The 123,551-nt window shown below is 32.8% G+C and overlaps 2 protein-coding genes across 2 annotated transcripts; one reads left to right on the top strand and one right to left on the bottom strand.

Moving 5' to 3' along the window:
* Positions 1 to 11,557: 11,557 nt before the first annotated feature.
* Positions 11,558 to 90,831, bottom strand: LOC140439422 (uncharacterized). The gene is made up of 5 exons (XM_072529321.1): positions 90,516 to 90,831; positions 43,701 to 43,847; positions 26,885 to 27,063; positions 19,490 to 19,693; positions 11,558 to 12,398 (listed from the first exon to the last, which is right to left on the bottom strand). Exons 1-5 carry the CDS (start codon positions 90,577 to 90,579, stop codon positions 11,949 to 11,951), a joined length of 1,044 nt encoding a protein of 347 aa, XP_072385422.1. The 5' UTR covers positions 90,580 to 90,831; the 3' UTR covers positions 11,558 to 11,948.
* Positions 90,832 to 107,416: 16,585 nt separating this feature from the next.
* On the top strand, positions 107,417 to 114,051 carry LOC140438205 (uncharacterized). Its single transcript, XM_072527915.1, has 2 exons — positions 107,417 to 108,185; positions 113,480 to 114,051. Exons 1-2 carry the CDS (start codon positions 107,820 to 107,822, stop codon positions 114,035 to 114,037), a joined length of 924 nt encoding a protein of 307 aa, XP_072384016.1. The 5' UTR covers positions 107,417 to 107,819; the 3' UTR covers positions 114,038 to 114,051.
* Positions 114,052 to 123,551: the final 9,500 nt, after the last annotated feature.

The raw sequence follows: 123,551 nt of genomic DNA on the forward strand, positions 1-123,551 counted from the left end.
AAGTACTTTACTTTCACTTTCACTAACTTTATAATCTAAAAGTTTGTTATATGCATGTATTTGTTACAATTTCAAGAAGTTGCAGAAAGGAATTATGTGGCATTTATTTATGTTTTGAGATATAAGCAAAGGTGTAATTTCTTAAAAACATGGGAATGTTTTGACTTTTTAGAGTGTTTCTAGATAGTTTTAATTTTAATTAAAAGTAGTATTTTATCTTAAATGTCTGTGTACAGGCATGCATTGTTTGTAAATGATAAATATTGGTTTGGAAGTGACAATAATGAGGAAGGTGGTTTTATTGAAAAACAGCTAATTTTTAAATAGCATACGTAAAAATAGTCATATCTATTCTGTGAACTTATTAGTCTTAATATCTTCTTATATCTTATCTTAATTTTATTCACTGCCACCCTAAATAGCATGCTTGTATCAATACCATACCAATCTCGCAAGATCTTCAACCATAATGTCTTTTTTCGTCCTGGACTGCATTTGCTTGTTATTTTCCCTTGCATAATATTTTGTAGAAATCTATATTTGTGACCTCGCATTACATGCCCGAGTCCGAAGTACTCCAGCTTTCTCTTCTTGATGCTTTTTATAATCTCATTACTCTTGCTGATACGTTCTAGTATTGCGGGGGTTTCGAATCTTATCCAACCAAGAAACTTTCAAAATTCTTCTATAGTCTATAGCACCACTTTTCGAAAGCCTCAAAATGATTTAGATCTTTTTTATTTACAGTTCAAGACTCGACACCATAAAGTAAGTACGAAAATACGCAGCAGCCAAGTAGGCAGGTCCGCAATGCCAATGTTAGGTCTCTGTTACATAAGACTAAATGGACAAGAAAATTTAGTAATTAATTTGTGTTATGCTGTCTAAATTTTTATACCGACCGGAAGTAGATGGAAGTTAATTTTCTTACAATAGGAGCTTTTTCTTCTTGTTTCATGTGCTTGGCCACGCGTTGGCAGTTATCTGTTATCTTCAAATCCTTGACCTTTTAAGTCAGAGTGAGCGACTTCGAATCTCGGTATTAACAATGACATTTTGATTTCTAAAAAATGATACGAGCCGTTTACGCTTCGGAGGACTCGTAAAGCCGTCGCCCACCCCTCTGGGCTAGTGTACATCGACACTAGCTACCTAAAACAGGGATAAGCGCCGGAACCATCTGTAAGGATTTCCTCGGCAAAAATGCCATACGATATTATTATTATTCAAATCATTTGCAGAATGCTGTTTTGGCTCTACGGAATATTGTCTTTGACGGCTACGTCTTTGATATTGCATCATTCCCTTATGTTTCTCATCTACGAATGCTGTTTTCTTCCTTGGCCTCGTCGCCCTTGTATTTTTCCTTGTACAATTAATTTGAGAATATAGTATTTGTATCCCCTAAGGATATGGCCAAAATAAGACAGTTTTCTTTTCTTAACTGTGTTGAGAAATTATTCTTCACAACCTACTCTTCTTAAAATTGCTTCATTCGTGACATGTGCGGTCCATGGCACTCGTAAGAGTCTTCGTTAGGTCCATGAGGGACCATGTCTCTTCACCATAGAATGAAATGGGCCATATATAGCGCTTCATAACACGTAGTCTAAGGGCAATTGGGAGACTGTGAGCTAATAGGAAATCTTTAATTTTGACAAATTTTCTTCTTGCGTAATTGATTCTTAGTTCAACTTCTTCATGGCATTGTCATTTTTAGTTGACTGTGGTGCCCAGATATTTAAGTGGTGATACCCGCTCTGGAGTATCTACATTGACTGGCAAGATAGTATTGATTATCGGCTGTTAGTCTATTGCCAAAAATTTAGTCTTAGTAGCGTTGACTTTAAGCCCAAAAACACATCAGTGACGTCAATCCTATCTAACATATGCTGTAGATCCTTTACGGTTAATGCTAGAATTGCCGTATCGTCAGCATATTTTCTATTGAAATCCTGTTTATTTTAATGCCTCCACTTTCTCCATCGAGAGTAATTCCACGTATATATCTATATTAAAAAGTACCGGTAAAAGTACATACATTAAAGGTATCCATGGATAGATCTCTTTTGATTCTTATGTCTGCCGTTTGATTCCAATATAATTCCTTTATAACTATCGAGCATATCTTTTCCATACGTTGCATAGTTCTACCGGATCCAAGATCAACTTTCCAGTACGTTTCAAGGATGTTGTAGGTGATTTCTTTGTGATACCAGTAATTTCTTTAATCTTTCTATGAAAGTTTACATCGTCATGTAGAGCATGTAGGCTTTCCGTTTCTTGTCATTCGAAAATTACCCAGTTTGCATGTTTGTTTAATAAATCTGTTTAGTACCGAATTCTTTTGATGTTGCTGTTGGATTTTGGCCATACTTCTATCCTCCATAATGCATATCTCATCGCTCATTCATGATTATTTTTCTTTGTTGTTGCTGGTTTAAGCAGGTTATTAGCTGTTTGATTGTTATATATTATGTTGTTCCATATGCTATCCTCACATTCGAATTTTCGTGGATTGTTGCTTGCACGAAGTTCTGCTAGTTATGATTCCATTTTGTCCATAATTGTTGGTTCCCCTAATTTATCAATTCTATATCTCAGTGTTGATATTGATTGCTTCGATAGTGTTTTAAGTTTAATTTAAAAGTCAGCAATCATGGGACTGTGGTAGGAGTCTATGTCACTACCTGGATAAACGGCAACCAGTTTTATAGTGGTTTGATATCTCCAAATGATTAATATGTAATCTATTTACATTCGCACTATGTTATTACTACTCTCTTGAGAAGATATCTAAGTACATATTCGTCGGGATGCAGTTTATAAAATGTATCTTTTACAATCATGTTCTCCTCTCTACAGAATTGAAGCAGTAGTTCCCTACGTTTGTTTCGATTACCAAGACCGAAAGCACCAGTTACATTATTAACTATGCCTCTACAACTTTGACTTTGACGTCATCGATAATCAGAGCAATATCTGGAGGTTTTAGAGATCTTAAAACCTCTTGCATTTGTCTATAGAATTGATTCGCTTCGTTATCTGGTTTATCAGCTGTAGGTGCATATACCTGAATAATATTTATATTGACGTTTGGAGTTTATTTGTCAAAGAATAACTCTATCTGAATACCGAATAATATTGCGTATGGATTTTTTCTATACATTTACTTACGATAACACCTACATCATTTCCATGGTTTGGATTACTATATGAAGTCTACTCCTGAAGAGTAAAAAAGATTTTTTTAAGCCTGAGCAGATATTTTATGACATTATCGAGTTTACCTACCGCAAAAAGTTTTCTAGTATTTCATGTACTAATACGCACTTTAGTCTTTAGTCTGTTTAGGTTTTCTGACATGATGTACAACAGTTTCCTGACATAATGAAGAGTAGTTACTGTTGTGTCTTTCGTATTTGAAAGACGTAATTGTAATTAATCACCTCAATAATATCGTAATAACGTAATGAAATAATGTAAAAATGTTTTATTTCGGAAAAGTATAGAAACGTGATCTTTTTATGAATCCACGAGTGACAGCCGTCCTTCAGCATCATCTTCTTCTTCTTTAAGTTCCATCTTCTATCGAAGGTTGGAAATCATCATGGCTATGCGGACTCTGTTGACTGCCGCTCTAAAAAGTTCTGCACTACTGTATTTAAACCATTCCCTTAAGTTCTTAAGCCAGGATATTCTTCGTCTTCCCACATTTCGCTTTCCTCGGATTTTGCCTTGCATAATAAGTTGTAATAATGCATATTTTTGCCTTCCCATCACATGTCCTAAGTACTCAAGTTTTCGTCTTTTGATAGTTAATATTATTTCCTCCTCATTTCCCATCCTTCTAGTTACTTCCATGTTTGACATTTTTTGAATCCATGATATTGTAATGAATTTATTAATTGTTATGTCTTTATTAATTCTAATTTAATGTTCTTATCTTAATTTACTAAAGGTTCAATATTTATAACACTTACGAATTTAATTTATTTCTTTATTTATATTAATTTATCTTACAATAATTTATATATCCGAACGTAACAATTAAAATCGCGAGCGCGTCTTCAGAATTAACTGTCCCTTCCATGAAAGCTCCGTTATTATATATCAAGACACAGCCGGTCGAGAATTCAGCCTGATTATACTAGAAGGTCAATCCGGGTCATCGTTTCGACCGTTTTCTTTCAGGTAAATTTCTGCCAGCTGCTAGAATTATCTCGTACAATCTACAACATATTAGTGAATAAAAACATGTTTACAGGTCTTTAATATGACTCATATTTTTTACGTAACAATATTCGTAGGATTCTTCTGTAAGACCAAAATTCAAATGCGGCTAACTTATTCAGATAACATGTAACATCGAAGCATTCTCAGGCGTAGTTCTAACCTTATATCCCGACAACAAAGAAACTTTTTAAGTTTAATGAATGATGCACGTGCTATTTCAATGAGTGTCCTAATTTCTTTGGTTTAGTCTACATCTGATGTTATCCATGTTCCTAAGTATTCATTAGTTATTAACACTCTCAATTGCAGTATCTTCAATAGTCAGTTGGATATTTGCATGTGCAGATTTAGTCATGATCATGCATTTAGTTTTCTTTAAATTTATCTTCAGTCCGTACTCATGACAGCGTTCATTAAGGCGTTGCATAACGTTCTGTAAATCATTGTTGTTATGCGTCATTATTACTGTATCGTCTGCAAAACGTAAGTTATTCAAAACTTCTCCATTGATAGATATACCTTCTATTGAGTCTGAGAGCGCTTTTTGAAATACCGCTTCACTGTAGACATTGAAAAGTAGTGGGGACAGCACGCAACCCTGGCGGACTCCTCTCTGTATTTTGATATTTTGGGTGTACTGGTTGTCAACTCTTACCTTGGCAGTTTGATTCCAATATAGATTAGATATAATTTTCATATCACGACATAAACATAAGTAGATGTCCTGATTCATGTCCATGCATCTTTGAGCCAGCACATTCAAGCCGAACAAAGCATCTCTTGTACTCATACCATTTCTAAAGCCAAATTGTGTGTCACTAATTTCATATTCAAGAGTTTTATCAATTCTGCTGTGAATTATTTTCAAAAATGTTTTATATGTGTGACTCATTAAAGCTATTGTTCTGTGATCTGAGCAAGTTGTTGCACTTGGCTTTTTGGGAATTGTTACAAAGGTCGATTGCAGCCATTGTCTGGGGATTGTGGCAGTCTGATATATTAGATTAAAGAGTTCAACCATTACATCGATAACATCTTCATCGATGAGTTTTAATAATTCGATTGGCACATCATCTAGTCCAGTAGCTTTACCCTATTTTATGTTTTTGATGGCATAGATGACTTCTTGTCTTAATATTGGTGGTCCGGTATCCTCGGTGATTTCTAATGACAGTTCTTCTCTTTCATCATTAAATAGTTGTTGGATGTAATTGGTCCAGTAACATAATCTCTCCTTCATATCAGTAATAATATCCAATTTATCATTTTTAAGGATATTCATTCTTGTACGTTTTCTAGAACCTGTCATTTTTTTGATTTTTTTGTGTAAATTAAAGCTATCATACTTTTTATCCAGATCTTCTATTTCCTTACATCTGTCGGAGAGCCACCTCTCTTTTGCCTCTCGAATTTTTTTTCTGATGTTTCTGATTGTTTCAGCGTCATAACAACTTACATTTCTTGTTAGGGAGTTTTTCATGAACATAACGGTTACAGGATTATATCCCGCTTTACGCATCGCAAATCGCAGTACAGGTACCTTTTTAAAGATTCAGTTCCACTCTCTGTTAAACTACCAGCCAGTTTATGGTGATTTTATATAATCTGTAGATACTGTGATTTGTGTAATCCTTGTGTGAACATTGATCTTCTCTTCCCTGTCCATTGTTTTGCATCTTTAAAGCTTTCTTTTCTTTCACTTTTCCTTTTCTATCAGAGAATTTATGTCATCAAGGCCATTCAAACTTTGTTTATAGGTGTCTGGATTCCTTCGTCCTTCAATCTTAACCTGCATTATATTTTAGAGGAATGTGTATTTTTTGTCCCCACATTAGATGGCCCAAGTATTCCAATTTTCTTTTTTCTATGGTAAGTATTATCTACCACGGGCCTCTCGTCCATTCAACATAATACTTCTTCATTTGTGACTTGATCAACGCAACTTATTCTTAATATTGTTCTGTTTGGGAGTCCATGCGTCTATTCCATACAACAAGGTAGTAAACATATATGATCTTAACATGTTTATTCGTAGACTTAGACTCATATCACGATTATTAAATAGTTTCTTCATTTTTATGCAAATGGACCTAACAAATTCAATACGTTTTTTCATCTCGATATTTTGATCACGTACCTCGTTTATCCTATCCTAGCTCCCTAGGTATTTGTAATTAATCACCGTTTGAATGGGGGATGCTAATGTTTTTATGATGAATTGGATTTTTACTTAAGATCATATACTTGGTTTTCTTAGTGTTAATCATTAAACCGAACCGTAGTTATTGCACTCTATTCATATGCTCTAGTAAAAGTTGAAGCTCTTATCAGTATTCAGTGATTCTGTGGACCTGGTCTAGTGTTGCGTCATTATTTCTAAACCCAAATTGATGTAAAGAGGTGATACATGATTGTTCTATTTTTCAAACAATTTCAAAATCACTGGCAGCAACGATATAGGGTATGATGTTACCTCATTTGATGGTTTCCCAGGTTTTGCTATGATAGTTATTTTCTCTTTCCAGCATCTTGGAAAGTATTAAAGTAGACTTTACACTACATGATTTTATCATATGACAATATCATATGAGATTTGTTATGATTCCTCGTTTCTATGTTTTAAAAAATCGTGTTTACACTGCATGATAAGTTATGACTTATGATGTGAGTGACAATGATTGAGGTTTTATTGATTTTTCTTTTTGTTTATGGTCATAGAGATATTAGACACAGTATAGGTATCAACTATTAGATTTTGAAACCATTATAATGGAAAATAAATCTTTGATTGCATTGGCTCCCGACTTTTAATAATAATACGCCTGCAACAACTGCGTACAGCGTACAGCAGTAAGAAAAAAAAATCAGACGCCTTTGGGCATGCAGGTGGCTCTTATGAAGAAATCGTGGACAGGGTATGTTGATATTATACCAAATTAAAAATAATTAATAAACTAAACTAAAATTATGACTAAGAAGACTATATATAAAACACTAAACTAAGAATAAAATAAAATAAATAAATAATAAAAGAAAAATACGACAATATCAATGCAACAAACAAAAAATAAATAAATAAATAAAGAACGTTGTTTCTCGGTAAGGGAATGTTGCTGAATTGACATAAGAATAAGGCGCGATATTTAAATATGTTGGTGTTACCCACAGACCACTAATAATCTGTTAGGTGATCTGTGGTGTTACCCGTAGCCCGTATTATTACCGAAAATCATATGATTTTATCATGCGAAATAGGTACCGTCCTATTCTGCTGTGACAAGCTATGACTAGCCGCATGACAGTGCTTATGACAAATCACACAGTGTAAACATGTAAATTTCACTTCATGACCAAATCATATGACAAATCATGTAGTGTAAAGTGTGTATAAGTCTAATCAACGCATTGAATATATTTGATAGCTTAACTATTGCTTTTCCAGGCAACTTTTTCAAGATTTCTCTTGTTATGCGGTTATATCCCGGTACCTTTTTTGGACTAATGTTTGGTAGTATTTCAGTTTTAATTTCTTTAGATGTTACTAATTGCATTGTTTCCCTAATATTTTCATCCATTGTTGAAAAGTTGTCAATCTGAGATTAATATCATGCGGTTTAGAATGATTTTCTTAATAATCAGCAAATATGTCCGCTGTTCCTTGGTTATTTTTGGCCCATGAACCATCAGACTTTCTAATGCGTGGATTTTGTCTTTTTGTAAGCTCTCTTAAAATTTTGTTTATTGATTCGTGTTTAATGTTTTAATTTTCTCCATATGGCAATACTTTATATCCGAAAATTCCATAAGATGTTGCAAAAAAGCATTTCCAGAATGATCTCTTCAGAAAGATCAAATACAGAGAATATCTTTTTACTCATCATTTGTGCACAAGCATCTTCCAATTTATGTACCTACTACTCTTTGTTTGCGGACTATTTGTTTGTTTAAGCCTGATGGGTCTAGGCATAAACGTAACTTACCATTTGGCTTTTCCACAATAACAGTGCGATTTATGCTCGGGTGGTCGGGTCAATTTCGTTAACCTTCATAACTGCCCCTCTTTTTGCCAACCTATCTAATTCATATCTTAAATTATATCTATCTAATTGCAACAGGTATATTTATAGGTAGGTAACTTACTGGTTCAAAATTGTCTACTGTGGTAGAATTCTAATTATAATCCTATGTTTACCATAAAATTTACCATGACCCCGAAAAACATCCTGGTTAGGGTTAATAACTTTATTCCTTTCGGCTAATTCTTAAGTATCACAACTCTCAACATTGTTGATTCGTTTAACTAATCCTAAACCAATACATAATTTACCGCTTAAAATAACTCGAGTTGCCCCATCAATACTAATTGTGAAGTCCCCATAAACATACTTATTTTTATATTTATCAACTAAATTTACGACACCTACTGTTTTAACCCGAGTATCCTCAAATCCTTTAAGTAGGTACATACTGATTATCCCTAATTTTAAACTGTTTATCAGTTTTCTTAAAAGAAATTTTAATGGATCATGGAAAATATCAGTTTTCTTAAAAGAAATTTTAATGGAATTATACTTACCTACATCTGCACTTGTATCAAGTTTTACTTTAATTCTTTTAATTTCAATTTCTATAATTTCGTACCTAATATTTTGACAACTTACGTCTTGGTATACATTATTAACATTTTCTACAAAAATATCAGCTGATCCATCACTGCTGTCTTCATCAATATTATTAACTCTGCACGATTTTGCAAAATGGTTTAAAATCGCTCATTTCTTACGTTTCTTTCCATGGGCATTCTCTGGCTCCATGAGTTAATTGACATCATTTACACTTGAATTTTTCATTAGCGTTGGCTTTACTTTTAGAGTTATTATAGATTCTGTGGACCCGAAATTCTTTATTCCTTTCTTTATGAGCTTCTCCTATATCCACATATTTTCTTTCGTTGTGAAATTTCAAATTTTGGTTGTTACTTTGCTCACTAGTTTTACCAAATTCGATGGCCTTTTGAAGTCTAGTAAATATATTGTCTCTCAGAGCTTTATTTTGGGCTGTTTGTTCTGTATCAATTTCATTATAATTACAGGTTCGAATCAAATGTCTACAACTAGTAAGAAACTGTTTAAACGACTCTTCTTTCTGAACCAACATGATAAAATTGTATCTTTCAAACGATTCTTTCATACTTAGATTTGTCGATTAGTGACATCATCAATTAGTACTTATTAGTTTCTGCTTCTGGGATGGCGAATGTGGACATAGTTTTGGTAGACTCAGTCCCAATTATGTTTCATAAAATTGACAGTTTTATTTTATCTACCGACTGGTCTTGTCAGTTGCTAGCAAATAATTTTCGAAACTGGTTTTCCAGAACTTCTATTCACTTGCCGCATTTTGACCCTGCATGTCAAAATCTGGTGGTAGTTTTACACTTATTCCCATTGTCATTTTAGGTTATGCTACCTCGTGTCTACGTTTGTCAGGTTTTTTTTTTCTTTTATGGTGAAATTTAGTTTTTCGACTGTAACCCAACTAGGTGATTGACTGGGCCATATTTTATACTTTTTGGTTTACAAGTCAAGCAATCATATATATTAAACAAACTTATATTTATATTTTACAATATTATCAAATATCTCCAAAATCAGACATGTGCCCATCTATAACAAGTTGTTCAACCTATGTTAACTGGCCTGAAGTTAGCCATGTTAAGTATATGTCACGCAGCCCCTTGCTACGCTCTTACACAGCTATATATATATATATATATATATATATATATATATATATATATATATATATATATATATATATATATATATATATATATATCATCGAGCAAAAGGACAAAAGAGGGAATGTAAAGGTAGTGGGGGCAAAAATATTGTTAGACAGGAAGTGCCATCTTGAGAGGCCAAATTAAACAAGGAAAGAGAGTCTTTCCTCGTTTAAGAAATCAAATTTAGTTGGGTTATGTTATTATTTGTCCCAACTGTCACATGAAATCTTATTTATATTGAAGTTTTTTAACAATTGTTTCACATTTTAGACTGTTATCGTTAATATTTAATTAAAATTTTCTCGTCTAAGACACATTCTGAAAACTATTTTATAGCTACTGTTAATAAGTGTCGGAAAATTTAAATTTGGCGCATTCGCATTTCCGGATATGTCCGCCATCAGAGGCCACTTTTTTGGTCGCCTTTTCATAACGATTAGATTCCCTCTTTTGTCTTTTTGCTCGATGATATATATATATATATATATATATATATATATATATATATATATATATATATATATATATATATATATATATATATATATATATATATTTTTCAAATTATTTTTTCGACCGTACTGTTTTAAATATTGATTTAGAGTATCAGCAATCCTGACCGATTGCTGATACTCTAAATCAATATATATATATATATATATATATATATATATATATATATATTAAACTTAGAGCTAAGATTAATATTATTATAAAAATTAATATTAAACTCACCAGTCTTCCGGGTTGAACCGCGTCGATATCCATTTTGCCGAGCTTTCGACATCCTCTCTGATGTCTTCTTCAGGGCTTCCGAGGTCTCAGTCTCCCGAGCCCCCAGACACTACTACACTCACTAGTCACTTCTAGTTCACTCACTAGTTGTGTGAGACTAGTGAGTGTAGTAGTGTCTGGGGGCTCGGGAGACTGAGACCTCGGAAGCCCTGAAGAAGACATCAGAGAGGATGTCGAAAGCTCGGCAAAATGGATATCGACGCGGTTCAACCCGGAAGACTGGTGAGTTTAATATTAATTTTTATAATAATATTAATCTTAGCTCTGAGTTTAATTGTACTAACCGCGGAAATCTTTCCGAACATATATATATATATATATATATATATATATATATATATATATATATATAAATAATACACCATGATATTTCTCATTTTTATCTATGATAACGGGGGTGGTTTTTTTTATTTGTCTGTTGTTGTATTTCCTGGCTTGTTTCGGTTGTTGAGTTCTGTGGGGATTTTTCCGGCTTTTTTCCTCTTTTTTCTTTTGTCGGTGTGTATGAAAGATTAATTTGCATCTTATAATTTTTTCATATTTGGCGTATAACTTATGCGATTTTATCTGATATTTCTATACTTTTATTATTATGCTCTTTTTGTATATGAATCGCTTTTCATAAATTGATAGTCCTTTGTGTAAATCCTTCCTAAAGTGGCTAAATAAAAACATGGTATCAAATTTCAGAAAAACCGGATATACGTGGAAAAGTACTGGTTGTATAAAGAAATAAAGAGATTTTTCAGTAATTAAAAATTTTATTAGTTCAAAATACAGATTTGAAAAATAGAATATGAATTATTTCTTATTTTTTTCCTTTTAACCATCATAAACATTGTAATTTACGTTAGTTTCAAATTAAGTACTTATGAAATGCAAAATAAAAGAGAGTCACCAAATATTATGAAATTCTTGGCTGTTATGTATCCAATAAAAAAAATATAAAGTCGTTTTGAAAATGATTGTTAGTACAATTTTTTTTTCGTTTAAGAAAGAATCAAGATACATTTAAATGCTAAGGCAAGGATAGGTAGATATACAATGAACAATGGAGAATCAAATTGTCAGTCTTCTTCGAAGTTAGTTAGTCAATAATAAATAAATAAATTAAGAACAATTAAACGAACGGTTATCTCTTAGGTTGAAATCTGATCAACATCGGCCCCTCAGTAGAAGCTTTAGGTGAAGTTTCAATGATCTCTGCATCAGAATTAGTTGTAGCTCCAGATTTCGCTAATAAGTCATTAACATAAGTATCCCTGCTTAAGTCGTTAATCCAAGGTTTTTCAGTAAACATTAGAGGTTGAACTCCCTGAGTAGATACTCGAACTGGTTTGATGATTTCTGCGTCGGGATTCATTGCAGCTCCCGATTTTGCCAATAATTCATTGACATACGTGTCCCTGCTTAAGTCAATGTCGGGTTGATTTTCGTTGAAGTTTAAAGCGTTGTCGTCAATGGACTCGATTTTGTTAAGGTCGTTCCATTCAGAGTTATCTAATAGATAGGATAAACTAGTAGGTCGAAATTTGCTTCCGGAATCCAGTTCGTCTAATTCTAGGGGTTGATAGTAGACGGCCTGATGAAGAAAAATAGTGCAAATGCAAATGAAGTGTGCAGAAACACAGAATAAAAATAGAACACAAATACAAATGGTTAATAGCAGCAATTTTCACGAAAAACGTAAATAAAATGTTTGTTAGTTTTGAATTCTAGATATTTGATTAAATTTACTATCATGCACCTATGACTACAGTTATATTACAGTTATATTTACAGAATTAGTTCTTTTTTAGATTACAATTAGCCTTTATATAAAATAAGCGTTCTTTTAATAGTTACATTCTGACAACAAAATAAAAAATGAAACTAAGATAAGAATCCGAAAGGTTTACGAAAGCATATACATAAAAATCTACAAGAAATTGACGATTATAGAAGCAAAGATGTACACCGAGTATGTTAAACTTGACAGACGTAAAGGGAATTTTGAAGAGCTACTCCAGAAGATACAGGAAGAAAGAGTATTAAATCGAAGAGATTTAGGAGAAAATAGAAGAGTACATGATAATATGTTCTATATATAAAAAGAGGATAAAACAGAATATTGAAATTACAGGGCTATTGCTTTGCTTTCCTCGACAGAGTTATTAGATGCAAACTTGAAAATACCTAAATAACCCAGAGGATCCTCTATTGATCCAAGTTTTGTTCTATAAATGATACAGATGGACAAAGGTTAAACATAAATCCTCTATTGAATTTAAGCAAGCTTATGATTCAGTTATAAAAAAGTCTGTAACCCTCAGAATAATTTTAATATCGCAGAGGTTAATTAAACTATTAAAAATGGCACTAAATTATTCGAACAGAAAGGTACGGAATATGGACTGATTTCACACGCCAACAATTTTTGTTTAAATTTTGTTTACTTACAAATCGCTGATTTTTATAGATCCTGCTATAGCAGTGCTGAATCCTAATCAGGCCTTATTTTTTTTGTATCACGCTTAGAGCTACAAGAGCAATATGCCTAGCCCAAGTTGGCTATATACATAGATAATAGAGAAAAGACTAAAGGAGTACGTTGAACCAAAACTGGAAGAAGAACTGGCAGCATTTATTCCAGAAGATAGATAAATGACAGTTAAAAGTCTGTAACTCTCAGAACAATTTTAATATCGGAGAGGTTAATTAAACTATTAAAAATGTCACTAAATTATTCGAAAAGAAAGGTACCGAATATGGACTGATTTCACACGCCAACAATTCTTGTTTACTTACAAATCGCTGATTTTTATAGATTCTGCTATAGCAGTGCTGAATCCAAATCAGGCCTTATTTTTTTTGTATCACGCTTAGAGCTACAAGAGCACTATGCCTAGCCCAAGTTGGCTATATACATAGATAATAGAGAAAAGACTAAAGGAGTACGTTGAACCAAAACTGGAAGAAGAACTGGCAGCATTTATTCCAGAAGATAGATAAATGACAACATATATATATATATATATATATATATATATATATATATATATATATATATATATATATATATATATATATATATATATATATATATATATATATATATATATATATATATATTCAATTGACAAGAAAAAATATGGAAATGTCTGGAATAACTAGACGTACCTAAAACATTAATCAGAATCATAGAAAGTACACACAAGACATTTAGCGGAAGAGTAAAAGTGGGGGGCCAACAAAGATCCAATGGATTTAAAATAAACAAAGGAATAAAACAGGGAGATAGTTTAAGCCCATTGTTGTTCGTTATAATAATAGACAGGATTATAAAGAAACTAACACACGTAAGCGACAACTGGACAATTCGGAAAAAAAAAAAATCAAAAATCGAAGCAATCGAAATGAAACATTTGAGAAAATTTTGCAGGAAATAAAATTGGACAAGATAAGAAATGACGATATCAGACAAATGACAAAGCAGAGCCCTATTACTGAGTAGTTAAAACAGAAGCAAATGTTCTGGTTCGGACATATTAATAGAATAAAACCAGAAAGAATTACAAGGCAAATAGTAGAATTGGGAAGTAAAAGGAGAAGGAGAAGGGGAAAACCAAGAACGAAATTGATAGGTCAGATCAATGAAATAAAAGGGAATAAATGGAAAACTATTAAAGAAGTAAAAACGATGGACAAAAATAGAAATGCATGAAAAAATGGGTAAAGGAATAACCGAAATCCCAATCCTAAAGCTGAGGGGGCAAAAGGATATCAGAAAAATAAGAATTACCTCTCTTAGTTTTTAAGATCAATTAATCTACTTTTTATTATATAATATAAAAACCCTATACATTCTATGGTGTATTTAATGAAAATTAATATGATGTGGTAATTACAGGTTTCACTAGTCCGCTGGAATTTGTTTGTACTTAAAAAAAAGGTTCTTGTACAGTTTTTTCTACAATAAGTCGCTTGCAGAACTCGACACAAATCTTCCATCATGTTAGTGTTCCAGCAGCTCTGGTAGCGTTTTTCCATCAATTTAATGTCTTATGAAAACTGTCAAATTGTCTGGGAAGTAATCCAGCTGACTGTTCAAAAAGTGAACTTTTAGGCTCTTCAAACATACTTTTGAAACATAGTTAACATGTTAGCTACAATCGAAACATATTTTGGCACTTTTTATTTCTCAAGAACTTTGTAAAAACTTTTAAATGAGAAATTCACAGTGGTTGACTGTATACCATAGTTTAAAAAACTTACAGTGAAGTAAAAACTTTTTGTATGACGGTATGAAATTTTTATTAAAATTTTTAAAAATCATCCAAAATGGTTTTATAAATTTTCAGAACGTTTTTAAACCTATCAGATCATCATCAGTGAAAAAAGTCTATAAAGTAGTTGGAACTAGCCACATAATGAGGTCAGATGACCCTTAAATTACATAATTTGAGTAACGAACATTATAATTATTAAGACACTAGGTCGAGATTATGTAAAGATTACATTTTTTACGGCAAAAATTAAATAATAAGGGAACATGTTCTTTCATTGCACAATGACGTTGGTCTTCGACCTGGTCCGCTTCTGCCATCTACCTTGCCTTGTATTATTAAAGTCCAATCTTCGACACCATATAAAAGATTAGATAGACGTGCACAAATACAGTAAGGTAACAGAGGCTTTTAGGAAATTACAAGACATATTGAAGTCAAAGATACTGGCGAGATCATCGAAGATTTAAATATACAGAACAGTGACCAGACGAGTCGCAATATACGGTTCAGAAACCTGGATCATAACAAAATATAGTAAGGGTGTTGTGAACGTAAAATACTGCGAAACATAAATGGGCCAACAGTTGATAGAATAACCGGACAATATTGAATTAGAACGAATGAAGAACTGGAAATCTTGTATAACCAACCAAAGATCATCAACGAGACAAAAGCCCAGATACTGAGGTAGGCAGAACATGTGCATAGAGTCAATGAAAAACGGCTCGTCAAACAGATATAGAGGAAAAATTCGATCGTCAAGAGACACATAGGTAGACCTGAACTCAGATGGACGGATAACATTTTAAAAGATTTGCATGCTATTGGAATACACAACTGGCGAGGAGATGATTGATAGAAGTAGGTGGAGGCAAGTCATACAAGTAGCAAAGGGTTTTGAATCAACAGAGAGAGAGAGAAAGAGAGAGAGTGAGAGAGAGAGAGAGAGAGAGAGGGAGGGAGTGAGAGAGAGAGAAAGAATGTATGTAGAAACATTCAAATATTGTCCCTAATTTGTAAGCGTCTTTATCTTCTTCTTCTTAGTCGTTGACCTGATGCAGGTATCGTGATATCATGAAGCTATTAGCTAAATTTCCCAATGTTCCTCCACGTTTTTCTATCTTCTGCCTATCTTCTAGCACATTCTGACAATGGAGCGCCAATGGTAGCAACAATATGGTCCGTGTATCGTGTGGGAGATCTACCTCTATTTCTTTTGCCTTCTACTTTTCCCTGGATGGTAAGTTTTTCAAGACCATTTCTTCGAAGCACATGTCCAAAATAGCTTATTATTTGTTCTGATATTAGTTATAAGCGTCTTTATAACTCCATCTAAATACCAAATAAAGTGAAGGTCTATATTTTTCCTCTTCAAACAGAATTTCTACTTGTTTTCGGATATCTTGTATTTTCTCCATTCTGTACATCATAAAAATTTCTAGGGTTCTATTTAATAAACACTTAAAAACCTCGTCTTAGAATTTCGAACATAAATAAGCATAATCGAAATGTTTATTTATATAGCCACTTCGACTAACGTCGAAGAACATTGCGTGAGTATCGAAGTATATTGGAAGCCGATCAAGCTAAATACTCGAGGTTAAAAGTCATCACGCTTCACTTCGCGAGATGAAGAACAATCATTGAGATTCTGGTGGTGAGCCAGTTTAGATCGCGTTGGGACTTACATTCTAACGCTTCACCTGAAAGAACACCGATTTCTTAATATAGGTTTTGGCAGTTTTTAAGCTTTTATTTTTAAAAAAGCTATTATAGTTTCCTTAATTTCTGATTTATCTCTTTTTATGTAGATGATAAGACATGTCCAGCTGCCTGCTTTTAAGAGCAAAGATGAAACAATGTCCATCAATTCCTCCAATTATTCGCTGGGAAGCAGTTCACCAAGTTAGTCATCATTAAATGGACCCGTGTCGACTACAATAAAAGTATATAGTGAAACCACCAAAATTCACTGGAAGTTTTTTTATTTTATTTTTGGCATTTAAGTCCCTTCAAAATATACCAGTGTAACAGAGTATTTTTCTTGTATGTTTAGAAATTTAATAATCAATGTGTGCCATCAATGTAATGATAATAATGAATATAACCTTTCTATTTTTTATTTTTGTGTGAATCCTTTAACATCTAGGATCCTCGAGTTTTCTTTTTTTATGTAGTCCAATTTTATTAACTACTTCCCTTTCAGTTAGTATGCTTCCCTGTTTTTTACTTTCTTTCTGACACTGCTTTAAATAAACCGATTTCACACCGATAAACCTAAATAATTTAATTACTGCCAAATTGAAATGTACACAAAGACTCACAAATATGCGAATCTCACATTTAAGAAGCCGATACTTTACAATGAATCTCACTTTGCGGTATAAATTTTTTTTGAAATTTGTCCACATGTGCCTTAAGGCCCGTTTTCACACTACGTCTTATTGTACGTTTTGTGGGTCATATAAAACGTACGACAAAATGTACGTTTTGTCCAGTGTATACACACTACGTTTTTCCTTCCGTTTTCTACCTCATTTCTAATTCAGAGTCTTGAGTTGTGTGAAGTTTGTTTAGTGATTTTTTTTATTATGGATGAAACACGGCTGCTTTCTTTTATTTTTTCAATCATAACGATACTATGACTGAGGAAAAAGGGGATGAGGAGGGAAAAGACAAGATGGTCAGGAGAGTGGGCTTCTAAAAAGAAGCCAGTATTCCCACTTCTCGTTACTAAAAGAACTGAGAGGCAAACCAGATGACTGGCGCAATTATTGGCGAATGGACACCTCAGCCTATTGTCAATTGCTAGAGTTGGTAACACCATACATATTGAAATAAGACACCTCATAAGAAAAGCCATTACACCCCATGAAAGACTCACAGCAACTCTCAGATATCTTACAACAGGACGCAGCGTCAAGGACTTAGAATTCACAACCATAATATCCCAACCAGCGTTAAGCCAAATAATTGCAGAAACCTGTAATGCAATCTACTTGGTTTTAAAACAGAACTACTTAAAAATTTTTATACAATTCAATAAATTCCCCGAGAAAATCGTGGATGCATTGCCGCAAATCTGACATTATTAGGTTTTTTTAAGAAAAATGAAGCGAACTGCAGTGGAACTAGTCGTAATATAAGTCAAGATCGGACGACTTGTCTGAACATGTATTTTCACGTAACGTTTTATCCTATCAGTTCTCGCAAAACTATGCTTCTCCCATCATTTCTACGATCTGACCTTGCATTTCATTTCGATTCGACAAGACGTACGTTTTGCTGTTTACATGCCACGTTTTATTGTATAGGATTTGTCCTATCCAACAAAACGTACAATAAGACGTAGCGTGAAAACCGGCCTTTAGTGCTCTTTTAGAAAATCTTTGGTTATTCGTTGTATCGGTTCAATCCATTGTTTCAGGCAAGTTTCTCTAGAATTTACTGACGTTGCCGTCTCTAGAGGATACCGTTTTTGACTTCGCACTTTTCAATTCCCAACGAAACTTTTTTTGTTAATTGTGGATTTCATATTTACAATGCTCGACCATTATTCTATTTTTGATAAATTACATAAAAAAACGTAAAATAGGGTATTAATTACATGCGTTAGTAAGTTAGTGTGTAAAGGAAATTGTTAATACTATTAATGTTAGCACCTTTCATAGGAAAAAGGTGGACTTGTCATTGATTCTAAAAAAGTAAGTTGATAAAACCTTTATTTACCAATAAAATTTATACATCAATCAATTGAATAAAAACTGTGATATAATATAGGTACTACGTCAGACTCCTGTCAGCTATTATTAATTTCTAATAGTAATAAGTAGTAATAAAAATACTCTGATATAAGTATTCATCTACAACTATTAGGTAAAAGCATCACTGTATTGTTATGTATAAAATCTATATCCGTTTTAAATGCATAAAATATTAATTCGCGTAAGTGCCAATATTTTACATATTTAACGATCAGAAGTGTTTATTGAGCTTTAAAATGAACTATAAAAAGAATTAATGGCAAAAAACAACCTTAGTTGCTGTATTTTATGGTATATTATTATAATCTCAGATTTAGCTTGTAGCTTATTGTGGCCACAATGACTCTTGGAATATTTAAAAATATCTTATCATATTTTTACTAGTATACTTTTTGTACAAATAGTCGCTAAATTAATTTTCAATGTACAAGAAATTTGATATGGCGAAGGAATCTAAGTCAAATAAAAATAGTTTAAATGAAATCGTGGGTCTTTTTGTGAACATATACGTACATTTAAAACGGATCATAGCAATATATTACAGACGTATTAGTATTAATATTGTAATTGCGGAAGAAGGAAAGGCTTTTCACATGCTTTTAGATGGCTCTCAGTTTTTCGGGAGCACTTTTGGTACCAACCTCTTTGTTTTTGTCAATTTCGTTTTCTATACTATTTTCTAAAACCTCCCTATCTTTAGGTATTGCGACAGTTGATCCTGTAGCATCTTCAGCTGTTTCAGTAGGTTTTACGTCTATGACACGGACTTGGAAGAAGGCACTTCCGTTTTCACCGTCTTTGTGGTATTGTGTTTGATTGATAACTACTTTGTGGCCATCGATGATCTGGAAAAAGTAAGACATGTCATAAATATCTATTAATATTTACGCAAACTTCAACAAGGAATTGAAATAGTACGATAGGATTTGTTCCTAAAAACTGAAGACATGAAATCGAATGAAATGAGTATTATGTTAAGTACTCTTCTCAGTTACACCAAGTCTAAGACGAATTATGGTAATTTCTTATCTTCTTGAGATAGGTAATGCATTCCTTGGCATTATGGAGAGTTTCACATATCTTAATTTTGAGGCTAATTCACTTAATTTTTTTCTACGCTCCTGATATCGATTGTTTAGTAAAAACTTTAACTATATATATATATATATATATATATATATATATATATATATATATATATATATATATATATATATATATATATATGTATATATTGATATCCTATACTGTGACATAGTGTGTGACAGTGACAGTGACATAGAAAAAAGAACACCTAGTAATATTGAATTTATTTTAACGATCAACGATCAGTTTTTCAATTATATCGATAAAGTTGTTTATATGATATCGTCTGTTCTTACAAAAAAAGTAAATAAACGATAGGTAGTTGTATTTTGTAGCTACAATTGGCATTTGATCATCCTACAATACGTTGTGAAGTGCGAAGAGTTGCTTTAATCTGTACATTATGCCTATAATGAGAAGACTATTATAGGAAATTTTCAACAACTTAGCGAGTTTATAGGTAGCGAATAGTGAACTAGTGTAAGGTATAGCCTAAGATCCTACTGCAGGATCTAGCAGTCACTACGTTCATCACATTTTTACATACATTTATAATTAGGGAGAGAACATTGATAATAGCTTGCCAGCCAAAAATAGGCCACAAATATTTTTAATTCAATTAATTCATTTTTGATAAAAATTCTATTTCGCTCATTTATTTTTTAAATAAAATACGCTGCTCATAACGTATATGCATGTATCAAATTAAAGTTAATTTTTTACTTAATATGATGATATAAGTTTGCTGAGAAAAAAAAAATGGTCGAAAATTAGGGTTGCCAACTGTTAAAAACGCGAGGTATCAAAGATAAAATAAAACACAGCTCGCGCGCAACGCTACTGGTTTGAAGTGTCAGTTATGTGAGTTTCTAAAGCATGCGTCAATATAATAATATACATATTATCACTTGTCAAACCAGTGTCGTTTCGCACTACCTCTATTTTACTTTATCTTTGATACCTCGCGTTTTTAACAGCTGGCAACCCTTTTCTCAGACGACCTTATACCATCATATTAGGAAAACAAATAGCTTTAATTTGATATAAAATACATGCATATACGTCATGGGTAGCGTATTTTATTTAAAAAAGAAATGAACAAAATAAAATATTTTTCACAAACTTAATTACTATTAATTATTGTACTAAAAATATTTGCGGACTCTTCTTGACTGGCAACCTAGTATCAATGTATTCTCCTTACTTTAAATATATGTATAAATGTGAGTTTGATGAACTACGTTATGAAAGTAGTGATCCTGCAGTGGGATTTTGTACTAGTAGATTTTACCTTTAGAGAAATAGTATTGCCGTATCATCCGCAAAAGTGGCTGTGGTGATATTTGTATCTGTTGGTATGTTAGCAGTGACACGGCCTTTGTTTATTAATTCTAGAGCCCCACATTAGATGTTTTGAATTGTAGTCTCCACCACAAATAAACCTAGGTCCAAGTTTATCAAAAAAGTTTTAAATTCTGGTTGTTTAATTAAGTATTTTGGTGGACAATACTATAGCTGAAAAAGTCCTGTCTAATCTTCTACGACTACATTTGTGGCTTGAATATGTACTTTTTGATACTGGGTTGTCTGGTAATGTTTGATGCTGTTTCTTATAATAATTGCTGTCCCAACGTGGGCAGTCCCATCTGGATGTGTTGTGTGATATATTTTATCTTCTTCTTCTTCTTTCTCTTTATAAGCAATTCTGCTTGTTCATTGGCGGATTAATACCTCTATGAAAGTCAGGGCCGCCGCTACCATGTGTGCCAAGTGTGCATCGCACACGGGCGGCCAACAATAGGGGCGGCGAAAAGCAGTCCACTGATGATAATACTTTTTTAAACGAAAATAAATTCAAATAATTAAATAGTAATGATTCAGATAATTTTGTGAACTCTAATATTCCAAACAATAATAATTATTCAGTACGTGATAATACTTAAATGCGTTTCATTTATCATGTATACTTCTTTTTTTCATCCTAATAAAAAAAAATGGATGTAAAATATAGTAGTGTACCCGTTTCTTTTGCACAGTAGGTACTGTATTTCGAAGTAACGTCGAGATCAGAGCAATTTTATTCGTATACGCGTTACGGCTACATATTATTTGGAGAAACATTATTTGGACAACTTATTTGCAGTGTTTTTGGATTTATTTTGTTAAATTCGCCCGGCTTCGTTCTTAAGTGATAATTTCAAAATGTTCGAAAGAAAAAGAAAACGACTTTCAGGTTTTTAATATAGAAAAATAAAAGAGGCAAAAACTGACTGAGAAAAAAAACTTAGCGGTGCACTGGAATCATTTTTGATGAAAAACATACATGAAAATGACTCGGCTATAAATTTAGGACATTCAAATTCAAGCAAAGTCCAAACCATAGAAAAAAGTACGAAACAATTGAATATTCCTGCGGATAGAGACGGATGATTTGATGACAATAATAGTGATAGTGCGAGTGCTGATGCTGAAACGCCTGAACCTGAAACCACCAACCAAGACAGAACAATTAATGTTCCAGTTAATCTGGATTGCAGTGTAGGAAGCTCCAGCATATACTTGGTTTCAGATGATCCTGGAAAATGTCCTGCAAATATGAATCCAAGTGAAGTTCAATTTCTTGTTGAAAATTTTCCTCAGCAAATTACAAAAATTAACTTCCCCAGAGATACAAATAATAGGAAATTTTCAGAAAATTATTATTATCGCAGACTACCTAATTTAGATCAAATTCATCGCCCGTGGTTGTTGGCCCTTGTAAACTATTTTGTTGTAATGAAAGCAGCCGACAATTACTTAGTAGAATTATTGGGGTAAGTGACTGGCAACATTTAGCTATTATTTTAAAAAGACATGAATCCGGTGCAACTCATATAAAATATTCTCAAAAACTATTTGAACTATCTACAACATTAAAAAAAGGATTAACAGTTGACTCTGCTCATCAAAAATTATATGAAATGGAGAAAAATCATTGGGGCGCACGTAGAACAAATAACAATTGTAGTAAGATGTGTTTCTGCTTTCTGCAATGTTATTTATAGAACATGAAGTCTGTGCGACATTGGACATTAAAGATATTGTCAAAAAGTTTTCCTAGACGAAAGCCCGAAAAGTGCGTTTTTAGTTTTTGTATGTGTTTATGTTTCTATTCACGGTTTATTTTAATTATATGAACATTTAAATTAGGATATTAGGATATAGATATTCTGGACGTTGGATCATGGTTATTAAATTAGGATATTAGGATATAGATATTCTGGACGTTGGATCATGGTTATTAAATTAGGATATTAGGATAGGATATTAGGATGTACATTAGGATAATATATGGACGTTGGATCATGGAGATTAGTCTAAATGTTCAAGTAAATATTTATCTATTTACAAATGATTATTGTTATATTATGCATCTTCTGCACATTTCTTTAAATAATAGTATGTATGTCTAAAGTGTTGGAAGGGGGGCGGCAAATATTAAGTTGCACACGGGCGGCCAATACCTTAGCGGCGGCCCTGATGAAAGTACGCCACTCCATCTTTTGTGCGGTCGTCCGATACTTCTTCTGCCGATTGGTGACTTATCTCTTGTTATTTTGTGGTTATTCCATTCTTTTTTTCTATTTTGTGTCCATTATTATATATATTAGAGTAAGTCATGTTTCACGCCAGTCAATAGCTTTGATTGTTTACATTTTTATTCCTTTGCTATTCGATACTATAATCAGTCAATATAATAATTTAACGAAATTAAATGCATTTTATTATAAGTTCATTTAACTAAGGACCCAAAACCAACCTCATCTCAACACCAACATATTTAACAGAACATCAGGAAGGCCGTACACAAAGAGTTAGAGGTATAAGGAGTGTCAGCAGAACGGCCACATACCAAGATCGCTGTCTTAGGTTTTTTTATGGACAGGGCCGCTTCACATCCACAAGGTCAATTATAGACTGCTGGTTTGAAATGCATCAATGCTTGGTAGGTCTATTACAATGCGAACTGTCTATCACCGAATCAGAAGGATTGCCCAGCCCGTTACTCGTAGGCACCGAAGTGATCAACTTAGTGCAGAGAATAGCTTAACTCAAATGGAATACTATTGTCTTCATTGATGAATCTAGATTCTGTTTGGCCGTGGATGGTGGCTGTGCAAGGATAACAAGACGACGTGAATAATCATATGTGTATGGATAAAAACATTCAGTGATGTTAATATCGAACTGACACAAGTAGTCCTTTACTCTTTTATGAAAAGGTTTAGTAAAGCTGATAGTTTAAATCATCTCTGCCGTCTATTAAAGGTATATTGCGTTCTTCGTCCTATTTTACATTGATAAATATATAATTATAGTTACTTTTATTATATCTATTTTTTATGCATTTACAAATTCTTCTATTATTTCTACATCATCTCTGATCTCCTTCTTTTGAACGATTTTATTGAATGCTGGTATTCCAAATATTTTTTGATATTTTTTCATATTTCAGAAAAAGGTGTAAATAAGGAAGTGTCTATAGTAGATATAAATTGCGCCAATTGCTACTCTGAAAATATTTGAGGTTGTTTGTTAAACCACGTGCGTAGATTTTTCAGCCAGGAAATCCGTTGCCTTCCTGGTCCTCGTTTTCTTTATACATTTCCTTATGAAATTAGTTACAGCAATCCATATACACCCAATAAAATAGTATACAATTCTTTTATAGTACATCCACTAATAATTTTCCAACATAAACATGCCTCATTCTGGTATCAAAGAGACCGTCTTTCAAATCAAGGTTGTCAGACATATTTCCTAAAATTCCTAAGGTTATGTTTAAAAAATATTCTCTATTCTCTATTCGTTATTATAATATAATTATACATCTTTGGAAACACTGCGCGAGATTTTGATAAGTTGTGGATTTAAATATAAGAAATTAGATAATCAAATGGTAATAATGGAATCTCGGCGTATTGTTGAACTTCGACGAGAGTATTTGAGTAAAATAAAACGGTATCGTAATTCAAACAGAAACATAATCTATTTAGACGAAACCTGGTTCGATACGCATGATGTTGTCAAGTACGGCTGGGTTGACAACACAAACAAGTGTGCGTTAAATACACCGTGTTCACGAGGAAAACGTGTTATTATTCTTCATGCCGGAAGCAAAGATGGTTTTGTATCTAATGCATCGCTATTGTCGGCCAAAAATATAACAAAGTCTTCTGCCGATTATCACGAAGATATGACAGCCGATTTATTTGAAAAGTGGTTTGTTGAACAACTCTTGCCCAATATTCCGCCGAATTCAGTGATTGTTATGAATAATGCGTCGTATCATTCCCGCATATTAAATAAAATACCTAATAATAACACGAAAAAGGACGACATCACTGTTCCTAAAAAGATTCCAGTAAAGAAAGAATTAATTAGAATGATCAAAAGTCGGAATTTTAAAAACGAATACGTTATTGACACCATTTGCAGCAGGGACGGCCATACTCTTTTGCGATTACCCCCATACTATTGCATTTTTAATCCAATTGAAATGGTTTGGGGTACCGTAAAAAAACGATTGCGAAAATATAATCAGTCATCAACATTAAGCGCAGTGGCCATTGAGAATATTCGAGAAGTAATTAGTGGCATTAATAGCGATGTGTGGAAAAATTGCGAAGCTCATGTTGTAAAAATAGAAAACGAATATCCTGTTTTACCGGCAATAGCACCAATAGTTATAAAACCTGGGAACGATTCGACTTCAGAAGACGATTCTTTTTAGTCCTTCTAATTAATTTCTTTACAGCTATCGCGATGCATCTTGAACACTAGTATTCATTATTATACAGTGTGTCGCATTTAAGATGAAGACACCTCTATATATCAGCTATCAAAATACATACAGATTTGAAATTTTGCACATTCATACATGTTGATAGTGCACATTTTTTTAAGATAGTCATCTGAAATTTAAATTTTAAACGCGGCTTACTGCGAATCCACAAACAGGGTAAATTTTCGATATTTTGCTTCGCGTTAGAGAAGGTTGAAGGGTGCCTGACATTTTTGCCGGAAACAATTCAAATTCAAAAGATCACCTTTTTCTGCTACGGAAAATATTGCCCCGATTTCTCAATAAAATCAATGTTGAGACTTTAGTTTAGATACTCTTGAATCTCAAAAATACCCATTTACATATTTTTCAAGCCTCGAAAATGCATATTAGGTATCGCATTTTTCGGATTTTAAATCGCCTATATCTCCAAAACTATTAACTTTTGAGAAAAATGACATAGATCTTATTTAGAGTCACCCAAAAACCTAAAAAATATTTTTTGGAGCACAAAAGGTGATATTTTAAATTTGTTTAAAAAATTGTTTAAAGAATTTCTGCCCAAAAATTGAGAAATTTTCCTGAATATAATTATGTAAAAATTAATAAAAATTATATGATTTTTCTTGAAATATGCGTTTGATGAACTGATTCCTTTTCTTAATTTCCACGCCAATGGTCGGCATTGGCATCAAAGAATCTCAAAAGCCGACGCTTGGCAAACTGACATTGGAAAAAGTATACTCTGTTATCCAAACTTTTGCGATGTTTGAGTCCAGCTTTCACACAACTTCTTGGTACTATCCACAAGGAATCTACGTTCCTGTATTTGGCTGTATACCATATATTAAAAAAATTTTTTTTTTTTTTTTATTTTTTTTTATTTAAAAAAAAAAAATATATATACCTTTTACAAAGGATTTTAATAAATTTTTTTTTTCTTGGTACTACTTTTGGGACAACTTGTTCAATTTTAACATTTTTTAATAGTGAGCAAAATCTGTATTTATGATTTTTTTAATCTTCTCGGTTTCTACTATGGTTTAGCTGCTTAAGTAATGACATAACTTTTTATAATAACAATTTTAATACGAACCTACATAAATGATAAAAAAATAAATGTTACCTTAGTTTCGGAAGTGGTGTTTCCTTTGCTTAAATCAATGTCACTGAATTGTGGGAATGGTGCAAGGTCCCCTCCAAAGTTAGGGAATTCGGGAAAGTCGCTGGAGGAATTTCCAGTTTTAATTCCTGGGAACCTATTCATAAACTGGTCCACTTGCTGCCTTATCCTTGTCATTATAGCTGAAAATAAAACGTTTATCTTAAATTGTAGTTCTACATAATTTTAAAATGAGTTTATAAAGTTTGATGGAATAAAGCACTGGATATTACAACAGTTATATCGATAGTTATACAACTTTCTTAACTTCAGTTAAGAAATTTTGCAGAAAATATTGTGCTAAAGCCTGTTTGATCATAAAGACTATAACCCTTAAGAGTACAAGATCGTACAAAGCTTTCAATCCGAATCCCTGTAAACTAGCCTACTATAGCTAGTTACTTATTTTTCGTCTTTCATAAAAAGGAAGTTACTGGTGTTATAATGGGGGAAAAGTTAAGATTACTATATACATAAATATATTCAAGATTCTTTTATACTGGCAACGAACATTCAAATTGTTGAAGTTTATGTAGGCAGGATTCTATTTAATGATTCGTTGTTGTAAAATAAAAAACTTAAGTCACATTGTCAATAAATGATTCATCAATTTCTACTTAATTTCTTTTTATGATCATTACAATAAACAATTAAAAATTATAATCCAATAATAATATAGGTATGAATAAAGGTTTTACTATATACTGTAAACCTATAAACATTATAATATGTTATTTATCGTAAAGTAAATAATATGGGGTTATTGAATACAGATATAATATTGTTCTTGGTATTAACGGTGAAAGAACTACTTGTTACATTCCCGCATTAAAATCCCTTTATTTTATCTATTTCTAGGTATGCAATTTATTATGTCTGCACTGAAAAAAGGAAAAACATCCTGTATGAAACGAACGTAAATTTCTCTTGTTAAGTCAACAATTTTAATTTATAAAATGGCTTAGAAAAAAATAAATATATCAGTTGATCTTCCTATGCGTTTGTTTAATTTTGTTTCTTTAATTATTGGGACATTATTCATAATAGGTCTGGGTGAAGATAGCGTCAAATGAAGCTTCACAGAACGAAATATCGATGTTTGGCAGTGTTGCCGGGTCCTTAGAAAGTATATATTGTATGCTTCAAATATACAGCCAGAAAGCTTTTAAAAAGTAAATTTTTTTACATTATTTTATGAATTTTACAATTTTTTAATTTGCATAAATATTTATTGTTTTCAATATAAATTGCAGTTAATTATTAGATTTTTTGTGGCTATTGTCCTTTGACAGATTACCGGATAGCTTTGACAATAGAGTCGGAAAACTCAAACCAACAGTTGACAGATTGCAACAGATATCTTGTAGCGTTTTATATTTAATATCTATATAATAGTATAAATTCTGTTTTAAGTTTTGTATTCAGTTGTTTCTGTCGTTGAAAACGATTTGTTTACATTCGAGTCCCCTAATATTCTGGTTGAAAAAGAGATTCTTAGAAAAAATATTATAAGTCAGGTATTCAATTTTTCTAAAACGTAATAAAGCTGGAAATATTTCAAGGTTGTTACGAACGAGTGTCGAGGGGTATTTTGTTTGTTTAGGTTCGTAGGCCACAAACTGGTTGGAGACGTGAAGGGAAATTGATTTAGCGTTGAATTTGTAGAATGAACGCAGAGAGGAGTCAAGCAAGAGATTTCAAACGAGAAGGACGTTTGGCGGATTTTGAATCCACACCCAATTCTTTGTGTGTAATGTCTTAAGACCGGTTAAGGTGATAATACTCTTTGCATAATGGCAGTTTAGAACAGAGTATCAACCATAAGATTTGTGCAGTACACCGGAACTGATGAAATTTTGAAAATTATTATATAGGATGTCCCACCAGCTTTGTTGTCGTTTGCCTGCTTGATCCAACCCCATCTACGTCAGATCTTCGCCCCTGAGTATGGAAGTGGTTTCCTTTTTGTTCCAGTTGAGAGTTTTGTCTTTGCTGCTCCAATCCCAGAGATAGTAGCAAGTTTTTTTTTAAAGTTAAGTGAAAAAGTTTGTGAATCAAGGTAACAATTAACATACTAATTTTTCCAAATTAAATAGACATTATTTTTGACAATTGATAATTGCTCTCATTAAAATAAAAGAATTTGTAATATTTGAAGTTTTATATTGTGTTAGAGGCGTGGCCAACAAAATGTCATAATTTATTCTGTCTTACAATGTTATGTTGACATATGACATTTTGGCTTAAATCTGCTGTTATTGTAAAACAATTTTAATTTGATTATTATATAGAAAAGATATTTCATATATAAGGTTAAATTTTAAGATATCATAAACAAGGATATCTTTAATTTTTAATAATCTAATTTGGCCATATTAATAAATAACCTAGGAACCATTTCGAAAATTTTTGTAGCAATCTCCTTTGTTAACAGATCAGCACGTAAGTTTTTGTTAATTTTGTTATGTTATTTAGTATGCTTCTTGTGCCATCTGTATTTTTGTAACTGTTTGTTTGAGACAATAATAAATGTTTAATGTATTGCTCCAACCATTTTGTTTATTTTAGTTTAGAAAAATCTCCAAACTCTTTATGTATTTTTTTATTTTAGGATATTTTTCCTAAATCCAGCAAGTTTAGGATTCTTCTTCTTAGGAGTCCATATTTGCCATTTGTCCAGGAGATTTACGTAAGTAACCCCTTTGTTTCATTTTTTTTGTAGCTGCCCCAAACCAACCCCCTTGTCATTCACTTATCCACGACCCCAGCTCTCCAGCTAACCCCTGAGTACCGTTCGCACAAGTAACGATTGTTTTGCTTGCCCTATCTTCGCCCCCATAGTTTCTGTCCCCAATGTTCTACTCCCATAATCTTACCCTGAGGTAGGCAAAATATTAATTCGTTACAATCTTTAACTTTAATATTTATACTGAAATTTTACTATTTATTTTTTAAAAACTGTTTTAAAACTATTTACTTTTTTATTGATAATTTTAAACTATTAATTTTTTATATTTTATTGCTTTTAATTGCATATTTTACATTTTTAATCTAAATTTCAACACTGCCAAACACCAATATTTTGTTCAAGCTTCATTTGAGGCTAACTTCACCCAGACCTATTATGAATGATGTTTAATCATTGCATTATTACTTACACGGATTTTGAATTTTGGAGCGAAACTTTTATACTGGCGTGTATTATTCTCTATAGTAAAATGCAGAGCAGATTGTCACGATATGGCACAGTAGATCGTCACGACACGAAATAGTTGGAAGAGTCCAATTACTCGACAAAGTTAGTCCTTTATACAACATGTAAACATTTCATTTACTTATAAAAGAAAACTATATATTTCTACTAATCTTTTATTTATATCATCTCTAACATTCAAAAAAAGGACCAATGATGATAATAGGAAATTGGAATGCAAAAATAGGAAAAACTAAAATAGATGACCATTTGAAAGGAACGATAGGTGAGCATGGCTTAGGCAAGCGAAATGAACGAGGTAAACGTCTCCTTCAATTTGCCATCGATGTGGATCTTAGTATAGTAAACACAATGTTTAAACATCACCCGCGGAGATTATCAACATGGTCTTCGCCTGGAGGACGATACAAGAATCAAATAGATTATATTCTTGTCACTAAACGATGGAGGAGCTCAATAATCAACGTGAAGACAAAACCAGCTGCAGACTGTGGTTCCGACCACAAAATGTTACAAGCAGAATTTCGCATTAGGTTACACAGTAAAACAATCACAAATAAAAGACAAAAATTGATTCCAAAACACCCGGAAAAGATTAAAGAAGCATTAGCAGAAGCTGACCTACCAGTGACCACCGGAGACCCTGACAAAACGTGGGAAAAGAAATGGATCACTGAACCCATCAACAATACTAATCCCAAAGACAAAACAGCTAGGAAAAAACATTGGATGACTGAAGAGACTCTCAATTTTGTAGAGAGAGTATCTAGCGAGAGAATTCAAACCACAGACACAGATCATTAAAGATAATAGTGGAAATACCATAACAAACCCAGACGGTATCGCAGAGGTATGGAAATAATGTTGCGAAATACTATTCTCTAACAACGACCCAGACAATAAGGCAGAGAAAAGAAATTATGAAAAAGAGAAGAGTGTCAGAAGTGTAAATTAGGAGGATAGGAAATGAACTAGAAATAATGCTGACTTAAATATTTATTTAAATAAACTTGAGAAATGGTTCATAGTGGAACCTAATACACCAAGGAAGAATACGGACAAAATTGTTAAATTTGCTGCATTATCATAAAATTTGGAATGCATACTTACTGTCTATTTCACGTTGCGTTTCTAACTCCCGAGACCCTAACTCCCTAAATAACGGATTAACCCTGTTATAACGACTGAAGTCATATCTCTTATCTCTATCCATATTTATGTTTTATTTATGAATATTTTAGATAAAATTATTCAAACGACATATTTGCCCTCGTTTTCACACTCCCGATATAATAACTAAGTATATGAATATTGGTACTTGCACCACAATTTTACAATTGAAGCAACGTAATTATCATTAAGACTGCAGACTTCCTAGACAAGCCAATCGTTTTAAATAAGGCACCCACGACATTTTTCTGCCTCACACACAAACATTAACTTTTCGATTTACCCACTAAAATCCTTGAAAATGACATATTAGGATTGTTTGTAGGATTTATTGCACTTATCTATTTAATGTCAACAGTTTAAAGTTGCCTATATTGGCGTAAGATAATTAAACAAATAATTAATCAAAGCAGAGACGATCCAAACTGAGCAAAAACATCATTATAATCACCATAATCTTTAAAATCGTCTTACTCCAAACAAGACTTTCTGAATTTTTTACAGCCATAGGTGTCGTAGTTAAACATTTGTATCTATAGCTGAGTTGGGTCCAACGTAAATAAGCTGTTTAAAAACGCTGTTTCAATACTGGAAACATTTAGTCAACATCATCATTCTTTTTGCCGTTATCCTTATGCGGGATCGGCTTCCCTAATTAAAATTCTTTACAAATTTCTATTTTAGGTCTTCGGGAAAATGTCTTTCCTTTCGACTAAATATAATACTGTTGTTTATGTTAACGATTCAACCTGTAGGTTTTTATGTGTTTTTAAGGCACATTGAGGTTTTAACTCAAACCGTGAGTTAGATCTGAAATAGATTTGAAATATTTGAAATATTTGAAATAACTAGCTACTATTTGTAACATGAGTGGAATGAAAATGCTTTCTTCAGCCTAAAAATCCGTTTAAGATATTGCCACGCTAGGCCTTGCTACACCACCCTGATTGCGTTGTTCGGAGAAGGTACCACTGTACTGACGCCGAGAAAAATTCCACTAGTTTCTGGAAGCGTTTCAAATAGTGAGGAGAAATATATATGGGTAATTTGCCACTAAATGCAGAAACCATGTCCCAAGCTAATTTTATGTAATTAATGTATTTAGGTTTTTTGTATCGATAACGATATATTATTAGGTATTCTTGGCACGTCAAGCATATTTAGTAATTTAATAATGGAATGTTTAAATAAATGAACCTCAAACATCTCAAAACAGTCAAAAACGGTTTGTTATTTTATGTTTTTTGTGTCTATTCCAAATTTTTCAGCTGACACTTTTGTCCACTTAAATACGGTGTTGATTCCAAGTGAACAATTTTTGAACCAAGATCCATCCTTCCAGTTGGGGTGAACGGTAAGGAAGAGTCTGTCTGATAAAATCTTTGGACCCCTTTTTTCCATTAATTTTCAAAAATAATCGAACTGGGCATAAATTTTCGTTTGATGAATTTCTTACCAGCCATTTGCTGCTTGTCAAATTTTTTGATTTGGTTTGGAAAAAATGCTGTTGTATTCAATTCGGTCCGTAAATTCTCCCATAACATCAAATTCCTTGAATTGAGAAAGGCAATCAGCCGAAACCTCTGTAGTGTTTTTATAATAAATGTTGTGGAAGTTTTGAAAACAAAGTGTTCAGTGTTTTATTGTTACAAAGAATGGATTGCCTATTCAGCCGAAACCGCTGTAGTGTTTTTGTTTTGTTTGTGTTTTGTGGAAGTTTTGAAAACAAAGTGTTCAGTGTTTTATTGTTACAAAGAATGGATTGTCTATTTAAAGTTATGTACAGAGGAACAAAAAATGATGTAGAAACCATACAGACCAGCAATTACTATAAAAGAAGAAGTTAGCAGGATTCAAACATAAGCAAGCAGGACATATAAAACCACTTGAAAAACTAAAGAACAGAAAAGCTGCAGGTAAAGATAGGATAACAAATGAATTAATTTTTTGCATTTTTTTATTGCATTTACGATAAGTTTATTTTGATAAATTTAGATCCCGAAAATAATGCAAAAGTTGTGGCATTACATGAAGATGGTCGCAGTATACGTTTTACTGCAAATCATTTGAATATTGCCAAAAATACCGTCTATGATGGTCTTATGAAGAATCATCAGACTGGAGAATACACTAGAAGACCAGGGGCAGGCAGAAAAAGGTGCAGAGATCAGCGTGATGAACGTTTTTTTAAAGAATTCCGCATAACGGAACCGCTCTTTAGCGTCAAATGTTCTGGTTAGTTGTTTGTTAAAAGCTCTCTTCTTCTTCTTCAAGTGCCATCTTCGTTCCGAAGGTTGGCGATCATCAGGGCTATAAGTATTTTCGAAACTGCTGACCGAAACAATTCGTTGTTGCTACAGCTATACCATTCCCGTAGATTCTTTAGCCAGGAGTTTCGTCTTCTTCCTATGGACCTTTTTCCTGCTATTTTCCCTTGCATAATTATTCGAAGCAGTTCATATCTTTCGCCTCTTGTAATGTGTCCCAAGTATTGCAGTTTTCGTTTTTTGATCGTAAATATGACTTCCTTTTCTTTATTCATTCTTCTCAAGACCTCGATATTTGTGACTCTCTCGGTCCATGATATTCTCAGGATTCTGCGATACATCCACAGTTCAAATGCCTCTAATTTTTTGGTATTAATCTTTTTCAACGTCCATGATTCCATTCCGTAGAACAGCACAGAATGTACGCAACATCTCATCAGGCGAAGTTTCATTTCAAGGCTCAAATCTCTTCCGCAGAACACTCTCTTCATTTTAGTGAATAAATAAATAGTTAAAAGCTCGGGAACTCATATTTCTGCACGAACTGTAAGAAGACTCCTGCATGAAAGTCATTTACGTTGTCATAAGCCAGTGGCATGTCTTAAACTAACAGCAACTCATTGAGCTAACAAGATGAGATTTACGACTGATCACAGAGACTGGACTGTTCAGCAATGGAGTCTTGTAATGTTACTCTTATGTAATGTATTAATGGACGGACGAGTCCAGTTTTTGCTTACGATCTCCAGACGGACGCGAACGTGTATGGAGGAGACCCGGAGAACGATTTGCACCTTGGTGTACTTCATTCAGAACGCTGTTTGGTGGCGGAGGTATTATGATATGGACGGGTATTTATTTCGACGGACGCACCAAGTTAATTCTCATCGATCATGGAACTCTAACAGCAGACAGATACAAACGACGATGTCTGGAGGACCATGTTTGTCCCCTACGCCCATTTAGGTGGGGATAATTTCTTATTTATGCAGGATAATCTGTGTCCATATACTGCGCGAATCCTCATGGACTACCTAAACACTGTCGGAATTCCCGTTTTGGATTGGCCCGCTTGTAGTCATGACATAAATCCATTAGAACATTTATAGGACATTTTAGGGAAAAAGATTAAAAAGTGGCAACCATTGCCAGAAACGATTCAATAGCTGAAAATAGCGTTGAATGTAGAATATACCACAAGAACAGAGTCAGCACCTTATTGCAAGTATGACTAGATGTATTGACATCTTTCGCCGATGTAGGGGGCAATACCCGATACTTAACCTAAAGAACAGTAAACTGTGGGAAATTAAAATTTTATTTTTTCTTTTGTTTAATTTTTTGAACAATGTCCATTTTTTTTGCGTTACTTAATACTTTCTTTTGTATTTTATAAATCTTAACACCTACAGAATTAAAAAAAAAACATACACAATGCAAGTGTTCGGATTTTTTTGACCAGGAGTGTATAATATACATTTTGATTAAGTAACGAGTGATAACGAGTACAACCGCCTAAGTTGTTAAGGAGCTTTTATCTTTTCAAAATTGATGGTTGACTCACTTGGCTACAGTGTTGCAGGCAACAGCCATGCTTTTGGTTGAAACAATTTGAGGGTTGATTTTGTGCCATCGAGACATCAAATTGTGACGTGAATGCGTTTATGTATGTGTGTTCGTGTATTGTGTTTGTATGTTATGTGTTGCATATATATTGTATATGATTGTGGACGATGTGTTTCCAACTTTCTTAATCCGTTATTATTGGTATATTCTTGTTGTCGACTTCTTCTTTTAGTATTGGCAACCAAAGCTTATTACATTCTGCTGATGGGTTCGCTACACATTTTTTTTTCATTAAGTAGAATGGGAGCTGCTTCTTTGATGTTTATCTTTTTCATGTCTGTTTCTTTCATGACTATTGAGGTATCTTTCTATTGTACTCTGTACTCTGTCTCTGTTATTAATGTATGTTTTATGCTTGTTTTTCCTGACACTTGTCTTGCGGTTTCTCCCACGTAGACATTGTTGCATTTACAGGGTATTTTATAGATTCAATTCTTTGATGTTTCTTGTGTGATGTTAGGTTTGGTTTTGGACAGGATGGATCTGAGTGTATTGTCTATTTTAAAAGTTGTTGTGATGTACTTATTTCATATCCTTTTTATTTTTTCTGATAAGTCCTTTACATTATGGTACTGTTGTCATCTTTGAATCCCTTTTTGAGGGTGTTACTGGACTGATGTGCTGTTTTGTTGTTTTCTTTTTCTTCTTCTATCTTGTAGAATTCCTTGTTTATAAATGACAATGGGTAGTCATTTTTTGTTAAAAACTTTGTAAGCAGGTTTTTTTCGCCCTTAAATGCATTTTTATTGTAGTAGGTGTTTTGGGCTCTACTATATAAAGATTAGTTTTGAATAGACATAACCCCTTAACAACTTTGGCGGTTATACTCCTTTCACACAATTTTTAAATATTTTTTTTAAAACGACTTCCAAATTGGAAAACGAAACGTAAACGAAAAATTTTAGTTAAAATGTAATTTTCATTACAATCAATTGTGACTTAATCCCATATAAAACCAATATACAGATTATCATTATAAATTGGTTTAATTGTCGGTGAGGTAGATAATATTAATTATTAATACGATAAGGATTTATTTATTTTAATTCCAAGGTAATAAAACAAAGTTCCAAGATACTTTATTGCATTTTTTCTTAATTGTCTTTACGTATTTACAATTTTTAATACTTCATTATAATTTTTTTTTAATATTATGGTATACAGCCAACAACCACTGAGAATCAACTCATCTCATAAAGATCGTAAATGACAATATGTAGAAAAATAAAAAGGCAACTTCTCAATAAAAAATAAATAACACTGTTCTGAAGTTATCACACTGCAATTATAGTTCGTCCCAAACCCTTCTTTCAGTGCGTCATAGTTGATCGAATTCTCTCTAACACATTAAGCTAGAAGTGACAGAAAAAAACGTGAGTCTGTGATTATTATAAATAGAACTTAGAAAATTATTTATCGTAAAGCTAATTCTACTTACGGATGTATAATTGGTTGGAGTTTAGAATACGGTAAATAGATATCCAATCAATGATGCGCATAAAAATAATTTGACGCAGAAGGTCTCGATCTTGACAGTACTTTCACAACGTCAACTGATAAAATAATTGTCATTGAAAATTTAATTTTGTATTTATTGTCATAAAAATATTTTAAATATGCCGAGATATATCGAGAAAGAACAAAGACTAATATTAAAATTATTAAATTATTTTCAATTAGAAAAAGAGGGATTACGATCATGCAACTGTCAGATTTAACTAAAATGACATGCAATAATTCTCGACATTCTTAAAATCCTATATTATGTCAAAATTAGTGACGCACTGAAAGAAGGGTTTGGGACAAACTGTACTATTTTTTTTAGGAACAAGCCACAATGGACAGCCGGAGTGTGACGTCACAACTGTCATATTGGTATTATTACTTTCCAAACAAAAGTTGAAATGCCCAATCTCAAGACTTTTTAATTTCTATAAAGTTAACATTTTGCTTCCTCTGCTGCTTTTTCTTTTAAGTATAGTGTTTTTTACGATAATACCATCATAATTCAGTGTTCTATTTCTATGAAATATAGTTTAAAAGTTTAAATTAAAGACATTCTAACCTTACTTTATTGATACATGCATTTTATTGCTATTTTTATAAAACAACATGCTTTATTATTTACACAACCTTGTAAAATTGTTGTAGTAACTATTAGAATACTTAGATATTGCAAAAAGGGGAAAGATTCTGTAAAAAAATGAAAAAATAACGAAAAATACAAATTATCCACACTAAACAAGGTTTGTTTGGAAAGTGAAACTGACAACTGACATATGTCAAATAAAATCTACGTCATCACTCCGGCGGTCCATTTAAGTTTAAAATAAGTTTAGTTTGACGTTTCAATTTTAACTTCGGAAATCGTTCTCAAAATACAAAACATTAATTTTAAACTTAAAATGTGGCTTATTTCCAATAAAAATAGTAACTAAAAAATAAATAAATAAATAAAATACTATTTTTTATTATTTACCCACTCCAGATCTAATATTTGTAATAAGAACGCAATGTTAAAAAATTTTGTACCATTTTTTATACTAATATCCAGCTACTAATACTCACTCGCACGTCTCTGTACGTCTTATATAACGAAGGTAATTAATGTGATAATACTCAAACGAGACATGTATTATGATTATATACCACCATTTGATCATATAACTTCTCTACCCACCAAACATATCCATTTTTATACGGGTTTTAATGTGTGGGTTGTATTTAATTTTGCATAAACTTTAACAATTTCACTCTAATTTAAACGAACGAGAATGAAATTACATTTAGTCCTGTAATTGGTGACACGTGCGGAAAATAGAAAACATTTTCAACGTCTATTTGTTCGTAGATTTCACAGCAGCGTATGATAGCGTAATAGCATAATAAGAAACAAGTTATATGCAGCAATGCAAGACTTTCGAATTCCCGTTAAACTGATCAAATTGGTAAAAATAACAATGCCCAAATTGATAGTGCAGTAAAAAATCCAAAATAGCTTTTCTGAAGAATTCAATACCAACAGAGAAACAGAAAACTTTCGTTTGGTATACGCTGGCGTCCTTTGTTTAACATCGCGCTACAGAAAGTTATAAGAGAAGCAGAACTTAACAACCGAGATATAATATTTAATAAATCTATCCAAATATTGGCTAATGCAGATGACTTGAACTTTGTCGCACGAGTGATTTGTAACTCCAAGAGGATGTTCGCTGCACTCTTAAGTGCAGCAGAGAATATGAGTCAAATGGTCAACGAAAGCAAAACAAACCTCAAGGCATCTTAGGGACAGACTACAGAATCAGAAACATGGGACAAAACTTTAACATGCATAATTTTGAAGCGGTGCAACAATTCTCTTATCTGTTAAGCATGGTAAACTTCAGGAAGATAATATCGAGAAATCTAACGAAGAATAATGCTTGCGAGCAGAAGTTATTATAGATTTATCAAATACCGTAGAAGCCATTATCTGATAAGAAAAACAAAGATAATGATATACATAACCTTAATGCTCCCAGTTCTAATATATGGATCTGAGATATGATGACTTCTAATACAGATGAAACAGACTATTAATATTCGAGAGAAAAATACTCAGTAAAATATTATGCTTAATAAATTATAATCGAACTTAGCGTTGTCGCTATAATTTCGAAATACAGTAGGTGATCATATTATTATGATCAGTCACAAAATTTTAAGTTTTTCATTTGTTCGAAAGTTTTATAACATCATATGCTGCTATACAAGTTATACCAATATGTTTTGTCACGAGTAACTTTGCTTTTTTGACATTGACAACTCAAGAAATGTCATTTGTGTCAAATTATGTCACAACATACACATTGTGGCGATTTTGCGCTTGGAGGTTAGAATTGAATTTGTCTGTTTTTATGTTGTTTTTAAAGGGTAATATCGTTTTATCTATGTAGTATGTTTTAATAATGTATTAGTGATGACTGTGAGTGAAAAAAACTATCAGTTTAATTTTAAAAATGTTTTAAAAAAATATCGATTTTTGAGAATAAAATCATAATGGGTAAGGCTAAAGACATTACTGAAATTAAAATACTGGAGATAAAGACACTTTTATCCAATACAAAGCTTTCCCAACGTCAGATAGCTCAACAGTGCTATAGTGTATTTTTATGTATGAGAGAGTAATAAAACAATAAATTATGTATGCAAATCCCTAAACTGTTGATACGGGTGACTCAATGAAAAACAGATATTTGTCAACAAGTTTACAGAAGTATATAGGAAAACAATTTTAAATTGAGTATGACCACCAGGTATAAAGGTTGGAGCAGAATAGAATACAATAGTTGTGAGGGTTACTAATCCCTAAATAAGGTTGCCAGTGTCGGAGTGATGGAGGTTAACAGGTACTAATGAATTTGCAAGAAATGTAAGATGTTTATTTTATTGGTTATATATAACCAATAAAAGTTTAATAAGTACCTACCTATTTGCAAAATAAAGTTTAATTCTTTAGATAAAATAAAACGTTTTATTTTATCTATTTGCAAAATAAAGTTTAATTCTTTGCCTATTTGCAAAATAAAGTTTAATTCTTTAGATAAAATAAAACGTTTTATTTTATCTGAAATGAGTGCATTCCACGAAGTAAGGGTTTCAACAATCAAACATTTAATTCTTTAATTCCAGGAATCTACGACAGTAATTGACTAGATAATTACCTTCTAAACTTATTCCACAGAAAATGTGATAGTGGGTTTTTCCATTTTGTATATAGGAAGGTCCAAGTGGCGTATTCAAAATTCTTAACAGTTCACTAAAAGTAGGTACTTCAGTTGCAAGGTGCAGTTTATTGTGTATACTAGTGTTATGGAAAATTTGGAAGTGCCGTGTAAACGCCGAAAAATTGGTCCTCTAACAGTTAATGAAAAAACATTAATATTTAATTGTTTTAAATCATTTACAGACAAACGTTTATGTGAAAGTGTTGATGAGACCGTTGAGTTAGTTAGCAGTACACTTGGTGTTGGGAAATCTACGATTTATAGAGTTATTAAAGAAGAGAAATGTGGTAGTTTTCAAATGCCACGTAATGCTCCAGGGAAACCAAAATTTCAAATAGAATATCATTTTAAAGAAGGACTTCGACGGAAAGTGCATGAATTCTTCTTTAGACAAGAATTTCCAACATTGGATAAAGTTCTTGTCTCAGTTCGAGATGATAAGGATTACCCAGAAATGAGTCGAAGTACGTTATGGAAACTTTTAAAAGAAATAGGCTTCCGCTGGAAAAAGAATCCCAGAAAGTCTATTTTATTAGAAAGAAGCGATATTGTCATATGGAGAAGACATTTTCTAAGAACCATAAAGGAAATGAGAAACCAAAAAAAAAAAATATTTTATCTTGATGAAACTGGATCAACGAGGGTCATACATCAAATAAATTTTGGCAGGATGAAACTGTTACAAGTCAAAGGCACGCTTTTGTAAATAACTTATCTACTGGTTTAAACCCACCATCAGGAAAGGGACGCAGGCTGATAATAGTACACATTGGCAGTTCAGACGGTTTTGTTGAAGGTGGTTTATTAACTTTTGAATCAACTCGTACCGGTGACTACCATGAAGACATGAACGCTGATGTCTTTCAAGAATGGTTCGAACAAATGATAGATCTTCTTCCTAAGAACTGTGTAATAGTAATGGATAATGCAAGTTATCACTCCAGACTTATAGAAGGACTGCCCACAACCAAGTGGTTAAAAAAAGACTTGCAGAATTGGCTAAGTTCAAAAAATACGTACCATCCCGGATCTATAAGAAAGGAACTTTATTCGTTGTGTGCCCTTCATAAAGAAAAATTTAAAAAATACGAAATTGATGAAATTGCCAAAAATCGTGGAATGACAGTACTTAGATCCCCACCATATCATTGTGAATTAAACCCGATTGAACTGGTATGGGCACAGATAAAGAGTGAAGTTTCAAGAAAAAATACCACTTTTAAAATTCATGATGTTAAACAGTTGTTTTTGGAGGCCGTAAATAATGTAAAACCTGAAAACTGGGAAAAGGCAGTAAATCACACTATTAAAGAAGAGGAAAAAATGTGGAAGCTGGACAATATTACTGATAAAATGATCGAGCCAGTTATTATAAATCTTGGTTCTGAAAGTTCATCTTCTGAATCTGATTTGGATTTGTAACAAGTAGCTGTAAGTTTTATATTAATATTTTTATTCATCTATTTAACATACCTTAGACGGTTTTAAAAACTCTTTTTCTCTTTTGTAATTTTTAAAAATTAAAAAAAAATGTGAATGTTTTAAAACCCTTTTTAATGTAGGCCAGTCAGTTCTAATATAGTGTGTGATAAAAGAGGTCACTTTTGTTTACATACACATAACACTTTATAACACTGAAATAATTCATTTATTTTTTACAATTATTCAAAGTAATCTTTCAATTAATCTTGAGCACGCCCATCTATAAACTATAAGTAGCGCAAGCAACGATGAGCAATATCAAGAAAAAAATTTATACCAACAAACTTCTAACTCAGCAACGTGCCCCATAATGTAGTCGAAGGCGTGTCACTACACTCAGAGACGAGAGAAAGATGATGGATATCTTCGCAAACAACAGAACGAAACCACAAAAAATTTCCACGGGATTTATTTCTGACGTGACAGTTCGCAGAAGGTTTGATGAGCAAGGTTTCAAATCATGTCACTCTGTCAAAAAACCACAAAGAACAACAAAATTGGACAATTGGGGATGGGAATAGGGTAAACTACATCACTACATACTAAATTTAAGTCCCTATAATCACTGTTTTATTCTAAAAAAATATCTATATATAGATATATAAAAAATATCTTATATATTTTTTTATTGCCAGGTTTGTTTTTCCGATACAGTGGAAATACTCATGGACAAGTCGACCTTCGTCCAAAGATGGGTGGGTGAAAAATATCACAAGGATTGCATATTGGAGCGAGTAAAGTATCCATACAAGATCTTGGTATGGTCTGTGATCAGTAGCACGGGCACAGGGAGGCTGTACATTGTGAAGGGAATGATGAACCAACATTAGTACATTGAAGTCCTGAAAAAAAAAGGCTTATGCCACAAATTAAAGACTAGTTTTGGTGACTCGGAAGATTCTTCATGTACGATTCAGCACCGTACCAAGAAAATTAAAGGACTGAAGTGGCCAGGTAATTTCCCAGACTTCAACCCAATCCAAAATCTATGGGAGCTCATTACGAGGGGGATTGCCCCAGAAACTGTCACAACTAAGCAGCAGTTAATTGAGGGACTCAATGCCACCTGGTACAGTTACGATGAAATAAAAGAAGAGCGCCTGAAAAACATTAAAAACATTCCAAGAAGGATCAAAGCTGTCATCGAAGCTAAAAGACACACGTAATATTAAAAAAAATTGTTATTTAAGGTCAAAGAAAAAAATATTTTAAAATTGTGTAAAAGAACGTGTTCTTGATCTATTTTTATAGTATACTCACATCATTAGATGTTTATATGCAATTTATTTCTTTATTAAACACCAAAATACAGTGTTTTTTGCAGTGATCATAATAATTTGATTACCCACTGTATATAATAAATACAATATATAGCCGAAGGCAAATATGTGGTTCCCAAGTAAAAATTACTACAGGTCAGAAAATCTGACCTATGGAAGTGAGACGTGGACACTGAACCAGCGTGAAACAACGAAATTATTAGTCTTAGAACGGAAGATCCTCCGGAAGATCTTTGGACCTTGTAGAGACGAGCTAACAGAAGAGTAGAGGCGAAGACATAACCAGAAACTCCAAGCACTCTATGGAGATAAAAATATAGTACGTTTCACCAAGACGAATCAAATAAGATAGGCAGGACATGTACTGAGATCGAATGATGAGAGACTACTAAATACAACCTTCCGGGAAAGGCCCGATGGAAGATCAGTCGATCGCCCAAGAAAAAGATGGAAAGATGCAGTAACGAGTGATCTACGTAAGGTGGGGGTACAAAAATGAGAGATTGTTGCACAACACCGGCAAGAGTGGAGAAAAATATTAAATGAGACCAAGACTCACTTAGAGTTGTAGAGCCAAGAAAGAAGAAGAAAAAGAACATCTGACCAGAACAAATAAAGCTACCGTGCAAGACCTACTCTACTGACAAAAGTCGAGGGGAATAGATGAAGAGGTAGACCAAGATTGAGATAAAGGGGTGGTTTGTATAAGGATGCCAGGAAAATCGGTGAGGCAAATTGGCATCAAGCTGTAAAGAATAGGTCAGAATGGACAAATAAGCTTAGGAATATAGACGCTCAATTAGAATCGTAGTGCTAATTATGATGATTACTTTAAATCAAAGTACTACATTTAAAACCATGTAAGTACTATTAATAAAATAATTAAAATAACCCATATCAATAATAACGAGTTCATCAGTAAATATAATAAAATGTAACTTAACATTAATTGTTCTATATTATATTAGTACTTACATTCTATGTTTTCCAATATTCCACCAAAAGGATTGGAGAAGCCGTCAAGGCCGCCAAATCCTACATCTGTGGTAATAACAGGTTGTTCCACGTGGGTTTCTTTATGTGGAATAAGTTCAACATCATCATCTATTTGTTTTGAAGTTGCTGAAAATAAAAAAAAATATGAAACATTGTAAAAAAACTGTGAAAAGTCAAAAACAATAAATATTAGATATGTATATAATGTCAAACCGTGCGGAAATAAGTATACTCTTCATATATTTTTCGCAACATTGCGAACATTGTAGTTAATTATCATCTTGATCTTTTGAGAGTATTACTTGGTCAGACGCAAAATGTATGTACAATTTATGATTTCCAATTTTAATAGATACCCATGGGTTCACATTTTTTTTCCAAATATCCAAAACCACTTCCAAATAAATCATAAAGCTCGTAGGTGTAATACAGCAGCTTTGGCGAAGTCCTTTGGTCATCTTAATCTTTTTTGTCACTTTTTGTCCAATCTTTATTGAACTCGTCACATCGTCATACAACTCCCTCACAGCATTATTGTAAATCAGTGGAATTTTCTTATCTTCTAGCACCTGTCACAGCTTGGCTAATGGGACACTATTACAGGCATTTTGAAGATCAATAAATATATTGTGTATCTCCATATTGTGTTCCAAGCGCTTTTTTATTGTTTGTTTTAGACATAATACATTGTCTATACAAGAACCACCAGTAGGAAAGCCACTCCGATGTTTAGCGTCTTCCAAACTATCTTCAATTCGGCTTTTAATTATCTTCCCATACATTCCACAGATTGATCTGGCTATACTAAGCCCTCGGTAGTTCTTACATTCCTTTCTGTCGCCTTTATTCTTCTATAGATTGCTAATACATGCAGTTTTCCATTCTGGGGGTAGCTCTTCACCTTTCAAGAATAAATTAAAGGTATAAGCCAAAGCTAAAAATAGTTTGTCAGGGCCGTATCGAATCAACTCTATGGGTACTCTCCTCAGTTCTGGAGCCATCCCATTTTTCATAACTTTGGAGTGTTTCTAATTTCTTCTGGTGTTATTTCAGTTTCTTCGTGATAGGAAATATCATATTTTTCGAGCCCAATATCTTGGAATTCTGCTCAATCTTCTGTTAGCATTTGTTCATAATATTAGACACATAATATCAGGGATATTAAAGTCTACCTATTGCGTTCTTTTCCATCTGTTCTACTATCTCTAATTGTTTTTCAGGCGTCTTTACTTATTGCGGTACCCATAAAATTTTCTACGTTATCACAGACTTTATTCCATATCTCATTTTTGGCTTTATTTACCTCTTTTTTTACTTCTTTGTATAAACTGTTGTACTGTAGCCGACCGTAAAGATCCTTTGTTGCTAGCCATTTATTATACATATCCTTCTTCTTCTCCACAAGATCTTCTATTTCTTGATGCCACCATTGACAAAATTTACAAAAAATAAGTCTATTATAGGGAATATTTCAATAGACTATGTTTAACTGATAAAACGTCATAGCAACGCCACGTTAACTACTGAAAAAACTCCTTCCTACCCGTGATTTCTCAGGGACAAAATTATGACAAACTTTGGGTATCGCTTGATTATGCAGAGTCTGACAAGATTTCCCTCTGCGACTTTTTTGGTTGTGAGTCATTTTTCCTCTAATTTTCGAAAGACAAGTTCCTTCAGACAATATGAAAAGTTTTTTTTTGCTGCTGGTAATGAAATTATGCTGAAAAAATTAGCTGGTTATCTATGAATTTCGTCACAATAGTTTTTCCGACATGTTCAAATCGTCAGACACGTTGAATGACCTATATTTATCAGACAATTTTATTTTAACATTTTTCTTATAATTTTTAAGCTATTTAATTAAAAGAATATATTGTCTGACGGAACTTGATTTCCGATTTTCCTGTGTGACGAGTGAAAATGTTCGGGAAAATTAGAGGAAAAATTCCCCAGAACCAAAAAAAGTCGCAGAGGAAAACCGTGGCAGACTCCGCCTAATGAAGCGATACCCAAGTGTGGTGAGAGTATCAATCATAAACTTTTTTGCGGACGTGCAACTATAACATACGTTAAATTTAAAGCATCAGTATACTTGACAATCAAATGTAACTATGATCTTTGTTACAACTACTATTAAAAACGTTCCTTCCGATTACGGAAGCCACCCACAAATTACATAAAAAAATTAATATTCTTTGGACGTTCAACACTCTTTTATGCATGTCCATATATACTTTAAAACAATAATCAAACAATATTATCTAACATAATTACCGTCCTCATGCTTTACATTTCCATAAGTACATATATTATGGCGACGCAATAAAAAGCAAGGTAAACAGCTATTGCACATCAATAATATTCATTTTTTTTTATTTCGACGTCGGTTTTCTATGGAGTGAATCATTTATGAAGTATGTTCCGAGTTACAAATTCTAGTGTAATTTTTACTACTTTTGTACCTTGGTACAGATAGTTACGACTAAAAGTTTAACCGTTCTAAAATCTCATCAAAATTTTGGGAATTCCTACGACCATTAAGTTATTACATTTTAATGTCATATTTAATTTTTCCAAAAATATGAGTAATGTGTTTAAATTTTAGGAAAGTTTCTATAATTGGATGAACTATGACTTCTAATGAATTAAAAAATAAATGGTAACTAAATAATTAAGAAAAGAAAAGACATTGGACGCCCGGTTTCGGCTTTTACAATTTTCAGCCCATCTTTAAGTCCCCTATAAGATTACTAAACCAATAATAGACTACAAGCCCATGGGACATTTTTAATGGTTCATTTGACCTAGCATGAAACATATAAATCAATACTACAATATGTAATAACAACTTCGCTGGAAAGTACGATGTCATTCTTATCGGTACATAAAGCATGGGGGTTCTCAGAAAGGAAAGCAAGTAGATTTCTCACCCCCTTCTTAACCAAAATGAACAGCGTTGCAAAAAATTAATTTATATACCGATTCGAAATTTTGTGTATGAATGCCGTACTTTGTCAAATTACCGAAAATGGGGAAAAATTTTACCTGCTTCTGGTATCAATATTTTTGTACGGCATTAGGTCGCAAATCATTATATTTGTATTACCTACTAAAGTTTATTAATCCCATACAAAAATGTTTGCCCAAAAAAAATTACCCCTTTGAGTGGTAAGTTTTTCTGTGACTCATATGCACCGATAAGAATTGACGGCATAGTTTCTAAAGTTGTTATTACATATTGTAGTATTTCTATTGTTTTGTATGTGATTTATTCTGGGTCAAACGAACTATTAAAAATCTCCCATGGGCTCGTAGACTATAACGATACAAGGAAAGGTCTTCGAAGTAAGTACAGTAAGGTCTCTTTTTCTTTTTATGCGGATTATTTTTATGTGATTTTAAAGTTGTGTAGTTTGTATTTCATCCAAAAATTTCTATAATTAACATTTTAAATCCAGATGTCAGAAAAGTGAGCCTTTGCAATTCGGGGATTCCCTTGTTACATGATGTCCCTGTTTTAAAATAATTTTTCTCTTAGCAGTGCTTCGTTTTATATTAAGTTGTTTAAAATTTTGCTGATTCTAAGTTGCAGTATAATAAGCAGCAAAGATTGAAAGGTTTCAAGTGTGTGTCGTAAAGCTTTATTTTTCATTAGATGTTTTTTAAATCTCAATATCGTAAGTTTAATTTTTTTTATTCTTTTTTAAAGATTTTATTTGGCCCAATGGAGAACAAAAAACCTCAAAGACAATCAATTTCGTTGGAAACGAAAATTGCAATTTTAGATCGCTTAGGAAAAGGAGAAGGATCTACGGCAATTGGAAAACATTTTATTTTGGGCGAATCAATTGTAAGAGCAATTAAGAAGAATGAAGTTGCTATAAGAAAATACGTAAAATAAACAAGTTCCCCTGTTTTCCTGTTTATCGACAAGATATGAATAAATATTGAATAAGTAGTCCAACAATGCCATATACTAAAGAAATAGCTTTTTAATTAAACTGAATTCTTTTAGTGAATCTATCACCGACCAACTCTTCGTACGAAATGGTAATTTTTGTCCATGTTGCAAATATGAAGTGAAGTTTATGAGCAGCGCTCTGACTGTACTTTAGAGCTGGCTGAAAGTTTTAGTGATTGTAAATTCTGTATTTGTGGTGAGTATAACCTGGCTGAGACATCTCAGTAATTGTGTGACAGTTGAGTGTCCATCGTGTTTCTCTGCAAATATTATTTGTACTAACTACAATCTTCTTAATATGTTGAAGGTTAATTTTTTGACCAAATTGTAACATTAAAAGACCGCAGAATGAAATATGTTTTTCTTGTATATGATATTAATAATGGTATTAAAGTGCCCTTCATTATTGGGTAATATTAACTTTAACACTTTACGTCGAACTCGGCATACTGCACTCTTTTGTATTTCCTTTCATCGGATTAACTATGCACGTCATTGTCATTTGACAAAGACGTTTCGCTTTTGTAATAATTGCTCACTGAATCCATTCTACCCTAGATTAAGTATTTTCAGTAGGCAACTTAAAAATTTAAATTTAAGTCTCTGATATTTTCATTCTTTTGTATTTTAGGGTTTTTAGCATATTGTTTAGTGTCGAATTTAATTCGTAAGATTTCATTATTGCACATAATCTTATTCTGATTTTATGTAACTAAATGGTTGGCAATGTGGAATTAGTTTTCCGTTGTCAAAACTAGCTCTATGTTCAGTTATCCATTATTTGAAATTTGCCCCTGTCTGACCTATATATACTTTTCGTCATGTACCAAAAGTTGATCTAATACACTCCTGAACTTTGAATTCACCATTGCTGGATCTGGAATATACCTCGTAGGTACAAAGTAATAGAAATCATGTTTACTAGGTACATAAGATAAACATGAAATAGTTACAAAATATATACCAATAAAGCTATAATTTTCAACCAAGCTGTAGAAATGGATGTTAAACTTGAGGGAGGAAAAGAAAATTAATTCTTTTAAATTATGATTTTATTTATTTGTATAAAATTGGTGCTAGGACAAAGTTGTAACGTAATGGGTAAAAACGAATTTTCTCTATAAATTTTCTGATTAGGAAATCAACAACAAAAACATAAACAAATTTTGTATGTATCATAATCCAACACAACAGATATAAACTATATAAAGCACATCCGCACATTATAATGTAACATCAATTAGCAGCCTACCTTCCGTAATACGTTAAATGGATTAGCGGAAACCACAGTGGCAGTAATAAATCTTTTAAAAAATTAAATATCATAAATTTGCACATAAAATATATAAAAAATCAAATTTTGTTGCATGAAACATGAATGGCACCCAAAATATCGCAAAAAATACAAAAGAAAGGAAAATACTGATTGAATAAGTGAATTCAAATTGAAAATTTTTTGGGCGGTGTTTTATAATCATACATTGTTTTCGGGGTTTATGAACCTTGTTTGGAATTATTTCTTTTATGTTTCTAACAAAATAAAAACTGTTAATAAGTATACAGAAAACCTTAGATTAATGAAACCGGCGTAGGAAATGAAATCGTTTTATTAATCTAAGTAGAAAACTTAGATTACACAATTTACTAATATTGTAGCGGACTTTAAAATAGTATGAGAGGTCTTTTATGTTACAATATATTTGTATATTCATTGTATAAAATTATGCATTCGCAGAAATAAACAAAAACGTTTGCAATATACATCAAAGTGGTTATTATATATCAGTACTTATTGGATAATGACGACTATCTAATTATTCAATTTAAAAGTAGTTTTAGAACAATGCAATAAGTATAATAATAGTATAAACCACTACCAAGGTGTACACCATGCCATTTTTTATATCATAATAGCCTGCTTACCAGGTGATTTTTACCTTGAAAAAGGTCATGGAAGTATGTTATATTATACTCATCTGCTTCTTAAACGAACGTGTTATTACTTTGATAATAAGACCTTGGGAGTACTGATGTTTCCTACGCCATATTGAAAAATGACGGCTTGATGCAAGTTAAAAGTTTTTGTGATAATTTGTTTTCGTAATCTTTACAATACTTTTTATGATAATAAAAATACCTTTGTGTAATTTTCTACATTTTTTAACCTATTTTTTAAATCGATGGAAAAACACATAAACTTTTAGTATTCATAAACAAATATTCAAGAGGACGTATGAAAATATACGGTTTAAAATCCATGAAAATCAAAATAGGGGAAATGGAAGATAGATAGAATACAATCCCAAAAAAATGAACAACAGCAATTACTTACAAAAAGAAGTAAAATATCTCTCTATTCTATACTTTTATTTGATTTAGACCAAAATAAAATCAGATATACATATATATATATATATATATATATATATATATATATATATATATATATATATATATATATATATATATATCTTTCATTATAAATATACTTCATTATAAATAATAAAGTGAAATAATAACTTAAATTCTGCTGTAAAGATTTTAATATATATTTTTACTTTATTATCTACTATTATTATCTATCTTATAGAAAATTAAGGAACTTACTCGCATCTTACTAAATGTAGTGAATAGCACAGCAAACCTATCAATAGAATGCAGCAGGATCTGGTTACAGAAACTAAAAGAAGAAGTCTCTACTAAGAAAATATCAAATTTGATAACTTATTATTCCATGCCACAAAATATAACAATAGGAGAATACAACATAGAGGGGGTAAAAAACTTTATATACTTGGGATCCCTAGTCACGTCTGATAATAACGTTACGGAGGAAGTGAAGAGGCGAATATTTATTGCAAATAAATGTTACCATGGCTTAATTAGACACCTAAGATCAGATAACGTCGCAAGAAAGATAAAATGCCAAATATATAAAACCCTAATAAGACCGGTACTCACATATGGCTCAGAAACCTGGACACTCACTAAAAGAGAGGAAACGTTGTTAGCCACCTTCGAAAGAAAAATCTTGCGACACATATATAAGGGCACAAAAGAAAACGGAATATGGCGAAGACGATACAACTCTGAACTATACAAAATATACCAGGATCCGGATATTATCACATTCATTAAAATAGGACGGCTGCGTTGAATAGGACATGTAGAAAGAATGGAAGAAGGCGAAATATCAAACAAAATATTCAAACAGATGCCAGTAGGAAAAAGAACAAGAGGAAGACCGAAGCTGAGATACTTAGAACAAATAGAAAATGATATATATATATATATATATATATATATATATATATATATATATATATATATATATATATATATATATAAAGTGATTTATCAGGTAGTGGTCTCTAATAAAAATTTCTTTCTTTTTTCTTAACATGCAATAAAATATTGCATGTTAAGATTAAACTGTCTTAAGCACGTTCGTTACAGTAATAGACAAATCAAGTAAAGTTACTCCAAGTGTAAAAAATAAAAATAAAACAAACGTTAGAAGAATGATATTTCTTTGATTAATAATTAAGGTCAGTTGTTATTAACGTGAGTGTTAGCTATTTTGAATATTTAAAAATTTTGTTCAATAATTACAATGTTACTTAACTGTCCAGTGCCCGTTTTATAATTTAAAGTGTTTTTATTTTTGTTAATGTGATACATCTCCAGAAATAATCTAGTTTTGTAGTTATCAGTCTCTGCCAAAATACGTGCCTTGTTATAGTCTAGCATTATGACCGGTGTTTTCATAGTGCTCAACTACTGCACAAGTATTTTTTCCCAAAAATCAAAGACCCAGTACCAACCTAATATAGAAGTAATGTTGTTTATGAAATACCGTGTTTAGGATGTCAAAAACGGTGCATTGGCCAAACATCACAGTGGCTAAAACAACGCATCACACAACATAAAAGTGATTGCCGCTTGGGAAAAATACTTGTGCAGTAGTTGAGCACTATGAAAACACCGGTCATATGCTAAACTATAACAAGGCTCGCAAATTCTCACTATTTACTCTTGTGACATCGATATGTCTCAGGAAAGGAAACCTGTTGCAAATAAAATATATTTTTACTTGAGTTTAAGAAAATACCCGACAATATGTAAGATGAGCAATAAACCTGTGGTTAAAATGTCTGAACGATAACTGCTACTTTAAAAACCACGGTTGGAAGAACCTGATTACTAGACTATAGAGTAATTTTAGTTTGATGCATTTGCGACGACGACCTTGATGACATTGTTTTGATTTAAATAACCTGCGTGACAAGTCATCAAGTTATTAATAAAAATTACTAGAACAACAAAAAATTAACTATCGAAATTCCTAGAATTCAATTATATATCAATCACAATCAAAATATTAATATGGAAGTGAGCGAGAGCAACATAGAACGGAAGTAGACAATAATATTGAAATTGGACTGCACTACAGGAGAATCATATAGTCGCTAGCTGAATAAAGGATATATCCATAACTGAATATATTGAGATTAAAAATTACATATTTTTGACTCTTCGTCTTCCAGTCTAGACATCGTTTAAAAAAGATATATATACATACAGATACATAAATAAAAATATATCATTATCCTATACATATTTTTTTTCTGTCAAATTGGCGGTAAACGAATTCCTTTCTTTTTAGACTTTGCCTTGATCGTACTGCCTTATGTTTTTTCTGTCAATTGGTAATAAATGAATTCTTCTTTTTTCAGACTTTGCCTTGATCTTGCTGCCATCTAATTGAACAACTTGTACGATTGTACGCTTAAAGCTAGTGTGATTGTATCTTTAAAATTGACACACATTCTAATCTTTTTATATCTCTTGTTAATAGACGATGTATCGTGTTCGTGGGTAAGTAATAACCTTATCAAATTTGATATTTTCTTAGTAGAGACTTCTTCTTTTAGTTTCTGTAACGAGATCCTGCTGCATTCTATTGATAGGTTTGCTGTGCTATTCGCTACATTTAGTAAGATGCGAGTAAGCTCCTTAATTTTCTATTTTTACCATTCGTTTCTTTCAAATCTATTGATGAATCTTTACATTGGAACCTATTTTTTTATGGATGGGGCTTTGATTTAAAAGTTCGCGTAAAAATTTTCCTCTTTATAGTCCAGTCGGGATAGTATTTGACCTTGCATGGCAAGCTGCCCAAAATTTGATTATTCTAAACTTTAGGGGGGGGGGAGGGTCAATAGTAGTGTAAATTTAAAATCGCGACTAAATTCCGCCGTTACGTCTACCGCCATCTTGATTTTCAATGAGAACAGCATGTACATAAGCAAAAATGAAGAGAATTATCTTTTATACAATTTTGATATCTTTCATTTTTTGCTAAAATGAATATTTAGTAGGTTCGTTATGGTTTGAGTATCGTATGAGTGTTATCATTTTTTTATGGCACTTTTAAGGTGCAAAATACGGTTGATTATTTTTATTTTCAGTGTACCAAATCAATATAGGACAAGATCTAGAGAACGTTCCGCATGAAGTTAGCTACAAACAAACTTCAGTATTGCCATGTCCTGATTATGTATATGTTTTATGCTGTTGCCAGATTGCAACAGATGTTCAGCAGATATCAATTTTATGACCATCAGATCTGCAGTCATTAAAATAATTATATTTTTTCAAATTTACATTCAGAGATTAAATTATCATTATTGACAATTTAATCCATAAAATGTGAATTTGTAAATCTTACATTTATTTTCGTGGCAGGTGCCGTTCAGGTGGTTGAACGTTACACTGAATAATTTTGTTAGGATTGTGGCTTGTTTTCATATATGTAGATAATAAAGTAAAAATATATATTAAAATCTTTACAGCAGAATTTAAGTTATTACTCACTTTCTAACTTTAGTATTTATAATGAAGTAAAATATATAATATTTTTCTCGTTATTTTATCATTTTATGTTTTCCATGTTTAATTAAATTAATATTATATCGCATGCTCTTTCGTGATTCATTATAAGGACATGGCAACACCGCCAAATACAAAATTTCCTTCATTCGGAACGTCCTCTAAAAAGACTTTTCTTCAATATCTTAGCTGAATGAGCGGAATATTTATTGGAAGTAAATAAAAAAAGCTGTAATTTGAGTTGTACTACATTAAATCTGGCCCAATAGTTTATGCAAAATTAATGATTGAAAGGCAAAAATGTAAATTTTTCGGCATTTTTAATTTTTGAAAAAACTTTTGTAAAAATTTCTTTTTTTATGCAAAAAGCGTCATATTGTATCTCTTTTAATTACAAATCGAATGAGGCTTCCCAAGATCCGGTCGGTCACTTCCTTTTTGAGATACGTTTAATTGTTTATAAAAATTCTTAAATTTTTATAAATTTTACAGGGCCTGAACCCAGAACTTTTTTTCTAAAAAAGATAGAGATTTATCTTAGAACGGATTTTCTTTTTGATCAATTATTTTTTTTATGTAGGAATAAAAATAATTGCTTAAAAAGTTTTTCAATCCTTTATTTATTGCTTTGAAGTTAACCAATTAAGCTACAGCGATCACTATACAGTACACGCATTTTTAACATATAGGTATTATATTCTTATAGCTGAAATCAGGACAAAGATTACAAAAAAAGTTTTCTACGACCAATAGAAAAGGAGTTTGCTTAATTTGAGTTAATTTAAGTCAAAAAAGTTTATTCATTAATTTATTTTTAATATTAAAATTAATATTAACATTATTCATTAATTTATAATTAATATTAATCAAATTCATTATTTTTCGTTTTTTAATATTATCGTTTTATATTACATCCAAAATATCAATGTCGTCACCCTCATTCAGATCGTCATTTTTATCACGATTAACAATCGCAGAAGGTACACAAACAAATATAACCAAATCACACTTATATAATTTTACAAAAAAAAGAACAATTGACAATAAATCAAAAATCAAAATAATAAGAACAATTAGATCAATATAAATAGCTTTGAGAGTAATAATTTATTTATTCGATGCAGAGTTATGTCGTGTTTTATTATGTTGATTTATTTTTATCTATACAAACGGATCTTTTGATTGTGGTCGTCTTTCAACTCTTTGCTGTTGTTGATGATGTAGTATTCAGCGATGCCCGGTGTGAAATAACGCTTGGATTTCCTCTGGTATTTCAATTCTTAACTGTTTCTTCTCTGCGATTTTTCTGGTTTATATTTTCTATTATATGCTCATCTTCATCAGAAAAGATGTTTTCTTTTTCTATTTCAAATGGATGTGGTTGTCTAGTATATCGAGGGGTCCCGGGGTCACTACTTGCAGGTTTTATATCTATTGTAAGAGTTTTTTCTTGTTCTTTCAGTTCTACGGCTGTATACGATTTTTTCTTTACAATGAGTTTATGATTTTTTATATAACATATGTTTCTCTTGTTTTGCCTAGCTAGTAAAAGATGCTTCCGCAGAATTTTGCTTTCTTCCTGTTGTTGTTTGGTGTGATCTTGCGATATACTTTGGAAATTTTGTGAGAGAAGATATAAATTCTATTTTAATCGGACTATTTAATTATTTTCCTAACGTGTAAATGTTGTTTATTTCGGTTTCTTTAATATTTAATGGTAGTTTTTTTAACTGCAATTATAAATGAAGGGTAATTAAGAATGAGTGACTGGTTTTTTCGATAAATCTGATTTGATTGTGAGGTTATGGTTATTTGCATTACTTGTGCATGCTTTGAAGACAAAATAAGTTAACAGTATTTTCTTTTATTATATGTATATGTAAGTGTCTTATGTATGACAGTGTCTTAAGACCAAGTCTTTACAACGCTATGAATGGGTTAGGAATTCCAAAAAAACTCATATGTTTGATAAAAGTGACAATGGTGAAGATGCTATCAGCAGTAAAAATTCAAAACGACTCGTCAACCCCATTTCAAATACATAGGGGATTAAGGCAGGGAGATGCGCTGGCGTGTCAGCTTTTTAATGTCGCCTTAGAAAAAGTTGTACGAGACGCTAATTTAGATAGCAGGGGAACAATATTTAATAGATCAGTGCAAATTCTAGCATATGCAGACGACGTGGACATTATAACAAGAACTAGGGCGAGAACTGCGGAAATCCTAACCGAGCTAGTAGCAGCAGCAGAACGAATGGGGTTACAGATAAATCAAAATAAAACCAAATTCATGGCGACTAACACAAACACAAGAGCTGGAAATGTTGACACAAATTTAATCATCAATGACCAAAATTTCGAAGCAGTCAAAGAGTTCATATATCTAGGGACATTGGTTAACCCCAATAATAACACATCTGAGGAAATAAAAAGGCGAATAATAATTGCAAACAGGTGTTATCATGGTCTATCAAAGTACTTAGCTAACAAACGTCTGTCTCAAAAAACTCGTATAAGGCTGTATAGAACACTGATAGTCCCCGTTCTCACATATGGATCAGAGGCATGGACGCTAACGAAAACAGATGAATCCGCTCTATCCATTTTTGAAAGACAGGTGCTACGCAAGATATTCGGAGCGGTCTGTGAGAACAGAATATGGAGGCGTAGATACAACTTTGAACTGCAGAATATCTACAAGCATACGTTTGGTGGTAAAGATATTACCACTATAATTAAGCTAAACCGCCTGCAGTGGGCAGGACATGTAGCTCGGGCCCCTGGGTCAAACATGATAAAAAAGATTCTAATAAAGATTCTGAGGTGGATGGACGTAGATGGACGGGGTAACACAAGATGCCGAGAAGATCGGAGTCGGCAACTGGAAAATGCAAGCGAGGGACAGAATAGAATGGCGTAGAAAGCTTGAGAAGGTCGAGGCCCTCTAAGGGCTGTAGCACCAAGATGATGATGATGATATGTATATGTAAAAGTGATACTTTATACCTAAAAGTTTTCTTTCTGTAGCGCTCTAGTGTACCTACTTTTAGTTTATTCCTAGGTGGTCCTATTCTAATTCTTTAAAAAATCTTCAAGTGTGAGAGCGAAGAGTTTAGGGGATTTTATATTCCCCGGTCTTACTTCTTTTTGTATCTATACGGTGTAATTTATGTAGGTACAAATCTTATTATGATAACATTAAAAATTAAAAGTCGAATAACAAAGTTAACTGCTAACAACTTTTTATATCCTGGGTTTATGTTTGTTAGAAATAAGCAAGTAATACCACTACAATTTTTAGTCATATATTTCGCAACCCACCACGTCGCCTGTAGGAAGGTCTTTATTGACGGAATCTCTATTGATTTACACTCGTTAAGATGAAATCCATCCGTATCCGATTTTTAGAATTGTATTGTGACCGCCAGAATTGCGGTTGACACCTAAGCGGATCTTTTGAGCGATGTTCGAACGTTGTTAGGTCATTTATATTTACTAATATAACTAAATATAGATTTGTGTTTACAAGAATTTGTTTTATTAATAAGTATCTGACTGGTGAGAACGGAATTTTAAAATAAATGAATAATTGGGTTTTGAATATGAATGTATCCAAGAATTTCATCAATACCAATTATTGCGTGAATTTCCAAGAACTCGAGCAAATATATACATACTTGTTTTATCCGTTACCTCGAAACTGAAAGAATTGTTAAAATGTTACGATTTCTGCGAAGGAATTGATTTATTGTTGACACAAAATAAGTTTTTTTAGAGAGATTATTATAACAAAAACATTACACAATACAAAAGTTTACATTACGACTAAGTAGCTACCTATTTACATCATAATAGAATTTTTATCTGCAACATAATATTGTTATCAAATTGTTTACAAAATGAATTTTTAAAGCTACGGATCTATAAATACACAACCCAAATACTTTGAGAAACTATAGAAGCCATAGAGTAAAAACCTATAAATACCTATAACTATATTCTAATTTCTCAACGACTTTGAAAGTTAAATATGCGTTTATGTTTTAAACAAAAAATATAATGTGGATTATTGTTCAAAGAACTGCTTCAGACGTAACTGTAAGTACTTAGGCTGTAGGGTGTATCTTGGAACACTCAGATTGGGCAATAATATGTGATGCATGGTCTGTTTCATAAGCTGAGGTGTTTTGATGTCCAGTAGAGTGCTGGAATCTCCGGTACAGTTCCAGTAATCAGTTAACCATGTATCAGAAACGCTGTAGCTTGTGTCTTGGAAAAGTTTGGCGGTTTTTACAATGGATTGGCAAAACTGGATTATTGTTTATGTTCGATATTTTCCGCATACGATTATTTTTTCGGTGGAGAATAGGGGGAATTCTGTATAGTTTAAAACCGAGACCAATGGAAGTGGAGTACTTTTCATACATCCACAGATTATGCACATATCGTCTGATTAAGAATCGTGTCTACTTTATGAAGATGAAGTTCTGACTCACCATGAAGTACACTACTTCGTTTCGGAGAAGATAGAAGACAAGGCAAAAGTTTGGAGTGTAGTGTAGTGTACTACCAGATCAACACAACCAGTTTCTGCAAGATGTTATTCCAGACGCATAACTTTGCTGTTCAATTTATCAAATGTTTGTTATACGAAAATGTGTGGTCCAAGAGCTATAAATTTAAGGGCAGGATAAAATGAAAAAACTACGTTCTTAAAAGTAGTTTATGGATGCACTTTGGTCATCTGATTGTTTTGATGGAAGCAAAAGAGTTAGGATTAATTGGTGTTAGTCTTCACTTGTCAAAGTACTCGTTCAATAAATTCAGGTTATTTGAAAGGATAGATTCGAGGGCTGATGTATTGGTTTTTTGAGAAACAATATCAAGTTTTCCAAAAACCGAATCTTCTAGATGATCTAATGGAAATGTTTGCAAACAAGTTGAAAAGAAGCGAATCAGTATCCCGAGATAAACCACTAGTTATTCATTTAGGTTTGCTAGATGAGTTTCCTAGAAATGTTATATTATATATTAAATACTATCCAGTGAGATACTACTTGATACTGGCTGCTGCGGTTTGACTGAAGTCAACTTAAAAGATTGGTAATTCTTCAAACATTTATGAACTTATTGTGTTATACATAAATCGTTCAAGGAATTTAAAGGTATGTTAACTAAGGCAATGGTTATATAGTCCCAAATGACACTTTATAACCAGAAACTTGTAGATAACCCTAGAACCTCTAGAAGACTGGTTTATACAGTAGAAAATAACAGTAAATCCTGAGGATACAAGCAGTGATGTTCAAGAAGAGGTTTGGAGAAGAGAAAAAATAGCTGAATATGCTAGACACACTTATCTGTAGTCAAACGAGTTAGTTAAGCATAGCCCAAGCCAAAATAAGAAGAAAATTTTAGTACTAGCCTTTAACATAAAGACAAGACTGATAAATAGAAGAATTTTGCTCATATTCACATATGAATCTCTCGCTTGGGGACAGATAAGCAAGACCAATAGAAAAAAGATTTAAGCTGAACACAATAGAAATCTGAAAATGCAGTGAACGTTCCCTGATACATGGCAAAAAGAATTCTGTTCAAAGACACCCAGAAAATCAGAGTAATAGAGATAATGGATGAAATTAATAATGATAAAATTCGCTGAAAAAGAAGATACAAAACAAGTAGAAGACGCCCCATGCAGTTCTTGATATTATGCGTTGAAGAGATCATATGAGCGTTGTTAATAACAGCAATCCACAACGGTATAACTAATTGTACGTGTGGGGTGCTTAATGAAATGTCTAGAGAATATTGAGGTTTCACGGTTTGCTGGCTTAAAATTCGCGATAACATTTACTCTTTTAAATCTTTTATGAGATTTTTCTTATTCTTATTAATTCATTGATATAAGTCTTTTATTTCTTTTCTTATCTTTATTTATTTATTCACATGTAGAATAAATTTTAATGTAATGTTGTAGAATAAAGTTCGGATATAGGCCTCCCCCCGACTTTAATTTTTCTCTACCCATTGCGACGTTAACTGACTATTGCCAATATTATGGAAAAGAGTCTAAATTATTAGATAAATAAATATTTATTTAATAGTTTACGCCCCATTTCAATATGTGTGGCAAAAGTGTTTCTGTGGTAAAAACGGTTTCCGAATGCAATACATGCTATATTTTTCAAAAGCAAGATTGTAAAATGAGAGACAATCGAGTAAATACAATCAAATTTTTGATTATACCCAACACATTATGTGAGTGTTGATTTTAAAATAATACGTTTATAAATAATTAAACGATCTCTTAGAATCCGTTACATTATTCATTTTCTTGTGAAAAAACTTTTCGTTTATAGTAAAATATAATTTTCGTGGTATTAAAAAGAATTTTAATTTTCTGCTAATTACTTTGACAAATATCGAGTTACATTGCCATATAATTAAAACAGGAAATATGTTTGATAATAAAACCGATAATGTCTCATAAAATAAAAGATTTTGGTAAAAGATCACACACGTTGAAGTCAAGAAAGCTGTAAAACTACTTGTAATATTTAAGAACCAGACGTTAGCAAAACGAATAAAAGGTCAAAATTGGCAATAGTTAAATAAAGTAAACAAAAAGGATAACATTATGACCATATTAACGACAAGATGAATATTTCTAGCTATATATTTTTTAATAAACTACTACCACTTGTGCCCTCTGTCTATATCCTTATCCGGAAGAACATGATCCACCTCTGAAGAACACATTATAGAGACGACGTTTGCTTAACTCCAAACTTATAGCTCTCGTCGACCCGTCCCAATTTTAAACAAATGCCAACTTTTGTCCGAGGAGCAATATCCTATGCAAAATTTTGTACATAATCGTCAAATATTTTTAATTGCACTAATATGCAAATATCGGCTCATTTGCGTGAAGATTTCGATTGAGTGATAAAATTATTAATGCGCAATAAGTAATTTCACTAGTAATTAGATGCGCTTATCTTTGAAACAGAGTTTCGACTGACTGGGAAATTCATACGTAAACATTTGTTTAATTTTAGAAAAATCTTTCTTGTTAGATCATAATTCACGCAAGATTTGAATTTGCCGTGATTTGTGCAATAGTGTTGCCAAAAAAAAGTTTGACAGTTGACAGTTTAAGGTTAAAATTGTTGAACAATATTTCAAAAATTATGAAGTTTGGCGACCACAGTTCGAAAATTTCGTACAAAAGTCTTAAGACACTCATTGTGTGAGAGCATTATACACTTGGGAATGCACATCCCACCCACCCTTAAACCCTACCCCTATTATTTTCACCCAAAACCCCTACTAACAAATAAACTGTTGACTAATAATTACTAAAAATAGCTGGACACAGATCCACACCTCATTAAAGCCCATCAGGCATGCCCCTCAGGCAAATACCCTTCAAGGAACAGCCCTTCAGGACCAAATTGCCCTAGGCAATCGCGAAACCTGAGCACCGAGGCCGTGTGCGACAAACACGGGCTCGATGGCCAGACCCATCGATCACTCAGCCGGCAAGGAGACCAAAACTTGTTTTGCCAAATTGGCGACTGCCTGATCGAGCACACAACTTCCGAACAGGGGGCCGTCAGCCTGCTGCCGACCCCCTGATCGGACACACATTTTTCCGGGACACAGAGCCCAAAGTCATTCTACAAATAAACTTAGTCAAGTAAATAGGTAAGCGAGGACAGTAAGCGAGGGCCAGGCAGGAGAAGACACTCGTGGCTAAAAAATCTGAGGAAGTGGTTCGGAAGAAGAAGAAGAAGTAAATAGGGAGAAAAGCTACATTAAGCTACCCCTACAGTCAGGTGGCCTAACCACAAGTCAAGAGAAACGGAGGGTGTTTTCTTTTCCCAAAATCGCCTGACGTAATAGTTCATAGCCTCCTCTGCGTATGTCAGACGTAGAGGAGGGGTGGAGGAAAAACCTGGGGGTCAGATAGGTACCGAGCCAAAACGATTAGCTCTTTTGGAACGTGACCGGTCTGATCTTCGGACATGGGGGTCCCACTGACTAGCAGTGGTACACTCATGTTTCTAGGGGTTGGGATGAACTCATGTGTGTGTGTGTGTGTGAAAAATTCGGGGAAAATCGATGTTGCTAAACACACAGGTCGTTCAAAAACAAGCTGCTCAAATGTCAATATCGAAGCAGTGTGTGAGAGTATTGTTGAAAAACCAGGAATATCAGTTCGGTGTGGTAGACAAAAATCTCCATGCTTACAAAGTTTAATTGACACAAGAACTAAAGCCTCATGACTACGCACAGGGAGGAGAGTTCGTTGAAAGTGGATGCTGATTTTTCGAGCAAAATCATCCTTAGTGATGAAGCACATTTTCACCTTGATGGCTTTGTTAATCATCAAAATTACCTTTTGTATGGTGCTCATTTTGGTGCGGAGACATCATTAGACCACACTTTTTTGAAAATAAGGCTGATCAAGTTACTGGTGCTCGATTTTGGAACATAATAACAGAGTTCTTTGTATGATATTGATGTAGACGACATGTGACTTCAATAAGACAGTGTCACATGCCGTACATTGCGTTAAACAATTCAATTACTGCATGAGGCATATCCTGGTGGTGTACTCTCTCATTTCGGTGAACAGAATTGGCCCCCTAGATCGTGAAATTTAACACCATTGGATTTCTTTTTATAGGGTTATTTGAAGTAAAAGTTAATGCCAATAAGCTTACAACCACCCGTGTATTAAAGGAAAATGGAAAATTTCGACCAAAAAGGAATAACATACATACATTACATACAAAAAGGCATACATTTTGGAACACCCTTTATTATTGAGCGATTTTTACTTCACGAGCGATTACTGTGTAATTACTTTCAAATATTGATCAATATTTTTTCTTTTCTTAAGCACATTTGCCATTAACTGTGGTTAACAATAATATCTACATTTTAACGAACAACTGTTTTTTAAATGAAGAAAATATATTCATAGGAAATATACATTTCTTAAAGGATCTTTATGAAGCATATGGCGGTTAAACCAATTTTTCAAGCAATATTATCAACTGTTTCTAACTATAAACCATCTCCAGTCCATTTTTAACGGACGAGAATAAAAAAAATATTAGACATCAAACCCGGTCTCACTTAAAAAAAACATCAAAAGAATGATGATTTAATAGATTAAATGTCTCTTAAATTTTAAGAGAATTTGTTTTTTTTTGTGATGGAGAAAGATCCATTTTGCCAGTGTGTTTTTCTTTCAATTATCTGACAAACAAATGGTGCAAAAGCAATCTAATTAAATAAAAAAAATGCAGAATTGATGTTGGTTATTTATTTTACTGACACGCAAGCTACATGTACTGTTTTTCGAAGGAATAAGCGATCATATGCTATAAAGTGCTTCCTTCGTTCGCGAAAACCTTTGAGTGGATTTATCTCGTTTTAAAAGAGCTACGTACAAGCATATATTTATGAATCCTCACCTTTTATATTCCTGAAAATGCCATTTCAACAATTTTTCAAGATTTTTTGAAAATGGAGAGAATTGATCTAAAACAACCTTTACGAAATTCGTCACGCAGTTATATTACTATGTTAAGAACATAAAAAAACTCGAAAATATTCACGATTTAATTTAATTTCTTATTTGAAATCAATTTTTCATGTCACTGTTTATAATAAGTACAAATACCATCATGGCAAATTGTTTTGAGTAAATTTTATACTTCGTATAGTTAACATAAAAGATTAGAAGATGAGAAGAAGGAATTATGATAAAAGTAAACTTCCTACAGCAAAGAAAGCTAAAATAAACAAACGTAGACAAGCACATAGCTTTAACTCCCTTGACCAGTTTTCTTTAAATTAAAAAGAAATATTATCAGAACATGCATATTGCTATAAACCTTTTTAATTTTTTTATGAAAATATATATTTCAAACTTTAAATATGTTACAGCAATGTTTAAATCTTGTGGGTCAGCAAAGATTTAACTTATATACCAAAATCAATATAATTAGATGTAAGAACATAAGTGTAATACATCATGGTACCGTTAACTCATCCGTTATATGCCATGGATCATATTTAAAATGTTTTATTATAAAAAAGAGCTTCAATCATCCGCAATGTAACGTGCTGTGTGAAGTAAAAGATTGGTATCTCGTATTTAGAAGCCAAAGTGCGATTTGATATAGACTGAATATACTTTCTACGACTATTTTTAGTATTGAGCTCGAGGCAAGAGCAAAAAAATCTAATCAATAAAAGACATGTCTGATTTCAATATTTCAAAAATTAAAATGGCTTCTTTTGTTTTAAAATTTTTTTTATAGTAACTAAATGGTTTTGAGGTTTTTCTTAAAATATAAATATTGACCAATACAAGGCAATCCTTTTGTAGTATATTGGTTGAATAAGTGACAAAAATTTGGCTCAACCAAGATGTTAGCCAATAAGTTCAGCTCTTTTGTGAAAAGACTAAGCAAAATATGGCGTCAAGCATGAAAATTGTTAGCCAATCGTGTTAAAGTAGTACATTCTGATCCTGACAGTGATCTGAATCCTAAAAGTATCTATCGGTTATACATATAAAGATTGCTAGATAGCTAGACCCCTAACTACATATTACTACTTTCTTTCGCATATTATTTTATCTTAACCTCTACTAATAACCTTTTGTTATAGTGAAAACAAACATCGACAGTCAGCGTCAGATGAATGCTGTTCTCAGTCGCATACATACACAAGATGCCCATCTGGGAAAAGTTCAGGCAAATCGCCCCTCAGGCAAACTGCCTTTCAAGCACAATACCCACCAGATAGGTCAAATGGATCATAAGCCTCGAAACCTGAGCATTAAAGTCACGTGCGACAAGTTTGGGCTCGATGGACAGTTGGGTCTCAGCCGGCGAGGAGAACAAAATGTATACTTAGATACTTAGGTTGGTGGCTCTCTGTCCAGAACACACACTTTTTGGAGGCACAAGTCTCAAAGTCATGTCACAAATAATATAAATTCAGTCAATCATAGTGATAAAAACTGTTCTAGCTACCCCTAAAATTAGGTGGCCTAGCTTGGTGGTCAGAGATGACGAAGTGTGACCGGTTTGATCTTCGAACAGGTGAGTCCCACTATTCCAGTGGAACACACATATCCCTCGGGGCTGGGTTGTGCGCATTTATGTGTGTGAACTACTTATGCTGCATTAGTTTGGTGGAACAAAATAACGCATCAAAAGACAAAAGATCGTGACCTACTGCAGCCTTAGATCATTTGTAGACGTTCGTTTTTGCCAACGGATGTACACCCGTTTTTTTTTCATCAATCTTCGATGGTTGCACATAGCTTGACCCTCAGCTCGATGGATACCGGCTAATTGTACGAAATGCGGTGAGCTACGCTAGTGTATAGACGTTTGTCTGTTTTCTAGAAATTAATTGCCCTATACCTGACATTTACAGCCAACGTCAATTGGGCAGAAAATCTTCTTTGTATTCATAGGTCACTGTTTACTGATGGTCCGTTCTGCGCTGACAAAAGAGTGTAATCGTCCAAGTTATTTCTCTTTAAAACGGGATGAATAAAAAGTGTGAGGTAGGATAAGAGAGTGAGGTTCTTGCTTTAGACTGTTGTTTGATAACCCTACCCTTTCCCCCTCTACATATATATGTAACGAAAATCGCTTAAGAATGCGCCTCAGTGTCTAAAACTTGGCGACCTGAATGAAAATATAAATATGCTCATATAAGTCTATAAATCTATAGTCTGTAACTTGTGAGTTTGTAGCTTAGAACATCAAACATTCCCTTATGCATCTGGCGAAACACAATAAACATACTTTGTTATGCTGGTACCAGAGCATAGAATCACTGGAAATTGCTAATAAATAGTATTGCTGAACAACAAGCTTAGATTAGAACTCACAGAATTTACAGCTATTGGACTGTTCATTTAGATACCATCTGTAGAGTATCCTCACGCAGATTTTTTATTTAGTTCATTGGATTTCGTTCAATGTTGAGCAGTGATGTTATAAAGCATATTGATAAATAATAATTGCATTTTTAATAGAAACATATTGGGTATCTCCACTTACGCGGTCTTGTATAATCAGCAATATGTATTTAAGCGACTTATTATAGATACTAAGATATGTATTTGTCTTATAGTCATGTGCTGAAACAGGTACTGTACACACTGTAGAAATCAACGTTTGTTTACAATGATTAAACCCGACCTAGGTTAAATTATAATTGTTGTTATTAAATAAATAACGAAAAATTACCATCTACATTTTTTTAAAAGTACAACATGGAGAATCGGTTGGGTTAGCGTAGCGGGAGCTCAGAAACACATGTTTGTAAAATGGACAAAATAGATAGAGAACAACATGCATATTGTGCAAAGATGTACGGATAATAGGTTTTTTAGAAGCCTAAAATGTTCTAATAAAAGATCTAAAGAACTAAAAGATAGTTTAAAAAATATTTTCCAAGTAGAATGATTTACGAGGCTAAAAGATCTCCTTGAAATCTATAATCTACAAGTAAACTTAGTTTAAATTACTGAAATGATTCCTAGAAGTTCCCAGAAACGAGTTTAGTAGTAAAGTTTGAATAAAATATAATGTTTTATGCTTTTTCATTTTATTTATTTTGGCAATAATTCAATATTACTATTTTTTAAAGAAAACGAGCACTCGTTTCCCGATAGCAGACGTCTTAATCTATATGTTCGTTTTGGTATGAATTCCCAGAAAATAGTATGTATTAGTAGCGTAAGCGCAAAATTTCGGGCCAATGCTTTTTAAATGCAATCATTTTTTTCGAATCCTGAGAAAACTAACAAATATTTTTGAAAAATTTAAACGCAGAATGAAAGATTACATTATTACCGAGGGCCGAAAGTCCCTTAGAATAAACAAAAAGTTTTTTTGAATGAGATATTTGAAATTAAAAATCACACTAAATTTCTCCCTTTTTTTTTCACCCCTGTAACTTATTAAAATAAACATTATAGAAGTTTTCAGGGACTTTCGGCCCTCAGTAATAATGTAATAATGTAATACTTATTAGTTTTTTTAGGATTCGAAAAAAATGAATGCATTTAAAAAGCATTGGCCCGAAATTTTGCGCCTACGCTCTTAAATAATGCCGCAACACTTGATCGTTGACTTTATTTGTGTATTTGCCTACAGTTTTTTCATAAAGTTTGTTATAGACGCTACATCCAAATAAGTCTGATTTCTTATGCAGAAGATGTGACCGATATACTTGATCTTTCACCCCTATATAACTGGTAACAGTTTTTTATTTTTTTATTTTATCTTTGAAAATAGTTTCTAGAAATTGATTCAGATCATAAGCTATTTTTAATAGTGTCTGTGTGTTAAGGTCATTCATAAACATACTTATCAAGTTCTGTGACCGCATATTTTGTACCATATAATTAACTGATATGATATGATAAAAATACCCGGTATAATAAATATCAGATAGTTAATCTTAGGTTGAATAGGTAAAACTAAAATATATAAGAAGTTGAAATTGGAAACAGTGGACAGCTTTAAAACGTTAGACAAAGAACAACACTTCCTATGGAGCAATTACAAGAGCGATTCGGCTTGAGTTGAGCAGACGAAACAAGCGAAGATGCTGAAGAGATGTGCGATTCACGAAAAGTTATACAATAGGTTCAGATTGTAGTTAGAGTAATAACTTTAAATGTAGAGAAGTAATTAATTTATCAGAAGGAGGAATTTAGAGGAATTAAGTTATCTAAATCTGAATGGTCCAACTCTAAATCTGGTGAGTTAAGTAAAGTACCTTAGGGTAACGCTAGATTAGTTTCAATCGGTCAGTGGCAACAAGAGTGGGAGGCAACACGTGATGTGGCGGAGTGTATGAAATCACTAATCCCGAACCTTCAAAGCTGGGTGGACTGTGGGCATAGGCAGATGGATTATTACCACCTTACTACCTTCTCAGTTTTAGGAGGGCACAGTCCGATTAGTGCCTTTACGTGGTCTCTCGGATACTGTGACACACACGATGTTGGAGTGTGAGTTTGATACCGTGAGAATAATGGTGGAGAAAATGATGAGGGATGAGTGGTGGTGGACACGGATCCACAAATTTATCTCGTTCTTCAAAAGAACGAGATTAGAGGGAACTCACAACAGAATTTTAAAATAAGCGAGTAGCACCTCGGTGGGGTTCAAACTGTCGCAGGCCGAAATAGGAGCGAATGAGAGACAGAAGAAGCGGGAGAGATGGCAGCCTCGCTAAAGCAAGGGGCTGAAAGTCTTTAGTGGTTCGTGCGGGTGTGGTTTTTCAGATGAATGTCTGGGAGAAAGAATGGGAATCGGGTGATAGCGGGGCATCAGGAAAGATGTTTTGCCTTAACCAGCCCTTCCATGCTGATGTCTGGAGTGACAGAAAAGAGGTTTTTAGTTGGACGCCGACCGTCTCGAATTGGTGACGGGACGAAGTGTCAAAAGTAGGGTATTAGGAACCCAACACTACCTGGGTGAGTCACAGGAGTCCGTATACAGATTTTCCTTATTCTCTTTAAAGATGTAAAAAAAGACTTTAGCCGATTTGTAATGATCAGATAGAACGAATAACCAAAAGAGCGTTGGCTACTCTAATGTTAGACATACGCATTCATGGAAAATTAAAGGTATAAAACCAGACGGGTTATATACTACTACTACTACTTGTCGGTTTATAACGTTCTCCGCCGTTTTCCGACTTCCAATCGCCACTTAGACCGGTTGTTCCATAGATCTTCTTCTGTGGCCCTCTCTCTCAGTTCTTTATTTATTCCTTCGCTCCAACTTTTTCTCGGTCTACCTCGTTTTCTCTTTCCTTCTGGTTGCCACTTTAGTATTTCTTTTGGCATTCGTTGTTCGTCCATTCTTTGTAAGTGTCCGAACCAGATAAGTTGTTTTGTTGTTAGGTCATCTGTGATTGTTCGTTTGATTCCCATTATTTCTCTAATGCGTTCGTTGGTAATCCTTTCTCTTCTAGATCTTCCTGCGGCTCTTCTCCAAAAATCCATTTCCCTCGCTTTCAGCGTTGACAGTGTTCTTTCTTTCAGTGGCCATACCTCACAGCTGTATAAAGTGATACTTTTTACTATAGTCTCATATATCCTCTTTTTATTTTCTTTGCTGATGGATTGGTCCCATAAAATGGTGTTTAACATTGTGATGGCTTTTCTCCCTGACGTATTTCTCTCTCTTATGGCTTTGTCTAATGTTCCATCTTGTGAAATAGTGATACCTAGGTATTTGTAGTCACAGCAGTGCTTTATCGTAGTGTTATCGTCTAATATGATCGTCTAATATAATCGACGCGTTATATTTGATTTATAATATTGTGGTCAATCAATAAGAGGGAGAGGCAAGAATAATATTTTATGGGAGTAGCTAGCAGTATACCAAGACTGAGATGGAGGGACGGTGTGGACGAGGACGCGAAAAAGATTGATGCAGCAAATTGGCAAGGGTTGACGATGAACAGAAACGACTGGGAAAATAGACTGTGGAAGGTCGAGGCTCAACTAGGGCTGTAGCATCACTGATGCTATTATTACAGAAATAAGATATTACAGACTACGAGAAAACCTGCGTAACATAATAGATCAGGCCATAGCAACCTCATTAATTAAATTAGATGTACTGTATGAATAATGACTTCTAACCGTATGATACCTAGATATAGGCATGAAGTACTCTCTAAGTGAGCATTCACCCACGTGAGGGATGGAGCAAACGAAATAGATAAATCAGGCTGCATGGCTGCATTATGCAACAGACATTAGGAACCATAAGGAAATCTTAGGGAAGTCTACACGCTAGTGTAGAACGCCGAGAAGAACTCGATCGACTGTCGGATAACAGTGATGATAGGGGTTTCAGATCATAGGGAAATGTACATAAAAGATAATATACTTACTAGAAGAGGATTAATTAAAAAATGTTTCAGTTCTAAGCCGGGTTTAGGAGTGCCAAATTGTATTGCCTACAACCGGAAAAAACAACAACATAACTCCCACTGTGAAACTATACCAGCACATTACTCAGACTAAAATACTGCCGAAAATAAGCAGGAATTAGCTAAGTATCATAATAGCAAAGAATATAGACGCATATATACATTCTTTGATAACAGCCTTACCTACTCGACATGCATCAGTCAAGGGACACCTGCATATAATGAGGTAGTTTCATGGAGGTTTAAGCTACAAACTCTGTGCTAGATAATATAAAAGAATCCCATATTTAAACAAAAATACAACAATACAACAATAGTGCAAAAGATTTTGGGAACTGAGAACAAATGTATTAGCTTCGTATTAGTCATAATAATCTATTGGTTCGATACATCTCAAATTTAATAGGAATCTAAATTTTGCAAGACTCCAAGGTTTTAGATAACCGAACAATTTTTCTTTTTATATCATTTGATCAGAGCTCTTTATAGAGTTTGATCACCTTGTATATTTTCAACTTGTTCCAATATACGTTGTACTCATACGAAAGTAGGTACCTATATAATTTTTAATTAGTGTCACATTTCAGCACCGTGACATGCTTCAACCTACATTTATTGAAATTGTGTTTAACAGTTAAACATGCATAATAAACTATTTGATTTAAAATAATTCATTACTGAGGATATGTATCAGTTTGATATTTAAATAATCGATTACAGCGATGACTAATTAGAACGTATGGGTAATGAGCAGAAAGTAATAAGAAAAATCTCTAAAATACGTTAACAAATATGAATGTCCTGAAGAATGGAAAGAAAGTTTTAATGACTATATTTAAGAAATGTAATAATTATCGAGATGTCACCTATTCAGATATGGAAGATCAACAACAATATAATAATTGATCATCTATTACGTATTACTGTAACTAAGCAGATCCTATTCAAATTTGTTTTTGGTTTTTTCCACTGCCTCTTGCGTCAATCTTTATGTCATATATGTTGAAGATATTCAAGAATGAAAAGAAGCTAATTTATCGTTGGGCAGGTATAAGATCGATTAATACTATTGTTGGCAGATACCAACACGATTAAAAACAAACCGGAATAATACAGAAGTAGTCAGTGGTTTAAGAACATTATTTTTTTAGAATACACGATCTCGTCTTATGAATATCAATACGAATACCACAACAAACTGACGTCAATCGACTGAATAATAATATTATTTTTATTCTTGAATATCTCGTCATCTCATTCAATAACAATAGTGCAAAACATTTTTGGGAACTGGGAACAAACGTATTGGCTTCGTATTAGTCATTAGATTCGTGGTTTCATACATCGCAAAATTAAATAGGAATCTAAATTCTCTACGCAGTCATTCAATATTACAATTAATCTTCAGTCACGTGAAAAGGTACGTGGTTTGAAATGAAGTTTGATGTACATGTACATGTGATTTATGACGAGTATCATACTCGTGCAATATCAAATCGAATTAATTGAAGTCTTTGCGAGGAAATGCCAAATGAAAATCTTGTTTAACATTTATTAGAGTTTTCTCAGAAATCCGGATATTATTATTCGACATTTAGTTTTTTTTACTGCGGTTTCTGCAAGTCCTTTATATTTTACCAATTAACATGGAATATATATCACACATTAATAGTTGTACTTGTTTATCAAACGACATCCGGATTATAAACAATGTGAATAGTGTGTATTTATAAACAATTTAGAAATTGTCAAACGAGGTCACGCCGGGTGCACTGATCACACTTTCTGCATGAGTTGAATACAATATTTTTTCTACGTTGATATATCAACCAAAAAATGTTTTATGTAGGTGGCAATAATTGTACTAATATCAAAAGCGAAATTTAATATTTACTCAGGTATTTCCCATTTACTGCGGACTGCGAGTTTTAAAACTTAGGACTTGTTATATGGCATATATAAATTTAGAGAAACCATGGTTTAAGTAAAATCAATAATTTCTATACATTATTTTTAAAGTTTTTATAGCATCTCTTATAAACAATAGGAATTTAGGATTTTATCAAAAATTTAAGTTTGATAAGCAGCAAGAAGCTGTTTGCCTACAAGGTCGGGGACAAGTACGTCAAATGTCAAATTGGCTGCCAAATTGCGCGAATTAATAAACAACTACAGGTTAATATAATTTCTTAGTTTATAATTTTTTTTTGAAAACGAGTTCCGGATTGGAAATACAACATAAAACAAATGTAAAATGTAATTCTCGTTACAATCAAATCAATTGTGGTTTAAAACGATATAAATACAATATTAATTTATAATATAAATTAATATTGTATTAATTAATTAATTAAAACATATTATGTTTGCAATGCAAGTGATTCCTACACGTATCCATCCACTACTGTCGACGATCTCCATCTACTATTTAGAGTTACCATTAGACTACTCATTTGAAAACTTTAAATCGTATAATTGTCAGAATAAATTTTTAACTGACGTTTCTAGAACTTCAATTGCATTATCCAAATCATTGTTACCGTGAGCTCGTATGTTTGAGATAGTTTGAGACATTTATGTTCTAATTCGTAATCATAGTAATTACTGTAATTTTTAGTAAAATGTATGTTGTTAGTAATTTCGGAATCCAATGAGTAATAAATGGAATTGAAAATACGTACTTACGTAAAATCTCATACAAAATGGTCTAAATATAGCGATCGTTTAGAAGTTTATGTTTTTCATTATCACAAAAACGCATAGAATGACAGATGAGAGCTATAAAAATAATATTGCACTGGTGCAATAAAGAATACACTAAATATAGTTCAGTAAACTTTTTTTAAGCTTAACTCCAATAAATACATGGACTGCGCTTGTAACGGGAGACGAGGAAATGGGAAAATGTAGGAAAATGAACATATATATTTCTTCTTATACACGAGAGCAAGAATTTATTGTGGAGCAGCAATGACAGAACAATTAACAACATTAATTAATAAAATTATGAAACACAATAAAATACCGGAAGAATGGAGAACGAGCGAACTTATTCTACTACTCTAAAAAGAAGATAAAAACAGCCAGAAAACTACAGAGGTATAAACTTGTTAAATAATACCCTAAAATTTACAAGAACTACTCGTAATGGATCAGGGGATAAGTTAAGCAACTGAACAACAGGGTTTTCGTAGTGGAAGATCATGTACAGATGCAATATTTGTCATAAAGCAAATTACTGAGAAATCACGAGAGTATAATAGACTAGCAGTTCTGTGTCTGATTAACTTAAAGAAAGCATATGACAGAGTAAGTCTCAAAAATGTAATCCATCTTCTGTATAATGGGGAAGTTCCCCTAAATATTATAAAAACTATTGAAAACATCTACTAAAACAACAAAATTAAAGTTAGAATAGACGGACAACTTACAGAACCTATAATAACACTAACAACTATTAATAACACTATATGGTGAAGCAGACGCATTAACACTGAGATAAAATTAAGAATTTATAAAGCGAGTGTAAGACCAATAATGACATATGCCTCAGAAACAAGACCCGACACAGTCACAACACAAAATCTACTGGAAACGGCAGAGATGAGAGTACTGAGAAGAATTACAGGAAATACGCTGAGAGATCGAAAGAGAAGTGAAGACATTAGAAGAAAATATAACGTACAGTGTATAAATGAATGGACACAAAATAGAAAAAAAGAAAGGAATAATCACATAAGCAGAATAAGGGAGACCCGTGTCGTCAAAATTGCAAGAGAGTGTTGTAAGTGACTTCACAAAAAACACATTATATTTTGTTTATGGTACTGATGCAAGATGCAAGCACCCAACCATCTGGATGGAGTTAAGGCGACAGACATACTGAATAGGATCCAATGCTGGCTTTTTAAATGCTTTTTCAAAAAATAACAACTGACATGTGTCATGCATATGAAAGATTATTTAAATAAAAATAAATTTGAAAAATTAATATTCAAAATGAAATACGAAATATATCAAAGACTGTCTAAAATTAAGTTACATAAATATTAGTTTGAATACCCTATGTACTTGTTCAAATTGTCTAAAGGTCTTAAAAATTCAATTGGCCAGTTATCCATAGAAGAATAATTCAAATATTTTATTCTAAAATTTTTATTATTATTTTAGGGATTGTCAACTTGTCAATTGAATTTTTTTCACCAATGGGATCCCTCTTTAGTAGTACTATTTTTTTAATTTTTGACATAAGTTAAACATTGTAACACTTAAATTAATTACTTATATTAGTTATTCTATTCTAGCATATCATTTTTACTTTATAAAATACTTTTCTTTTCCATTTATTCAATATTAGAAAGAACTTAAAAAACATATTGGAAAACTGTGATGCAGAAAAACTTCCTAAATACAAACTAAATATGAGGTCTACAAAGTATCCCAGGAAGGATTAAACCTATTACCTATTAGGTACTGGGCTTGGATTAGACCTATTATAAACTGCATGGTGCAATGTGCCATTTGAAAAAGACAGACGTCCCAAATTTATCGGAATTTATAGATTTTTTTATCGGAACAAAGATAATAAACAGGACCAGGGAAAAATGAAAAATTTGATATAATACTGAAACGACAAATCTTGTGTGGTCCCAAAATATTCTTTTATTGTGACACTAAAAAACACAATGAAAGATTAAAAACACAATGAAAGATTAGACTAATGTGCATGGCATAGAAACAAGATTAAAATTAAAATTATTCTTTAATAAATTTACTCCAATTAATGTATTTTCAAGCGAACCGAAAGCACGAAGCGGGTCTCGGAGAAAAGAAAAGTTTTATATAGCATCCAAACATCAAATGTTGGGTGGTCACAGCATGTGTCCGTATTTTGCGCTTGAAAACAACTGCAAAATATATTAAACTCATGGGTTCGTTCCTTCAGTTTCTCTATTTAGAAATACTAAGAATAATCTAATTAGGATTATTTCTTATACAATGGTTTTCTTTTTAATTACAGATATTGGATGTTTATTAATACTTCCTTTGAATTCTAAATTTAGGAATTATGGTCAGCTTGTACTAAAATATAATCTATAAGTTACTCAGCAAAGTGCACTATAAATAAAAATGTTATGTTAAAAAATATTATGAAATATAATGAAAAGAGTAATTAACGAATGTGTTGTACAATACCTTACGAATGACAACACCTGACTCATTGGGATATCACCATTGATAATGAATAAGTTAAAATTTATATCGCAGTTCAGCGTGACTAATATTCGTAATGTTTATTTTTTTAATGTGTTAATGGTATGCTCTTTGTTTGGTAGCGTCTTTTACGTGAGATTAGCGAGATAGTTTTTCCTTCAATGACTTTTAAATATTTTAATAATTGGATTAGATATAATTCAAAAACACAGCTATTTAATATTGTTTTGAAATTGTGAAAAACCAAACTGCAAAACTCAATCTCAGACAAGTCTTACATTAGAAAAATCATATTTGCACGATATTTATATAAGTCATGCAGTTCTATGTAGGTCAGGATTTTAATTTATATCTTCTAATTTCACTTTTCTTGTCGGTTGTGTGGTACATTTAGCTACTTTTTCTTTCACATCCTTAAATTTGGATGTAGGTAAATCGTATCAAATCGTACTTAATTTTTTCTATTTGGTAAAGTTTCTTATTTATGAATTACAAATGAGAAATCATAAATACATTTTAATAATAGCTTTCATCAGATCGATATACAGTGTCATCCTTCTTCTTAGAGTGCCCGCGTCATTTCTGAAGGTAGGTCACAATTTGACAAATCTTTCTTTATTCTGTGCGGCTCTCAATAAGGATTGAGTATCGAAACCCGTCCACTCTCTGCTCTTTTTCAACCATGAGCAACTTCTCTTATCAGGACCTCCGCTTTGCATCCCCCCCCCCCCCCCATCAACAACTTGGTCTGTCCAAGGTATTTTTAGTAGGAATCTTCTAAACACCCACAACTCGAAGGAAGGCTTTCAACTTTCTCATAGCACTTAAGTTCATTGTTCATGCCTCTGTTACTCTGATCCATATAAGAGAATATATATATATATATATATATATATGTATAATTTTACGAATCGATATCTACTATCTAGTGAAAGAGTTGTATTAGTCATAAGATTTCTCATTTTAAGGAATGCAGATCTTGAGTATTCAATTCGAGTTCGAATTTCCGTTGCTTTTGTTTTACTGGTGTTGATTTTAAGACAAAAGGATTCGTCTTTTTCTGCTACTGCGTCTAGGATTCGTTGAAACCCTTCCGAAGCTACCCCAGGATAACAGTATCATTGGCATATCTTATGTTGTCTTCCGTTAACTTTAATGTTTTCTTGAATGCTTTCAGTGCGCTTTGGAACACTTCTTCAGAATAAAGGTTGAAGAGAAAAGACGCCAGAACACACCATTGGGACACTCCTCTTGTTATGAGGATACTACTGGACTGGCTTTCGCTTATTTTAACTGAAGCTCTCTGTTTTCAATACAGATTTTTAATAAAATTGATATCTCGTTGACCTAACCCTTGTCTAAGGATTAGGTCAATGAGTTTGATGTGTTTTACTCTGTCAAACGCCTTTCATAATCTATGAAACATACATAAACATCTTTTGTCTGATCTCTGCATTTTTTTAATAGCACTATGAGATTAAAGGAGGCCTTTCTGGTCCCCAACCTTTGACGGAACCCGAATTGTTCATTGTTTAAGTTTAATTTCAGCTGTGAATATTACTCTGGTTTCGCCATTTTATAAAAGTATCATATTCTTTTAGATAATTTTCTTTAGATTTCTCTGGTAGCAAATTTAATGCCGCCACATTTGCCTAATCTTCACTATATATAATATTAATAATAATACCAGGAACAACTACTAAATTAAATCAAATCGAATTATTTACACTATTAAAAAATATATTAACGTCACATCCATAATTGCTGTGTAATTATTACAGTTCAGGTGCTGTAAAAAACAAAGTCAAAGCTAAAGTCGAGTCCATCGATATTTCGTCCGTCGGCAAATTCAAACAGATAATATTTGTATGTTATGAAATTCGTGTAACCGATGTCCAGGAACGTATCGCGATATTGGTTGTTTCACCGACACAAATTTTTTGATACAAGTATTAAATCATAAAATAACAATGTGTAATGTGTATATTATAGTCAAAGAGCAGAAAATCTGATTTTGAAAAAACAAACAAAACATTATATTTCTTTGTTTTTTAAATGGTTAAAAGTGAAACGTAAAAAAATTATCACTCTACCACCCTGTCGGAAAAAATACTAGGTGATACAACGGCATCTTCTATAGGACTTTTTAACGCTTCTCATTTGTTTCAGGCACTTGTTATATGTCATATAATTTTAAGATATATACGTCATACGTCTTTTGTATGTATAGTTATTTGTATATACTATATACCAATAACGTATGACGTAGATATATTAAACTTATACGACATATCACAAGTGCCTGAAACATAGGAGAAGTGTTGAAAAGCCCTATTAGCGTTTAACGATTACCTACATAGACGAAACTGTGGAAAAGTATTTTACATTTAAGAAAATATTGTTTTAAACAAAGTTAGCAATTTATAATGAAAAACTGAGTTGTTTTAACTGAAATAATCATCATGTTAGCGTACCTTCTAAAATATTCTTCTAAAATATTTCTCCTGCAGGCGAGCTCTCATCATCGTCACTATCCACCAGATTAATAATAAGTTCTCCACTGTTTGAAAATAATTATCCTAGTCTTCTGTACTCATTTTCTACTTTCACTACACGGTTTACTGCTTTTTTCCAGTCGGCACTTGTAATCTCTGATAGTTCATATCGAATTAAATTGACTTAAATTGACCACTTTCGCGTCAAATTTTGGAAAACTATTTTTCCTCCGAATCCGTTTTTTTACTTGTCCCCAAATAAGTTCCATAGGATTGAATATGCAAAAATAAGAATGGTCCATAACTATCACACTGCCCGGTGTTATATTGGGAAGTAGTGTATTTTTAAACCACTCTTCGAATATAGTAGAATTCATATTCTGATGATGATCTACACTACATTTTTCTATTTTTTTTTCCGCAAAGCATTAACCCATTTGGCACTCAACAATTTGCAGATCCACAGTGCACAATAATCATTCGAAAACCTTTATTCGGAGGTACGCCTTTCAACTGGCTCCTAAGTGAACCATCAGTTCCACCCTTGCTAGCGGGATCATGCGTGTCAAACCATGTCTCGTCTAAATAATATATAGTCCGCTGTTGGTCTGGATAATTTTGAATTTTTTTTAAATAATCTAAACGCCAGTGTACTATACTCTTACTTTCCATAATAGCCACCCGTTTATCAACGATTTTGTATTTGAACCCAAGTTTTTTCAGCCGTCTACGTAAAGTGGTTTTAGGGCAGCTTCTTCCCATCGCAACAAGCTTGGTGTATATAATATCAATTGTTGGTATTACATTTTTTTTTGTATTCCTCGTAAACCAAATTCCTTAAACATTTAGCAGTCACGACATTAATTTGTTTAGGTTTTCCAGCATCCGATCTGGTTTTTCTCTTTTAACACCACTTTTCACGAATTCCTGTTAGAAAGGCCGCTTTTCTTATAATACTGCCTTTACAACTATTTTCAGGATCATTTTGAAGATTTTTGTAAACGTTCATACAAATTCTCTTAGATTGTTCATTCAAAACAATCCTTTTCTTTGGAAGTCTTAAACACTTTTCTACAGTTACAGTCTCAGTGTCATTGTTTTTTGTATCACTTACACTTAAAAGATTGTTGACTACTACACTTTCTCTACTACTACTACTTGGGTTCTCTTGCTCCCATGCACGAAAAAAATTACCTCCCATGTAGGTGATTTTTCCCATGGTCTAAACATTTTCTTTATACATAAATAGACAGTTTCAAAAAAACAAACAACAAAAAAATACGACAATTATTATAACTACTCACAACAAAATTTCAACACAACTAATAATTAAAGCAATGCACAATGCACATCTATCTATAAACAAGCTAAATGTTTTCAATTTTCAAAATTTGCTAAACTTGCAAAGATACAACTAAACTAAAAATTTGCAAGTCCAGTCCTTTAGATAGGACACATTCCGGTATTTTTACAACCGGATTACTCATTGTAAATCAATCAGTTTAAAATTTGAAATTTGATACTTGGGCATTAGTACAGTTAAAATTGTTAGACGGTTATATTTAGACGTAATATTAAGCAATATAATTGAAACTTGTTTCTACTTTTAAGGACAAAAAAGCAAGTTCATTAGCGGAACGTAATTCAAAATTATTCTGCACATTATATTTGAAGCATTATTTGGTTAAAACATCTCATTTTTGGTGGTAAAAAATATATTAAATGCATATATTAATTTGTCTGGACTAAAGGTGGTAAAAGATGGTCTGGAAGTTATATTTTTGTTTGAATTTGCCGACGGACGATAGATAGATGGTGCTAACTATACCTTTATATTTTATTTTCCGTAAAGGTGTGGACTAATTGCACTAATAAACTGTATTATCTTATGGAAAGCGGGAAATAAAATTAGCGTCATGGCACGTTTTTTAACCCTTTTTTTACTTTTTTTCACTCTAACTATTAAAAACCGTTTTAAGTGCAACAATTCGGTGCAACAATAAGAAAATTTAAAGATAGGGTGTAGAAAATATAACTTTATCTGATTTAATTTAATACACAAACTGCAATATACCGGACAGTATGAAATAAAGTGATGAAACGTAAGTACGTGAAAATTAAAATTGTTATTAAATAAAAAATTAAGGATGTGGGTAATTACATGACAATTCAAACTAATATTGAGTTGCAATAAGTCAGCGTTGCGTTAAATAATAAGTCCTTGATATGGTCAAAACATATTTCGTATGTTCTTTTTTTTTTAATTTCCAGAAATATTGCGCAACATATATTTCATATATTGACGGAGATATAAACAAAGAAACGATGATTAGAATATGTGTAATGATAAGGTCATGGATTGTGGGTTCTTGGTTTATCCGAAAACTACTGTGCGGTCTTCAAATTACAATCGAAAATGAAATGTATGGTAATTATTGACAATACTATTAAAAACTATATAACGGTGATGAATAACTACTGTATGTCTAATAACCACAACGTAAAATAGTCTCATGGGAATTTGCAAGATTTTATTGTTAAAAATGGTTTTTGAAATATATTAATATATTTCTTAATATGTTTTCATGGCTTTAATGCATATATTATGTCGAGAAAAATAAATTATTCTAGTAATTAATGTTTATTGCTCTCTAATGTGTTGAATATTTTCAAATATGAGATAATTCAGCCTACTGCCAGCGTTCTTTCGGTATCTTTGGAGTAATATAACAAATCACCAAAAAAGTCATTTTCACAAAAATGCCCACACCGAAGAATCCAACCAAAAGACACAAAACAAACACAACCCGTACACACTTCCAAACAAATCCCTCATACGACCTATCCTCGGACATAAAATCCCTAATCCACTTCACATCCATGATCCTGTTCAATGTCTCCCTTGAAAAGAGAAGTGCCACAATCCGTTATTTAAATCAAATGCCCAATGGGTATGACATATCAACCTTCTGCTACAACAATTCCATAAATCAAACCTTCACTTAACTCCGCACATAAATACACAATACAACACACACATTCATTATTCATATATACACTTATCATTTACCCACACATACACTTTACCTTCACTCAAGCTCACAAATCACAAATATACACCAAAAAAGAAACAAGCCAACAACACACAACCAATAACCAAGAAAATTTGCTTATGCTGACGACCTGGCCATTGGCTTCCAAGATAATAGTAAAGAAGCAGGAGAACGAGCTCTAAACGAGGACTTAACTACACTAAGTAACTATTTTAAGAACTGGCGCTTACGTCCTAACACAAGCAAAACTGAAACCTGTCTCTTTCACCTGTCGAATCAACTTGCGGGCGATACTCTCAATGTAACTCTAAATGATACAGCTATCAAACATAACAACAACCCCAAATATCTAGGCGTCACACTTGATAGAACACTCACCTTCAAAAGTCATCTTACAAACGCAGCCGGTAAACTAAGAACAAGAAATAACTTAATATCAAAACTTGCTGGAACAACTTGGGGTGCTTCTGCAGATACTCTTCGGACCTCTGCTCTAGCTTTGGTTTTTTCAGTGGCAGAATATTGTGCACCAGTATGGCTAAATAGTGCAAATACAAGCAAAATCGATGTCCAACTTAACCAAACCATGAGAATAATCACTGGAACAATAAAATCAACGCCAGTGAGATGGCTGCCTACTCTGAGCAATATTGCTCCACCAGATCTACGCCGTACAGCAGCATTAGTGAGAGAGTACCAGAAAATTGTAGCCAACGTACAATTACCAATACATCAAGATATCCCAGACATCTCAAAAGAGCACCGGCGACTGAGATGTAGAAATCCTCCAATACGATCTGCCCGAAAAATTGGTAATTCCTATGATATACATAGGCAATGGACAACAAGATGGATGCCAACAGTAGAATCGGACTATATTAAGATATCCACCCCAACTCAGGGTTTCATCGGATCAAATCTGCCCCGGTCCACTTGTGCAAGGCTTAATCGTATACGTACCGGATATGGTAAATGTGCTGATTCGCTGTTCAGGTGGGGTCGTGCAGAAAGTCCACAGTACGATTGCGGACAACCTAGACAGACCATAAGCCATTGTGTTTCAGACTGCTTGAATCGTGCCTACCGTGGAAACCTCCAGGACTTTGCGGAATGTTCCCCAGAAATAATATATTTAATATATATGTATATATTATTGTATGTGTATATTTATCGTACTGTGAAAGTCCATACGCTAAATAAATAAACAACCAATAACTACACAAACCCGCACATCCACGCACGACAAACATTAAACAGTGAGCACCCCGTATACTCCTTAAGAGTCGCATTCAAAGTCACAAGGACAGGAGGAGATTGGTTTTCTGTGGTTTTCCAATCTCATTGCACAACGATACCTGATCCTAGGTGAGGACACAGCCACAATTATCCTCCATGTGTTTAAAACGAACAAAACAAAAAGGCCAACAATCTGAAAAGGACCGTTTTTCTAACAGAACTTGTAGTTAGTAGCGGGCTTGGTCCAACCTGCACGCAAAAGGATGTCGTGATTAACATAATCAAAAGCTTTGGCATAGTCACAAAAAAACAGTGGCAGTGTAAAGATTATTGTTTAGTGCTTTATAGACCTCATTTAGTACAGAAAACATAGCATCACTGGTACATTTATTAGATAAAAAGCCGAACTGACTTTGTGATAAAATGTTGTTTTTAACGAGAAAGGACGGGGGTTTATAGGTCTCTCAATAATTTTGGATAGAACCGGTAGTAAGGCAATAGGTCTATAGTTGCAAACATTCGATTTTTCACCATCCTTATGAAGAGGAATAATAATGGCAGTCTTTAGGCACTCTGGAAATATACCTTTTTTAAAGGAATCGTTAATTAGTAAGACCAGGACAGGATAATAAAAATGTGTAGCATTTATAATAATAAATCAACCTATCCAGAATAATATGTATCGAAGATGTTTTTGCAGCAGAAAAATAACAGTAATAACAGAAAAAAGATTTTTTCTATCATTTTAACCCTTGTCTATATTTTTATTGATATTTTGTATCAAAAATTTGTCATGTTTTTTTAATTGGTCAATATATGTTTGTACTTATCTAAAAGGAGCTAATTTTTTTAATGTACATTTTTCTTTTCAAATATGGGTGAATAAAAATTGATTATTTCTTACTATAAAATTATTTAAATACAGTTATATTAAATATTAGCCACATTAAAATACTAACAGAAAATCACATCCGAAGATACCCATTTTTTAAAAAGACGGTGTCAAAGACCAGTTACCAATTATGTTACAAGAATTCACGTTACCGGCGGAAGGTTAAATAATAAATTATTTGTAAAACAAATGTCAATTAGGCGTTTAAAAAAATGTCTTTAGTTACACCAGATAACATCGTAATTAATAATAATTAGAAAGTAAATATACTGGAATGCATTCGTGGTAAAGAAACTCATTGGAATTTCCAAACATTTAGAAGACCAGTTTTTTACATCTGACCGTCCTTCAGTGCTATAATCATATTATGTTAAATCCCTTCATAGGTTGTTTGCGGTTTATGTTTATTTTTGCATAGAAAAATTTTTCTCCTTAATTGGATTTTTTTACTAATTATTAATAATTTATCAAGGCCTGTAGATTCTTAACTCGAAGCACGTATTCAAATAATACATATTATATTTTTTAAATTGAAAAATAATTTCTACTAAAGAAATGTGTCACAGCAACAAAAATTTGCATTTTAAAATATTTTAAATACTCATTTTTAGAATCACAACATACATACAACGTCTGGGGGCATTTGAACCAGTTTATCTCTATATCCAGTCAATTATTTAGAGCAGCATTAGATAAGGTAAAAAAAAACGCCTTTGCATGAATATTCAATTTTGATTTTAAAATAAAACAGCACGATAAGAAGAATTAAGTATTTAGCACTTTACAGCGTTCCACGTTCAAAAAATAACATTAGGCTTATGGAGATCAGTGTTGCCAAGACTCTCAAGCATGCGGTTTACTAGATTGTCGATATATTTTTCGAATTTCCATTTTCAATTAACATTTAACTGTAAAGTCAGAATAACAACTGAAGAACCACAAAGCACAAAGCCTTATTATCATTATGTAATCTCAGAGAACGACATAAAATCGCTGACATACGCACACCGTATTATTTTAAGTTGCAATTAGTAATTAGATATATGCAGTCCAAGCGGTCCGTTTATTTGCTTTTAAATCTTTAATAGCCAGCAAAGTGCATGATTTAACTAAGCAATATTTTCTACTGATTCCTATGATTCATGGTATATGGTATTCTTACCGAAAAACAAATAAACTGTCGTTACTATAATTAAAATAATATAAAATAAAATTATCTTTTGTAAATACTATTTATTTAATTAAAATCATTTTCCCTACTTTTCATCTCTTGTTTCGAATGGACACTTTTAGTCAATTACGTTAAAAAACATTAATTTAATTCATGTCTGTGAAAACGAAAATACAAATTATACAACCCTGAATCGTGCTTGTGTTCATCGTGGCATCGCTGCGCTTCTATCGTCCATAAGAAATACATGGCCCTATCTCCGCAATGTTATTTTCTTAACGTGAAACGCTCTATAGATAAGATGACAATATAATCATTCAGTCGAACTTCGCACGAAGACATGATGATAAGAGCGTAGGCACAAAATTTCGGGCCAATGCTTTTTAAATGCATTCATTTTTTTCGAATCGTAAAAAAACTAATAAGTATTTTTGAAAAATTTAAACGCAGAATGAAAGAATACATTATTACTGAGGGCCGAAAGTCCCTGAAAACTTCTATAATATTTATTTTAATAAGTTACAGGGGTGAAAAAAAAAAAAGAAAAAATTTAGTGTGATTTTTAGTTTCAAATATCTCATTCAAAAATACTTTTTGTTTATTCTAAGGGACTTTCGGCCCTCGGTAATAATGTAATCTTCCATTCTGCGTTTAAATTTTTCAAAAATATTTGTTAGTTTTCTCAGGATTCGAAAAATATGATTGCATTTAAAAAGCATTGGCCCGAAATTTTGCGCCTACGCTCATAAGGGAACAGCATGAGCACGACTTTGTTATCAATCTTCAATTTTGGTTTTAAATGAAGGCAAAGCGATAAGATGACACGCCTTTAGTTTTAATTTAATTTTGTTTTTTTTTTTCAAAGAAAATGAACAAATTTGTTCCGTAAAAGACGTAAGTACACAATTGGGATGGGCAGCAAGTACAACATCACAACATTCAAACGACCAAAACACTGAGATCTATTCTGTCCAAAACCAAACCCAACAACATACAAGAAAGATAAAAAAAACTGCATGTATAAAATACCCTGTGAATGCAACAATGACTATTAGTAAGTAATCAGTAAGTGTTAGGATAAACGAGCATGAAGAACGAAGACAATTTTTTACTTAACGAAGAAAAATGTGTAACAAATCCCACAGCAGAATGGTGGCCAATACTGAAAAAAGAAGTTAATAACAAGAATATACCAGCAATAGCGAAGTAATAGGAAGTCACAGAAATATCACTTACAATTTATACACAATAGGTACATATGCAGCACACAATACATAAATATAAATCTACGTTATCTAAATAAGAACACCACCCTCAGATTGTATTCAACCATAAGCATGCTAGTAGTGAATAAAGTCGTAGATACAACTGAATATAAATGTTAATACACTATCTTCTTGTGGTGCTGCACAGGTGAAACGACTTCTTCTCGTAGCACTACAACCCGGGGTGGGTTTTGGCTGACTGCACAACTTGCTTCCATCTTCAACGGTCGTCCATAATAGTTGGGTCAGTGGACAGCCCCATTGTTCTTAGATCTGACCATATATTGTCTCTCCATTGCATTCGTGGACGTCCTAAAGGTCTTCTTCCTGTGGGGGCTTCCTCCCATATTAATTTGGCAAGGCGGTTATTAGGGAGTCTATGGACATGGCCAGCCCATCTAAGACGTTGGTGTAAGTAAGGTGAAACGACTTGTATTCAAATATGCTATCTTTCTCCTTTTAATGATGGTCAAAAGTTCTCCGTCTCTTCCCATTCTACGCAACACTATATTGTTTGTAATATGATCTATCCATGGTATTTTTATAAGTCTCCTAAAAAGCCACATCACAAAAGCTTTCAACTTTCCCATTAGGTCAATATTAACAGTCCAAGTTCCAGCGCCATAAAGAAGAATAGAGTGGATATAACATTTTACTATGTGATATTGGATTAGCAGGATGAGTTTTTGGTTACTCAGAAATTTCCCCATTTTTAAAAAGGCTGTCCTTAATTGCTCTATTATTGATTGAATTTCTGATTCCGGATGTAGATATTCAGTAATCCAGACTCCTAAGTATTTCTTTTTATCCACTTGTTCAATATCTTCATTTCTTTATCTGGATCCTTGTTATGACTTCACTTCTTTTACTGATAACCATGGTTTTTATTTTCTTGTTAAACCAAACTGTTACTCGGTATCGCAAATTATGTTTAGTAGCGGCTGCAGGTCTTTCCAGAGATAATGACTGCATCGTGAGCATAACGAATTTTTTTTATAGTTTCACCATTTATCTTGATCTCTTCTGTACAGTTTATAAGTGTTTGTGTAAATAACTCTTCGGAGTGTATATTAAATAGTAATGGTGAAAGTACACAGCCTTGTCTCACTCATCTGCTTGTCTGTAGCGCATCCGTGATATTGATAATGAACAAAACAGTATTCTTCATTTATTCATTCCTTACTTATATAGTGAGATCGAAGATAAAAGAGGTAGAAGCAGATCCTTCACATGGACCTCATTTGTGCAACCTTATATATTACCCAGTTAGAATAAGTACATGCAAAAATGACAGAAGATAGAGACAACTGGAGAAACATCGGATAATATCACAAAACCTGTAGCAGGTTAATGATTAAGATGATTTATTTAGGTAAAATCTGATTTTTTTGTAAAATTGGAACAAAACAAATTTTTGAGGAGAATATAAAATCCACAAAACACACCGATAGTAAGGGAAAGCGATATATTGCATGTACGTGAAAAACACGATCGTATTGATGGATTCACTAGTGTGTTTTCATTTTGGTTGACAAAAACTCTTGCCTACTACAAGTGTAACCCACTTCCTTTTGAAATATTTTTGAATAATATCGTTATCACTATTATCTGACCAGCTATCTAAATACTTTACTTTCCTTTAAATACTAATGTTATTCCGTTTAATCAATAAACGTCCATTATCTTTTGTTTTCTTCCATTCAAATCAAAAATGCTTTACAATCCTGTATCACTTGTACGCCCTTTTTTCAAGTATTTTCCGCAAAACCTTCAATGATACGCGACAACCTTCACTCTCATGAAAATGGTAAATTGTATTTCCAATGAACTGTTCGTTGTCCCTCAAGTCTATCACAGTTGCTTTCCGTTTAATAGGTATTGGTAGCTGGAATAGGTAGCTGGAAATTCTTCAGAATTTTTTGAATCTAAGTTTGTTAACATATTTGCTTGTTGAATTATCCTTTCTACTGTGCGTACAGATAGTACAGTAGCTTCGTTCACACGTTGTTTAATATTGGTTCGACTATCTTCAGAAACAGTGTTTCTATATATTTAAACTCCTTATAAACTATCCCTTTTGACTCGGGTGTCAATCTGATCTGTTTACTCGTATAATTACCGTCTCCATTCTATAAAATACGTATATAATAAGCGTATGCGCACCTTTCTTTATGAAACTGCAAAACATGAGACTGAATTACACACCCGTTTCATATCCACCGGTTACAAATCCTCGAAAATAATTATGATCACTGTATGTCAAAGAGTCAAAGCTAAAACCTTTAAACGTACTGGTAATATATGGATACAAACAAATAACATTTAATGTAGGTTACACTATCTTTTTTGGAGGAACCTTACGATAATATTAATTACACACCAAATTTTCTACTACTTCACACTAATGAATGGAAACTGCCAAATTGTTTTGTACCCTCTGGTTCCGATATTAATATTGGTGCATTCATCATACCAACGAAGACAAACAAATACATTTAACCTTTCGGAATTTCCATGCATTAATGATACAGGTTTTTAATTTAACAGTTAATAGTCATTATACCAGAAAACATTCTAGTCATGTACCACATTCAGTATTCAGTAAATAAAAAACAGGATATTTGAAAATTATCTCTTTGACCATAGGTAGTTATTTATATAATAAATGTATATTTAGGTATTAAGTTATATAATCTGTTAACTGTTGCTGTTTAAATTAAAATAAGAGATAAACAAAAGTTAAACAGTGGCAACAAAATATATATTAAAAAGATTTAAAAAATATCAACATATAAAAAATACAAGACTGTGAAAAAGAATTATAATTATAAGTATTGAAGGATAAATTTACGGCGATGTATAACACTAAAAGAGAAAATAAGACGACCAAAAACTGTTCCGAAAATATACAATCAAAATTAGATCCAATAGATTAGATTAGATTGGTCGTAATCAGTTTGGTTTGTGAGACTTGATACCAGAGAGGTAATATTTAGTCTTCAAGCAATGGCATTTCACCCAGCGAAATACAAAGATCTGTTCGAAATACTTATGAGCTACAGGATTCCATTTATATCAATTTATACTGGAAAAAAACTGCATGTATTAACATACTCAACTTTAACATTTTATTAAATTTGTTATTAAAAACCAGTTTGAAAAATGGCTGACTTATTGGCTTCTAAAAATTTACAATAACTTCATAATTTTTTATGCCACAAGGTTGTAAGTAGACTCAATGAACAGCTGGTAAAAAAGTACCTTTTCCAAAAAGAAAATGGAACCTTCTATGACAAAAACCAAGAAAAAAACTGAGATATTGCAGCGGACAGTTCTCCTATCTTCTTTTCAGTGGCAGTATTTTATGAGTACCATCATTTTAACGGGTTATTTAACTTTTTACTTTTTTCCTGTGCATGCCATCTATCAGTTGGATCGTACAATTTAGAACTTATTTTACAATTTGTTCAAGTTTCATCTCTTAATGTTAATAAACAATGGAAATATGGTTTTAAGAAAAAAAATGCTATTTGGTTTTCTAATGATCACAGAAAGTTCTGGTAAATGGTCCTACACGAATAAACAAAGATAATTTCAGAGGTAATTAAACGGATTGAAAGTCGATGCAAGATACTGTAGTTATTATATCTGGTGGTCAGATAAATAACCTCCTTCGCCGATTAGAGCTCTACGACTTCAAAACAAACATAAGTTGTAGAAAGTACAACTTTTTAGGCATATGTCAAATTTTAGAGCGTTGCAGGCATTAGTATAATTTTGAGAGCTCCATAAAGTTGAAAGTGTTTGAAAAAATGACGCTTATAGAGAAAAACGATTTTCGATCTCTAAATAAACATAATTTGAGAAAAGAAAAGCCGGATAAATATTATGGGAATAATGATCCTTCAGACTAGTGTCAAATTTTGGTTCCCCACATTGGAATCTATATATAAAACTATATCCAATAATCAACTAGAAATAACGTAAGATTGTACTTACATAACACCTTGTGAATGAGAAAATTATTCATTGAAACTGTAACATCGCTAAATATTCTCATAAATGAACATATCTCACGTATGCAAATCTACGGAGGGCATTTAACATATAGTCGAATGGAAAAATAAATCTACATAGGACATTGGACATTGAACATAAGGATCGAATGGAAAAATTAATCAAAACAAAAATACCAACATTGATAAGTTAATAAATGCAAATTTAGGTTGCCTCATTATAAGCAATATTGTATCAGTGTTTTTTCCTGGTTTCTCTCCATGAATTATAATAAAAATATAACTAAAAAAAGAATTATACTGTCATGATTGAATATGATGAATTGTGTGGAATTATTAAAGGCCAAACGGATGCTATCATTATTTTTCTGAGAGGTTTCTTAAGTTAATGTCAATGTCATGTACTCTTGAAAATTAAATGTACTATTGCACCTCAATAATATTGCCAATATCTACCATTTTAAAGTTTCATTTTTTTATTATGATATGCGTAAATTTTTATTACTAGCGAGTCATCAAATTAAACTATTAGAAGACATTTATGTCTCAGTAACGAAAACCAAAATACTTAATTTTCAAAAATTTGTATTTTAAAAACGATGCCCTCGATTAAAGTCTTAAAGTCTAATAAAATATGATCTTTTCAAATAAAAAAACAAATAAAATAATATTCACAAAAATATAGTAATTACAAAGAGAAGTTGTCACAAGAAAATAACTTCAAAACTGTGGAAGATATTATTACGAATTTTGAAAAATAGGTATTAAAGTACAATGCAATGGAGTTAAAAATAATGGACTAACATTAAAAACGATGGATTTAAGTTTAGGTATAAGATTCACTGGTTAAGGAGTTGGGATTCTACTTTCGGGGTTAAGTGTTCACGATTTTTGGAGGGAAGGAGATTCAAATCCCACAGGGGTGAGAAGTTGTGACTGGCTGAATGATAAATATCTGTACGATTAAAAATATTATATAGGCATAAATAAAAATTGTTGCTTACTTTTGAACAGTCTGCCAGCCTAGTATTCGAATGAATCTTCCTCTATACAAATTAATTATTGTACTGAAATTTAATCGCTGTTCACAATAAAAAAATTGTTTAAGAAGAAAAGCTGAAGATTTTTTCAATAATACTAAAGATTACAAATACATTCAGAATAAAAATACTGATTATAAAAGTATTTTAAAAAATTGCGAAAAATATACGTCAATAGGCAATATTGGACATAAACAGGTCTCACCAGAAGAAGAAATATTAGTAAACAAGACTTCTCACATTTAAAAAAGATCAAAGGTAGATAGTCGAATTAGAAATACCTTGTAGATAAAAAAAATTAAATAAAAGCAACAGGTTAAGCGAGTTGCATCAACAGGCTTTGCTTCTAAATAAAGGAACAGATAAATTATTTTTCTTTTTGATGATAGCATTGGATAGGTAAACCAAATAAAAGCTTTTCATAAAAACACAGAAATAATGCAGGTTTACCGGCTGAAAACATTGTCCTCATTAAAAAAAATCATAACCAAAAGTAAACAAACCGGTTCTAGTCGTGGAAAATACAAAAAAAAACTCGCTTACCTGGCAAAGCAGTCGTACAGCACAAATACCCCAAAAGGGCAATAACAGCCAATGTTCCTCTCATGTTCAAAATTGTAGATATCACTCCGTACGAAAATTAGTAAATGTTACTTGTTAGTAGCGCTTTCGGTCGGTACAGTCTCGATGATTCTGAAAATCTGAAGCTTTGTTCGGATTCCTGCCGCTAAATATAAGTATGGGGGGACGGTCAGGTCGGCGGCAATAGCGTGCGCTGATCGTTGAGTTAGTTGCTGATAAAACAATAATACCACTTCCTGAATGAACGAGTGTCCGGTAAATTTTCAGAAGTTCAATTTAAAAGATAATTATACAAAATGGATAAAAATATATAGTGACACATTTTAAATTGTCAAAATCCTGATTACGATTTTGATTTGATTGCCAATAGATACGTAATAAAAATAGCATATAGGTAGCTACATAGGAAAAAAATATCTATCAAAGTATGATCTTGTTAACAATTTTTTAGCCCTACAGTTAAAATATTCTTCATAACCAAATTCATGCATAAGATGGTTGGAGTACAACAAAGTAAAAAAAACTTCCAATGCAATTGGTATACTCGTTAAAAAACATTTAAATAATGAAAACATCCAAACGGATTAGAATTTTTCAAAACGTTTTCGGTCCTATCAGAACGTCATCAGTAAAAACTTGAGTACTTGCTTAACACATAGAGTGCCACCATGAGAATGTTGTTTGACGGTCCATACTGGCCAAACATTTTTTTTGCAGGATTTTAGCTGACATCACCTGATCTGCAAAATAATGTCGTATGAGAAAGAACAGAAAGGACTACAAAAATTTTGGAATCAAATACTTTCTGAAGAGTCTAATTTTTCACCAGACGTGTCTGGATATCAACAAGTGATTCAGATTCAGCTAGTTTTGATGAGCCAATATCCCCAAAGAAACGTCAAATGTTATTGGATTCACGTTTTAAAACACAAGATAAGACATTGAAATCAACCAGTTCTCAACAACCGATAGCTGAAGAGTTTCTTTTAAGAGAAATTGAACAGACATCCAATGTAGCAGAAGCGGAGTATATTTTTCCTTATATGTACAACAGATTTCAAACCTAAATGCCAATACATGTGATATTGAAAAGTCTGTCGAGGATGTTGTTAAGCAAAATACAGTATTTCTCGAATTTGACGACGATAAAACTCCGATTAATGTAGAAATGTAACAATCAACCGAGTGGGGACCTGTTACCTGAAATAATTTGAAAAACTTTGTATTTTCAAAGTAAAATCCAGGGATCCGTAGTTCTATATATGATGAATATACATAATATGACTCCATACGACTTTTATAAACTTGTGAATACTGATGACATATTTTTGAACTATTTACAAACGAAACTAATCGATATGCTGCGCAGCAAAAGGTTCAAGGCAAACTTAGATCACGCATACAATCATGGAAAGATACAACACCAGAAGAAATTGAAACGTTTTTGGGGCTAATAATGTAGATGGACTTCTTCCTCTTCCTACAATTTTTTCTTACTGGTCCAAAAAGTTCACATATAAAAATGAACTTTGTCAGCTAATGTCAAGAAACGAAGCTGTTATGGAAAGCAATAACAGATTGTATAAGATTAGTTTTCTTTTGTCAAAGCTCAAAATAAATTTTCAAATGCGTATTGTCCATCAGAATTTTTATGTATTGATATCAGTACATAAAAAATCAGGAGTATGCAGAAGCCTAAATCCATTATTAAGTGTAATAAGCACAAAAGTTATGTTGACATTTCAGGTAATACAAAGTAATTTTTATTTCTCTCAATAACTATATAGTTTTAGATCAGATGAAATCTTATAACACCACTCTCAGACGCGGGGTCAAATGGTATCGTAAACTTGCTATCGAGTTAGCAGTTTGTGCAGCACTGCATCAACAAGTAACACACAGTTAAATGTCAAGTATGACATTTCGGGAAGAACTTATACAAGGTAAATGCGAAATGTTTTTGTATTCCCATTCCCAAATCTTAATTATTTTAAATTTTCAGGCAAATCAAAAGAATTGACTTACTCCCGGCTTGTTTCTGATAATCAAGATCATAAATTTTATGAATCGGATAAGAGACAGCTCTAATTAGTAATTGCTACCACAAATATGTCACGGAAATGGGAAGGAAGCTTCCAAAAAATAAAACGAATAAAACAAAATACCGCTGCAATATATGTAATAAGCACTTGTGTCTTAATTGCTTTTTTGAAGTGCATTGTTACGATAAATATCATGGCCTAAAATAACTGTAAATATATTATGACTAATTCTGTTTTGTTGTAGAAATTTCGGCGAAGGATCTAGACCCAAATTATGATGAATCATCCGATTCGAGGTGTCCAGGTAGACCGAAATAAAACCGGTCTGAGCTTCTGGGGACTTAACAGGATTTCATATATAATAACGGAACTGTAATTGAAGGGGATCAGTTAATTTGGAAGAAGACGCGCTTGCGATTTTAATTGTTACGTTCGCCTAAAATAAATTATGTATTCTTAGTGGTTAATAAACTTATATAAATTATTGTGCTTTTTAATAAATTAAAATAAGAACCTTTTAATAAAGACATTATAAATTAAATAAAGACATAGCAGTTAAATAAATTTCATTTCAGCATTCTTTACAGTTAAAACAATAGAAGGCTGATATTTTTTTTATTGAATATTTGTTCAAGTTTATGCGTTCACTAAATATATTCCTAAATAATTAACAATTGTGTTTTTGTTAATTCAGGTAATAAAATACCAAATTTAGTAAAAGTAAAGGCTGATTTATAAACTTTACGTTGGCGTTGGCGTTCGCCGTTGACCTTGGCGCTGGCTATCATATACTGTATTTATAAACTTTCGGTTGGCGTTGGCGTTAAAGATCATTTCTAACCTTACATTTTAGATTTGGTATTATTAATTTTTGCTTGAAAATTAATACAATAGAAAATGAAAATGCTCGGCCTTTGTTATAGGTGCAGTGGCACTTATACACGATACTTTGTATTCGAGGAGCACTGAGCCTTCGAAATAAAAGACAACGTCAATACAAACGGAGGCCCATTAACCAGAACAGAAAGACAAGAGGTAATTTTAATTATTATGCAAATATAAAAAACTGGGATACATAGCAGTTTTTTAAATATACCAAGATGCAGGTTCCAGTATTTGAAAAATTACTGCAAATGGTAAAACCAAAAATAAATGTAAACTATTGCTCTGATGGAATTTCTAATATATAGGGAATATAAATTAAATTATCTAAACTATTTCACTTTATAAACATATGGAAATACAAACATAAACAAATACATAATTTAGTTTGATTTGTTTTACAAACCTTGTCACTTTTTCGGTATCGCTATTGGCTGCGATGACAAAGATACAGTTTTTTTATGTTCTGTGATCGTGGCTACAACCACAGAAGGGTTGGTGTATTCTGTGCTACAACGGCCAACGGCAAAAGATAAAGTTGGTTCATCTTGAATGGAACCGAACGCCAACGCCAACGGCGAACGATGTTTATAAATAGACATACGAGTTTCCCATTTGACCATGTTGTAACGCTAACGTCAGCGCCAACGTAAAGTTTATAAATCAGCCTTAAAACTAAAAAAAGGTAATGTATTTTTACTGGGACCATAGTGGACAACTTAGTCCACTGGCATAAAAACCAACCATAGTAAAATATTGCTAAAAGCAGTACCAATGGGTCTTTTGGACTAACGCGATGCACCGCGGCCTAAAACATGAAAACGTGTGGTAAACAATATCGACCCACCACGGCCCCTAGACAAAAAAATTTCCAATTTAAGTAGTGGATAACTTTGACCCAACATGGCACCTCTATGTGTTAAAAGCCCTTTACAAAACGGTACAAAATTGTTGAAATTACATTTTAAAAGTTAAAAAGATTAAAATTAAAGCGACTCAATGTTGATGTTACTATAATTTAACTAAAATACTGCTCACGTCTGGCTCTGACAGTTAAATTTAATGACATTTTTTTTTCATTTTAATATTTTCAACCTTTAAAAAGTTACTTTAACAATTTTGTGATGGGGTTATTAAAAAAGTACTCATTTACTGATGGCGTTCTTATAGAACAAAAAACGTTTTGAAAAATTCTAATCCATTTGGATGTTTTCATTATATCAATGTTTTTTTAACAAATCTACCAATTACATTGGAAGTTTTTTTCAGTAGTTCTCTTTGTAGAATAAAGTTTACTCTAACTGTTTTAGTTTCGTTGATTTTATTCTACACTTTTAAAAACATGTTAAACATTTTTCTTGGTGACCTTGCATGATGCTTTAATTAACTGTTCCTGTGACTGTATTTCTGTTTGTTGGCAGATCTGTAATGTATAGTACATAAACAAATGGCACAAAGCCATTTCTTTGCTAAACATCAACTTTTCAGCAAGTTTGTTCATGCTTTCTCACTGACTCTTACTCTAAACGTTTTTTCCTTCCAACGTTAAGCTTATTTCACGACTATGCATTTGTTCGACAATTAAATGCTTGGAAACGTTCTCTTTAAGGTATCTAAGCCTCTAATATTTATGGGCTTATAGTTAACGAAGTATCTTGTTGAATATATAGGTCATTAATTAGGTGGCGAACACCTAGTAAGACAAATGTATACGCTTAGGAATAAGATTTTTAATAATAAAAAGATACCTAGCGACTGGAAAACCGGGCTTATATGCCCAATCTATAAAAAACGGGATAAACTGAAATGCGAAAATTCAAATATCAAACCAGATTCCGCTAAGGACGATCTACAACTGATCAGCTATTTACAGTGAAACAAATTCTAAACAAATGGTGGGAATTCGGCATTGACGTCCACAACATATTCATAGATTTCAAACAGGCCTACGACTCAATTAATAGACAAAAGTTATATCAAATATTACATAGCTTTAACATCCCCCAAAAATACATCCGACTAGTAAAAGCAACAATGGACTCGTCAACAGCAATTGTTAGAGTGTAAAATGAGCTCACTGAGAACCATTCAATAGTCAGAGGATTAAAACAAGAAGACGGGCAGGCACCAACACTATTCAACCTGACTCTTAAATATGTGATAGGGCAGCTGAATATAGGAAGAGGTAATCTCCTAACAAATAAATCAATACAGATTGCCTCCTATGCCGATGACATTAGCATCATGGCTTGCAGAACAGAAGAGGCGGCAGCAATATATTCACAATTAAAAACAGGGGCAGAAGAGACCGGAGTAGAAATAAATATTCAAAAGACAAAAAACTAACCACATATGTGGGAGTTACATTAAGCATGGATGGAGCAGAAGAACCAGACATTTAAAGAAGAATAGTAAAGGAAAACAAAGCTTACTTTTTACTCGCACATGTGTTCCAAAAACACACACTGGTGATCGAAATCAGACTCTACAAAACTATTATCAGACCAATAGTATGCTATGGATGTGAGACATAAGTGACGACAGAAGACACAAAACGAAAGCTGAAGTCTTCGAACTAAAAGTCTTAGGAAGATATTTGGAACTGTTTATGAAAACGGAGTATGGAGATCCAGGTACAACCATGAACTCTACCAACTGTTCAAAGAGGCACCGATCTCAGAATTTGTTTAAACTTCAAAGACTTCGATGACTGGTCGTGTAGTGAGAATGAAGACCGGAAGATTGCCAAAAGAGCCCAGATAGTAAAATGCAGGACGCAAGACCAAAAGGAAGGCCACGAAAAAGGTGAGAGAATGAAGTGGCAGCGGACGCGTAATATTTGCTAGACGTGAAAATCTGGAGAAGATCGGCGCAGAACCGGCAAAGTTGGAGGCATTGTTTGGAGGAAGCCAATTCCTTCTCTTTGTCTTTTTTTTGTGTATTCTATATACTTTTTAAGGTTACGACAAGAACCTTACCCCGCAAAACTATAATCAAACACAGAGAAATGAGATAAAGAGACAGCCTAAGTTCACTTCTCTTTAATTTACTAATGGATGAAATAAAAGAATGGTACTGCTGTCGAAATGGCATATATAATGCAAATCTAACGAATCAACGTGGTCTGCTTTACAGATGATGTGGTAATTAAAACCGAAACCAAAGACGATCTACAAAGACGATTACATCTATTTCATCAGATAAGTAGAGAAATCAATACTAATATATTAATTAAGAACCTAAAATGCATTCCCATAGCTACAAAGCTAAGCTATAAACTAGTTATCAAAAAGGAACTATAAAAAAAGTATCACAATTCCAATATCTACGAATTGAGCTTTCCATTGAATACGATCCTGCAACAGATTTTCGAAGTCTTAACAACAAAGCAGAAATAATTTTAGATATCTATGTATGAAACGTAATTTGGAACAACAGATACATGAGAATAGACAGTAAAGTTAGAATATACCTACAACACTTGCATTAGACTGAGACATTTACACACTTACAACACTTACATCAGGCGTCCATGTTATAGTCATATAATAATAATGAAGAAATATAGGCAATGTCAATTGAAAACAGCACACAAGGAACGCGCGAGAAGAGGTAGAGGAATAACTGACAGTCCACCACACAAGAGATGTTACAACGATCAATATGAACACATCAATAGATTTTAAACAAGAGAAAGAAGTGGAAGAATTAGATATCTATAGATTAAGGCTGTATAAATATAAGAATTAATATAATAATTAATTAGAATACTTACTATTTTAATGGAAATAAGCCACAATTGAAGCTTAAAATAAGTTTACTGACGTTTCAATTTCCACTTCGGAAATCGTTCTCAAAATACAAACACTAATAAATTAAACAAATTTTGTTTTTTGTTACTTGGTGAAAAATACCAGGAAAGGCAGTGTGTTATTACGTTCCTTTTCCACGGTAAATGTTATTGTCTCTTCTTTATCGTTTATTTAATGAGACTATATATTAAAAATAGAGAATGTGATAGATCTCAAATATGTAAGCACGCATGATAAAATAAACATAGGGTTCAAGTATATGCCTAAAAGAAACAAATGGTAAAAAAAGAAACATTAAAGAAGCGGCTCTAATTATACTAAATGAGACCAATTGTGTCACAAATTCCTCAGCAAAATGCAGTAGGATCTGGTTACCCATATTAAAAGAGGAAGTTAATAAAAGGTGAATACCACTGTTGGTAAGTCAGTAACATATCGAAGATACATCATTTATGTTTTTTAAATAACAAACATATAAAATCAGAATTTGGTGTTTATTAAGAGTAAACTAAATGTAAGACCAAATACTTACCCTGTCGAGATAGTATTATGAGAATTTTTCCTGGTTTTTCCTCATTACTTACTATGGAATCACTAACAGGAGAATATTACTGTTATCATGGCATGTAGTTGTCTTTTTAAAGACGAATTACGTGCTATGAATTTTTCTGATGGATATTCTCAAGTTAAAGTTGATTTCATGTAATCCAATGAACTATCTTACAATAAAGTTGTCCCAGTAACGTAAGCAATATTATTTTAAAGTCGTCTACTTTAAAATGAATAATATATGTCTGAATTGTCAATATAAATGAGTCAGATAAAATTAAAATATTAGAAGAATTTTCCACCAAGTAACAAAAAACAAAATTTGTTTAATTTATTAATGTTTGTATTTTGATAACGATTTCCGAAGTGGAAATTGAAAAGCCAATAAACTTATTTTAACCTTCAATTGTGGCTTATTCCCATTAAAATAGTAATTACTTTAAAATGCCACAAGAAAATAGCTTCAGAACAAGATAAAGAATTAGAAGTTATAACTTGAAATTATGATTATCTCAGACCTAAAAACGCAGCCACTGTTCCATCGTTACAATCCAACCATCGTTCTTTGTAAAACGCACAAAGCAAGTACATTGTGTAAATAATAAATTAAATAAATATTTTTTTTTAATTAAAAATATACATTATGATTCATTCCTTTTACAAGAACCCAATACTACTATTAGGAATTCCTTGAACCAATCTTCGACATCACGTGAAAATCAACAAACAAACTAATTTGGCTATCCCAAAAATTAACAATTAAAAGGAATCGTTAACTATGAACGAATCAGAAACTATCATGAGTCAATTCAAATTTCATTTGTGTACGCCTGTACACCAAGCAAATGTATTTATAATATCTACATTGCAAAATGAAGGAAAAATATATAATTTGCTTGTTAATTTTTCCTTCATGATTTTACAGCTTTTAATTATATCATTGGACAATTTAATTTCATTATTATACTCATTTTTTTGGAGATGCTATATTTAGCAGAAGAGTACAGCGGTTTTTATACAGGACTGTTAAAAGTCGAAAAATTATAAATATTGATGGTCAGCTGGATTGAAATAGCTAGTCCAAACCTTTTAAAAATGAGTAGCCCCCTAATCGACATATCGCTAGGTATATAAATAAGGACGAATTTTGTAACGTGCTACATATATTCCACACATTTGTATGGACTTGAGCTGAGTTAGCAGCCTGAATAAAATTTAGGCATTTGAAATGTGAGTATATCGCGAATGTTATTACTACCTTGGACTGTCCATGCCCCCAACTTGGAAGTTTTGCGTCGAAGGGGCAGGGAACGTGAGCTGATCGAAATCACCAAAGAGTTCACCAAATAGATGTAAGTCAATGGACTGAATATTATAACAACTTATACGACGACGATGTAGACACAAACCAAGAAGACATCGTGATTAAAGAAACAGAAACCTCATTAGACTTTTTCATAGATCATGCGAATAAAAAATAAAAAAGCCCCGGACTAGATAAGGAGCTTTAACGAAAAAAGGGAGCACAACAAATCTGCAAAGATCACAGTGTGTCAGGCAGTTATAATCCCATTTTCATATATCTATACCGTATATATGGCCTACTTTGCCCAGCAAATTTCAGTTTTGTTTAAATATTTCTTTTCTTAGCACATATAAATACATACAAAAATTATTTTGAGAACTAGCGAGATGTTAACAGAGAATGTACTTATCATTTTTTATCACAATCTTTAACACAGCCGAGAAAAAAAATTAACGGCAAGGTGGGCAAAGTTGCCCCGAAAAAGTTCAACATTGCCCACCTATTTTAAATTCACTGTAGGGCAAAATTGGAACGTAATAGGACTACTATGCCCGCGGCATACGTTTTGATTTGACTACTTTGCCCACCATACACTTTTGAATTTTATTTTTTAATAATACTAGAAAAAAAACTCTATTTTTCAGAACTTTTTATTAAAAAAATACAAGAAAAATTATTATATTTTTATTAAAAAAACACAAGACAAATTATAACTGAAAACAACTTAAATTTTCTTTAAAAGAAAAATATCCTCTTCTACTTTGGAAAGGTTTCTTTAATATTTTTCTAATGTCTTCAAAATTGACGTCCGATATGTCTGATATGTTTGGATAAACAAAACCATTTATATTTTTTCTTAAAAATTTTACGGTGTAGTACATATTGTCTTCGTTTATTATTTCTACTATGATCCCGATGAAATGTTTAACGGTTTTTTTTTGTAAGAAATTGGACCACCACAAAAGTACCAATTTTTAGATTATTGCCATCTACTTCGATATTTTTATCACACTCGATATTTTCAACCATTTCATCCTGCTCTTCTTCATGTAATTCATCTGCCTTCTCAACATTATCATCGTCACTGTTATTCATCTCCATCTCCATTCCTTCTGCTAAATTTTCGTCGGCATTCGTCTCTATCTCTATTTCTTCTTCTGAATCCGCGATCCCACTTCCCTCCTGATTCTGATCAAATTCTTCAAATTGAACTGATTGACCGGGTTCAGTATTAAGCAACTTTTCCTTTCCTTTTTTAATGGTATCTCCTTTATTTTTTTGTTGTAAAAAATTTATTAATGCGTTATCAATTTCAGAGCTTACTCTTTTCGCAAATCTCTCATTTGGCATCTTTTTTAGCACTTCATGTGGGTCAAAGGGACAAATTCCAGTTGCGCGAAATGAACTTTGAAGATTTTTTTTAAAGTTTGGTTCAATCGCGTCTATTAGTTTTGTTAGCAATTGAGGAAAGATGGTTTTTTCAACTGAGTTTAAGTTAGGCTGACTAGTTTTTAAATCAGTAAGGATCTTTTTCCAGGCTCTTTTTAAAGGCCAAAAAAATCCAACATCAAGTGGTTGTGTAAGCCCTGTAGAATTAGGTGGCAGAAATACAAATCTTATATTTGCCCTTTGACAAGCCCTTATTATCTCAATATTGAGATGTGAAGACAAGTTGTCCCCAATCAAAACCTTGGTGCTGTTATCCCGTTTTGACCACGGTAAAGCAACTTTAAAAAACCAGTCTTGGAAAGTTGATGCATCAAACCATCCAGATTTTGTTCTATTATACAATGTACGAGGGGGGCCACCCGTTATCCATCTATCATATAATCTTTCAGCTCTATAAACAACATAAAGTGGTAGGCGTTCTCTTGTTGCGGTAGCTGCGAACACTAGTGACACTGCGCTTTTAATGGCATTCATGTATCTTTCCGGGTATTTTGTCCCACGTCGAAATACACATTTTTGGGTATCAGGGTCATCTGACAGATTTGTCTCGTCATAATTCAGGATATTTTGAGGTTCGATGTTTTCAAGTGTTATTTTTAAATTATTAAAATATTCTTCTATGATTTCTTCAGTATTGGCTGCCATGGAGCGTTTAACGTTTTGACAGTGCCTTTGAGTTAAAATGTGCTTATGTCGTGACAAAAAAGCCTTGACCCAGTCACAACTAGGAAGGTTGTTATTAGAGAAATAAACAACTCGAGTTCCTCTGGCATCTAAATATTGTTTGACAAGCATTCTAATCTCTAGGCTTGTTAAAGGAGCGCAATATTCTGCACTTGATATAACAACATCCACTAAATGACGTTCTTCTATTTTAGTGAGTGTAAGGGGATGGCCAATGGAGGAAACATGCGTTTGTTTAATTTTGTTGAGAATGGTTCGGCGTAGCACCTTAAAACGTTCCTCTGCCTGACGAGAACTTAAACCTGCTCTCACTGCTTCCACGGCTCGTTCAAGCACGGCGTCAAAGTAGTTTACATACTGCCTTGCTCCCAATTTTTTTCTGCTTTTTCTTGGCATTTTGATTTTTTCCTTAAAAGAAAAAAAAATAATTAGATAAATACCGACATTCTGTTTTACGTAATAATTAATACTTTATGGCGTTAAACTTAAAAGCACACTTTAGTTTCCTTTTAAATGACTATAAACCATTTTATATAGAAAAATTTAAAAAAATATTAATGACAAATGGCAGGACAACATTGCCCACTTGTATTTTGTTTTATAAAGAAAAAACATGTAATCCCTGATGAACGTTCCATCACAAAATCAGTTAAGGAAATACTAAATAAGACGTACAAACAAAAATTAAGTCAATATTCCTATTACTGTAGTAATAGGAATATTGACTTAAAAATCACTGCTTAAAAATCAAAATATTGACTCAAATATTGGTTAAAAGCTAAGCACTGCAGTGCTTAGCTTTTAACCTAAAAAAACTACAAAAACGTGTTCAAATTTCTTACCTTACTACCAGCGTTACACTTCAGTCTCGCAGTTTAGTTCACACTGTCTTGATTTCTATATGTTTCTTAGGTATGTGTCTGTGGTACTTTGCTATGTTGCCAAGTATTTTTTTTTACAAATTTTATAACCTTTACAGTGGGCAAAGTTGAACCCACTGGGCAAAGTAGGCCATGTTTACGGTACCATAACTTCAAATACAAGAATTTAATGGGAAATTAGTTCCATGCAAAAAATTAAAATACCCTAAAAATACCTTTTACAAATTATGGGTATTCCGCTTCTGTGTTAGTTTATGAGTATTTCATCTTATCAGATATTTTAACATTACAATATGCAGTTAATCATTAAGAATTTAATATTACATGAGATTCCGTATTAAGCAGAGACCGGATTATCTAGGTTTCATTGTGTTTTACATGGTTTTTTACCATTTGTGAATGCCAGTTCACAGAAAATATCTACCCGGTGCATTTAAGAACATATTTAAGTTTGTCATCTTATTGTATTATTAACAAAAACGCAAAAATGATGACAATGAATAACGGTAAAGTTGCATGGGAATATTGGGGAATCAAACTTTAAATTTTAACCTATCCTACCATTGAAATGAGTGCATCCAAAAGCGTAGCTAAATAAACGTAGGCGGGGAAAGACTTCTCCACCACCTGAGATTTATTGAAAATATTCTTCTAATAACGGATGTCAAAAGATTCCAATATGATGATACAATAAAAAACAAACTGTGCAATAATACTATAAGAATTTAACGCATCAATAAGGATATAATAAAAGACTATTACGCACAAATAATAATTATAAATTGATTATTTAAATGATTCTAAAAATAAAAAATATTTTCTAAAAATAGTAAAAAAGAAGCTATGAATGTGTGATAATTATTGCGGTTAGTATACATGGTGTACCATAAGGTAGGTCGTAAATTAAATCACATGAAGCCATTCTTTAACGTTACACAATAAAAATAGAATTTTTCAAGTATGTCGTGGACTGTTGACATTTTGTAATGAAAATGGGCATGCTGATAATTTGTGCTAAAAGCGGCTTTCAAAAAAATGACGATACCTGAGCACTTACAGTAATACCCGGAATTAAGCAAAAACATAACGAGAATGTTGAAAATGAACTGACGAGAAACTTCTATTCCTCAAAAACTCACAATTTCAGACCCATAAGCATTGTTTCTACGTTTGGGAAAGTGATCGAAAAGGTTATCAAACAATTTTATTCCTATTTTGCGTCAAATAATTACTTTAGCAACTCACAATAAATATGGATTCAACAGTGTTCGTCCTACTACGATCGCGCTATGTAATGTTATGAGCGAGGTGACTGAGGGGCTTGAACGCGGCAACCACATAGGAATTTTTCTTTGCGACTTTGTCAAAGGCTTTTGATTGCGTTTCACACGACATTTTGCTCCACAAATTAAATTACTATAGAATTAGACGTATCCCTCTTAAGCTTCTTATCTATGTGGCAGACACAAGGCGGTAGTGTCTAAAGGTCATCTCTCCGATTTTCTATCCGTAAAACATGGAGTTCCACAAGGTTCGGTCTTAGGACCTCTTTTGTTTATTATTTATGTCAACGACTTGCCTAAATTCATATCTCCTTACAAAACCATACCATTCTGAGATGATACGACATACGTTATATCAGGAAAAAATAATGATGATTTAAAAATTTCTTATGAGGAAGTTTCTACTAAATCTAGCTTATGGTTTGCTGCAAACAAACTAAAACTTAACTCTGATAAAACGCAAAATTTGGTTATATCTGCAAGTAATTTACACAATGATCCAGATAACAAAGAGACTGTTACACTATTGGCAATAATCATAGATAATCGAGTCAACTGGTCGGCTCATATCTCACAACTTTAGAAAAAGCTATCAAGTTCATTATTTGTTATTCGCCAACTAGCAAGGGTTATCAACTTTGAAACGTTAAAAATGACATACTTTTTCTTTATTCCACTCTCACCTAAACTATGGTGTAATCATATGGGGCAATTCAACAAATGCACTTCAAATTTTTAGAATGCAAAAGAAGAAGAAGAAATTTTAGCAGAGGTTAGTTTTCTAGAAGACTGCCGATCTTTCTTTATCAAATTCAAAATTATGCCTCTACCTACTCTGTTGATATCTCAAGTTCTAACTGAAATTCACAGAAAACGGGACCATTTAATAAAGCAGTCTGATGTCCATGTTCACAATACTCGAAACTGTCACCAATTACGAACAAATCGCTGTAGATTAAGTCTTTCAGAAAAAAGTTGTCTTAATTGTAACTATTACAATATTTTACCAAAAAGTATTAAACAGCTAAGCTATAATAGTCTCAATAAAGTTATAAAAAAATATCTTCTAAAACACTCTTTTTACTGCTCAGAAGAATCTATTATGACTCATTGCTGCACATCCACTGAACTGCTTACCGTAACTTTGCCATAAATCTTTTTCTGTTTAATATGTGTTCTTGTTTGTATATATTTAAGTTACGTTTTATATTCCTTTGTTTTATATACTATGTATTTTTTTGACTTGCTACAAACAATATTTGTGTAATTTTTAATTTTTTTATTATATTTTTATAAACATATTTTTAAAAACTGCATTGCGTTTTGACGAAGCTTTAAAAAAAGAAATTACTTGTGTGTGGCAAAATGGTCCCTGTAACATTTTTTTAAGCTAAAAATAACAAAAAACGAAATATTTAAGGAAAATTTAATCAAACAATAAGAGGGGTATGGCAAGACATATTTTTGTGAAAAAATTATATTTAAATATTCAATTAAAAGAAAAATAAAATTATTTTTAAAAAGAGAACGTTTTACACCATGGTTAGGGTAAAATGATCCCGTCCATGGGGTAAAATGACCCCTACAGTTTTGTGTACAGAAAAAGTAATAAAACATTGCTATTTACAAAAATCGCAAATATACATATAATTTCTGCTTTCCAGTTATACCCGCATACATAAATGGCACCATTTATTGCACAAAGTGTCCAAACCTCCTTCGCCTGAGATGTACTGAATGTACTGATGTTTTTATCATCATTAAATTAAATCTTTTATTTTCTTTCTTTTTCTTGACGTTTGAAGTTGACTTTGGTATATTTTGTTTTTCTTTTATCAAAAAATAAATTTGTGTAGAGGTGAAAACCTTGTTCCTTTGATTAAGTTGATCCTTACGAGGTCTTGAACTCCTTTGAGATAGTAGAGATATAGCATATGGAGTTACAGAAGTATAATCCTACATAAAATGATAGTATTTTTTTCTTTTCCTTATAAGTAAAGAACTTAAAACCAAAGTATCTCTTTGTGGAGAAGTAGTTCTTGGTTCATGAATAGGATCAACGGTTTCATTTTCCACAATAGGTCGATCAGTTGTACATAATAGTTTAAATTTATAATCTGGGAATATGTTTGGATTAAAAGGGCAGATGCATGTTGTTTAGAATCCACAGAGTCCGTTCTTAAATGTGGCAGCTGTTCGATCCGATTTTCCAAATAAGCTAGCTATATTGTACAGAGTTATGACTTTTCCAGGGTTTGTTTTAAGCCATAAAATAACTTCCTCATTAAAATACGCCATTAGGACCCTATCTTCAACCAAGCACTGTGTATGTTGTTGAAAATGATTTAAGAACAGAATAAAAGTGTCAGATTTTATGTATCCAGATTAGTTGTAAAGAGAAAGCGTTCCATATGGGACGCCTCGATACATTCCTTCGTTTGCGAGGGAATATTATTGCTGGAGGAATGAATTGACCCGAATCATTTACAGAGAGCAATGGTGACATTGTATCTCCTTTCAGTGTTTATTAAGAAACCAACCTGTTTCCGCCCTTTGTGTGCTAAAATTTTGGGCAATTTGTTAGAGACCGTCTGGTTACCAAACTCATCCATATTGTATATTGTCATAGGATTGGTGTTATTTTTATTTTGTGTTTCATCAAAAAGGGAAAAAATTTAAGTCTCTCGCTCTAGTGGCTGAGGTAGCCTCAGGAATTCTAAAAGAAATCTCTGAATGTCTCTTTAGAAAATCTTTAAACCAAACCGTTCCAGCTGACTTTTTTGTTTCCAGAGAACCTGTGTTTATTACCGTTCCCCTTCGCAAGCTCATAGCCCCTCCGTAGGCTATTTCACAAATTTTTTTCTTCTCCATGCCGCATAGTCAGTCTTCCATCTCTAAAACATATTCCTTTAAGTAAGTCTCCAATTCTTTGGGAAATGTTGTAGTAAATCGACCAAAGCTTTTTAAATAATCTGTTGCTTAAAAAAAGTACCGATAATGTTTTGACATCTCCCTTACGAATAAAGTAGTCTACGTTTAGTTTACTTACCAACACATTATGATTTTCGATCCTTTTTTTAGGTACTTAAGAGCAGCAATCAATATTTCTGTAAATATGATATACCTACATTTGATTATTATAAAAAATTATCCTGTATAACTCAAAACTTTATTCGGTAGGCTAAGCAAGGGTAAAATGGTCCCCGGAGTCATTTTGCCTCAACATGGAGGGCTCATTTTACCTCAAAATCTGATTAAATATAAAAACTAATTTACTTGAGCGACTTCTGATAATTAGAGAAATTCCAACATATATGAAATAAACAGAAAAAATGCCTTTTTAAACTACATTAAAAAAATTTACCTACTTTAATTAAAACGCCTAAAAACACAACTTTTGTAATCACAAAATTAGCAATATTACATGTGTTTTTATAGGCTATATTAAAATTAGTCTATAATACTTCGCACATATTCACAGCTTCGTGCATAAGTGGCACTCGTAGTACTGAATATAATAAAGAAAGCTAAACGGCGGTTTTATGAAAATTATGAGAACTATGTTGGGGGACCATTTTACCCAAGGGGGCCATTTAACCCCCGACTTTCCCCCACTTCTTTCATCTTTTCAATTGCATTTCTTACATATTGAAGTAATAAAGATTTACTGATTGAAAGATTTAAAATATGAATGAAGCATGGTGATTAAACTGCATTAATAGCCTCATTTTTGAAGGTAATTACTGCATGACAATATCAGAAAGCATTACAGACAGTCATCTGTCAAGCCTACGCAATACTTAATATCTAAAGTTGCTTTTTTTAAATTTCTAATACAACTTGAGCTAAGTTTAAATAAAATAAATCACTTGGTTTGAGAAACCGGGCCGATCGCCCCCATCACCCTCTTGGATCCGCCTATGCATGAACTTCGACGATTCTCCCATCTGTCTCGCAGTGAGCGATACCGATATTTAAAAACAGTCACCTCCTAAACCAAACTCGCCTTAAAGGCGAGTTTATACACGCATTGATTTACTGGCGCCACTAGTTGTTGGCACGCCAGCAAAATAAAATGGTATGTATAAACAGCTACTGGCGAGCAGGTGTTAAACGCGCATGCATTGTGCCAGTTAAAGTAGAATCTTCCAACGTTTCATGTGCCAGTGACCATTTTGTCGTCGTTTTCGTTTTAAATTGAACTTGCACGTGTAAACCTTCGTGTTTGGTGGTTATTTTAAATGATATTTTTTATATATTATTATTATTTATTATTATTATAATATATACCAATATTATATTATAGGTATATTATTTTAGAATATTATTATATTTTTAAATTTGTGGTTAATCAATTTTAATAAAAATATCATTAAAATGAGCAGTTCACGAGTTAAAAAATGGAGTTCTCAGGATATTATAAAATTTCTCGAAGTGTACGAACAACATACATGTTTGTGGGATATTCGTTCTAATCGTTACAAAGACAGGAATTCACGAATGGATGCTTATAAAAATATTGCAACAACAATGGCAATTGATGGATTCCAGGCAGATAATGTTAAAGCTAAAATACGATCACTGAGGAATGCTTACACCTTGGAACTAGCCAAAATTTTAAAAAGTAAGAAGTTCGGGGCAGGTGCTGATGACATATATAAACCGAAAGTACCGTGGTTCCCAGTTGCTGATAGAATTTTGCATGGAGTCGTTCAAATAAGAGACACACAGTTAACAGAATTTGTAAGTATTTTATTTAGTCGAACTTATTACATTTGAAATCATACTCAATTGACAAGGTACAGCACTGTCGTTCAGTGTTGAAGCTCTGTTGGAATAATAATGACTCTCATTTGTTGTGGTTAAATCGTACAAACCTGTACCTCTTGCTTCGGTTCTCCACCAACCTTCCAATATCATTCCACTTTCAATATCTTCTTAATCTAGACTTCCCCTATTTATGTAAATTGTACTTGTACAGTGTAGAGCACAAGCTGATTTTACAATAAAATCAACCTTTTGAGGACACAACGCAATTGGTTTCTCAAATACACGAAATCGGGAATCGCGAAAACAAGAATACCAAACGTATTTTCCACAATTTGTCATGCACGCTATATGCTATAGTTAAATACTTTTTGCTTTATTGTTGACGGGTCATGATATAAGTAAGGTTTTAATGGATACTCTTTTAATGGACACGCAGCATCTGCTAGAACAGTATTATCAGGTAAATGTACTGTATTCTTTTCCAACGCGCAGGTAGACTTTGGATAAACGCCCCCATCAGATGTTCTTCCATTTGCTCCAAAGTCTATATACTGACAACAGTATTGATCATTCACTAACGCAAAAAGAATACTACTAAACGATCCATTATGGCTATAGTACTCTGAGCCAAGAAGAAGAACAGAAGTCACAGATGCAGTTGAAAAAATAGCCATGGCTAAATGAGCTTGGGCCGGACATGTTGCCAGATTAACGGATGATAGATGGACCAGAAAAATTCTGGAATGGCGACCAAGACAAGAGACATATCGAAGCAGAGGACGACCACCGACTAGATGGACGGATGATATCAAGCGCATCACCACAAACTGGATGCAAGAAGCTCAAGATAGAAATAGGTGGAAAATTTTATGGGAGGCCCACGTTCAGCAGTGGACAAATATAGGCTAATTGATGATGATGATTGACTCTGAGCCTGAATTAACAGGTCGTCTTAATATTATATGTTTCCCATCCAGCGCCCCACCGCATCGTGGAAAGTTTCACCTTGTATAAAAGCCTTGGATAGTTTTTTGCTACTCTTCTTCTGTATTTTTTTTTCTTCTTTTTATGTAGACATGACTATATCTGTTTTTCAATGTGCCTCCAGTAAGTTGTCGTTCCTTCGTTTACGTGGTCTGCCCACTGATCGTCTTCCTATTGGGGAACCGTCTCTTGCTGTCTTTACTACTCTATTTGATGTCATTCGGCTTATATGATCGGTATATTCTACTCTTATATTTCTTACCCAGTCCTTGATGTTCTCCACCCAGCATCTACGTCGTATATCTGTATATCTGTCTTCTAGCTCTGTATAGCTCCCATAGTGTTTTACTATCAATTTTTCATCTCTGCTGTTTCTAACCTCCTTCTTGTCCTCTCTGTGTCAGGTCGTGTTTCTGCCGCGTATGTCATTATTGGTCTAATGACTTCTTCTTCTTAGCCTTCTGTGGTCCATGTTTGGACATAGGCCTCTCCCAACTCCTTCCATCGGTCTCTATCCTGAGCAACATATTTAAAATTTGTTCCGGCTATTCTTTTAATTTCATCAACCCATCTCATCTGTGGTCTTCCTCTTGGTCGTTTACTTTCGTAAGGTCTCCAATGTTGTATTGTAGTATTCCAACGTTGGTCTTTTTGTCTAGCAGTGTGGCCCGCGAAGCTCCATTTAAGTTTGGCAATTTTTGTTGCTATGTCCTCGACTTTTGTTTTGGATTTTACCCAGTCGTTCCTCTTTTTATCTGACAGTCGTATACCTAACATTGCTCTTTCCATTGTTCTTTCTGTTGTGGCTATTTTATTCATGTTTGCCTTGGTTAGGGTCCAGGTTTGACATCCATATGTCATGATAGGAAGGATACATTGGTTGAACACTTTGCTCCTCAAGTATTGGGGTATTTTGCGGTTCTTAAGTATCCAACTAAGTTTTCCAAATCCGGCCCATGCTAGTCTTGCTCTTCTAGTAATTTCCGCACTTTGGTTCTCTTTGTCAAGTGTCAGGATTTTGCATAGGTAGATATATTCCTGGATTTGTTCTATCTCACTGCCATTTATAGTTATACATCTGGGGTCATCTGTGTTTGTCATTATTTTTGTTTTTTTCATATTCATTTTTAGGCCGACGTATTGGGAGCTGGCTGCTAATTCCCCCATCATAATTTGCAGTTCCTTGAATGTGCTCGCTATAATTACTATGTCGTCAGCGAATCTGAGGTGGTTTAACTTGTTGCCATTAACGTTAATGCCATATAATGACCAATTTGTAGTTTTGAAGACGTCTTCTAGGGCTAAGTTGAAAAGCTTTGGCGATATTACGTCTCCTTGTCTCACTCCTCTCTTAATGGGGATGGGATTTGTATTTTCATCTAATGACTGTTTTTTGTAAATTCTGACTTTCATTTCTTTTCCGATATTTTTATTTCTCCATATTGTTTCATTCAGGCAAACTGCGGCTCTGTTTGCTCTATTCACTTGATCTTCCACTTCCGTTTCTAGCTTTCCGTAGCTAGATAATGTAATGCCTAGCGGCGGGCGAACTTTCGACACCAAATTGTCTTTGTACCTGGGGTAATCGAAGGGTCAAATTTTATTATAGGAAATTTCGACACCGCGGCGTAAAGCAGGTAGGTAGGTAATTAGCGGCGATGGACATTTGCACCCAAGCAGGACAAGCGGATTTTCCCAATATTTATTGTCACGGCGGGGGGCGTGGCACTTGTGTACTTGTGACTAAATTATTTCAGTTGTAATTTATTTCTTGTTTGACGTTGACTTGTGCACGTATACGGATATTTAAAAAATGAGTCTGATAAAAAGTTCCCGTGGTCGAGATTTATTAGTGGTGGAGCATCATTCGTTCTCGAAACAGAAAGTGTTAAAAAGCGGCGAGATATTTTGGCGCTGCATCCAAAGAAACACTAAGTGTTCCGCAAAAGTGTTTACAATAGGCTGTGGGGACCTCATCATCACAAGAAGTGATTTGGTACATAATCATGAAGCCGATCCAAAAAAGCTTGAAGTAAAGATAGTAACCAATGCATGTAAAAGAAAAGCCCAAGAGGACATATCGGAAAAGCCTGCCAAAATTACAAGAACTGCTGTTTCTGAGTGTGATGTCAATTTGCTGACGGTTCCTGACATAGCTAGCATAAGAAAGAACATTTACAACTGTCGTCGTAAACTGTTACGAGGTCCGTTACCAAGAAGCATATCAGAAGTCCATAACGCGGTTAGTAATTATTCTCCTAAAACCTGTCGCAATGAAAGTTTTTTGTTTTTAAATCATCCTGAATTAAATGTAACTGTATTTTCATGCAAGACAAATATTCGTTTGTTGTGTAAATTAAAAACTTTGTATATGGATGGTACATTTTCATACAGTACCAAAAATTTTCTACAATTATTTACTATACATGGCTTGGAAAATGGACATTATGTTCCTTTTTTCCTGTTTGTTAAAGGACAAATTGTCAATGACATACAAAAATTTATTTTCTTTATTAAGGTCTAAGATTTTTGAAACATTTCAATTATCATTAGAGCCAACTGAAATATTTGTGGACTTTGAAAAAGCAATTCACTGTGCTTTATTGTATATGTGACCCAATGCAAAAATTAGTGGATGCCGTTTTCACTTACACCAAAACGGGTTTAAAAAAATTCAATCTTTGGGTTTGGTACAAGAATATAAGGATACAAATTCAGAAATTGGAAAATGGTTAAGGCATACGTTTGGTTTAACTTATTTAAATCCAGCAGAAGTTGAAGAATGCTTTCTTTATGATTTAATGTCATATAAACCTATAAACGCAACACTTGATATATATGCAGATTATTTACTGGAAAATTACATTTTCGATAGCGCTCTATTTCCACCACACATATGGTCTAATCAGAATCCGTCTATTGCGAGGACCACAAATGCCTGTGAATCCTTTCATTCGAGATTTAATTTTTCTTTTTATTCAACACATCCTTCTATTTTTATTTTTATTAAAAAGTTAAAAGAATTTCAAGTAGACACTTATGTCAAAATAAATAGTTTACATATACCAGCAAAAATCAAAGATACTACTGTTAAGGCTAAATTGGCATTTTTGGAGAAAATGATGGATAAACTACGATCCCAACAAATACGTAGGTTAGATTTTATAAAAGCTGTATCTTATCATTCCTATAATAGCAAATAAATAATTGTATACAAGTATATTAACGGTAAAATGTACAATGTACAAATGTAAATGTACATGTAAATGTACAAATGTGTATGTACCTCGGCCACGTGATGCAGAACGAAGAAAAATATCGAATTCTTCAACTTGTTATGCAGGGTAAAGTATTTGGCAGAAGAGGACCGGGACGCCGTCGTATCTCGTGGTTGAAAAATCTCCGACAATGGTTTGGGATGACCTCAGCGGAGCTGTTTCGCAGAGCAGTCAACAAAACCATGATAGCCTTGATGATCGCCAACATCCGGACCGGCTAAGGCACTGAAGAAGAGAAGAAGAAGAAAATGTACAAAAATTAGGTACTAGTTGTATTATATTTAGATATTATTACAGTTATAAAGAAATAAAATGCACATTACTTTTATTAAAATAAATTAATTAATTAATTATGGTATTTTATTTATGTCGCAGCTATATTTATTTGGTGTCGAATATACCTGTAAGATAAAAACGGGAATTAAGGCTGGTGTCGAAAATTGCCATTAAATTTTAGTCGCTACCTGCTTAGTGTCGAAATTTCCTACGCCCATGCCTATGTAGATATTTAAACTCCATCACTTGTTCTATTATCTGACCTTCTAGCTCCAATTTACACCTTAGTAAATTTGCTGTTTTTATTTTGTCTTTTTTGGGGAAATTAACATGTTAAATTTTCTGGCAGTTGTATTAAATTGGTGCAACATACGTTGTAAATCATCTTCATTTTGAGACAGTAGTATTGCATCGTCTGCATAGAAGATTATTTTAAGTTGTTTTTCTCCCATTTGGTATCCTTTTTAGTTCTTACTTTTTTTATTATTTCATCCATAATCAGGTTAAACAATAGGGGACTCAGGCAATCTCCCGGTCTTATCCCATTGGTATCTTCAATAGGGTCAGTTAGTTCCTCTTCTACTTTTACTTTTATTGTGTTGTTTTTATTCCTAGAGTATTTGGAACCTAAACATGTAAAATTTAGTAGAATTTAGCAGAGAATTATAGCAAATTAAGAAAGTCACAACAGTAGGTACATTATAAATATTTAACATTATGTTTTTTTAGGATGTCGCAGATTTTGAAACACAATCAACCATTAACGATATCGAGGAGACTACACGATATACTCTTGTTGAAATTACTCCACCAACTGTTCTTCCAGGCGTTATTTCTGAGGCCATACCTACTACTTCTAAAGGCACATTTATAACTAATAAGAAAACTGCGGAGCCTGCACGAAAAAAAGCTAAGACGTCTGCAAGAAATTTTCAAAGCAGTAAAAAAAGAACCATATTAGAACCCAGGAAAATTTCTGCATCATTACGTGGAACAAAAGCGCGGGTAGAGGAAAACGAATTTGATGTTTTTGGAAAATCTGTTGCTTGCCACTTAAAAAAACTTCCAGAATTCTCAGCTTTAGAATCAATGCAACACATACAGTCCTATTTGATTCAGAGACGTATGGAAAACACTCTACAAACAAGTAGACCAGATTCTGCAGCTTCTACACCTACCGCTATGGAATATTCTAGCAACAATTCCTACAGTGATACGGATATTTTATCACAAGTAGTTGAACCCATAATTGGCAGTGAAAACGAACATAAGAATTTTGATATATGAGGGATGATTTTATGTTTATGTTACTAGAAATAAATAATATTTCAATTCGTACTTACTATTATATAATCCTTTAGAGCGTTGTAGAGGCATTACACACATCAGGTAAGAACTTTGATATTGTGCGTTTTGAAACACATATAGGCACTGTTAAGGTGCAAAAGTGCCTCCAGATGCTAAATACCTTAAACTTACATGTAACTTTAGTTTGGCAGATAAAGCGTCTCTCATTTGGGTATTTTGTTTTTTAACAAATGGTACTTCTTGCTGAAGAAGAATTTTAAACTGTTCCGCCGACATCCGTAAACAATTTTTGTAATTTTCTCGATCTTCGGTTGAAAGTTCTATTAATAGGTTTTCTAAAGCAAAAAGTTCTGCCCACTTGAAATCCAGTTTCTAATCTAAATTCGATGTCTCCGCTTATCATTTTTCATCTTTTACACACGGCTAATACTTTTTAGAATAAAACGACACCCGACACCGATTCCAAGTTTTATTTCCTCGATTGACATATTACTATTGAGTAAACGACCATGCAGTCGGGTGGAATACTTTAACCAGGCACTTAGTATAGAGTAGAGGAAGAAGAAGAAAACTTGGAAGACGAAAGAGATGAGGTAAGGGGAACAGACGAGAGGGAAGAGGAACTATCAACGTATAAAATAGTTTCCACAGTACTATGTCACCGTATGGCTTCATATGCAGTATGGATCGTAGGAAAATACCAGGCTGGTTTCTTCTTCTTCTTCTTTTTTTATATAGACATGACTCTGTCTGTTTTTCAATGTGCCTCCAGTAAGTTGTCATTCCATCGTTTGCGTGGTCTTCCTACTGATCGTCTTCCTATTGGGGAACCGTCTCTTGCCGTCTTTACTACTCTATTTCTTGTCATTCGGCTTATATGATCGTTCCATTCTACTCTTCTATTTCTTACCCAGTTTTTGATGTTCTCCACCTTGCATCTATGTCGTATATCTGTACTTCTAGCTCTGTCCCATAGTGTCTTACCATCAATTTTTCTAAGTGTTTTCATCTCTGCTGTTTCTAACATCCTTTTTGTTCTCTCTGTGTCAGGTCTTGTTTCTGCCGCGTATGTCATTATTGGTCTGATGACTGTTTTGTAAATTCTGCTTTTCGTTTCTTTCCCGATATTTTTATTTCTCCATATTATTTCATTTAGGCAGCCTGCGGCTCTGTTTGCTCTATTCACTTGATCTTCCACTTCGGTTTCGAGCTTTCCGTAGCTAGATAATGTGATGCCTAGATATTTAAACTCCATCACTTGTTCTATTATCTGACCTTCCAGCTCCAGTTTACATCTTAGTAAATTTGCTGTTATAACCATGCATTTTGTCTTTGTTGGGGAAATTAACATGTTAAATTTTCTGGCTGTTATATTAAATTGGTGCAGCATACGTTGTAAATCATCTTCGCTTTGAGAGAGTAGTATTGCGTCGTCTGCATAGCAGATTATTTTAAGTTGTTTAGGCTGGTTTCAGAGGTGGTAAATCGACAATTAATCAGATTGAATCCCTGAAATAAATTTTGGAAAAAACACTGGAATAGGGCATTGATACTCATCACATATTTTTTATAGAATACAAAGCAGCCTACGACTCTGTGAATAGAAGAGAAATGTTCAAAGCAATGAAAGAACTAGGAATACCAAATCAGTTGGTAAATTTAACAAAATTAACTCTTGAAAAAGTTGAATGTAGAGTACGAATTCAGGGGGAACTGTCTGAACCTTTTAAAATAAAAACGGGTTGCGCCAGGGAGACCCTCTCTCCTGTATACTATTTAATCTGGCTCTGGAAAAAGTAATACGTATGTCACAAATCACAACCACTGGTTCAATATATAATAAATCAGTGCAAATCCTGGCCTATGTTGATGATATCGGTATTGCTAGAAGAACGGAAAACGCTGTACGAGATGCGTTTGTAGCATTAAAAGAATCAGCTACAAAAATGGGTTTAATAATAAACACCAAAGAAACGAAGTATATAAAAATAAGCACGCAACCACAAACTCTACGGCCACTTGTTATAGAAAACGACGTCATCGAAGCAGAGAATACTAAAAATAATACTACCGCAGAGATAAACCACAGAATTTGCATGGCCAACAGATGCTATTTTGTGCATAATCTCCTCCTTAAATCCACAATTATATCGAGAAATACAAAAATAAAACTCTACAAAACAATAATACGCCCAGTCCTAACATATGGTTCAGAGACCTGGACTCTAACAAAAAATAAAATAAAAACATGTTAGGAAGTTTCGAAAGAAAAGTACTAAGGCGAATTTATGGAGCAGTGAATGACAGTGGAGTGTAGAGAAGACGATACTTCGAACTTTGTAGAATATACCAGGAACCTGATATCGCAAAACATATTAAGATAGGTCGTCTGAGGTAGATAGGGCATGCGGATGGAACAAAATAATCCAGCTAGAAAAACGCTCCTTGACTGATTGGTCAGAAAAGAAAAGGAAGACCCAGAACAAGGTTCCTTGATAACATCGATGAAGACATGACAAATATGGGAATACGTGCTTGGCGGAGAAACGCGATGGATAGGGACGACTGGAGAAAAATTCTTGAGGAGGCTAGGACCCACGCAAGGTTGTAAAGCTAGAATGAGGATAATGAAACGACCATGCAAGTCGGAAATGAAAAGAATATTTAAGTGTGCAAACTTTTAAAATGAAACTGGCATTGCTAAAATATTCTTTAGTGTTAAATCTAGTGTAAACCTTCACTGGCGTGATTACTGGCGCCAGAAAATCCGTGCGTGTATAAACTCGCCTTAAAATACTAACCAATTGGTAAAGTGTTCAGTTTCACTTTAAAGAAACATTTGGTTTTTTGTTTTAGTTAAAACTAAAAATCTGCAAGCTACAAAAAAATTTAAAAAAATCAATTAGTAACTATCTAAGAGAATTAATAATAAGTGACAGTACAACTGATTATTCCTTCTAGAGAGCCATTAAAAGAATAAAAAGACCTATCTTACAAAATCCTCGTTTAATTAATTCAGGTAGAGTTGGGCAAAAACTAGTCTACAGAAGCCTAATATATTTGTTGAATATCTCAATATCTAACAAACTTGACTGGAAAAACGTTGCAAAGAAAGAAAGTGATATTACACTTACTCCAAAAGAAGTGGCCAAGGAAATTAAAGAAAATATCAATCCTATGAAAGCACTTGGGGTTGATTTAAGCATCGGGGAAAGAAATTGTAGAAGAAACAATTCATGTCGAAAATTTTCAACTAAATGTTTGGTAAAAACAAAAGAGTTTCAGCGGTTGATTCATGTACGCAAGATGGCATGTGTTGGCATTATTGGCGCAAATCTTCTTCTTCTTCACGTGCCATATCATAATTATCCGACGTTGGAGATCTCCACCCAGATAGCATGCACACATGGTGTAGTATAGTAAGCTATGAATATTGTGAGTTGGTAACACTAGTTGACAGTTGACAGTTGAGAGTGAAGGTAGGAGACGACATGGTAGATCGGATGCAGAGATATGTAAGACGCCATACGGTGAACGTGAAATAGATGGGATCGGTTCGCCATATTGGTGAGTATCTGACAGATTGTTGTTTGTGTCGAGTAGTTCTGTGCATAGAAATTTAATTTTAAAAATATTTTGAGCTTATTTTTGTACGGTTTTTACTTTTATTTAAAGTGAAACTATTATGACACCGTGTTCTTTTATTTTGTGTCCAAATAACACTCGTAATAATAAGAAAATCTCCACTGGAATATCTTTTCATAGGTTAGTATGAAATTGTAAACAGTGTACAGGGCGGTATTACTTCCGTTTTTAGTGATGCCGCGTGTAAAAAGAACATGTAATCTTTTTAATTTGGTTTATAATGTGGTTGTAGATTTCCTAAAGATGTTGAAAGGAGAAATGCCTGGATACAGTTCGTAAATAGTGTGAGAACTGGGAACCTTCAAAATTTAGTAAATTGGACATTATAATTATAATTACACCTGGACATTACACAGTATACAGTTACGTCCCTGGATTATCCAATGTGTGACGACATATAGAAAGACTATATATACCAGTGTTTAATTAGATTAAGAGCTTTTTGTTTTGTAGTTGTTACCATACCTGTACGTTCTCAATAAATAAATTTTGTTACGAAAATTAATTTTTTAAAAAACCGTTTTCGGCTTTGACATTCGTAACTGGCGCAGTCAGTAGGATTTTTCGAAATTGTACAGTGTTCGTGTTAACCTTGCCGAATTTCGTGTGCAATTTTTCTTTTTAAAGATTAACGGAAAAAATCTACATTTCGGGTACGGTAACAGCCAAACGTCCAGGGCTAGGAACAAACATTGTCCACAACCCATTGGAGAAGCCAAGACCAGGGAGAAGGAACCAGCATCGTCCAGAATCCTATTGGTGCAGACGGAAGAACAAAAATAGTCTGAAGTCTATAGAAAATGAAAATATTCATGTAAGTGTTTCCTATTTTACCAAAATCCATATTTTTACCTATATATTATATATTTTTTGATTCACTGTGGAGGACATTTTAGATAATTTAGTAAATTTAACATTTAACGAGATGGCTCAACCTAATTTTCAATTAATTAAATATCAAGCAGATAACATTCCTACTTTTGATGGCAATCCGAAACAATTAAATAGATTTATTAAATCATGTGAAAATTTTTTGAATAATCATAGCAATAGAGATGCAAATAATCCTATAAATGTTTGTCTTTTCGATACTGTTTTAAGTAAGCTAACTGACAGAGCAGCAGACCTTATTGCATCAAGAACAGAACTTGATTCTTGGGCAAAAATTAAAGATTCTCTTATAGTAACATTTTCTGATCAGAGATCAATTGATTGTTTAATACAAGATATAATTTCAATGAAACCAGAAAGAAACGAAAATGCACAAAATTTTGGTTTAAGAATCCAGGATGCTAGAAGCATTCTTTGTTCAAAAATAAATATGTCTAATGACCAATTAAATGTAAAAATATTAAAAATTCAACAATATGAAGATCTTTGTCTTAAAACTTTTATAAATGGCCTTAATTATCACATGCAGTTAGTAGTCAGATTAAAGAATCCTGATTCAATAGAACAAGCAATGGCTTTCGCTAAAGAAGAAGAAAATTTTATTACTTACAAAAATCGAAATAATAATACAAGACCCTCAAATTTTAATAATTCTCGATCCTATAATAATTCCAATAGAAATTCAAATAATAATTCACAACACTCTTCATTTCCAAATAGAAATAATTTTTCTCGAAATCAGAATTTTCCGAATTATAATAATTTTCCAAATCGACATTCTTCCCAAAGTTCTAATCAATTCAGAAATAATAATTTTTTCAGAAATCCAAATAATAATTTTCAAAATCGTCCAAGTTTTTCGAACAATGGTTTTAATAATAATAATAATGGTAACCAATTTCAAAGACAATTTCCAAATATACCTAGATATCAGCCATCTATTCCTACCCAAAATCAAAGCAGAAATTCAATGCGACCTGAGCCAATGGATACAAGTTCCAATAACTTTAGTTTACGAAGTAATTTTAGAAATGATAGACGTTCTCCAAATAATTTATTTCATCATAAAATAACGAGTTGTAATGACATAAAAGAACGACATAATAATAATTTAAGATACAATGATAGAATTTATAATACTTATGATGTAAGATATAATAAAAATAAAAAAAGAAGATATAACTATAATAGAAGAATATATAATAATTATGATAGAAGATATAATGGGAATAAAAGAAGAATGTATAGAAGATACAATAACAATCAAAGAAGAATATATACAAGATATAATGAAAGAAAAAGATATAATGATGAAACATTTCCAGTTCACACTTCAAGAAACTCAGACTTAATTATAACGACGACGAAGAATACCAAGCCATAAGTAAATTACGTTATAATTAGACAGATATTTTTTATATAGACGGAACGCCCCTTAGTTTTACGAATGAAATAAAGCATAAAATAGATTTAGTTAATGATACTCCGGTTTACACGAGGAATTACAGATATCCGGAAGTTTACAAAAAAGAAGTTAGTAGACAAATAAATGATATGTTAAAAAATGTAATAATACAAGATTCAAACTCGCCTTTTAATTCACCCATCTGGGTAATAGAGAAGAAAATGGACGCAAGTAACCAAAAGAAATACAGAATAGTTATAGATTACCGCAAACTGAATGAAAATACGATAGAAAATAAATTTCCCTTGCCATTAATAGATAATATTCTAGATGGTCTAGGAAGAGCTCAATATTTTACTACTTTAGATTTAGCAAATGGTTTCCACCAGATAGAAATGGAACCAGCCGATGTACCGAAAACAGCATTTTCCACAGAGACAGGACATTATGAATTTTTACGTATGCCGTTTGGATTGAAAAATGCCCCAGCTACTTTTCAAAAAGTTATGAATAATGTATTAAGAGGATATCAGAATGAAATATGCTATATATATTTAGATGATATAATTGTTTTTTCCTCATCATTGCAAGAACATGTTAAAAGACTGAAAGCAATTTTTGAAAGACTAAGAAAATCTAATTTAAAAATACAGCTAGATAAATCAGAATTTTTACGAAGAGAAGTGGCATATTTAGGTCACGTTATAACAAAAGATGGTGTACGACCAAATCCAGAAAAAATAAATACTGTCAAAAACTTTCCTATTCCTACTACACAAAAAGAAATAAAGTCATTTTTAGGATTAGCAGGATATTACAGAAGATTTATCCAAAATTTCGCCAAAATAGCTAAACCTTTAACTATGTGTCTAAAGAAACATGCAAAAGTTATACACACTCCAGAATTTAAAAAATCTTTTAATCATCTTAAAGAACTTTTAATTAATGCTCCAATTTTAAAATATCCAGATTTTTCAAAACCATTTATATTAACTACAGACGCTTCAAATATAGCCTTAGGTGCAATTTTGTCACAAGGAAAAGTCCCAAATGATTTACCCGTAGCGTATGCCTCAAGAACTCTTAATCAAACAGAGCAAAATTATTCTACGATAGAAAAAGAACTTTTAGCAATTGTATGGGCTTGTAAAACATTTAGACCTTATTTATACGGCAGATCTTTTGAAATTTTATGCGACCATAGACCCCTAATATGGTTATTTAATTTAAAGGAACCCAACTCCAAATTATTACGATGGAGATTAAAATTAGAAGAATTTAACTATACTATAAAATATAAACCCGGTAAAACGAATATTGCCGATTCTTTAAGTCGAATAAATATTAATGCAATTGAAACAGAATCAAATATAAATAATCCCGGTGACATAGATTTTGATATCGACCAATTTTTAGCTGAATTTAACCCAGACATAGTTGATGAAAATGTAATAAATGAAACTTTGCAAATTCTCGATAACAATGAGGTTACAGAAAACCCACAAGTAAATAAAATTATATCAACAGGAAATAAGAACAATGAAAACGTTGAAATGGATAACTCAGACACAGATACAGCCCATAGTGCTGAATCTTCAAATGAAAATAGTTTCTCATTGTTGGATGAAACAATAAACAATAAAGCCTATCAACTTATCGTTAAGAGAGCGCCTTTTGCAAATTATTTAAAACGCGAATGCGAGAATTTTGAAGGACATAAAATAATAAGAGCTACTATTTCAGCTGACGAAGAAAGTGTGACACAATTCCTAAAAGAAAATGCGTGCAAAAATACTTTATACATTTATTTCTTATCTCAAGAATTACGACCAATATTTCAGAATGTATGGCGTAAATATTTTACAAAATTAAAATTGATTGAATGTACAAAATTAGTTAACAATGTATTGCCAGAAGAAAGAAATCAACTAATAAAATATAAGCACGACGGCAAAACAAATCATCGAGGAATTTCAGAGACTCTTAGAGCTTTAAAAATAAATTACTACTGGAAATCAATGAAAAACGATATAGAAAAATATATAAACGAATGTGAGATATGCCAAAGATCAAAATATAATAGAAATCCACATAAAGAACCTTTAATATTAACCCACACACCCTCCAAGCCTTTTGAGATAATACATATTGATACTTATAAAGTGAGATAATACATATTGATACTTATATAGATGAGGCCAAAGAACTTTTAAATCAGCTCTACCTTTCCTCGCTAGAAGGGGGATTGAAAATAAATATATCTAAAACCCAGATGATGACAAATCTTGTAGTCAGCGAAGATATATGCGTAGGAACAAGATCCATAGACCAGGTAATGGCCTATAAATACCTAGGTCATGAGATTCGCATAGGAAAAGATAACCAAACCGTTGAGCTTCTCCGTCGTATAAGACTGACTTGGGCAGCCTTCGGCAAGCTGAACCATATTTTCAAATCGTCTGATATACCAATATGCCTTAAAAGAAAAACGTTTAATCAGTGTGTTTTGCCAGTGTTAACTTACGGTGCCGAAACGTTGACCATGACAAGGAGAACAGTTCAAAAGATTCGTGTGTGTCAAAGGGCGATGGAGCGTGCTATGTTGGGCGTTTCACTACGAGACAAGATCCCAAATCGCCAGCTACGACAAAGAACAGGAGTGGCTGATGCAGTAGAGAGAGTAGCAACACTAAAATGGAACTGGGCAGGTCACGTGGCTCGAATGACAGACAATAGATGGACAAAGCGGATACTGGAATGGAGACCAAGAGATGATGCCTACCGAAGTAGAGGTCGTCCACCAACACGTTGGACTGACGATCTAAAACGTTGTCATAGGAATTGGATGCAAGAGGCACAAGATCGAAATAGATGGAAAATTATGAGGGAGATCTATGTCCAGCAGTGGATAAGCGAAGATTGAATGATGATGATGACTTATAAAGTTGGCAATCAAAGATTTTTAACAATTATAGATAAATTTTCAAAATATGGCCAAGCGTTACCATATTTTGGCACAGCGATATCAGCGTGTCAACAATTAGTACATTTCTTTTCATTTTTCGGAATACCGAAACAAATTGTTGCAGATAGTGGCGGAGAATTCAAAAATGACGTTGTAGACGAATTACTAAAAACGCATCAAATAAAAATACATTTTACTACTCCATATCATCACGAATCTAATTCCCCGGTAGAAAGATTCCATTCTACCTTAACTGAGCACTTAAGATTACTAAAAGAAAAAGATAAAGATACAGATAATATTTCCATTATGCCTTATGCTCTTATTGCCTATAATAGTACTATACACTCAGCAACTGGCCATACACCTTTCGAATTAGTATCGGGACATACAGACAGTAAAGATCCCATGAGACTTATTCCAGCACAAGCTTATACTCAATATGTTAATGCACATCAAAATAATACTCAAGCTCTATATACAAGTATACAAGAAGAAAATCAAAAACTTAAAGAGAATATAATTGGAAAAAGAAATAAAGATAGAAACTCAAAAGATCCTCGTATAGGATCACAAGTTTATAGAAA

Source organism: Diabrotica undecimpunctata, chromosome 4 (assembly GCF_040954645.1).
Source record: "Diabrotica undecimpunctata isolate CICGRU chromosome 4, icDiaUnde3, whole genome shotgun sequence".
Lineage (NCBI taxonomy): Eukaryota > Metazoa > Arthropoda > Insecta > Coleoptera > Chrysomelidae > Diabrotica > Diabrotica undecimpunctata.

Bases quoted from the DNA above. Each gene is read 5' to 3' on its own strand.
- LOC140439422 (XM_072529321.1), bottom strand. From the start codon at position 90,579: ATGAGAGGAACATTGGCTGTTATTGCCCTTTTGGGGTATTTGTGCTGT. The intron at 27,064-43,700 runs GTAAGTACTAAT...TTTTATTTTCAG, and splicing joins AATATTGGAAAACATAGAAT to CTATAATGACAAGGATAAGG. The intron at 12,399-19,489 runs GTTGGTACCAAA...TTTCTTCATCAG, and splicing joins AAATTGACAAAAACAAAGAG to GCCGTCTACTATCAACCCCT.
- LOC140438205 (XM_072527915.1), top strand. From the start codon at position 107,820: ATGAGCAGTTCACGAGTTAAAAAATGGAGTTCTCAGGATATTATAAAA. The intron at 108,186-113,479 runs GTAAGTATTTTA...ATGTTTTTTTAG, and splicing joins ACACACAGTTAACAGAATTT to GATGTCGCAGATTTTGAAAC.